This window comes from Drosophila eugracilis, unplaced genomic scaffold, assembly GCF_018153835.1.
Source record: "Drosophila eugracilis isolate 14026-0451.02 unplaced genomic scaffold, ASM1815383v1 contig_376, whole genome shotgun sequence".
Classification (NCBI taxonomy): Eukaryota; Metazoa; Arthropoda; class Insecta; order Diptera; family Drosophilidae; genus Drosophila; species Drosophila eugracilis.
In genome coordinates this window covers 1-106119 of record NW_024573234.1, presented here as the reverse complement: position 1 = coordinate 106119, position 106119 = coordinate 1, and the positions used below count along the sequence as shown (strand labels likewise).

The following is a 106119-nucleotide window of genomic DNA, read 5'->3' as shown; positions in this document are numbered from 1 at the left end:
AGGGTTTTAATCCAAACTGTGTATCAGCGTAGAGCAGTTAATATAGACAATTTTCATCAGAAAATGTAACCTACAAATAATGAGAGGCGCATAGAAAGGCTTTGATTTGTTAGCTTTTCCACAAGGTTTTGCTGAGAGGTTCTGGAAAATCTATGCAGCATAAATTCACTAGCAACGCACAGCTTTCCCTGCTGCCAACGAGTTGAATATTTCAGATTCCATAGAGAACTAGTTAGCTATCCTCATCGTTAGCCGCTGCCACATTCTCGCCTCCTGTTCCGGAATCAAACACGTCAGGTCGTAGTCTGCTTACAGCGCTGTATCCTTTTAAATGAAATTAAGCTAATTTGGGAAACAGGCAGCAGGCAGCGCTTCGTCCTCGTCCTGACCATGGATATGCTGAAAGCGGCAACGGAACTCATTTTCGCCGTGGAGTTTAATTCAATGCAGGGGAGGCCAAGACACACACAGGCAGAGTCACGGGCACGGGCACGGGCACAGCCACTGGCACAAGCTCATGCATATGCATCTCCTCCTGCGTGCTAAATCAAAGTTGTCTGTGTTAGCCTTTGCAACACATGCTACACGTCTGTGATTCCCCCGACTTTTGGGTAGTGTGCCACCTGCCCGCCGTCCGTCCGTCCGTCCGTTTGGCCCGGTATTGTAATTTATTATCCTGCATGGCAAAAAGGATTTTCATCAATTAATCATGCTGATGATGCTGCTGCTGCAGCCAGACAACACTAACGCACTGATTCCACTGTCCGTTGGCAGTTGTCCGTGGTCTGTTGTCCGTTGTCCGCAGTCCGTTATCCAGTTCTAAGCGGCAATTCCTTTCCTTTAAACAAAAGCTTGAGGCCTGAGTTATGGATCACAAACTTGATAAATTAGTGCGAAATAAGTGGGTTAGGGTCAGGTTGGAAGTCTGCCGATCCTCACCTTTTGCCAATGCAAAAGGAAACCTCCTTTCAAGGACTGCACTTGAGGCATACACAAGTAGATGGAATAATCAATGTAAATAACAGGGTCTGGCAAGGGAAAACTAATATAATATATTGAGTTTGAGGTTAATATATCCTTTTAGTTAGTAGTAATGGCCATTCCCCTACTATTTTTCACTCCATTTTAAGACCTTTAAGCAGCTGGCCCACTCCGCAGGTGGCCTTGGCCTTACTGACTCGCTAGCTAAGTCCTTTGGACTCGGACTCCCGTGTGTCCTGGCTTCTCGGTTCGAATGTGCCATCCTGTCTGGGGCTCCGTGATTTATGGAGTGCGAGGCTAGTCGGGCTGCCCTGCCAGTCAACGCACTCCGTTTGTGCGGGCATTTTAATTCGATGTCCGAGTAATTCAGCTTAAAGTGCATGAATGGTCTTTTCATGGACGATTTCATCAATTATTCAAAGCCGGACTGCCGGGCTGCCGGACTGCCTGCCCTGCTAAGTGAAAGTAAATTATTGCCGGGCGGACAATAAAAACAGCATCAGCAAAGCCGAGTCCTAGGCAATTTTTCGAATAGTTTATTATGCAAAATTTAATTTTAATAAACAAATACGGCAAATGAAGGTGCAGCTGGTACAGTCAGGTCGGACTGGCCAACTGTACGAGCCTTGCGATGAAATATTCGTTTGGCAAGGCCTTTCAGTCCAAATGATTGATTGATTGACTGATGTACGTACTGTGAGCTCTCGGATGTGGGTGATGGACGAAAGCCAGCAGAATTATTTCTGCCTTGGCCCTGTTAAATTTCCTTGTTATTTGCGTTTATGGTTTTCAATTAGTGCAGTTAGATCGAGCTGTGCCCTGGTTTTCTCAGAGCCTAATGCCTTTCCATTCCGTTTCACAAGGATTTAGGCAACTCAATGTAGCCATCCTTAGTAATGGAGATTTGTGTAAAGTAGTGCAAGTCACAAGGGAGTTCTTGCTCGGACTTCGAAATACTTCAAGCATTTGTTGCATGTGGGACAGATACTTATTAATTGTGGGAGAACAGAAACAGATTAGCTAAATTCATCTTTAGGTCTTTGTACAGAGCCTTCGACTTCTGGTAAGAATGCGGAAATTAAGGATGTTTAATATACAGGAATCACTACTGAAGCTTACCTCTCGGTAGCTTTCCCACCGTAAAATAATTCAGCTCATTAGTGGGGCGCCCTCATCACCCTTCCAGCCAACTCCTCCAACCCGCTGAGTGGCTTGTTGTCAGTCAGCCACAGTACTCCTGAAGCTAGGGGGGATACCAGTTCGGGCGGGGCTAATTCGGGCCATAAATTTGCTGCCGTTGCTGGTTGTTGGTTGTTGGTTGCTAGTTACTGGTTACTGGTTGCATGTTGCTGCGGCTGCTGCTCCCAGGCCAACTAAGATTCGCCTCCGCCTCGCTGATATAATGTGGCACCTGCTGCTTAATGTTTTGGTTAAAAGCATTCTAAGTGAAATGCAACAGGGCGGAGACACGAACGCGGAGTTGTAGCAGCAGACTGCCCGCAAGCCGTAGACAAAAGGAGCTTCAGAAGGTCTGAGCGTGCTGTGCGGCAAATCGGAGGCGTGCCCATGCCGTGCCCGTGCCCGTGCCCGTTCCCGTGCCGGTGCCCTGTTCACGCTGCCAATTTGCTTAAGCGAAAAGTTGCAACATATGAGCCTAGAAACACGACTTCTAGCAATGGCAGTGGGCCGCTTGGGCGAAATATTATGAATAAGAACTGGACGAAATGAGAATAACATGTTATATAAATATTGTAACGAAGATACAAAATATTTTTGAAAAGAGAACAAACAGAAGGAGGATTGGAAACCTAAAAACTTCCTTTAATTTCAGAATAGAATCACCTTAAAGTTGCAGAGTTTGTTAGACTATTTCAAGCCGTAGCGGTGGTGGAGCTAGTAAAACTGTAATCCGTGGCTTTGCCATTTTTTGACACTGTTCAGGAGTCTGGCAAAGAAGTTGCTGCTGCTGCTTTTACCTGCGGCTGTTGTGGCAACATCATCATCATTCATTTGCGCCCAGGTGCACTCAGTGCACTCAGTGCTTCCCCGCTTAGTTGTACTCGTTTTTGGGGTTGCGTTTGGGCTTGGGTTTTCATTCCCGGTGTCTGTTGCACACCTCGCGGCAACTTTCTGTGGATCCTTGGCTCGCAACGATTTCACACGTGAGTCTCGCCCCCTCCTTGTTTGTTATTCTTAGAACTTGCGCCTGATTCCGCTCGGATGGCTTTATGTGTCTGCTTGTGTTTCAGTTGCTGTCTGAGTTTCACTTTTCGTTTTCCGTTTCTGTCCCCTGTTGGCCATAAAAATCAAGGGATGTGAGAACAGTTGATACACATTTATAAATATTGAGACAAAACATCCGATTTCTCTATGAATTTAAGTTCTGAGATGGATACATTTACCTAAGTTAGCTTGGTTCAGTTATTTTCTTCCCAAAACCACCTTCAAAGTGTACGTATCCCAGTTCCATTTACAAGTTCCCACCGATAAGGTCACCGCTCCAAGAAAACGCATGAAGAAAGCAGCTTAATTAAATATTTTAACAAAAGTTCAGAACAGACGTCGAAGTCGCTGCGCAGTCTGCTGGCTTTTTGTTGAAGTACATTTAATTCCGGCCCTGCGCTGGGCCGAGAATTGATAACTAGAACCTGGGGGCGATTTCCGGATCAGTCGGAGTAGAAATGTCGTCGAGCTACACGCGCCTGTTCCGCGTCTTATTCGTTATCATCTTCCTGAAGTTGCTTTTCCTTGTGGGCCTGTATTTGCACAGCTTCGATGGTGTCTCACGATTTAGGCGTGTTTCCCAAGTAGATATATTTGACGAACTGCTGGTAGATCGAAGGGAAAGTAAGATATATCCTAGTCTAGAGTCAAACTCTCTGTGGGTCTAACGAATTTCTATATTAGTGCCCTCATTGGAGAAGCGCTTGGAATGGATTCGTGAGGAGATGCCCTTGTTTCCGCTAGCAGAGCTCGTGGCTAGGGAAAAACGGAATTTTCCAACGGCAGGCTGTGGAGCAGCGCCCGATCTGATGAACATTGATTTCCACAACACCTACTGGCAGAGGGCCATTAATTTGAACCTGACCTACTATCTGTTCGGAGCCTACTACGATGAAAGGGAGACGGTGCCAGAGGCGCCACTGGTTCGCCTTCTAGCCATGGTAAATCAGCACAAGGACGATTCTTACAAGTACCCCGATATCTTCTGCCAATTTTGGTTTGAGGGCAGGGCTAAGCCAGTGACAGTTCCCGTTTCGGAGCATAGGGTGATGTGGCCCTTTGGCCATGCGCCGCGGCGCTATTATCCAACGTTCTTAAGCTGCCCTCTGCCGGAGGGAAAGCATCAATGGGTGGTGCCCCAGATGGTTTCCCTAGTGGCTAATAAATGTGATAGGGCAAGGAATCTCTTGAGAGTGGTTTATGAAGTCGACGAGCAGCCAACGAAGGTATCGAAAAACCCAGGAAAGCCCACGGCAAACACCACATCAACAGATCCAAAGTTCGTGGTATGCGTAAAGGCCATGGATTTCCCATATGAAGATAAGTCCTGGCGCTTAATCGAGTGGCTGGAACTGTTGCGCTTGCTGGGAGCCAACAAAGTGGTACTCTATGACGCCCAAATGCATCCGAATATGACCCGGGTGGTCAAGGACTATCTGGTCACGAGCCCTGGCTTCGTAGAGCTGCGCCCAATGTCGTTGGGTAGAGGAGAACCGCATGTCCCACCTCATTTCCATCACTATGCCATGATGTCTGATGGCTTTAATCGGATCTTGAACGAGATGATACCGTACAACGATTGCTTCTACCGGAATATGTACAAGTTCGACTATGTGGGAGTGTTCGATATAGACGAAGTGATAATGCCCCTCGGAAACAAAACGACTTGGCCGGAGTTGGTGGAACTGGCCCGGGTTGTCCCAGACTACGAGAGCCGAACACCGGCGGACTGCACGGAGTGGGTGAGCTTCTGTTTCCGCAATGTCTACTATCCAAGGTATCCAGAGCGTCCGAAGGTCTACAAAAATCTGTCGAGCTCCTTTTATATGCTGCAACATGTGGAGCGGGTGAGGCAACACTGCAATCGTGGAGCGGCTGCCAAATGCCTGCACGACACGAGATACGCAGTTGGATTGCATAACCACTTTACCTTCTTCTACACCGAGAAAGCCGCCTGTGCTGCCAAGTCGGTGCCCATTGAGTTTGCCCAAATGCAGCATTACCGAGAACCCGACACCAAATCCCTGCTGATCGATCCCATTATAGATGCCAGTATCTGGAGGTTCCAGCCCCAGCTGCAGGCTAGGGTTGAGGAGCGCTACCGCAGATTGGGCTTCCTGCCCACTGATCAACAGTTGGCGGATACTTTGGAGAAGCGACGGGCCCAGGATGAGCAGCAACTGAAGGAGGCCATGGGTAGGGCCTAATCAATGATGATCCAGATGGGAGGAAGAGTATAATTTATTTGAAAGACTTCTGCAGAAAGAGTTTTAGTTAATATGTAGGCTTAGTGCGCTTTAGTCTGATCAATCCAATTGGCTGAGATCTCCTTTGCTTGAATATTGATTTCCTATCTTTTTTTTTTGTTTGGTTGTAAGTAGAAAATGCAGTGAGAAAACTGCTTAGGAACATAGAATAATACTTTAGAGAAATTCTCCATTGAAAAACATCGAAGTACCACAGCCATAGCTGTCCAAATTAAAAGGCAAATGCTAAATGTGAAACTTATTTGTATTCAATATTTGGTGCATTGATAAGCTGCTCTATCCACCTCATCGATCGCTCTGCAAGGTGACGCAGGTTTTCATAAACCAATTGCCCGCAGCTGGGCAAACAAGGTTCCAAAAATTAAGCTATCCCAACAAAAAGGAAATGAATTAAGCAAGCGCTGATACATATCCACATTTACGTATATTTACCTATGCCATTTAAATTATTTAAAATAATAAAGAATGGAAAAGTGGCTGTTTGCTTACTGGCCTTTATGGCAGTGTCTCTTAACGTCATAGTTCTCTGGGTGCTACCTCATTCCAGGCCTCTGTTGTGCTTACATTGCTTGTAGTTCTGGCCACTTTCTTCAGTTGGCCACCATCCGCTGTACTGACTGCTTTGGCTGGTTACCCTCTTTGGCCTGCAATGTATTGCTTGTTTTCTGTTTCTTTTTTGGATTTCCTGCGCATGCAGCTGTTGAGGACTTTTTAAATATTTGCCATAATTTAGCATTTTAAATTGATAATCCCGCCTGCGTTTATGGTTCAATTTCAGTTTATGCATTTTCATAATGCTCTATGAATGCGAAATGACGTGTTTGCATTGCAGCTTGAAGTGAGCTTCAGAGCGATGCTCTCGCTGGCAAAATGCAAAAGTGCAAAAATGCAAAAATGCAAAAATGCAAAAATGCACATAAAATTTAATTTAATTTGCGCTCCGAAATTGCACACACTCATGCACCATTTATCCACTTCTAATTAATTGCATTTCACAAGAACACAAATCGCAAAACATTGAAATGCGAATGTGCAGACATGAACGCGACTACACAAATGTACAAACATAGCTACAGACATAGGCAAAAACGCACAAAGCACAGATAAATGGGGAAAAAAGCGACATAAGATGAAAATATTCATTATTATTTGCCCAAATGGCGATTTAATAATATGAATAAACAGGACAAAGTGTTGTTGCTATGCAAATTATGCGTGCGGACAACAACTGCTCTGCGATTTTTTAATTAAATGTTTTAATACTAATCTCTAGGCACTGGAAATGGAAATGGAACTGTATTCGGGTTCAAAGGCGAACGGAAAATGCCCGAAAAGCGATGGAAGCGATGGAGGACACAGCAGAAGCCAAACGGAAACGGAAACGCCAGGCGATGGCGCCACGTCACACAGCTGTCACCGAAAATGCAGTCGAATAATGGAATCAAGCAGCTCGCTGGCGTTCTGGTCCCCAGTGAAAAATTAAACTATACTTAACAGAGGGTTTCATAATTAAAAACCTTCTAAGGCAAGTATATTCTAAACCGCCGAGTAGAGCTAATTATTTATTTCTTTTTTAGAAAATAATTATAAAATCGTCATGGCTTCTAGTGCCTGTGGGTTCAGTGCCGGACCAAAGTCTTCATGCGATCTACAGCTTAGATGCCTGACCCAATCAAAGGTATGTTGTAGAGTATTTACTTTTATTCCGGGAACCCAAAACAGACTATAGGTGCTTCTTGTCCGAAGGGATAAATTGCAATCCCTTTAATCTTTCACGTCAAATACGCTTTTGCGTGGCATAGTGAGCGTCGATATATATATCAGTTTCTCAAGATGTTCCGATCAGAGAAGTAGTGTTACATTCAAATTTTGTACAACTTTTAAGATTTCTGTGAGTCATAAATTTTATTCGGCCAAGGCGATCTACGGATCTACGATCTACGGCGATCTGCAGTGCATTGAGTAAGTGGAGCACAAAACCTACGCCTTGATATGGGATATTAGTAATCATTGTCAGTTGTTTTTCGAAACCTCCTACTCCACTGGCTGCCAGTCGTGTCTGTTGACCAGCCTAAACTTCATTGACTACTGCCTATTTCGCGGAATCCCCGAAAGTATGCAATTGAGCGTTTCGGAGGAGGAAGTTTACCCAGCAATGTTGGGGAGCTGGGGAAACGGGAAGCCCCACTTCCTCCGATCCGCTCAATTCAACTAAATATAAGAATACAAAGGAACAAAGTCCAAACTAGCCAAACAAAACAAAACAAAACAGAACGGAACTAAACAAAACAAAACAAAACAACACAACCCAACGCAACAGGGAACTGTTCATGTTTTTTGTTAATTAAAATTGGCATAGCAGCCGAGAGGAAAGGAAAGAGCTGGGAACAACATTTTTGCATTTTCATCAGTTTTTCGGGGTAGCCAAATTTTCAACATTTCACCCAGCGACGAAAGCTCACAGCTCACAGGTCATAGGTCGTAGGCCATAGGTAGCAGGAAGGAGGAGGAATGGAAAGCCTTCAGCTTTCAACTTTAAACTGAACGAATGCCATTTCGCTGTGCGCATATTTACCTTTAGAATATATAATTTTTCAATAGACGTCAACACTCTGAGGGCGAGACCTCGATTTATGTGCTGCCAATAAATCTAGCCAACACTTTGACCCCGTCTAATACAATATTTACTTTAAATTGCCTGATGGGACTCGGGAGCCAGGCGGAGTAAAAAATTGCATTGCGTTTTTCTTAGCCAAGAACTAAGAAGGGCGAGACTGCTTTTAGTGCACTAAAAGAAAATCAACAGTTCTTGATATATAACTGAAAAGATTTTTGGAAGCGTTGATGTTCAAGTTGCTCATAAGTACTCAAATATGTTTAATACAGAAGACCTTTCTATGAGGTTTTTCACTGTGTAGCTCTTTGTAATGGTTCAGTTTTCGATTTTCTTTCCCTTTTCCCTCCCCCTGGAATGTCGTTTAAGTTTAAAGAGCTTTGGAAAATGCAGAGGATGAGATCCGTAGTGGCCTTTTAGCAAGGCAAATCTGGTCCAATGTACTTGTTCTTTGTCCTTATCCCTATCATTTGCTAAGTGTTTAGTTTGTAACTAGAAACAGTGACTGAGGCGATACATTTGTTGGCCAAATACTTGGCCGTAACTTAACATCTTACAATAATTATTCACTAGCTGAAAATGTAAGTGCAATACTCACTTAAACTGCCAACTTTTGAGTTGCGGAATGTCCCTCGTCGCTTGTGATTTGCCCTTTGCCCTTTATTAGCACCCGGGTTGTGCTTCCGGCTATTCGAAGCTCAATAAGTTTCCAAGGAGAATCACAACGTGGATCCGCTTCGCTCTTTCCACGTGCTGGCTAATAAGAAATGCGTGGTGTGTTGCCACTCATCCTTTTCAGGGGTGTTGCAGCCACTCGAATCTTTCTGTCCGAGGGTGTGTAAATATTGGTTTCCAAAGTTGGCAACTTCTGCACACAGTCCTGCCTTTGGTCAGTCGATTTCGCTCGTTTTGCTTTTTATTTTTTGGCCCTTTAGCGAGAGTTTCCAGCGCGCATTCAAAGGAGCTATGTACGTATGTTTACCTTCTTGCGGAGGAAGATAAATTTGCGTGATTGTCTCATTAGTTGCAAGTACGAGAATGCTTCTTTATCAATGTTTTCATAAAGGAAACGTTTCTAAGTTAGCCATGATTACGGGGCTTCCTTAAATAAGTCGGTGCTGAGTCTGCTGTCAGTTTGAGTTGTGCGATCTGTTGTTCAAGGTTTCACGTTGCCAGGCACACAACACGGCCCCAGAGCAGGTTTTCGAAAATAAGCATTAGTGTAGAGTAGAAGTAAGTACCTTAAACGATAACCAAACGACTCGCCATCTAACTGTCTCCGTGTCCTGACCCTCAGACAAACCGCCATGTTTCCAAACAATTTTTACAAGATGAAGAACTTTGCCAATCCGAAAACAATGTTCAAGAGCAATGCCAACAACGATGATATGCCCCCACAGGCCACCCAGACCGTAGCAGCTCCCACTGAGGTTACCAATGCGGCTGCAGTTACTCAGCCGGCAGCTCAGCCCATGAAGCCTCAGAACTCGAAGAACGCCCCAAAGAAGACCCCACCTGTAGAGCCCCCGAAGCAAGGGAAGAATAAGAACAAGAAGGCTAAGAAGACTCAGAAGGATAAACCTCGTTCTTCTAGTCAGGCGAGCAGCAAGAATGTAAGTCAGAAGGGGTCCAAGGAGGAAGTAGCTGAGACTGAAAAGTCCAAGGGAAGTGAGGTGCTGCAAAAAGGAAAGGGTCAAGAAAATGAAAAGGTCCAGGAGAAAGTTAAGGAAAAGGTTCAGGAGAAAGAAAAAAATACAGACCAAAAGACAGTACAGGAGGTGCTCAAGAAGGTTTCAGATATAACTATTCAGGAGGAGATGTTGCCCGAGAAGATGACGGAGATTAATCCGGAGGAGGTGCCGGATAAGATGACTTTAGAACAAAAATTGCTAGAGAAGATTGAGAAAAAGCTTAAAGAGCAGCAGGCTCTCGATGAGATGTTAGAGCCGAATCTTTACCAAACCACATACGATGCAGTCGAACCCATTTATGTCGAAGACGAAGTTAAGCCGGAGGAGTCCAATTCAGTAGAGACTGCGCCAGCAAGTGAAGTCAGTGAGGAGGATGAGGGACCGCAACACCCCCTCAACAGCCGCTGGACTCTTTGGTATCTGGAGAACGATCGCACCAAGAGCTGGGAGGAAATGCTGCATGAGGTCACCACCTTTGATACTGTGGAGAACTTCTGGAGCCTGATGACTCACATCAAGCCACCTTCGGAACTGAAAATAGGCAGCGACTACTGCCTCTTTAAGAAGGGCATTCGACCGATGTGGGAGGATCAGGCCAATGTCCGCGGAGGACGATGGGTCATCAGCTTGACCAAGAACACCAAGACGGAACTGGACACCTTTTGGATGGACTCAATGCTCTGTCTGATCGGTGAGGACGGCGACTTCGCAGAGGAACTGTGCGGCGCGGTAGTTAATATCCGTGGGAAGTCCAACAAGATCTCCATTTGGACCGCGGACGGGGCAAAGGAGGGAGCTGTCTTGGAAATCGGACGCAAATTGCGCGAGGGTCTGCATATGGATAGTACTTATGTTCTGCAGTATCAGCTGCACAAGGACACCATGGTTAAGCAGGGATCCACCGCCAAGTCAATATATATCCTATAACAGCTCATCGACCATAAACACCAAACTGATCGGCGCAGGCCTCGGACACCTGCCCCTTTTAGTTATTTTCGGTATTTTTTCACAACTAGAAACCATTAGATGATGACCAACAATTCGACTATTCCCCATCCACTATGAATCGTTCTAACGTCGATCGGATGCCAAATCCCCAGTGAAGTCTTCCTTGAACATGTTCTACATGTAAATTTTAACGTTGCTCTTGCGAAGCGAACAAATATATATAATATAACCCGTGTTAAGACATAGAAATGGTGTTATATCATTTAGGCTTTTGATAAATATCGAGGTGAATCTGATTGCGATATTGATCTTAGAAAAGTTAATGCTAATTAACTAGATTAACTATATTAGCTAGGGCTAAGATAGTCGAGAGTACTCTAGAATGTACTGTTTCATCCTTAATCATGAGCTATTAATCTTTATAGCATGACTTCACCCATTTCCATTTAAAAATCGAAGGACATGTACCAAGGTCTTGATTTTCTTTGCTTTGTTGGCTTCTCCTCGTTGCACACGTCGTTGTTTTTGGTCAACATCTCGGAAACTTTCCTCCCATATAAAAAAAAGTAGATAATATCTTAAAAGATTGAACAGATTTTAATTTTGGAAACAATTCAAGGCAACAACATCATCATCCAGGATTTATCGTCCCTCTAAAACTAATTATGGTAATGTCCAGAGTGCATCGGAACGCTTAGGAATTTGGTGGCTGATTCTTTTTTGGCCAAGTCGGTCATGGGGCACTTGGACGTTGGAATTACTTGGCTCACGACGTCACAAAACTTGGCCGCGCTCGAATGTTTGATTTATTGACATTTATTGGCAGTTGGCATTTTATTGTTACCGCTTTGGGGTGGTCAAATAAGGTGAGCCGAATAATGGTGAAGGCCAGTGAATTCCCATGGCAGTGAAGTCCTTGCCTGCTGTTCTTGGCCATATTACTTACGTTCGATTGGATTTTATGTTCTTAATGTATTTCTGCGCCATGTTATTCCTATTTATACCCTTTGTTTGTAGAGAGTTTGTAACAGGACATATCGTATTCTCTGAAAAGTGAGTGCGGCTAAAAGATAGGTTTTCTGACTATATAACAAGAATATATTCTCGATTATAATCACTATTCGAGACCGTCTGCCAGAACTATCGTTTATATGATAGCCGCAGTACTGGATTTTGCGATTCTTTTTGTTTTTCTCTTCAAACATTTCCTTTAGCGTTTTCGAAAGCCTTTTTCCCTATGTGAAAATTCCATTAATACAAAGTTCTGGTGACTCCACATTAAAAGGTCAAGGCCCAGGTGGTTTTCCGTGTACTGGCCATAAATGCGGTGCTATTTTCGCAATTGATTTATGGCACTTAATTTCATTCCATTGTGCCAAGCGAGCAAATCCACTGATTAAACACTTTAACGATTTTTATGGCCGCAGCAGTTTCCTCATTAAGGGAAATTCCTGCAAAGCAGCTTCCCCCGGCAGTAAACCTGAAAATAAATGTCTGTCTGAAGGTATCATCATAAAGAAATCAGTTTTTTGGCTAGAACTGTGGGAAGAATGTCTGTCATATGAGAAATTCGGTAAATCCCGATTTTAGTCCCAAACTATCAGAATTATTCTCATAGCAAAGCCAATTATTGTCGGAATATGGAATGTTATACGTTGATCTCGTAATTAAAATTCCTATCAAACTGTGTTCGTTTAAAATGTCAAATTTTTATAATTTTTTTTAAATTTTGATGGTGTTACCTCTTATCGAAAATGCGAAATATTGCTAATCCCGATTTCCGCCCAAAAATGGTTGTATTATGGCCATAACTAAGCCAATATTCGTCCAAATTTGGATTGTAATACCTCCTTGAGCTCGTAATTTGATTTTCAACAAAACTGCATCCCCACCTTGAAAAGTAAAACTTTCGCCATTTTTCGTAAATTTGGATGATGTTACACCCCTATCGAAAATGCGAAATTTGTTAAAACTTGAAATTCACAAAATCGTCAAACCAAATATGCGAAATCCCGATTTTACTCCCAAAATATCAGTTTTTGCAGGGTCTTACTGTTAAAATAGGATTGCCAATAAAATTAATCGGAAAACCTTCAAAATGCAGAGTGCAAAAAGGGGTGGTAATCCCGGTCACAGGACTCTTTCTTGCTATAAATAAAGGAGATGGGTGCCTTGCCTATTCAGTTTGTAGTGTCGAAAAAGGAAAAATGGTGCCCAAAAAAGTCAGAAAAGCAAATTTACCTTCAAGCTGCCAACTACCCCGAAAAGGGCGGCCCCACAGGTGGCATTTGTGTTGTAAAGCTTCGATTTACATGCGTGCTGTATCCACAGGGGGATGTATGCTTAGAGGAGGTAAGGCGCTGACGAATTTCAATTTATTTATTCTTATTTAAGTATGCAAAATAGTCGGCTGTGGCTTGACTTTGGCTTGACACACCCTGGGAAAAGAAAGCCCAGAAGATTCGTAAGAGGTTTTCCAAGAGTCTCAACTTTCGCTCTTTAAGCTCTTAAAGTTGTTGGGTTATGAAGAACCAGTGAACGTGAAAAGTAAGCAAGAAGGCTTGCAAATTAGTGAAGTTTGATTTTTAAAGATATTGCCTTGAAAAACTTGTCAATAGACGGGAAAAGAAAGGCTCTCTTACATTGCAAAGAGCTGAAAGGGAAAAGCAACCATTTGATTGAGCAGCTCAAGACACAGAGGCCTCCTTGCTGGTAATCAGAGAACTATGTGTCCTCAGCACGTGTCCTGAGCAGAGCCTAACCAGCTGAAAAGAGGCACCTCGTTGCTACTGACATTAGCCAAGGGCAAAGAGGTGCCTTGCTTCTGACACTTGCCCCAATAAACAATCCATAAAGGCAACGGCCTCCCCTCGTCCTCCCAGCTTTTCCAGGACAAGACACAAAATTTATGTTCAGGATCCGAACGAGAGGCGAACATGTCATATGGAAATACTCGAACAAGTCCCCAGGCCAAGTACACAGACAGAAACGCAGGACTGGCAGATATATATTTTAAATAAGTTGTCGAAGGCCATTTGGCTGGCTTAGTTACGGCCAGGTCGAAAGCCGTCGTAATCATAATCATTTCATTTCCATACTTTGACTTCTTCCAAAATCACAACCTATTTTTTCTCCATGTACGGCGACTTCTCAGCCGCTTCGAATTTGTGCTAATTATACGGACATGGCTAATGCCGGAACACTGTGTGTGGGTCCTGTGTCGTGAATAAGACATGTTGCTGGTGTGATTACCTTTGGTCGGGCCGGGGTTCAATGGCCAAATGGCCAAATGGCCAATTGCACGATATGTCAATCAGTCGTTGGCCCCCGCTCATATGAACAGGAAATATGCCGAGCAAACAGAAGGAGGAAATGTGTGTGCCAAATTGTTGCAACAAATTTGAAGCTGCATTAATTAAATGCTGCCCGCACGAGGCACACGGGTGCCATTCGATATGTAAATGCGGTCCCCAATAATACGCTGCATGTTGGACTTGGCCGGAGATCAAGTAGCATCGTTAGTGTGGACCCGTCAATCCCAGCCAGCCGAAATACCAAATTTCTGACACTCTGTGTAATAAAACATACTGCAGGTTAATAACTTTTAGAAGCGAGGTTGATCTTCCTCACAAGTCCACGGCTCTGTAAAGGAATATCCACTGTTTTTGGTAATTTGGCCGCACATCTCTATTCCGACTGACCTGTGGAGCCCTCTGCTCGACCAGGACTCCATTAAGTTCAAATTGAATCGATTGTTTAGCTGTGATCAAGATAACTGGCAACTAAGCCGACAGACGAGTCCTAGAAGGCAGTCCTCAATTTCCTGCTTCTCCTGGGTTTTCCTGGTTTTTCTTCTTAATCTGACGCTGGGGCAAGTGCACTTGCACTTGGCTGGCAAATGTTGACATTTCTTCTTGGGGATTTGAGCTCGCTTTTGCGCTTGGATTTTGTTTTTATTATGATTATTTTAACTGCTAAGGCAAAGACAAACACACAGAGGGAAATGGGATGGGGGCAGCTCGCGAGGGGCGAAGGAGCATAAAATGCAATTTTGCAAAGGGCGAAAGAGGGAGGCCAAGGATGAAAATGGGTTTGGCGTCGAACTTTCGAGCCAAAGCCAGACAAAGTGAAATGCAATAAAACAAAGGCCAGCAAGGAAAGCTGGCAAGGCAAGAGAGTGGCAGGGCTGCAATTGTCTTGTCTTGTCTTTGCTGCTCGGATGCCTGCAGCTGTGACCCCTGAACCCACAGCCCCACCCACGGAGCGCGCCATACATTTACAGCGCAATGATTCAAATTGTCGCCTCGGATTATGGATTTATTACGCGTCTCGTTTTTCGTAAGCTGCCAGCGAGAAGCTGCAATTGTGCATGCTGTTTGCAATTACTATCAATGCTGCCTTCCCGTGCCAGCGCCACCGCCCCCGCCGCCGCTTCCCCTCAAGCAAAAATGTGCCAGTAATTCGCGTTGACAATTTTTCGGGTTAAGCTTTTGCAGCCAGCTATCTTGGAGATGTCTTTAAGCTACAACTTTGCCGAAACCCTGGATTCAGCATGGTGTATCTTTTGGTGCTTGGAATGTAATGTACTGGCTTATGTATCGTGGGTTTACCTTGGCATTTTCTATTAATTGCTTAAATTGTTTACCGAACTTTTAATGTTGTTTGAATAAGGAAAATCATTGTGCAATTTGTTGGTGTTTTTATGCCCTAAGATGCCAGAGATGTTCCATAAAAACATTATTGTCGCCCTTAACAAAAAAGCCAATCATCAAGGTATGCCAGTTTTATCACTTCCATGGCCACCAGAAACTCCTACTCCGCAGTGATATTTTCTAATTATCGCTTTTGCAGTCTCATCAAATCCATTTAGAAGTTACGGCAACTAAAAACAGAACCCTCATTAGTGGGTCAAGGTAAATGCCTGTGCTCAGTCACGATCTGCCCTGTGCGGCTATATCTGCTGATTGTTACACACAGATGAAAATATTAAAGATAAGTAAGGCCTACTCGGGCTGCAAAGTCTTCTTGACCCTTGACCCCTGACCCGCTGTGCAGACTCAGTTTCGGGTTCAGGTCCCTGGGTCTCGGGTCATGGCAATTCGGATTCAGATTTGGTGCGGTGCCACGGTGCCAGTCTAAGCTGGAAATCATTCAGCAACTCAGTAGGAAAATGCCCAAACGCGGCGAATGACAAAGTAGTTGAAAGCTTTTCGTGATTCTTATTATGTGTAATTTGTGTGTGCAACTCTAATTGTTGTCAGCAGCAGATGTGTTTGTTTGTCTTTCCCTGGCTGTTCGTTGTCCGCTGTCCGCTGTTCGCTGTTCGCAGTTGACAACGTTGACAACGCTGACAACGTTGACATTTCGAATTTAGACATTGCCCCTCAGTTTGACCGCCCATTAAAATGCGCTTTTGCTTGCCGCGGATAGCTGGGACTTTGGGCATCTAATGCCGCCGAATCTTATTTACCTGGGCGCCATCGAATTATGTAAAAATTCATTTCTTTTGAGAGGGAAAACCATATCTGCATGCCTGGCATCTGAGGGGATTGCGAGTGCGGGAGGGGGCTGATGCTTAAAGGAGGCTAAAGGTGGATGGCGAGGTCACGAAGATCCAGCTTCCACAACAATGCAATGGGCTGGCGTTGCTGATTAATTAGCGTCTGACTGCGATAAAGCACGTCGCAGTTGCAACCGCAACGTGAGCAACTTAAAAAGGAAAAATTTGCGGAGTTAAATTGGGAAAATGGCAGGAGGATTCAAGACGGCGAAAAGTTTAAACAAAGGGGGAAGTCAGACCGGAAATTGCCGGCCCTAAATCGATCGAGTAATATTTAGATTTAAGTTCTGTGAACAGACTTAAACGAGAAAGAAACCTTAAGGCAGCACTGGGCTGATTCCACAGGCTCCTACAGACCTCTAAATAAATCAGATATATGTTGATTAATTTTTTAGGGATGGCCATTGATTTGGGGTGGCCCCCCTCGGCTCTCCTTGAATACATTATCCGCAAATATCGGATGGTAAATAATGGCAAATGAGTGTCACACAAGCTTCGCCCGACAAATAGCTGTGGTCAGTCGCTGCCAATCAACCGCAGAGTGTCAGCTGCCAATTGTGTTTGGGGCAGGGTGCCAAGGATTCGCCTCGGGAATACTGATTAGTTTGAATGTCTGAATAGATTATTTGTTTTGGTGGTCCAGCAGACCGGGAACTTATCATAATTCAAACTCTGTTAACACAACACCTCTCGTCCGCCTCGTTACGCGCTTAACGAATTTGAATTTAATTTGTGGAAATCCGTGTATTTTCCTAGGTTTTACAGGGCATGCTGTAAGCTGTAAGCTGCCCCAAGATAAATGAAGGCCATTTTTTTGGCCCTTCTCCTCTCAGTTTCCCTTTGTTTCTTCATCCATCTCCCTGCATGAGCTATGGCAAATCGCTGCGAAAAATACGCGAGCAGATTTATCTAACATTTCCTGGGGGTGCGCGAGAAGGGAGGGGGAGGAACCGGTGGAAAACCCCACTGAGAAATGATGTCTAGACGTTTTTTGTTCTCCGCTTCTCCGTTGTTATTTTGACCAACTGCTCTTCCTGTCTTCTTTGCTTCCCTTTTTTGTGGCGCTTCGCTTAATTTCGCTGCCGCTTCGTGGCTAACTAAATACCTGTATAAATATTTTATTACGGAAATGATACAAGCATTGTTTGCATTTTATTTGCGCGGACAAGGAAACGCGCCAGCTGCAGCAGCCGGAAAATGAAGGAGGCTTGGGTCTGGAAAAAGGACATTTGTATGCAGGAAAGACAGCTGACCACAGACATTGCCAGAGGAAATGCAAAGCAGAATGCAAAAACCCTCCAGAGGCAGCTTTTCCACCTGGGATTCTAACGCAAAGCCTTCCTTTCCCTCAATCAAGGCGATTGCCTGATTTCAGGCAATCGTTCGTGATTGATTCAAAGCACTTGTAATTGGCAACAAGAACTTTAAAGGGCCCTTGTCAGTCACTTATATTTAATCTAAACTTTAACTTTGTTAGCTTTAGTCATGTAAAGCTAAATTAAAACCATAATTAAGTATGGGCATGACGAGGAATACAAAAGGTTAAGCGTTGTCCCCGAATGAGAAAAACCAATGGAGATTGTGTGTGGCCAAGTCCTTGCCGCTGGTTGCGACTTTTGGCTGCCAAACCATGAGTGCAATCAAGGAAATTCCATGATTTTCACATCGAATCATGCCTGCAGCTTACCTATCTATTTGTAGCTGAAATCCCATACGCCACCTAGTCATGGGAACAATAGGAATATAATATCCTTTCTTTAAATGATGTTCTAATTTCTGTTTTAAATACATATGTTTCAGGAATGCTGTAATGAACACCATAAGTTTGCCCGCCTCGAAGAGGAAAATCGAATGAAATCAGAGAATCCAGTTCGTTGAACCGCTGACCATGTAATCAAACTACGCGGAGCCATTGGAAGTGAGCTAATGAAACGCTTTTTAAGTGGAAGCGATAATGCAACGTCACCAAAGTGGCTCAAAAGAAACACAAATCAATAGCTGGCCATCGATTGGCAGGGCAAATGGCGTTTTCTACTGTCCATATAGCCATGCATATGTCCTCGACCGATTAATTAAACTGAGAGTGGAGTCTAAGTACTAATTTATAAACCAGTAGTGTTTCCGACTACTACTCTATAGCTGAAATCCGAATAAGACGATTTTAGCAGTTCAAAGAAAAGGATTTGGAGGAAAATCTTGGCCAGAATTCGGTTTTCAGAAAAATGAAAAATAAATATCAGGGAAGCTGAGTAAGTAGAACCACTCAAGCTGATCTCCCCGCCGTCGTCTTTCCCCTTAAATGCTGTCAACATATGTGCATAAATTTCACACGTGGCGCCCAGCAATTCATGCATTTTACATGCACCAAAGGATTTTCCATCTCCACTGCTCCCGCCACTCTAGGACTGCAACTCCATTTCCCAGCAGCCATTGTCCGTATGGCCGCCCACGTTTTTTTCACATTTTAATTTTTTTCCCCCATTTTTTTCGGCTTTTGGTTTCTGCCCCAAAAAACAAAAATCGAAAACGAAAAAAACGAACGACGAGCGTTGGCAATGGCAGACGGCTTGTTTGTTAATACGAAGGCATTTAATTTTTAATCGCTGCATGCGACTCGAAGTTGACGTTGTCCTCTCGGCCTTATCCTCATCCTCATCCACATCCTCGTCCACATCCTTCCCCATTGTTAACCCAGCGCGTTACATATGTTTAATGAAGAGAGAAACCTGCACGCACGAGCTGTGCCCGAGCTCTGGACCTGAATTCGACGCGGTTTTAAAGGGAAGGATATTCTGCAGAGGGAGAAAAAGGGGTTCACTTATCCAATCCTTGTCCAACTATGCAAACCTTTTTAAGTGATGAGAACTTTAGATCTTAGCTTCTATATTCCTATATTCGAGTATCATATTCGACTCCCATTTTATTTCTCAGTGTAATCGTGCTGTTCTGGCTGGCAATGCATACAGTGTGCCCTCGGAGCTGCGCATATGAATATATATGAATATATAGGTAGATATGTGTAGGATGCTCGCTTCTGACTCTGCGGCAAGTTATTATAACAGTTCATTGATTTTCAATTTTCAATGCATTTCATTGTTTGCATTTCCCCTTTTCCCCCCTTCCCCTTTTGCTCATTTCCCTGGCACTGGAAATGGCTCAACTTGCGGCGGTGGCAACTGCAACAAATTTCCGCTCCGCAAATCACTCGTATGCATAAATTCATTCGAAGTTTATTTTTGCAGAAAGCCAACGCCAACGATGAAAAGAAATTAACCAAAAAAAAGTAGACAATTTAAGTGATTTCGCAGGCTTAAAATGCAGTGAAACTCAGTGGGGGGTCTCAGACGGCGTTGTGCCATTGCAGATGCGGTTTATAATGCTTAAAGCTCGAGTTATTTATGACAGCGGCAGAGGAATTGGGTATTGGGCGGAAAATGGGAAATCTTCTTCGATTGATCACCGATTTTTCACTGCCGCCCAGAAGGCTCTGAACGTTGTCCTCCTCTGCCTTTTCTACCTTTATTTTCCATTTTACGGCGAGCCCCTTACGTTTCTCATTTCTGGCTTACTCTCGATAGCACTTCCAGCAGTAATTATTTTAATTTCGAGCTGCTCGTGAACCTCTTAAGAAGTTTAATTTAAGCTCCAGCTTTCTTGTTATTGCAGGTCCTCCCAATTAAAAGCGATCGGAATCGCATCTTCAGTGTGAGCTATGTGCTGGCTACCGAAGGATCCCAATATATTGATGAATTGGGTAAATGCCCTCATCGAGAGCCATCTTTATTCTTCACTGGACTGTCATTGAACTGCAAGTAGTAATTATTAAAGCTCAAAGTTTCCTTTTGGAAGTTAAATTGGTTTGGTATTAAAATCTTCTGGTTTTGCAGGCTCTCGCAATTAAAAACTCTGGACTCGAATCAAAGACGTCCACTTCAAAAGGCATCCAAAATATAACAAAAGCAGGAGTATCAAGTAACACAATGACAAATATGCATGTGTCCCTAAGAATTGCTGATTTTAAACCTTTCGTTTTTCAGTGATATCTTGTCGCCTAGCCGCGAATCCCAGCATCCTGATGAATTGGGTAAACGCCCGGATTGAGAGGATCGACGCAGGAGCATCGAGTGCAGGCGCCTAAATGGGACTTCCTATCCCGACTCTATTAACCTGTAAGTCCAGCAGGTCCAGAACCACTTCGCCTGTTTAGTATTTTATACTTAGCCACTTAGCCAATTTTCAAATCACTATTTGAAAAGTGCTTAAGAAAGCCCCTGTTTCTAGAGTAACAGGTATCTCATGCGCGACTACCGAGTCCCTTCTTGCTTAGTCCTCCGACCTTTCAGTTTCTCTCCTCCACCTTCCACTTCTGTGTTTTCCTTCTGCTTGTCAGCTGTCCAACACTTAATACATGTCTTAATAAGGTTTTCCCGTCAACATGAATTTGGTTTAGAGCTTTCCTTGGTCAAACTGTTTTTCTACCTGGTTGTTTTTTTCTCGTGGCATCCAAAGAGTCTTGGCGTGCCCCTAACTTTGTTTACTTTTAATTACTTTGACCTTGTGCGGCAAGCAGCGATGTCCTGGAAAATTGGGGGTGGCTAAAAACCCAGAGGATGGTTAAGATGACTTCGAACAGTGGGCTAAGCAGCAAGTTTTTAGCTGGTTTCCCAGTTTTTTTAATCACGGTTTCTAGGCTCTGCTGACAGAACATATAAACGTAGTTATAACTTTGCTATTTAGAGCTAGGAATGTAATTTGTTTAATGTAAGCCCGATCAGCGTTATCTGCCCACGGCTGTATCAAATTATTTCTTTCTTTCCTATTCACAGCAGGGCCCCGCGCCGTTATGCTAGCTACCCCCCAAGTGTTTTCATTTCCTTTCCTTTTATTTTGTTTTCTTTTTGCCAGCGAATTGCCATTACATTTTCATCTCATTTGAGTTCAGGACGGTTCAAGACTCCTGCCCAGTGACCTGCCCCGCCCCGTTCCCCGTTTTGAAGGCATTTAATTCGATTGTTCTGCATTCGCTCTCCTGTGGCTGCAAATCGAGGTTCGTGGGTCGTGTCTTTATTAAGGACCCGCTCATAAATTTTAATTATGTGCATTTTAAAATACGTGACCCTTTGCTTTGCTCGCCTTTTTTACTTCTCCATGTCTGTTTTTTCTGGGGCAGTGCATCATCATCACCAGCGCTAGCACCATCGCCATAGCCATAGCCATCACCACTGAGGCATTAAATAAGCCCTGAAAATAAAGGAGGACTCGTAGTGGGTTCGACGGGGATCCTTTTCCGTCGGAGGGTTGTTTTCTCTATTTCTGTTTCGGCGGCTCCTCCTTTGTGTTCCGCTCGGGCGAGAAGGCCTATCAATTAGGGGAGCGCAGAATGAATGACCTGACACCCGCTGACCCCGAGCAGTTGCCCTTCCTCACTGCTGCTCCATATGGAGTTCGATGCTATCTGTTTACAGGATTAAACTCGGCGGTCAGCTTGCCAATGACTATTTGGGTATTTAGGACTTAGGGTTATACTTTGACACTTATCTAAGTTAAAAGCGATTCTCAGTGATTGTAAATTGGGTTAAAATACCTTGCTACTACCAAACACTGCGAAAAACCGCTGCCAATTACATTTTCGGCTACGTGTTGCAACGCGAAACAAGCCCTTCGGCTTTGGCCTCCGGCTCCCGAAAAGTTCCTTGTCGCTTTGGGAAAACCGAACACCCTTGCTCCCCTCCCACCCGCCGAACAATGGACTATCCCAACATTGATTTAGTGCTGCCACCGACAGACGGTTTGATTGGGCTCCCGGATGGGTCGCCAAATGCACAACGATATAGTTATTATGTCGCTGGGCTGCAGCTTACCCTGTGGGGGCAGGGGAAGCAAAGGGAACAGTTTGGAAGTTGGGAAACTGGGCGGGGAAAACTAGACCCCGGATAAACCTGGCTGATTGAAGTCGCGCCATTAAAAGTGGGCCACAAGGCAGACGAGATGAGAGCTTAGCGAAGAGTTTTAGGCGAGGGACACCTTATAATTAAGCTCGAGTTTGGTGGATTCAGGGGATTACGTAATCGAAAGATCCATGTTGAAAGAAGATTGATTGATTAAAGCTATCTAAGAGCATTTTCCAAAGAGCATTACAAATCCTCGATTGGAAGTCTCTCTGATATGGAAATTTGTAATAGATAACTCTGCTAACAAGACCTCACATCACTTTAGTTAGTTCGTCACATCATTGACCTCCTGCTGACCCATACAGAGCATATATTATAGAGTTGGCTTATAAGTGGCTTTGGCTGCACTCCACTCGCAGGCCCTCATCGTAGATCATTCAGCATTAGCAACTGGATTTAGTTGCACTCAATCATGGATGTAGGTGACCGCCTTTTCGTGCTCTTTCCACAACCTCTTCCCCTGGGAGTTGTGACTGCGATTGCCTTTTTTCCCTGGCGAGGACCATAAGCCGTCTAAGTGCAAACTGCTTGTTGTCTGCTCATCGCAGCCATTTCGGGGATTCATAATGCATGTGCAACAGACCCCCTTCCGCATTCTGCCCCTCGCATTGAATCAACTTTTGTGCAACATCGCATTTCCGCTCCTCCAAAGTTGCAGTCAAAAATGTGCAAAAGGTGTACCCTTTTAGCAGGGCACGAGAATAATTCTAAACAGGGGAAACTAAATATATAATATATATATATTTGTAAAGCTCGAGATATTACTGGAGGAAAGTATAATTACTAAAATGTTGCTTAAATATTTTGAAATGTCAATTTGAGACCACTTAAGGGATCTATTTTGACGACCACCACTGTGCAAATGCTGAAATTGTAGAGCAGAGGCTCCTAACCAAGCTGTTGTTGTTGCTGCTAGCTGGTAGCTGGTAGCCGGTTGCTGGCACGCAAAAGTTGGACAGACATAATCCTCCTTCAGCGCACTCTTTGCCCACCTTTAAATATTGGTGGAGCCTCTTCTAACGGAATCTGTGTATCAGTGGCCAGGATTTATGTGTTTATATTGCGAGTTTGAAGTTGGTTTGGCAGTCCGCGTGTTCCTGGATGGGGCCCCTTTACTGCGGGGGTGGCGATTGGGTTTCGGGTTTCGGGTTTCGGGTTTGAGGTCACCTTTATGGCGGGTGACGGGGCGGTGCTCTGCGGTTGCACAACTGTCGGCCTGGCCGAATAAATTGCACCCATGCTTATGGATCGCAAAAAGTGTGGTATCCAAACTGAAAAAACAACACAAAGCCATTTCTGGGGTGAAATATGGGGAAAGGTTGGCCAGACAAGTTGGCAAGTTCCCCAAAGGGGTCAATCGAGAGACTTAGATGGAGGGATTTGGTCTCCGGCGATTGTCAACTAAAAGTATGGGACGCATCAAGAATACATAAAGATCAGTGTAGAGGTGGATTTGGGGTTAAATTTGATATGATTAATATTATGCACGGGGATAAGTATCGTATATTTCTCATTATGGATTCAATCAATTTACCTGGCCTGAAAATGATGTCGCCATCGCCGTTTATGTCAAACCATTTTCACCTTGACTCCAAGCACCGAGAAAATGCATAAAAAATATTTATATATATGGTAAATGAATGGCGGCCTGCTTGCCCTCGCAGTCTGTAAATGAAAAAGTTTTGATTGCTTTTAGCAGCGGAAAAAAGTGGCAAATGGGAAAAATATGATCATAAGCCATGCAGCGGGAAAGGGGGGAAAAGCTGGAAAAATAAAATTTGTATCTTTGCAATAAGACCCTCCTAAAACCCGCTCCCCTCTTCCTCTCCATACAGAACGATGGAAAAAACGCTCAACGTATGGCACATAAATCTTGAACCTGCAAGAGGGGCTGCTGATTGTGCGGGGGCGTGGCAGGGAATATAGGTGAGGAAGGTGCTAATGGCAATATGCAGTGTGTGTGTGCGGGATCAAAAGAAGCAGTTCGGTGCGGAAAGAGTTATTTTTTCCAATTTTCAATGTAATTTCTGTCAATCCTCTCCCCCAATAAACGCCCCTGCCACTGCCAGTGCCACTGCCACCGACTCTCCCCCTTTCCATTATCCATATTGGCAGATTTTTTATTGGCGCGATATTGAAAATTAGGCAAAAGCGCTAAAACGATTTATGCTTCATTTTGGCAAGTGAAAGGGAGGGAAGGATGGAAAAAAAAACTGATGGGGGAATGGGATGTGAAAATCCTTACAGTTTGTAGCTTCAGGGTGGCAAGAACTTTAGCCTTCATCGGGTTGCACCCGAAATGTTGCATGTTAATAGCTTCGCTACTTTAGGTTTCCCAGTGATTGTCAGCTAATTTGAATGATATAACATTGCCTAATTGGACTTACTATGCTAGAGTTTCCCCTTTGCAATCCTAATCTCGATAGACAACTTCCAAGATGGCCAAAGGAAAGATTAATCAAATTAATAAACTGCAACTAGCAGACCCCTCTGCCCCCTCTGGCGCAATTATTTCGGCTGCGGCCGTATCTGGCCTCAAATTAACACCCTTCCCTTGACCAGAAAATAGAGCTCGGATCGGAAACGACAATTAGTTCAAGCCGCTGATGGGAATGCGGCGATAAGCCTCTTTTCAACTTCATCCACCGATTGTGCGAAAGCCTAATGATGATGGCGCTGAAGATGATCTGTTGCAACTGTGTACCGATGTGCCGATGTGCCGGGGTCACCTATTTGAGATTGAGATTGAAACCCAGGCCCATGCACTTTTTGGCCTAAAGTCTGTCCAGTGTTGCCAAACTGGCTAGTTTTAGCTAGATAAAGTATCAAATATGTTGATTTGATAGTAACACTTATACCTCAACTAAGGCTGTGATATCGATTAGAGTTGCTTCAATGCCAAAATTCTTGTTGAAGCGATAGAGAAAAAACGTTTCTAAGCTATGCTTGAGATCTCTTGAGGAGGAAAACTGAAAATGCAGTATTATTTCGTAGACACTTTTTGATTTTTTCAACTCCATTTGACATCACTGCAAGATTTGTGCTCTTTTTTGACTGCCGCTTGTCACTCGTTAGGCATTCATTTCATTCATTTGTCGAGGGTCTGACAGGGCGACTTAATGACAGACAGCCGCCAGACCTTGGGGCGGCGGTGGTGGTGCAACAGGGCAAAGTGGTGCGGTGGTGTCGTGGCGCAACCGAATACTTGGGCGCTTCGGATCGCCACTTGAGGCTCTAAAGCTCTAACTGTGGCTTAATTACAACACCGATTTTCGGGGCCCAAAAGGTGCCACCAGAGCTGCAGCTGCCAACAGTTTAGGGGAGGGGTTAAGAAGAGGTTGAGGCAAAGCCATCGCAATTTCGGCTGAAGCTCAAATTGTCATCGATGGGCAACATGTTTTGGGTTTCTTAACTTCGGCGATGGTCTATCATTATTACGGATTATCACAAATGATATTAGGCCATCTGATCCGATTCTTCCAATGGCTAACACATGAACATTAATCAGTTGTCGATTGTCCCAAACTGCTTTGCCACTTAAGGTAATGATTTCTTAATAGGTTCATATTAATTAGTATAGTTTGACCTCGAGGAAGTAACTTTCAGATTGAATTTGTGTATCTTAATTGCAGGCTGCACTGTAGAAATCTACACTGTCCGGCCGTGTTCAACAGAAGCGATGCTAGGACGGACTATAGAACTTACCCGGATAACCTGAGATATTCATCCTCTCCACCACATCATTGCCAGGTCATAAATCACAATTCGTGGCCTATGAGCCACTTTTGGCAGTGCTCTACGCCATCTGTGAAACTTTCCTTGGCACTCTGCCTTTCTAGGGTCCTCCTCCCTTTTCACTTCTTGGCACTGTATCATTTTTTTCTAGATCTCTGCTTTCGGGGCAACTTTGGAGCGAAAAAAGTTTCTTTGGCAAAGTTTATGTGCCACTTGCAAAGATTTACTGGCTAAACTTTAGCATTTTGCATACAGGGGATGAGGGCAAGGAGACATCTCGCAGATATGCGAACGATTCACAGTGCAAGTTCACGAATTTGTTGCTCTATTTGTTTTTTTTTTTTTTTAATAGTTTTTGTTACTTCTTCACATTCCTCTGTTGGGCGAAAACAAATCTAAGTTTCCAGAGACGTCGCTGTCAGAGAAGGTAAACCCAAATCCGTGGGAATCATGCGTTTCTGGTGGATGCCTCCTGGATCCAGGACTTTGGACTCCCGACTCCAGACTCCAGACTCCAGATCCAGCTGCAGGTTCTACTGAATAATGCATTGGGAACGGTGTCGGGTGGACGGGGAAAGGCACTCTACCGATTTGGGCAGTTGATTGGGCAGACAAAAAGTTTAGTGTCACCAGCGGGAGAAGCAGAAGGTTTGCCAAGGGCTACCGAATGCTCTATATTATAGAAATACTATCATGAGTACTGAAAATCCTCTGGAAGAGTAAGGATCCTTCCAGGCTCATAGCAAAAGACAGGGGTGGTTCATCTCCTATATGTCCCTAATATCATCTGTGATTCTCCTTGACTTCCTCAGCCGCTTTAAGGACCCTAAGCTCTGGTAATAACATCCTGTCGAACAGAGGTGACAGAGTGAATGGAGGGCATAAATAAAACTAGAAACTAGCAAACGAACGCAAAAACATTTTACTAACTTTTTGCAAGGCAAAGCGACAAAAGCGAAGCGACAAACAGCAAACAAACAACGAACTCGGTCGAAAACGGAAAATGGAAAACTTTTGCAGCGGGCAACAACAACAAGAACAACAAGAACAGCAACAACAGGAGCAGCAGCAGCAGCAGCACCAGGAGCGTTCAAAAAGAAAAGTTAATTTACGTAAATGTTTTTCTTCTGCCACTGCTTCGTTTTGGTTTTTTGTGTTTTTGAGAAATTAATCAGCAAATGGGTTTTCAATTCCCCATTAACACCCAACGACAAAAGTGAACTCCAAAGTCGCACACCCAAGCCTCCTCTTTCGGAGTCGAGAGTCGAGAAGAAGCCAAAGGCGTATGTAATCATGGGAAAAGGGCATAAAAAGAAAAACACAAATCTTCTTGTCACTGTAAAGGCGTATATCTAACATATACTTAGGCAGAAACATTGTTTGAAGGAGGCAACTCCGGGGGCAATGGCGAAATCAGGAAATAGGTTGCATCATCATCGCAGTCACCTTTCGACTCGCGGATCCTCATTATCGCCTTCGGTTGGCTTGCTTAATCCGTACCTGCCACTCGCCACTTTGCTACTGATGGCTACTGTGGTGTTTCTTGTTTTTCGCTTAAGTGGCAGCTTCGACTGCCAGCAGAGTGCCCACAAAAAGATGCCAGGCCATAGCCTGTGGTTGTGCCAAAACAATGTGGAGATATTGGTTATTAGATTATGGTTTTCTTTACCTTTTTGATCACAGAAAAAGATTTAATAAGAATTATTAATCTCGTAAAATATCAAAACGAATGATAACTGACCACTGTGATGAGTGATCATGAGGCAGCTTGCAATGGCTTTTCCGCCTTACAATTGCAGTTGCAGGTAGAGGTGACGACGCTGACAGTGCCACTGTTGACCACTGTTTGGTTGGGTAACAAAATTCGTGGGGCAAAGAATCGGAGATCGAAAAGATACAAAGGTACACTGAACCGCACTTACAGTGGGGAACTTTCGCTCTGGCTCTGGATTCCGTCCATTTATAGAGTTTAGCAAGCATTACCATGGGACAGAGCCATCAATCATCGCATGTTAAGTGTGTCAAACCTTTTACTAGCAGCCTCGCGGTCGCTAAGCTCAATCAATTAAGATTGGGCGAAGGAGAAACGCGAGTTTGAGAACGAGAACAGAGACCAGAGAACAGAGACGGGAGAACAGAAGGTCAGACAATGAGGTGACAAACGATGGAAAGGGGCAGAGAAAAGCTGGCGACCCAGATTACCAAAACTCAGACTCAGATCAGCGAATGGAACTGGAACCGTAAACCGAGAATGGAACCTAGTCATGTGGCCATCTGTATCTGTATCTGTATCTTTGTCTCTGTCGCGTTTTCGAATACGTGACACGCCCGCACCATTTTTTCCTTTTCCCACTGGACACGTTCCACGGTTTTATCACTGATGTCGTTTCGGGGGCCTTCATAAAGTGTCGCGATATTCATAAAGATAAAGCTCTCGCTCCTCGTCTTTGTCTTTCACTTTGCCCCCCTGTTTCTGGCTCTCTCTTAACGTGTGACTTTGATTGCCTTCTCCCCCTACGACCACCCCCACATTTGGCCACCCATTTTGCGGCAGCGTCCATTAGGCTCCATTAAAATACCATTGACACTGACTCCGATTCGGGCTTGGCTTGAAGGGGCATTGGCATTGGCATTGGCAGGCATTTCGTGACAGCCACATCCGTCCACATGCAGCAGGCACCACTGTAAAGGGACCTGTGCCACTCCTCCCTTGCCTTTGGGGCAAATATAATGCGATTAAATACAGCAACTAGACAAACAACTTACTCAGCGGAGGAGTGGCTACAAAGGCAAGAGTTGCTGAAGCCGAAGGAGCAGCAGGAATATGGGAAAATTAGGGAGGAATTTCCCCAAGATTGTCCAGAAGTTCATGGGAAAACTTAGACACATTTTGCTGATTTTAAAATATTATTTCGTTTCACTTATTACTGCCTGCTTTTAGTATTTTCACATTGACTTAATTTTCAGCACGGCCTTAATTTCGCTTTCTTCGTACTTTTAGCCACTTTTTGAACTTTCTTTTGCGTTTTTCTGTTTTGTTTTGCTCCCAAAAAGTTTCCTCGCTGCTGTCGACTTTTTGACACTTGTCGTCATATGCAGTTGATGCAAGAAAAGCGGAATTCCATTACCCACTTCCGCCCACATTCCCCGGAACTTTGCGCCCATTCTTCGCCGCATCCTTGCAGCTTTGTCGTTTTTGTTGTATTTGTTGATTTCGTTGTTTTTGTTGTTTTTGTTGTTGCTGGCGCTGTCGTCATAAACGCAGCCTTATTAAAAGTGCACGAAACTTTTATATTAGTGCAGACAGCAACACGCTACTCTGCCTCAGGCCTTCAGGTGGCTGGTTGCTGGTGGCAAGCGGTGGCAAGTGGCGGCTAGTTCCATTCCAGGTTATTGCCAAAGCACATAACTTGGCGGGAGGACGGAGCCGGAGGATGGCAGTCGACGACGCAGAAGCTAACCAGAAGATTATTATCAATGTACGCATAATTCATTAAAACGAGCAACTTTTTGGGGTCTTCGGAATCGGTGGAGTGGGTGGGAGATGTGGAAAAGTGTGGGGAGCAGGCGGCGACATGCGTTCACTGATGATGATAATAATGTCAGAGTGCACTTTGTCATTATGGAAAGCCACACATCCACTCGCAAAAACTTGTCTAACAGTTAACATGGCAACAATTTCCAATAAATATTAAATGTGATTTCCGTTTAGAAATGTAAATGAAATCACAAAATGGAATGGAAATAGGATATGTTTGTAGGAGCTTTGAATGTGAAGAGCTCAGGTTTCATAAACTGATTTCCTTTAGTGTATCTGGAAATCAAGAAGAGCAGGAAAGAAGGAAGGAAGGAAGGAAGGAAGGAAGGAACTAACTAACTTCGTTAACATTTCGCTCTCACTTCCGGTTTAAGCCAAGTGCATCTTCATCTTCTCTCCTTCTGCCGCTTAGGCATGTGTGGCTTCCGTATCCCCTTGATTCTCCACCCGCGCTTTCCACTCCTCAATGAAGTTATCGTTGTCAAGTTTTAAGCGTGAACTTTTTGCCCCCAGCTCCTTGACTCCCCGCCCATTTTTGCAAGCCACATTGCATTGAAAATTGCCCACCCGCTTGCCCCTTTCGCCTGCCCCCACTTGCATTTGCCCTTGTCTCATCCTCTCCGCCGGCTGCATCATAATTCGCTATTAGAAGTCACTTAAAAAGTTTCCCAAGTTTTCCATGCAGCTGCCAACATTGTTGTCAACCACGCCCACTCCACACCCCAGCCCGCCCCATGTTGAAGAGCCTCTGAATTTCCTTGGCATAAAGTTGCGGGTGGCGCGCCAGTGAGTGGCAATTTTTAATTTAATAATTGTAGGCATAATGCCAAGGATTTCGGTGGAGCGAATTCTGAACTTCCAGCTGCTGCTGCCTCCATTTGCCAGGGCTGTGTGACTGAGGCAGGGATGCATAGGAAATGCAATAAAACTACATTCAATATCCGGGAGAGCTTTAATTTCCTCGACGCGAATGCATTCCCTTGGGATAATTGTCAGCCCCTCCACCTCTTTTCGGATTAATCCTCCTTTGCTGCATGAAATTGGCAGACATTAATGGGTTAATTTGCATTAATATATTCAATTGGACGGCCTTGTCGCCGGGGGAAAAGCTTGGTGTTTCTGAAATGTCTCTTTTGTTTTTTGCTCATTTTTTTTTTGGCTTTGTGTGCCAATTTTTGTTGTTTTTTACACTGTTTAATTCGATTTTGCATTGGCCGGGCGCATTGGCATTTAATTTATTTATCAACCAGCCAGCGAAATGCCTGCTGCCTCATCTCGTCCTGAAATGCATAATTGCATTTAAGCATCACAAACAAAGACAGTGCAACCCATTCCCAATCGCATTCCCGTTTCGCCCCTTTAATTTTCACTCGATTTTTCCTTATTTTCTGCTCATTTTCCACCGCAAGTCAGCTGAAGCTGAAATCATCATAAAAGTTATTATAACTGTCCATGAATGGCTGGGAAAGTGCAGATAGGGATTAAGAATGGCAAGAGGTGAAGGGCATCGTAAAGGTAATTGACAGCTTAAACATTCTGGCAAAAGAACTTTCTAAGTTTTAACCAATTCTCGCTTATTCCTTCTGCGCCGAAAGCAAAAGTCCAAACAATGACCAGACACTCTCTATTGCCTTCCCTTTAGGTCGAAATCTAATCAGTGTTCAGCGCTTTTCTTTCTCTCCCTACGCGTTTCCTTCGCCTCTGCTATGGTTTAATAATTTATTTTTATAATTTTATATTTATAGGTAACTTAGACAGCAACTTTTCTCAAAAAGCTAAATCCCCTGGGAAAAATCAGCATGTGGAGAACGCTGCAAGGACAAACGTAAGTATATATATTAACAAATTAGTAGATATTCTAAAAATACCTCAGAAATACACTTTGCCCGAAGTGGGGACCAGCTCAAGTAGAAACGAAGTAAAGAACGCAAACGCAAATCGAGCTAACCGTTTTTGACCAGTAACCTTCACCTTGGTGGCGAGGGTTGGGGCCTCCCTCGGAGGTCGGCAAACAGTGTTGTTGCTTCGTTGTAGCCACATTGAAATTGAAATGCCAATTGTGATGCACTGCGCGCCTAATTACGCAACGAAAATGAAAACGAGTACGCGTAGTGGCTCAAAGTCAAGTGCAAAAGGCCCAGAAAGTAAAAAAGTAAAAAACACAACTTGAAGTTTATATGCATATCGCAACATATATATAAAGGTAAATATTTGTGGTCGTTTTAATGACAGGTGCTGGAGGTGGTCATTCCATGCCCGTGTTATTTACACTTAACCTGCTGCGTTTAAAATTTTCTTACTGATTAGGACTATTTTTCAATTTACTTAGAATAGGGAAGATCTTTAGAAACCAAATTGTATTGGACTTGAATTAAAAATTGGTTAAAAAGCTTTTGTGGATAATATTTTAGTTCCTAAGCTTAGTGCGAAGTACCATAGAATTATATAAATACGTAATACGTCTCGAAAACCTGTTGTTCAAGTCATAATTCAGTAAGGTGTATGCATATCCACTATTGATATATTGATCTATTTGTTTAAGATTTGTAGTTTGCGTTGACCAATAATTAATAACCATTACGGCCACAAGTAGATGTTAACTTAACATAGATTCCCTTAACTGCAAACTTGCTCGACGCTCCAGCGGTTTGAGGCATCCAATAATAATCAAACTGTTGCGCTTGAAACCGGCTGTTACGCACGCGTACGAAGTTGCAACGAAACTCTCCCGAACGCCATTCGAGCCGCAACAAACAGTTGGAACGGCATTAGTGATGGCGCGTCGCGCAGCGTTTAGCTATTTGGCTACCTTTTATTCATATTTAAAAACAAAAATGGTTTTATTTTATAATTAAGGAGGAATTTGCTTCTTTCAAATAATTATTAAAAATTTATATAGAGTATAGTATAGAGTATATTTATGTTTCGTGTTTAATAATTTTTAAAACTTAGCATATAGCGCGGCTAAAGCAACACACCTCTATGTTTGCTCAAGTAAAAGCAGCTTGTTATTTCGTTTGCGAACATGTTGCATTCAACCTCTATAGCTGCCGTTTGCCTAGTATGTATCTGCCCAAGCGAGTTCGAACTGGTTGGTTGAAGTTGCATGTTTGGTTTCATGGCAAGAAAACCGGTGCCGCGATATGAAAAAGCACCCAAAATCATTCAACATGTTCGGCTTAATAAGGTTCAAATGCATCCTCATCTCTCTCGACATGTCGGCAATACAACATGCAGAGACAGAAAGAGCGAAAATCTAAACGATTCAGACTCGTTCGCCAGCGCCGACTCTCTTATTCTCTCTATTGGTTTCCATCAAAACAGCGGGCGAGCAAAGGCAGAGACCATTTTTTTTTTACATTTCGCTGGAAGCGGACGTGGGCGCGCGTGCTGTTGAAATTCTGAACGGAATACGAGACTTGTGTGAGACACTAGTGGATTACACAAAACGAAACGAAATAAAATAACCAGCCGAAATATTAATAACAAATCGCGAATAAATTAACGCGTCGTGCAAAGAAAATAATTCAAATAAAATATCACAAATTCTGTTCAGTGTTACAACCAAAAAGCAGAGCGAAATTCATTAAGCAATACCATTGGAATAATTGGCTTGAATCTGATAAAGTTAGATAGCTAAAGTTATAGAAAATTTCTTGACAAATATCCGTTGGAGTATAAACGCAGAAAAGCGGGTAAGTGGGCAGGGAAGTGGAGAATAGAAGATCAGATCTCGATATGCCGCAAAGAAATTGAAAACTTGTATTAAAAATAATCGCGTGTGCTGGTGCGTCACTCTTGGTTGCGAATTTGCGATAGCTGCCGATTCTCCAGTTTTACTCCTCGCTTCCTTGTTCTCTTTCGTTGTACATTTTGCTGACCGCGAAACTGCAATAGCTTTTACACAAGAAGTTAGTCAAAAAGGACAGCGAAGAAGGAGAACTCAACGTAAAAGGCTTCTTTTTCACGTGCTTACTATCGCTCTTTCTCTTCTTCTCCTTCTGCGAGCGCGCGTGTGTGAGTGTACTTGTTCTTGTTTTTTCTTTTATTGCATCGATCACATAATAATAAAATTCTATAAATGCAGAAATAAGGAATTCCTGTACGGTTCATTTTTTTTCGAGTGAGTGTGTGCTGTTTTTATTTTTTGGAAAATACTACAACAAAACGTAGAGGAGAGGCAAATAAGAAAGGGGAAATAAGAAATAACAAGTTGAAAGAAAATAACAAAAAACCGGATTCCCAACAGAAACAACAACTTAAGAAGCAGCAGCACCAGCGCAGGCTTCCAATATCGCATTTGTTGTAGTTGTTGCGCAAACGCACTGGAAGACCTAAAGAGAGGAGGATCACTTAAGGCTGCCGCTCTCTCTCTGTGAAAAACTGGCAAAAAGGAGAAGGTGAGTGAAATGTTCTCTTTCCCTTCTGTTTGCGTGGGTGCGAGTGAGATGGTGTAGGCGCAAGCGTTTCTCGATTGTTTACTAGTTGTTAGATCCGTTATTCCTGGACGAACAGAGTGTTTTGCCTTTTCTTATGCTCAGGATCTTCTGCCGTTTGAAAGCCTTTATGAATGGTCTTTCCAGCGGATGGCGCTATTTCTTGTTTATAAATTATTATTCTTATATTGGTTGACATGAGTGTCTTTTTGTAGTAAAAGTACGTATGTATGTATGCATGTAAATATGCTTGGGGCGGCATGAAAAAATGTGAATAACAAATACGAATGCGGTTGGCATTGCACTTTTGCCTGCTTAGGTTTTTCTTCTGCCTTTCGCTCTCGTTTCAGGCCAGTTTGTTACAGTTTTTGAATTAGTCGAGACTTAGGCCGCAGACCTACATACTTATTTCTATATTTTTTTTTAGCTGCCCAGGGAGCACTTAACACTTAGCAGCGGGGCACTAATTTTATGGGGAAATAAGTACAACTGGAGCTGAAGACGCGATTTTAACATCCAAGAGGTTATACAATACAAATTTGTTTATGCACGCTATGAGACCAAGATTTTAATTCATGTCGTATTGCTCAGGAAGTTAGAATGGAATGTTTTAAATAAATACAGTAAATAGTAAATTCAGTTAACATAGATAATATATTTTTAAAAATATTTTTAGCTAATCCAATAGTTTATATTAATTTTGAACCAATTTGTTAGCAATGCGTCTTGATAATTGAGAACCTCGCGATAGGCAATTGTACTGAAATATCGATAAAACTGAGGCGCCTCCGTTATGCCGCTAATTAAATTATCACCCCCGCATATCTCGATACACACGTACACTCACACACACACACAATGAATTAAAACAAGTCGCCAGCAGCAGCAGCAAATTGGATTAATGCAAACGAATCGAATCACCGAACAAGAAAGAGCAGGAAAAATGTGTAAAAATCACACAAAAACAAATGGCTAAAACTCAACTACCGAAAAGCACAAATACCAATGCAGATGCACAGCCACAGATACAGATGCCGATACAAAATGTATCTTTCATAATCGACCTGGTCAAAAGGCAGCTACAGTGAGAAAGAGGAAGATGGGGCGAACACGACATGATAATAACGGTTTCACAAATTTAGTTTTTGTATTTTTTCTTGGCTCTGTTTTGCTTCAATTTGTTTTTCGACTGCCTTTTCAATCGACATCTTCTTCTTGAAGCTGTCCTTTTTTTTCATTTTAGTACAGCGTTTAATATTTCGATCAGAACTTTGGTCGAACACCTCTGATGACGACGATGACGATTCCAAACCTCGATTGACCTTTCTCCGATTCCCCTTCTCCGTTTTTCGGGTGCCTCGTTTGTAGTGTTATTTGCTTAGCTTAGCCATTTCTCTAATGAATTTTTCATCTAATGATGTTCATGATTTCAATCTTCATTCGTGCTGTTACTCCGTAGACAATCTTTGGCATATCTTCTACCTTCCACATCTTAGCCTGTTAATTACCTTTAACTTAATTAATGAGAAAACAAAATGGCCATCTAGAATGCGGCTTATAGCAATGTCTTCATTATTCATAATTGATCAGATCTCCTGAATGATATATGATTCAGTATTATTTTGCTGATCATAACGAACACATGATATTCAATGCTTATAACTGCGTCCATCAAATTTGATGAGTTTGCAAGCCCAGTTTCTAGGCGCTCTCCAATCACTCATTGGCTTTTTCCTCAATGTTGCAAGTAAATCGCCTCAAATTACGCAGATCTGAGAAATTGTGGCCAAAATGCAAATTCATTATGCGGATATGACATGAATCCCTCCATTGGCCGACAGAAAAAAGTCACGAACTTATGCCGCCGAAATGCGAGATGTTCAAACGAAATGGGGGTACAGTAAAGCTCATTAACAGCAGCTGCCACCTCTACTCGACGCTAACTACGCATATCGAATATCAAAGAAAAAATCCAATAAATATACTCGCAAATTTGTGCCCTTAATCAAATCAAAATCAAATCGAGGCTTGTTTTGGATTCCCTGGTTAATTAGTCGATCAGCGAACGCGTGTTAATAATGTTTTTAATTTGCCAGGGAGAGAGTACGTAGATCCCGGGGCATCGTGAAATTTGCACTTTCCCCTCGTTAAGGCTTCCAGATTCGTCTAATGAAATAATGAAATCGCATTCACGTCTCAACTGAATGAAAGAGAATCGGATCCGCATCTGAATGTAAATCTTTTCGCAGCTTGATTTGATTAATTGTTCAATCCGCGAAACTCTCCTAATTTCTCAGTCTGCAATGGACCGCGGTTGATAACAATTGCGTTGTTTATTGGATTTAGATGTTATTTTCCCTTTTTTGGGCTAGCAATTACCGAGTTATCGAAACCATCGGTTCCTTTCAAACTCTTCGATGTCTGAAAAGACTTTGGCTTCTTTCGCTGGCCGTTCTTCTCTTCGGGATTCCGTGTCTGCATTGTTGCAATTCTATATATAAAGTGGAAGCGGATCCCCAGCACTTCTCACATCGTGCCACACGAAATGCTCGCCTCTGGTTAATTTTCGCCGTTTGCGATTTTTGTGGGCTTCTTGTTTTATATTGCCGCTCTTCTTGAAGAAGTTGAAGAGGCAGAAACGGCGGCTAAATATAAAATTATTAGGAGCCAAGAGGCCGTCGCGGGGCTAGGACTGGGGAAATAAGAAATAAAACTATGCAGTGCCAGCCAGACAATTGAGGCAAGACCAAAAACGAAAATTAAGTACAGAGAAACACATAATAAAATGCCAAGAAAAGGAAACATTCGCTAAAAAATAAAAGGAAAAGGCATTTAGCGCGGAGGGAAGAGAATAATAATAGGCGCAGATTACTATAAATCAGCGAGCGAAAGGAAAATGCTTTATTTCTCCCATTTTCCGAAATCTCGAAGCCACAACCATTATCTGCTTGGTCACATCTCTTCTTTTCCGCAGATGCCAAGCCGAATTTTTGGTTTTTCCGTTGCCTACTACTTAACTATGGATCTGTGACTATGAGAAACAGACTCGAAGCTCAACTCAGAGACCTTGAGTTGTTGTCTTCGGAGACCTGAAGTCGATTAAGAATAAAGGTTCCACACGAGTGTTTTCTTATAAATGTAGAGTTCTCACAGCAATATCATTAGGCCTAAGTAGTTACCTGAAAAAGTTCGATTGACTTGCTAAGTAACTATTAACCATTGCTGTTTACTTACTATTGTAAGTGAGAAACTTCTCCGCGAGACAGGGCAGCTCTTGCTTTTTATACTTTCTGAAAAACCAACGAAGTAATTGTCTGCCACTCGCCAACTTTTGATCTTGCCACATATGTGCAACACGTGCGCCGCTGTTGCATTTTGGTCTTTGCAAGGGTTATACTTGTACCCCTTTTGACCCTTGTAAAAAACTCCATTCCAACTCCATTTTTGGGGGCGCCGCTTGTGTCACCCTGTTTTTCCGTCGAGTGCACTTCGCCAACTTCGCGTCAGCGTCCGAGTCTCCAAAGTCGTTTTCATGCACAGAAGTGTTTGTATTTATATGTGCAACATACAGCAGCGGTTGAGACTATAGGTTCTCAGATGTGCTAGTTTATGTGCTTTCAAACATTCAACTTGATAAAAGGTCTTTCAAAGTCCTTTTTGTATTTGAAGAATAAATAAATTACATTATCAATCTATTAACTATGGCTTTAATGGCTCAGTTTGCTGTAGACTCTGTTGCCAGAAATAATATTCAGAGTTCGCATTGAGAAACCTTTAGTAACTCAGGCAGAGGGCTGCCTAATGCTTTGGGCCGATCTGTTGAGGCTTTATGTTCGTGCATATGTGCTTGTTGCCATGTTGTTTTTTATGTGCAATTAAAATAATAATGCGGTGTTCAGTACTCAGTACTCAGTGTTCAGTGTTCGGTGTTCAGAGTTGAAATTGGAGTTGGCGGTGGGGCAAATAAAAAAAAAAATGAGGTGGGTAGGGAAAATTATAGAGGGGCGTGCGTCTCGAGTGGGCGTGGTTGAGCTGGGGGAGAACTTCGTGGTGGAGAACGCGGAGGAGGTGTGAATAATTTGGAGGCACATGTGTGCCCAGATGCTCAGATGCTCTTCGCCCTGCAATTGTTGTTTAAGCAGCGAGTTTTCGGTGAAAAGGGGGGTTTCCCTTTGTTTATTCTTTGCATTTGACTCTTGTTTTCCCGCTTGCTTTATGCACTCTGCTCGTTTTCTGTTTTTTGCCTTGATTTGTTGTTTGGCATTTGGATTGCACCGCGTGCGACCCTCGGAATAGATTCTTCTGATGGCCTGGGATTCGGATTTGAGGTGCGGTTATGGTGATAATGCTAATGCTAATGCTAATGCTAAGGATGGTCGCCATGCGATTGGTGTGGGTGAGAAAACCGAGGGGAGATTCTATACTCTGTGCAAATAATACTGGAACTTACATTGCTTGCCTAACCAACTTTTAACTTTTTGGTTACTTCTTATCAGTTCAGAGTTGATTAGCATTACTTTTTATTCATTTAATAAAAACCAATTTACTATCTTATCATCTTTTTTTGTATAATTAAACGAGATACGATCGAGATAGTCACAGTTTGTCTCTCTCACACTTGCTTTTTATTCAGCTGAGCCCTAATGAAATTCCGTTGGCCATAATTCCATATAGAAGAGCAGAAGCAGAAGCAGAGGCAGAAGCAGAAAAAGGGAACAATGGTACTAAAATGGCATTTCCTCGTTAAATATTAATTGATACGAATAGAAAAGCATAGAATGGGGATACAATAATCCTCTGTTCAAACTCTAATTTATTGATTAAAACACTAAACCGGGGCTATAAAATAAACGCCAAAGAACACGCTGAAAAGAGTGAGAAAAGGGGAAAGCTATTCTGGAGCATAATTGCCGAGCATAAATATTGATTAAAAGCGATTCAATGATTGATTCCAGTTGAAACCACAATTGAAAATAGCCGGAAGAAGCAGGGAAGGAAAAATGAAGAGTTGATGCTGAGGAAAAAATTGGCAAGGCAACCGGTTTTTCAACTTGTTTGCCATTTGCTGCTGCCTTGCCTTAGTGAGTGTTATGTGTGTGCCTTAAACAAATTCCTGCTGTTGTAGGAATAACTTACAGCTCAACGCAGGGGCGTGGGGCGTGGGGCGTGGGGCGAGCGGAGGGAGTCGAGAAGGGGCGCCGACAACAGGCGACGCATGTTTCTTCTGCACAAAGACAAAAACCGCAATAACAACACTAGTTTACAGCCGAAATATTTTATGGCAGTGGCTAGCAGTAGCAGTTTCAGCTAGAGTTGGATTCCTGCAGCGTGACATTTTTTCATTTAACAGTCGGTTTTACCTCGTTTATCTGTTTAAAATTCAGAAAATTTTACATTTTTATAGTCTGCCGCTTGATAATTACTCTATTAATCTTGTTCATTTGTTTTTAAGCAGTTTAACGGCAGTGTATATGCTGTTCATCGTGTTTATTAAGCGGCCCCAACCGTAGATATGAAAAGCATTACTTTGTAGACAAGTGTAATTAACAGCCTCCACGAACGATCATTAAATAGGAAAGCTCGTCCGTCAGCAAAGATCACAGATTGTCTTTGGACAACAAGATCACGGCGAGGAATTCCAAGCTATATACAATGTATGTAGTTAGCTCCTATATAGTTGCTATACTGGCTGATGTTCTATATACTTTGATTAACATTAAAGCCAGCTAAAGAAGTGATAAAAGAAACTGCGAGAGATACGAAAGAGAGAGCTGAGAGCTGAGCGCTGAGCTGCAATTGTGATTGAATTTCAGGGTCATGCGATAGTCCCGAAATGGAGCCAAAAAGAAATCTTCTCATGCGTGCCACACGCGCAGACATTTCACCGTAGAAATGCCACAAGCTAACACACTCGGCGCACTGGTATACGTTGCCAATTGAGGAGCTGGCAACATGCAATGTGTGCCCACATACATACACATACGGCAGGCAGATAAACAAGGGGTCCCAGCCTAATGCCGCATCTCTTGCCACATTGCCACAATGCCTCAGTCAGGATCTACCCTGTAATACGATAAACGATAGTTTCCAATAATCGAACATTGTTGTATAAAACTGAATTTGTTTGTTCTTCCATCTCGAATCCCATTTCTATTGTTTACCATTTTATGTTGCATCGTGGAATCGATAAGTTCTGGCAACATACTTTGATTATAAACACCCCCAGTGTTAGTTAACATTAAAGATCGCCAGCGGGCAGATCTACCCGAGGTTGAAGAGTCTCTTTCCCGACATCTGCAGTCTTCTGCTGGCTCCCCTTGTTTCTCTGGTTTGGTTTACTTTGGCACTTGGGGCAGGTTTGTTTTGAGCATCATCTCCATCGTCTGTGTCTTGCGCGTTATACAACCGGTAACTGAAACTGAACTGAAAAACAGAAGAAAAGCGAGCTGCTCCTGCGGTTGGGAGAAGGCGCAAGCGACGGGGATGGATAGGAGTGACCCAAGTGTCGGCATCTTTTCGTATTCCCTTCCATTTAGTTCTGGAATAGCTGCAGTGGGTTTTGCGGTTGCGAAAATGGAAAAGGAAATGGGACGAGGAAAAGTTTAGAAGAAGTTGCAACGAAAATTGTTGCACATTAGCGCCGTTTGCCGGTAAGACTTTAAAATAAAAAACAAAATAATTTCATACTTTGTATTTCATTCTATAAGTCTTTGAACTCTTAAAATTGCATTCATTTCCACAGAGGTAGTTTCACTCCTTTTCTTTTTACTGCACCTTTAAAGCTGCCCACTTGACGAAGTGCAGGGAGCCCAAGGCTTGTCAACGCTTAAAAGTCCGCCCCTGGCTTTTTGCCCCACCCCCGTTTATGCAAATGCACGTGAAAATATTCAAAATATTTTAATTTTTTACTCCCTTTTCTGCCGTAGTTGCTTTCAATTTCCCAGGCTGCCCCCTTGCAGTTTCCCCCCACTAAGCTCTGCGACGGTTTTCGATTATTGCGCATACTTTCGCCCCTGTCGATGACAATGGCGATATGCCGATGATGCCGATGTTTCGCCACCGTATTTTGTCTTTACTTTTTGTTTTCGGAGCTTCTGCTTTGTTTTCGGCTCTTTCCATTTTTATTTTGGCGTTTTTGTTTTATTTTCGGCTCGAAATTTGTCATCGCCTGAAAAATGCCGCCTCTCTTCAGTCCCGTTTTCCCCCGGGGAGTGAGTGCAGCTTGAAAGGAAGTGGGCGCAAAAAATAGAGGGATTAAAGCTGAATCTAAGCCTCCAAACTTTAAATACTTTTGATGCAACGTGAAAATGAAAAAATTAATAATGATTTTCACGAAAGAAGAAAGAAATTCTGGAATTCGCAAGTCTTTTTTCATTGCTTTAATAGTTTTAAAGATCTTAACCTTAAATAAGGCCATGAATGGACAGACATCCTGGCCAAAAAATGTATGTTAATATAAGCTGAATTGGGTAAATCTCCAACTTATCACCAAACTACCAGTATTATGTCCATAAAATAGCCAAAAATGTTCGGAATATGGAGTGCAATACGTTGTTGAGCTCTTTTTTCGATCCCTAGCATAATTACATTAAAATCTGAAAAAGTACAATTTTTGAGTATTTTTCTTCAAAACTTATGATCTTACCCCTTATATAAAATGCGAAATTTGATTTCTCCATATTTTCGCCCCCAAGATGACAGTATTTTGCCCATAACTAGGCCAATAATGGCCCGAATTTGGAATTTTTTACATCGTTGAGCTCGTAATTTGATTTCCATCAAAACTGGATCCCCACGTTGAAATGTAAAAGTTTTGCCATTTTCCCTAAATTTTGATGATGTTACCCCTTATTAAAAATGCGAAATTTGTTAAAATTTTAAATTCACAAAATCGACAAACCAATGATGAGGAAAGTTTGTATTGGTCGAAAGCTGCTCAAAACGGCCTTTCCTTTAGCTCTGAGCCTTGTTTTGACCAATTTATAGGTATAAAACCGAAGAAAAATAGCACCATTGTCGCCAAAACTCGTAATCCTGAATGTTGCCCCAAAATCATCAGAATTATTCTCATAACAAAGCCAATAATTGTCGGAATGTAGAATGTCATACATCGATGAACTCGTGATTAAAATTCCAATCGAACTGTGTCCCCACCTTAAAATGTAAAAATTTGACGTTTTTCTCAAATTTTGATGATGTTACCCCTTATAGAAAATTCAAAAATTAGTTAAAAATCCAAATTCACAAAATCATCAAACGAATGATCAGGAAAGTTTGTTGTGGTCGTTAGCTTCACAAAACTGTCTTTCTTTCAGTTCTGGGACTTGTTTTGACTAAGTTATAGGCATAACACCGAAGAAAAATAAACCCATTATCTGCCGAAACTCGTAATCCTGAATGTTGCCCCAAAATCATCAGAATTATTCTCATAACAAAGCCAATAATCGTCGGAATGTAGAATGTCATACATCGTTGAAATCGTAATGAAAATTCCAATTAAACTGTGTCCCCACGTCAAAAAGTCAAAATTAAGCCGTTTTTCTCAAATTTTGATGATGTTATCCCTTATCGAAAATGCAAAAATTTGTCAAAAATTTAAACTCACAAAATCCCTAAACCAATGATAAGGAAAGTTTGTTTTGGTCGAAAGCTGCTCAAAACTGTCTTTATATTAGCTCTGAGCCTTCTTTTGACCAAGTTGTAGGTATAAAACCGATCAAATCGATGATCATTTTCTGTCAAAACGCATAATCCTGATTTTGGCCCCAAAACAACAAGAATTCTTCCTATAACAAAGTCAATAATTGTCGGAATGTAGAATGTCATACATCGATGAACTCGTGATTAAAATTCCAATCGAACTGTGTCCCCACCTTAAAATGTAAAAATTTGACTTTTTTCTCAAATTTTGATGATGTTACCCCTTATAGAAAATTCAAAAATTAGTTAAAAATCCAAATTCACAAAATCATCAAACGAATGATCAGGAAAGTTTGTTGTGGTCGTTAGCTTCACAAAACTGTCTTTTTTTCAGTTCTGCGACTTGTTTTGACTAAGTTATAGGCATAACACCGAAGAAAAATAAACCCATTATCTGCCGAAACTCGTAATCCTGAATGTTGCCCCAAAATCATCAGAATTATTCTCATAACACAGCCAATAGTTGTCGGAATATGGAATGTTATACATCGTTGATCTCGTAATTAAAATTCCTATCAAACTGTGTTCACAGTTTAAAATGTCAAATTTTTAACATTTTTCCCAAGTTTTTACCAAAAATGTGAGGTTTGGTTAATATCGATTTTCATCTTAAAACTGCAGTATTTTGTCCATAACTTAGCCAAAAATGGTTCGAATATGGAATGTCATGCCTCGTTGAATTTGTCTTTAGATACCTAACATAATTGGATTCAAATCTCAAAAAGTACATTTTTTTGAGTTTTTCATAAAGTATAATGTTTCCTACAATTCACCACAAAAAATAGTGGTTGCTTGTCCCAAAGCGGTTGGCTCCTTTTTAGAAAAAAAGAGAAGCCGCTCCTTTTTGTTTTTTGACCCCTCAAACGGCGCATCAACAGCCGCATGGGTCGACTTCTGCGACTAAGTATTGCATTGGCATCAGTGGACGGTTATACAATTTCACAACTCTCGTGCCTCCCGTCCTCTGCAAAATCGAACATGTGAAACTGCTGTTGGATCCCAGTGGACTGCAGCGAAGTTTCCAGCGGCAGCCGATCCCATCCAGCGATGGATAAAATTGTCGTGTCATAGACTCGAGAGTGAAGGATGGGTTCATCGGACTTATGCAATTGCCTGGCATTTAACCTTATCGAAAGCATCGACAGAGGAGGATTCAAAATATTGATAGGTTATGTTCCTTGTGATCAGATCCCTATCCCTAGGCCAAGAAATCAGTGTCCTGACTTAAACCAATAAATATCAAACAAATTCATAATACTTTCCCAACATTCGATAGCTACTAGCTTTCGGATCTTCTCGAGATCGATCTTATTGAGACGAGGCTGTGGAACTCGCTTGACGTTCGACTATACTCGTGCCACGCTTGCAGTTGGACGAAAACTCAGACAATTGCTCAATTAGCCAGCCCTGACCCGAGTCAACCATCCGATATGTGCAAATCCGGCCGAACATGATCCAAATGTTTGTTCGCCAAGTTAAGAGTGTGCGCCGTAAGCTATTTGCCCCGGCTTAATTACCACATATGCACATGGCACATGGCCCAGAGGCCAATGGTCAGCGATCCATAAACCAATTTCCCTAACAAAATTTTTCAAAATGTTGAAAATATGTTTGCTTTTCGTTCGTAAGATATACATAGCTAGACTTAGAGGATTTTATGTGTGCTTGCCCAAAGAATGATGCATTATAAATCCTTTTCCGCCATATAAATTGTTAAGGCATTATCTGATTCTTGGTAGCACTTTTTAGAGTGCCCCGTTATCTTATCATATATTTGTTTTTGGGGTAAACGCAGTCGTAAACTGTTTTGATTGCTAGATATCTTACGGTCGGCCAACTTACGTTCGGCCACTATTACTTTTTTCGCCATAATTTATACGATGCTCGGCATATGAAATCTATTTTTTATATTTTTCATACATGTGGAAATTTATCTGAGCCGCAGCTCTAATTTTTCAGACACGAAAGCGATGACTTCGTTTTTATTTCGCTCGTTTCGTTTATCTGCTTGCCATATCGTTCATTGTTTTTATTTTTTTTGGTTTTTTTCAGGGGCCAGAAGGGGGAAAGTTGCACAAGGCAACTTCATTTTCATTTCCATTTCCATTTTCATCTTCATCTGAACAGCTCTGCCATGATAGATAGGTATATAGGTTTGCAGTCATAAAAGAGCGAACACAATTGAGAAACTTTTACTTTTCAATGCAAATAACAGAGGCGTGGATGACTAGGGGTTTTCTGCCAATCCCCGAAACCATTTAATTTGCAGTTGCTATTGAAGCCAGCCAGATGTCAGTCGGAGTTTTGGTCAAAATGCTAAATGCAAGCTGAAAATTGCGACCGCAACAGGCGCAGATCTCTCCACTTTGAACCCCATTATATCCTTGCCTCCTTGCCTCCTTGCCTTCGGATAGCTGCTGCAAGACAAAGACAGTAGATTTATTGCCCAACCAAACCGCTGTGGCACTCCCGATTCCTCCACGCCTCTGCGCCACCCGCTCTTCAGTTTTGGGCTCTTTTTTGACGCCGATCCAAGTTTGAAGATTTGTTTTTGGTTTTCGGGTTGGCAGTACTCCCACCGGGGAGTTTTCAGCACAAAAAGTTCGCCGAGAAATGTCAAAAGTGACAAGTTATTTTTTGGACGGCAGCGAAGGGGAAAATTTGAGATAGGTTAAGGCAGAGGCTTTTAACAAATGCAATTTCCATCGGAGGTTGCACTTTCCACTTGGAGGCTGGCCAAAAGGAAAAGCAATTGGGAAAACGATCTTCGTATCGGTGGATAATTTGGCTAAATTCAGGAAAATATTTTGATATTTTAATTGGATTTCATTCAAAGCAATGGGATTCCCCTGTCTTGTCACCATCTTTTTTCCACTTATTTTTGAAATATTTCTTTCCCTTGCGCGTTATTCAGATCGTTCAGATAAATCGCGTTACCTTAAGCTATCTAAACTCCTTACAAAGCACAAAGCGGCCCCCTTACAATGTAGCGACTGCGATGCCACTCTTGACGTATTCACGTGCGATTTCACCCTCCGCCCATGCAGTCAGTCGCTGGGGCGTCGCCCTCTCAATCCGCCACCTCAACATATTTGTGCAGCACAAACAGGTAAGCGGCTTATCAGTGAGGAAAAGGGGTTAAACCGCAGGCGTCAAGTGGAGGGATTGGGGCTCAGATTCAGATTCAGATTGGTCTGTCTGCTGCGGTTGGGTCTCCGGTTTTCGGTTTTCGGTTTTTGGCCTTCGGTTAGCTATGGTCAGCCGGGGACATTGGAGCCCAATCCTGCACAGAAAGAAAAAGATGGATTAGGAAGGCACTTCCCACATCCATATCCACTCGATGGCACGTTGTATTAGGAACATGTAAGCCTTCACATTAATCTTGTTTTTGTTCTTTTCTTTAACGTTGAACACTAAATCGAAAATCCCATTGAAGTTAATATCGACTTAAGTTTCAGAAGCGTTTCACTAGATTCCTGGATAAGCAATATAGAGATATCATGAATATAAAATCCGATATCCGATTTCTGTCTGTGTACATAGACTCGCTGCTAACATTCATTTTCGGTTTTTGACGTCCAAAACCAAGCTGTTTATTTGCTCTGCTTATGAATAATTTGCATTTGGACACTTTTGTTAACGATTGCCGGACAGAAGTCAGCTGGGACACGGGATTTAATAGATTGAGACTTTTGGCAGATTCCTCTGATTTGGCATGCGAGATTTGGGGAGTTTTGATTGTGAATTTTGGCCATGATAAATCGCCTTTGAAATGTTGGTCGGCGCTAGTCATTTGTTTTCCACGCCCCCGGAGAAACTGGTTTCCAAACTGGGAGTATTGGCATCCATCAGGTTGGGTTTCCGTTTTCCGAACTGGTTTTCCCTAAACTTGCTGGGAAAACCTGAAGCTGATTATCTGGATCATGGAAATCCCACAAGAAACGTTCTAATTTGACTATAGACATTATAGTAAATAAACGAAAGAAAAGCCTTCGTAGTATTCATCCTCTTAATTCCCCTAATTAAACTGCCAACTCATATCGTTTATACAAAATTAAATTGAGTAGCTAAAATGAAATCCAAAAAGGTTTACAGTTCCATTTCAAGTTACTTAAACATCACATGTACTTTGCTTCTTCTCTGTGTATACTTAAACATATTTCATATCGGTCGATTTACAAACTACAAAATATAACAGAATATTCCCGATTTCCAGCAGGATCAGCCTTTCAGTTTAAACTGTTGAACAGTTGAAACAACATTTGATTTTTCTGTGTGGAACTGCGTTTGCTCCCCAAGCCAATGTCATTCGCCTCTTAAATGCCAATTGCCGTTTCGATTGCCGGGGCCGCACCCTTCCGCCCACCCCTTTCCAATTCGAGAGCCTCATCATTAATTAAACACTTAATTAAAACTGCAGCCGTCAAGCAAGCGCAGCGAACCGTTGAAAAACGGGGAAACAGGGAAAAGGGGAAACGGGACTGGCGGCGCAAATTGATTAGATGTCATCGCTTTCAGCCGCTTCCAAAATAATCGACAACACTGAAAATACATTCCGAAATGCAACCGCATAACCAACAATCACCAGTTACAACGAGCATTAAATGCTCAATAATTGCGTTAATAAACATTCCAAATTAACGCAAAAATGTAATTTTCCGTCCCTGAACTTTAAAGAAGCGCGTTTTTTGTAGATATGGGTGGATTGGGGACCAAGATCGACCGATGTTGAACGGTGCCGCCTGTTCAGTCCAGTCAGTCAAAAAGGGATTTTGATTTCTGGATAAGCCTAAAAGTTCAATTAATATTCGCTCTTTCCTTAGGGGAGAAACGATAAAGGGGGTAAAGGTAAAAGCGGAACATGACCATGGACGGACATCTCGAGTCCGCAATGTTTGGCGTGGAACCAAAACACATCCTATTAGCAGCCACGAGAGTTTAAATTCTGCGTTCCATATCCGATGCGGTCCGAATTCATATTCCCACAGAGCTGGACCAATGCCACCAGCTGTTAAAACACACATATTTAACCCTCCGTCGCCCAGTCCGCCATTAAATTTTGAATTTATATTCAGCTGCATTAGGTATACAAGAAGAAGAAGCACAGAAACAGCAAACAGAGACTGGCGAAATGCAATTTTCACTTTTTAAACATAATAAACAAAAAGACCGTGGATCACTTGGCTGACTGGCTGACTGACTGACGGCCCAACTTGTACCCATACCTATGCAAACATTGCGCATACGACGCATGTGGAAAAAGTAAAATGAAAAGTCTCTCCCTCGTGTATGTGTGTGTGTGTGTGTGCAAAAATTGTGAAAACCGTATTTGGAGCAGAAAATGTAATGTCTGCCCGCCCACTCGCCACTTGCCACTCGCCCACTCTTCGGGTTGTTTTTTGGGCCGCGCATTTGTAAGCCGCTTGAGATTTTTGATTTTGCTCCATTCCCATGTTTATTTATTTTCTTGCTGCCCGACGGACGGATTTTCCACCTTTCACGTGACGAGCCGGCAGACAGTAGAACCTTCTGATAAGCCCCGAAAGATAAGATTGCAGGCTAGTCTGTCTTAGCCCGAAAATAAACAGGCGATTACCTGCCCAAATCAAGGGTAGATTCGTGGAAAGCTTTCACCCAAAAATTCAAATTAACTAGCTGTATTTGAGCACATCGTTTTCGTTTATTATCGGCCAGATCTATCTGCGTAAGTGTTCCTAGTTTCCGCAGCCTTGTGGAAAATGCCGCTGGCAGAAGCAGATAAGGAAATGAGTTAAGATCGCTTATCTAATCCTTATCTACTTCCCGGCTTCCTGATAAGTCGTGCAAGTTGCTACACCGCTGAAGGTAGCTACATATGAAAGTGCGAGTCAATCGCAGTGGTGTTGCTCACTAACCTTTCTGGGCTAATTGATAAATAAACGTATAGTTTGTTGTGTTAAGTTGAGATATGGAAATATAACTAACTAATTGGTGATCAATGGTTAACTTATCATCCGAGGAATACAGTGCTGGTTTCTGCTAAGCAGAAGTCACAAGCCCTTCATTATAAATAACTCACCAATGGAATGGAAACTAATCCTAACATTAAGTAAAAAGTAAAGACCAATGTTAGTTTTTAATCAGTCAGTAAGTGGAAATCAGCTAATATATTTGATTGATAAATGGTGCAACATTGATGCCTCGACTCGATTCGATGCGGTTGATAGCGACCTTTTTACGATAAATGGATTAATTAACGATAATTGAGTTCAACCGCAATAATGTTCGTTTCTCCATTCGTTTGTTTGCAGATCGCAAGAGGGAGAATCGACAATATAATCGGAGCCACATCAGGCAGTAACATCAGCAGCCACGACCACAGACGTCGCTAATTGCAAGTAAGTCATCAACTATAATTTTTAAGTCTATATATATACACATTGTTGTCCGTCGTCGGGTGGAAGGCGGGGAAAGGGGTGGGAGGGGCAGTCGAGTGGAAAGCTCTCCCCAGAAAACTCCATTCGATGTAAATCCCATAACACGACATCCGAAGGCGATGATGACAGCTTGCTTGACTAGTTTGGGAGAAACAAAAACATCTAATGCTGTACAGCTGCCGCTCGCTCTCTAGTGTTTTTCTTAGTGTACTGAAACACTAAGACTAGCACCAACGTTAGTCCGTCTAACATGGCAGATCGCGTGCCAAGAAATAATAATGGAGAAAAATCGTGTTACCTAGGCCTGGGCCAAGTCAACAAAAACAGCCAGCAACCTCAACACTTTATGCCTAATAATCGTAGCCGCAATTGCAGCTCCCTTGTACATACACACTTGCTGCTTCTTCCCGCTTTTCCAGCCTTTTCCCGCCGTTTCCCGCCATCAGCGGCATTTTGTGTCATGCGCGTGATGAAACCTCGAACTTTGCCCAAGCAAAGGGGGGAACTAGAAAAACGGTAGAGATATATATTATGCCATTAGGGCCCCGAGCTCTCTGATATGCTAGACGAGATCAGTGATAATAGAATGGAAGAATTTGAGGAGATGGAAGTGGGAATAGGATAGGATAAGATAGATCCTTAAAGACTTTAGGGTCGCTGTTAATGTCCCATTCCTACTGCCCCCCATTTAACGCCTTCGAACCGAACCTAATTAAATATAATTAGGAAATTTGTTGTGAAAGCCGCAGAGCTTATGTGGCCGAATCCCCCCTCCCGTAACTGAATCGCTTAATCTTTTTGAGGATGGCAAGGTATCTCTGGGGGTTCTGTCATATTCCTCTGTGTGTCGCAGCTTATTTGCAGTCACTGTGCGTGAGCCTAAGCCACTTTGATCGACCACCGTTCTCCAATCCCTCGCAACTTTCGTCCCCCAAAGCAGCCAGGTAAGCCCTTGACTTGCGAACCTCCCTGCCGTCTGGAAAAGCCATTGAAAAACCCCAATACCAAGGGGGCCAAAACGAATCCAGGGGCGAAGTGGCAAAAAGGGGCGTAATTGCGACCACAGACAACATGCTAATTAAAAGCTACTTTGCCAGCCGCATTAATATACACAAAAACACCGCAAAAATCTTGCATCCTTGTTGGTTTGAAGCGGAGGGATTTCCCCGCCCGATTCGGCAGGATATCCCTGAATGACAACAATTTGCATTTGTTGCGGGCTGAAAATGCTGACAAGTACACAGACAAAACGGGACAGGGAGTGTCTGCAGTCCCCTCAGCTCGTCTAACCAATTTCAACATAATCTTTCGCTCTTATAGTGGCTGTTAGTTGGATCTGAAAAATATATGGTTTGGTCGATGGATATGGATGGGATACGAATGGTCTGTACCATTTCCCTACAGAGTTTTGTGAGTGTAAACTGGAAAAGCCAGGATAGGTTTTCAGGAAAGGAGGCTTAATAGAGACTACTGCTTCTCCTTCATATCCCAGAGTCTGATTCGGCTCAAAGGGCCTTTCAGAGGGACTGTTTTAAAGAGTGCTTTATTCTATAAACTTTTACTTTCCTTTGACTGCACAACGGCAGAAAACAATGAGGTGGCAGGGGTGCCCAAAGATCGGGCTTTGCCGAAAAGTTGCAACTGCAAGTGCAAGTCCTCGGGAAGTTTTCATTCCGCCAAAACGGATTCCAGCCGTTTTCAGTTGGCACCGCATTCCCTTTACTCGCTTTTAACTGGGTTTCGGTAGTACAGTATCTTCATCGTAACCGTCTTTGTTCAAATTTCTGCCCTCCTCCTTTGGCTCGCTGTCGAATTCATGCCGGACGAAAATTTATGACTGTCAAAAAGTAAAGTGAACTATGGGGCAACCAAACTTAAGAGGCAAAAGTGTTAAGTCACCAGGGGTGGCGACAACTCTTGGCTCGAATCTCTTCCCTAACTGCGCAAAACTGCCGCAAAAAATTGAAGATTTACATAATTTATGACCCACAAAGAGGAGTTAAAGAGGCGGGCGGTAATGTCTTTTCGGCAAGCAAACTTGGACCAAATGCCCATTGAAGTTCGGCCAAAGGCTTTTAGAAGTAGTTGAAATCGACACAAAACGCTTCTCTTCTATTCGGCCCTTAATAATTAATATGCCTTTCTTTTTTAAACTCAAATCACCTGGAATACCTGGAATTCAAAGCAAACCACACAGTTGAAAAGAGGAAAACCCATTCAGCAATCAACTGAATGCCGATATCGATACGGCCAGCTCTTTTCTCTTTTTCGAGCTGCACGTACATCATTTACACAACACAATTGGACTTGCATCAACTGCATCTGCAGCCATTTCTTCTTCCTTGTTGCTAGTCGATGTTTTTGTTGCCGGCGACTCCTTAGCACGCTGCTTCCTTAATACATTGAAATAGAAGTACACAAGTCGTTGCCTCTCCTATTGATGTTGTGATGTTGCTGCTGCTGTTGCTGCAATGTTGCTGTTGCTGCGTGGCTCTGATTGCTTAAGTAATTAAAGCCCATTTGGATGCTGAGAAGTGTGCCCCCACTGAGAAAAATGATCGTTTCTAAGCATAAAAAAATAACCCTTCGCCCACCCTCTGGTTCTATCAGAGAAATTGTAAGAGCACTTCATTTGGCAATAACTTCTTGGGAAAACGCTTTATGGCCGTAACTCTGCTTCCATGAAATCTAAGTTAACTCTTTGATGCCGAACAAGGCAGAGCCATGAGGGTAGAGTAGATCTCTCTGAGAAACGCCCGAGGAAATGGAAATCGTCGTTACCGTTGTGATATCAAATCAAATTACCCAGAAAAGAGATATGCAAAGTGATTAAAAGATTTTGCTTACTTCTTGGGGATTCTATCCTGTTCTGTGCAACGCGATTGCGATTTTAATTAAGCAAAGAAGAGAGCTCTTTTCACCTTTCGCCTTTTGGATGGGAAAGCAGAGACGTGAGTTCAAGGACACCGGAGAAAAGAACAAACAAAGAAAAGGGAGAAGTGTTGAGCTGCCACTGCTGACTTAATTATAATGATAAAATCTAATTAACCAAGTTCAACTTAAGATGCCAACTTAATTTTAAAATGCCGTGATCCCAAAGTCCGCCGGAACATGGAGATCCTGTGGTAGTTGCGACCCGAATCTCATCCCTTTCAACTTGGCTGTCTGTCATCAGCACAAACATCCTAATTACCAACTTTTTGCCAAGACTTTCGTCAATGGCCAAGAAGGCGGCAAAAGGGGGCAAAAAGTGGCCGATGGATCGTTCGGTGGGTCAGTGGAGCGCTCCACTTTACATATTTCTGTTTCGCTGTCATCGTCGTCGTCGACTAATTACGTTTTGTGCTCATGGACAGACGTCACCTAATGACCCAAATCTGCCTACATAATAGGGAAAGGTAAACGGAAAGGAGAAGGAAAAGCAGTAGGCGAGTCGGAAAACGCTCTCGAATGAGCGAATTTCCCCTCTCGTTTTGTTCTTGCCCTTAGTTACGCACTTTTTGTGCGGCTCAAAGTACATTTGTAATGACCTTCATTACATTGAGTGGCTTCTCCTGCCGGCCCTCGGGTCTTCAGCACAAAATGCAAAGAAAGGGAAAAACACTAAGAAGAGGGTTTTCACGAGTCTCGCCAAGAAGCAATCAATCCATAATGATAATCATGTCGTTTCGATAGTTTAAGTTAAAAATAGGGACTTACAGTTTGAGCACTGGGAGGAGGGGAAAGTTCTATAAAATGCGGTTAGGCTGGCATCTCAGTCAGGTTCCACTTCCAATTTTGGTTCTCTTGTTCCGTTTATTTCGATATGGCCTTCTTTACATTTAAAAAGTATTCCTCGGCCGCTTTACCAACTTTGACTAATAGCTTGGACATAAGTTTGGCTTTTTCCGTTGGCAGTTTGTTCGGAGAATTCCGCTTATAATGCAGACAGTGGCAAAAGTTCATTAAGATTATGTTGCGACTATTTAAATACCTCTTTTCCCCTTACAATGAATGAGGTTGTTATAGCATGTGAGTCAAAAACTATGCAATCAGTCTTTGATCTGATTTTGATTTCTAGATATATATTCAGTATTTTATAACATTAACTAAAAACTAAGCTAAACCTTTTCTGCAGAAGGGTATCGAAAACTTATTCTTGCTTCAACTTGGCCGCAGAAACCATTAGCGGTTGTCCATGCCTCAAATGAGAAAACCACCCACTTACCGCCCCGTTGCCATCGCCACCGAGCCTTAACCACTATTTTTCAGCATATGGTGAAAAGTTTTGCGCATTGGCAATCAAAGTGGTGCGGCGTCTGACTCTTTGATTTCTATTTCATTCGGTTGGCAATGCAAATGCCGAATCCCATTGCTCATACGCCCAGTGGTCCGCATTTCAGCCCACCTCCCATCCCGGTTTCCAGCAGGTCCATTTTCAAGCAGCGACCACTTTTCGTGGTCGTTTGAAGTTTTTATCCTTATTTATCTTCATAAAATATTCATGTACTCTGGGCCTTCCATATGTGCATGTGTGCATGTGTGTATGTGTGTGTGTGCGTGTGTGTATGTGTGTGATGTCATTTTTCTCTTTGCGAGTGGAAGTGGAAGCCACTTGAACTTCGGGATTGAGCACTCAGCACTCAACACTCAGGTGCCGCCAGGTCCAGTCCGGAATTCAGGACTCAGAATGCAGGATGCAGGATCCAGGATAACGGATTCCAGGGCACTCCACCCCGCACCACTCTCACCTCCTGCTTTTCAATTAAAAATTGTTTTTCACTACATTTAAGTTGATTGATTTTTAATTGATTTCAATTGAGCAAGACTCCTTCTCTGGCTAAAGGTGTTTTCGTTTTCCGTCCGCCCAGTGGTGAGGGGGTAAAGGAAAGTGCCCGGAGTGGAGGCGGAACGGAACAGAACAGAAGCTTTTAAGACGCCTCCCCCCAGAGGAAATATGAAGAGCCAGACACGGACTCTGGGGAATTTTTTGCATTTCTTTACATACTCTTTCGGCATCGGCAGGGTGAGTAAAATGTGTAAAACAGTTTTCACATTGGACGGAAAATCTTGGGACTTCTCTATAAGTTTTCTGCGTGCGAAGCCTGATTGAAGGAATTCGGGGGGAAGTACACAAATCAATCTATTTTGAAAGAATTGAGAGTATTTGATAGTTGTGCTTCGCAATTTAAGCATTTTGCCTGCCGCATTGCTTATTTATTATTGACAACCCGCTCTGTAATCCCTCCTGAAGCCCCGTAAACTCCTTCGTAAACCCATATCTGAGTGGAGCACCCACAGTATGCAAATTGCATGAGGGGTGTCTGCGGCTTTTGTGGCTCGGCTCATAAATTCTTAACGAGGATTTCGGCATTTGAATAAAAAACGAGGGCCAGCCAAATAACCATATAACCAACTAACCAAATGGGAAGTGCAGTCTCGGAATGAAATTTCAAATTAGAAACTAAAGTGGAATATTGTTAAGTGAATTTTAATTTGCTATTAACACGTGCGGGGCGAGTGGGGAAGTGGGAGAGTGGGAAAGTGCTTCAGCATTTCAGCACCGGATGCGTTCTGGGAAAAGGGTTAAAAAATGCGAAACAAAAGGCGACAAAGGCGGAGGCAAACTTGCGACAAAGTTTGTGCAGAGAACAAAATGAGGGGGAAATGTAACAGCCTGGATTTTCCTGCCACAACAAAAACAACAACGGAACAAGAACAACAAAAAGTGAAATAAAATATAAAAAAGGAAGCAGAGAGAGAACGAAAACAGGGTGGCGAACAACCCTTCGTTTGTCATGATATATTAGCAACAAGCTGGCAAAAATTGATGTAAGCCACGGCAAAAGGATAAGCGGATGGGATGGGACTTTAAGCAGATACAGAATATGCTTAGCCATTAGAAGGGGTATATGTATATAGCTTATAGGGCAAGGTGGAGCCACATCACGATATCCTTTCTGTGTTTTCAAGGTGAAGGAAAAGGAGGATCGTTCAGCGGTCAAGATAAATCCTACCTGATCGATTACAATACTCACCGTATTGATCTCTTAAATGCTTAAATAAACAATCGATCTTCCGGGCTCTTCTCCCTGCCAAGACCACATGGCGAACGAATGTGACTTGGCCAGCATTCTTTTTTGGAAAAAAGTTATTATTTGGAACAAGTCAGCAGAAGTTTTTGCTTTGATTCATTTTGGGGATTTGGGCTTGGCTTGTTACCTGTAAAATTTATGGCAGGAGCTGTCAATATGTGCCTGTGTGTGTTCCACCTTTCCGCTTTTCCCAAAACGCAGCCGTCCCTCGCTTATTTCCATCCACTCTTTTCCTTGCTCCCTGGCGCTTTTTCTGTTATTATGCTTCTTGTGCTTTTTGTTTTCCTTCTGTGCCTTAAAATATGACTGAGCAGGAAAAGGACATTCAACGGGGCGGCAATGGGCGGGGCAGTGGGAAGTTATGGGCTACACATGTTGCTGTCTAATGCTGTTGTTTATATGCCATTGTGCCGTTTCTGGAATGTGTAAGTAAGAAAATTGTTTTTGAAATGGCTAACAAGCTATTAGCAAGCAAACAAAGGCGAAATGATGATGGTGGGAAGGGCGAGTTGTCGTTTAGGGAGTGAGTCTTTCCCCTCCTTTTTGTGGGCGGCACTTAAGCGCTTCATGCTCCGGTTTAAGCTCCCCGTTCAATTATCCATCAATCAGGCATGCTTTTTGTTCCACATAAGTGATTTGTGTGGGAGAACTATCGGACGTTGTGTTGAATAAAAAATGGTGCGGTGATGACCTCAGGAATTAGAACAATTTCATCGTCCTCTTCCATCGACTTCCATATATTATAGCCCTTAACTCCGCGAGAAAAGGGCAAAGGACATATCTTATATCCATTCCTGATATGAAATCAACGGATTAGTATTGTTTTATGAAACTGACCCTTTAACCTTTTGATCCCCTTCCTCACAAAGCCTCCTAATACTTCCAGAGTCCATCCAATGACCGATGCCAAGTCGCACAATTTTTTCGGGGGCAGCAATAGGGCTATTAGAATGGGCGAAACAAATGGCAACCCAAATTATTCGGACACCATTACCAGAAGCGGAGTGGGTGTGGGTGTGGGTGGAGGTGGAGGTGGAGGTGAAACAATGAACAAAAGCCAGCAAAACTCAAGGACTGTGTTCGTGTAGGCAGGACCCAGACATCCCAACATCCCAACATACATAGCAACATATTGTGCTATGTTTGTTGCAGGGGGTGCCGGGGTAGGGACAGGAAGAGATAGAGACAGACACAGAGACAGGCTCAGGGAGAGTGGAGGAGGCTGTGGAAGGGGGGAGTAAGTCTAACCGTCTGTCTGCCCCCTTCCATTTCCTATTCCACCCCCGGGACTTCCCTACGTGCGAGAATGGGCCTGGAAAATGCGAAAAAAAAGAAAAAATAGAAAGCAAGGGGCGAGGATCCTAGGAGGGGACAGAGAAACAGGAGCTCGCGAGCTCTGCTGCAAATTGGCAGTTAAAATTTTGCTGACATGTCAGCAGCAGACGTCAAACGCACCATGGGAATGGCTGAGAAGGTGAGTGAGAAGAAGGGGGGAGAAAGAGACGGCTGGATGTGGGCGACAGAGACAGGGCGATGTTGGAGACTGGAGGCAAGTGACGTTTTACGAGATTTGTTTCGTTTTTGTTTAGCGCCGTTCGACGGGTGTCGCCATCGATGTGCTGTTGAAATTATAAGGCGAAACAATTGTTTTATCGATCGATTGTCTATCGATAGGTTCCCAGGGTATGGAGATGTGCCATTGGTCTCTGCATATCAGTTTAGCTAAAAGGTTAAATAAGCAACCCTTACTGCTACTAGAAGTCTTTCAGAGATTACTTCTTAAAATGGTTTTAAGAAACCTTAGACACCTCGACGAATGCCAGAAAATTCAGCCAATGGTTATAGTCCCCCCTATATATAGTTAATAAAGTGTTTCTGTAGAAAAAAATACGACAAATTCGGAGGTTTAAATGCGAGGCAGGCAGGTCCAATTGAACCAGGGCCAAGAAACGACCTTCAGTTGCCAAACGCTGGATAAATATTTACTCGCAGCACTGCTTGATCGAAGCCAAATTGAAAACCAAACATTGAAATCCCCTCGTCTACTCATTCAGGCAGTCATTCAGGCGGTCATTCAGTCAATGAGCCAAGGGCACCGTTTAATAAACTTTGAGCGTGTCACAAAACGAATCGAAACTGCATTTCAATGTGGGTAAAGATGGTAATAATGATGGCTGTGCGAAGATAATAACGATGGTTATGAGGTTGTATATATATAGCGAGGGGTTAAGAGTATGCAGAGCACCACGTTAAAGTTTAAAACAGAAAACTGTTAACTAAAGTGTGATAAAATGTCATTGAAATGTCAGTTTAATGTGGTGGGTGAGGTGGCCTTTCAGCGCGTAGAACTGACCGAGTGATCACTTGACTTTGCCCGATCCGGTTATGACAGATTTACGAGGCCCTAACAATGAATTGTGGGCCATTAGCTGCACTTGTTATATGCCCACGTGCAAGCCAAACAAGGGCCAATAAATCCAAATGCAAATATTTTTAGTGTTTTACTATCTATCTATTGTTCTTTAAGGACTACCCCAAACTCTTTAAACTCATTATACGGCTTTAAAAGAAAACTTAGATCCTAACAATACGTTTTCTAAATCTTATTATTTTCGAATTTTCTTTCAAACCAACCCTTCGTCACATCGCAAGCTAATTATCCCTAATCACGCTCTGCGGAAAATCTGGAAATTCCTTGTCAACATGGCACATGTCTCCGCTTTCGATTCCAATTGCAATTGTCAACCCTTGTCTTGGCAGACTTTTCCTATCAGCTATTTCCTTTCCTTTCCAATCCACCCCTTCCGCTGCTTAGCCACTGGAGTGGCTTTGTTTTTATTGTCGCCTGTCTCCGTACAATTGATACATTGATAAATGATGTTGCCAACACTCGGCACTCGGCCCTCGACACTCGACGCCCGACGCTAATTTTGTGTGACAAACAGTTGCATGTCAATCCTCCTGTTTCCTTCTTCCGACGCCGGGTTCTTGGGCTCTCCGACAGCCCCTGACAGCTCCCTGGCGAGTCCTTGGCTCTTGAACGGCATGGGGACTTTCCCGGCTTCCCAAAGTGTGGCCCCATTACCTTTTATTGTTTGGAGAGTTTCGGTTTTCAGGCAGTAGGAAGCGCAGTATCCTGCCTTTGTCCTGATGATAAGCTTTGCCAAATTATTATTTTATCTAAAACACTACACTTGGGCTGTAGGGTAGATAACTTTGATCTCTAGCTGCCATCCTGTCTTAGCAATTAGCAAACTGCTAATGGCCAAGCAACGTCTTATAATTTTCCCAAGGTATTTGCAGTTCCGTCAGGCAAATGAAGGTGCTCCGCCTAATGCCGGCTTGTCATGCGAAGTCCTTGTAATAGCAGCAGGAAACTTGTCCAAGGTGCTGCCCAAGCAAGGGATGGGGCTCCCCCAGGAAACTGATGATCCTAATTCGTGGGGAAATAAAAGCAATCCAAAGCAATTAAAAGTATATTAGGGAAACCGAAACCGAAACCAAAACCGAAGGCCCAGAAGTCCGACAATGACGGTGTTTAAGCATAGTATTTATTTATGGATGTGGAATCGAAAGGGACTCTGAATGGCAGCTGGCCACTTTCCTCCTCTGAATGCCAGCTCTTATTTCCCAGGATTACTAACCTTATCGACGACGATTCTGGTCGGGATCGATATCGGGAACATCGGGAACGGAAGCCGAGACAGTGCGCCTTTGCAAATGGCCTGCCCGGAACAGATCCTGCAGCATGGCCAAAACCTGCATGTGGCGATGAAGTTCCGCGGGCATCCCGACCTCATCCAAATCGGGTGGCACATGGACGTAGCGAGCCAAGTAACGAATGTGCTCGCGAATTGATTTGTGCCACGACGATTGCTCCAAAGGATCGTAGGGGTCTCTTTGGACAGCCCTTGAGGCAGCGGGAACCAAGGCCATTTGAACGGGAACTCTCCTGGGGGTGAAGAATGAGTGGGAAATCTCCTCCTGATTTATTTCAACCTACCTGGGCATGATAAGCCGTTTAAGAGGCGCAAAAGCGAAGCCCACGAGCAACACCAGAACGGACAAGCACAGGCAGATTCCGTATAGTAGGATGGCAGACATCTCGATTCTGCGATTACTGGATTTTGGAGTTGGGAGTTGGGTTACCAAATGGAGGGACGATGAGGGGACGAGCACTTGATGGCGCCGAGAACAAAATTTTGTTTACTTCTATGTGAAAATCAGAATTTGATAAGTGTTTAAATTTCATATGAGCGTAGCCTTGTCAGTGTCACTTGAAAACAAAATTATACAGAAATTTCTTAGTTTTTGATGTCACGATCTCAGCAGGTGCTCATGTTCACCGGCTTTGCCTAATTAGTAAGCGCTGTGGAGTACTCCTCGCTCGCATACGATTAATCAAAGAGGTATACTGTTTTTGATGGCATATTAACATAAAGTTGCTGTTTAATTGTAGCTGATAAAAGTATCCATAAGGCAGAAGGTTTTAATCGCCAAAAATTATGAAATAATATTCATTTCTTCTGAGGACTCATTTGATATAATATCATATTCAGTGTAGGAGAACTTTGATAGAACTGCCAGTAGTACCAAACTTCGACTGATACCTTAAAATGCCAATGGTAATGGGTACCTTCCGGCCTAAACTCTAAAACTCAAAACTATCCAATAGCCGCGCATGATTTCTGGAGGTTGCTCATCCGCGAAATGTACCCGGTGATTACGCCAACCTACAGCCATTTCCACTCGCTGACCGATCATCTATTCTCGGCGATAACCATGATGAGCCGCACATCTTACCCAAAATAACGAACAGAGCCACCCGGAAGTGGGCGAGCCGGCCGATTATTTGATAATTTTCATGGTTAGTTTAAGCGCTTTCCGCCAGACTGAACCTGAACCGAACGTTCAGAGGATTAACATAGCATCGAACGAAGAACACAAATTACTCATATTTATTTGTGCCGCGCATTCATATTTATATTTATGGCCGTGTCTGTCGGTTATTAAATTCACGATACAACTCCCCACATAACCCGAGTTTCTGCCGCAGATTATTCATTATTTTCGTATACACTTTATGTTAGCTTTTTTGTTAACGTTCATTTTTTTCCTGTCATTGTTAATTGCGGCCAGTGGGGGCCACGAGGGGAGATGCTGCCGTTCGCAATTCAAATTTTAATTCCCTCGGTTCGATTGTTGTAAATAAGCTGTCGCCTCGGCGAATAAATGAATGATCGATGAATCAGCGAGGGAGTTGTACAGCAGCAGCCGAAGCTGTCTGAAAGAGTTGACATCATGCCAGCATTTATGCGATGTCCATATAGGGTCAGGAACGAAACGTAAGGCCGTAAGGAAAGTACAGAATCAAAAACAAATAGAAAGATCGAAGAAAAAGATTAAAGAGTAGGAAAGCTAACAAGAAAACTTTAATTATTTTCGAGAATGAATGACAGTGGCACCTTTAACAATGACAAAAACCTTCTAGATAGAGTTTTGATGTGAAGACGCAAAGTGGAAGCCGAAAGCAGTCCAAGTCCAAAAGCGAAAAGTACAAATCGTAGATCTTAAAGCGCTCACGCCCCAAGCATTAACCTCAAATTAACTCACAAATCCCAGGCGGTTTTTTCCTGAGTTTCTTGAACTCCACAGGCGGAAGTGGCCGCACTCATGACTCACTCTCGTATGATACACAGATTCTCAGCTTCCAGGTGAGCTTGTCGTCAAAAGGTATTATATCAACCAAGGAACGCTGTAGTCGAGTGTCAAGGCAGTAAGGTAAATCTGATAATAGCAGGCGGTAATGACGTACCATTGCGAAAAACTCGGATTGATAGGCAATCGATAAGGAGTCAAATAACGAACTCCAAAAGGTATGACATTTCATATTTGGGTCATATCTGGCTGAGATATAGCCAAAATTCGCATTTTAGATAAGTCGCAACATCATTTTAAACCTTAAATGCAGATCTGCCAAGAAGCCAAATACAAGCTCAACGAGATATGTATTACTCCGTACCATTATTGGTTTGTTGTAGACTGTTCCATTTTGGGGGAAAATAATGATTAACTTAAGCCCCATCATGACAACGAAGACAGCAGAAAAATCCTTTTCCCGTTGGTGAAACTCCTGGACAACCAGTGCCATGAAAAGAGACTCTTTTCATGTAAATAACTCATCCAGAAAAACTACAATCTTAAATATCGCCCAACCTGAGAATATTAAAAATATATTGAAGACCCTTCTAGCCAGCCCGAAGCACGCATAGGAATGTGAATTGGAAAAGAAGTCCTAATCGAAAATAATGGCATTTGAGATGGCGCCCACGCCTACGAAGCGTCGGGGAGTTTAAGGGCAAGATGACTGACAGCCACATTTCGATGTCAAAAGAAACTATTTATACTTCCACACTCGGCTGTGATTTACGAGGGCGGGGCTTGAGAGTGGGAGCACTGCGAGTCTGGGAAATGATTCATGGCCCTGCCATGCAGAAAGTGGCTGGAGAAATATAGAATTATTAGGAATTCTTGTTTTTTACTGTAGACTTTCCAAGATAATGAGAATGTTTGATATAAATATCTGACATAATGCTGATTCATGAAGGCTTTTTAAGAAACAAAATAGTGAATTTCGAAATACGGCTTTCACAGTTCGAAATAAGCACATTCGTTCTCTGAAAAAAGGTGATTCGAAGCAAATTTAGCGATCACAGCTTATACCCGTTTCACGCCCATTCGCCGCAGCATCCTATTTTCTAGCCAATTAAATTTCTTTGACCCATTTCCCGGGGCCAGTCGGTGGGAAAGCGGAAAAGTGCTAATGGCGGGGGATCGGCGGGGATGCTAGTATGTGTGCCACTGGAGCCGCCGCCTGCCTTTGAAAACTCAAACAAAACATCCTGGCTGCGGCTTCTTCCTGTTGTCAGCAAATGAAAATGAAAATGAAAATGGAATTAAGCACACAAGCCTCACAGAGAGGCATAAGTGCTCACAGGGCTGTGTGTGTATTTTTTGTGCACTTAAAGATACAAGATAATCGCTGGGGGTTGGGGAAAATGCAGGAAAATCAGAGCACCAGCTCACAAAAACTTCAAGCATCCCAAAAGTGCTCGACTCTGGGATGATGATGATGATTGCAGGGGGCATGTTGAAGATGGAGTGGCACCGAGTGCAAGTGAGCGGGATTCACTTACATTCCGATTTCAGATCTCCCTGTCCGAAGTCAAGTCAGTTGGAATGTGGCGTTTATATTGTTAAGCTGCCAACAGCCTTGTCCCTTCCTTGCCCTTCATCCCCTCGGAATTACTCAGCTATGTTTGGTAGCATAAATAACTTTTCTAATTTATTAGCCATTGCTGTCAGGATTTCGTCTGTATGCTGTTTGTCCCTTTTATGATCAGAAGTAGAGCTTTTAGTATTCACGATCCGAATACTATAGTAGACTTTATAATCCTACTGATTACTCCGATTAATCCGACTCATATGGCCCTCGAATGGGTTGATGATGACGACGAATAGTGAGCATCTGACATATTGTTTTGGTGTACTGCTGATTTTGCGTGCCGACAGGACCCTAATCATCCCCCCCAACCCTCTCATTCCGCCCCTTCGAGTCCGAGGCCGTCTCTGTCTCTGTCTCTGTCTTTGTATCCGTCTCCGTCTCTTCAGCCTGTCAGCCAGCGAATGGGTTTTGAATTATTGCACTGTAAATTCAAAAAGGATGATGACGCTTCGCCGCCCCAGCCCAAGTGAAAAAAGATGGCAAGACAAAGGGATATTGTGACAAGGATTTATTAGTGTGGATGAAGAGGGGTGCAGCGCAGGAACAGCATTGTCCATTGTCTTTTCACCCTCTGGGGCGGGTTTTCCAGCTGGAAGAGGAAGCCTGAAGAGGGGCTGAGGGTCGTGTCAAATGCAATTATTGCTCATTGCAGCAATCTGCTTTTCTTAAAAGCAATCCGATTTTGGCACCCAATTAGACGGGTATTAGATTACCTACTACCTACGCTTGCCTTTACCTGTGCTTTTCCACCTTTTCCGCCCGAACCCCGCCCTGCGCAGTAGCCGAAAAACACCAGAGGGGCTAGAAAGGAGCAAACTTTGGGCCAATTTACTTAATGGCTTTGGTCATAAGCAGGACACGGCCACTAGTGCTAAGAACGATCTTTTTAGGCGAGAATAATGGGCCAAATCTGCTGCTGGGAAAGTTTTATTGCAATTGCCAAATTAATTTGCCTGCCAGAACTTTGCAAGCCAAGAAAGGCGGAGAGCCAGGAATAGCAGCAGCAGCAGCAGCAGCAGCCACACAAATGTGCGTTCATTAATTTAATTTTTATTAAAGAAAAGCAAACGCCGCAAGGGCCGAATGAAAAGTGTCATAAAACCGCCCCTGAAAAACAAAAAGGGAGCAGCGAAAAATTTATATTTGACCATAAACAAAGGCAGCACGGACAGTATTCAAATTATTCGATGCGGAAAAAGGGCGAAGGCCAAAGGTGGGCTAATAGCGGCGAGGTATCACATTTTATTTTAATATTTCTGTCTTTAAAACCGTTTTACAACGGCAGCCGGCGACTCGAGTGTTTCGTTTCGAAGTCCAGATTCGATTTTCCCTTTTTTATGATACCCCCAACTCAACTTCAAAAACTTGGTGGAAAACCAATCGCTGCACCCAACAATTTCAGTGGAAGTAATAACCTTGATGCTGTCATTAAAGAAAGAAACTTAAAGAAAGGCTTAAAATGCTGTTAGTCGGGAAAGAAGATTCGTCGCAGATTCTTCGTTTCATTGAAAATGAAAAATGTTATTGATGCACTGCGAGCAGTACAATCAAGTGGCCCAACGACACCAAGCACGTGCTTGTTACAACGTTATCTCCATATTAACTATTTATTTCTCCTAAATAAAGCAGCTACAAACCGCTTTTGTTAGAGATTATATTCAAATTTTAAAAGTGCCTACCTAAGAGGACTTCAGGTGAGAGATGGGCGATGGGGGATGGGTCTTCTCCCCATCCGGCCATTCCTACCGAAACAAAAAGTAACTTCAAACAATTAGGTTAAATGCTTTTATGGCAGCCAGAAGGAGCTCGGCGGTCGGCGCTCGGCAGCTCGAAACTGGAAACTCAAAAATGGAGACCCCGAAATCTCGGGCGAAGTTTGGGCGGGGCCTTCAGATTAATGACAACACAATTTCTACGATTGTTGGCCAAGTTTTGTTTAAATAAAGTTCCGCCGGCGAGTTTTCTTCACGTGTTTTCCACGCTTGTCCAGAGCTCCTCCAGAGGCAGCGAGGGTTTCCTTTTCACGGAATTTATGAAATTTCACCTTTCGGCCGAGCAATTTGCTCCATTTACATTCTTTATTAGCCACCGCAGTTTACCAAGAGCTTCCCTGAGGCAGGGCATAAAAATTGTTGCAAAGAATTTGCGCCACGACAGTGGAAACATGGGCGGAAACGGGCAAAGTTTTTCATTCTTGTGAGCGTGAGCACGACGATCAATAAACACGTTTGTCAAACTCGATATGCATATATTAGATATATTGTTTAATCTGTAAACAAAGAAGGGGATTTTCTTTCTATCAAATATGTTATATTGACTGAAAAAGTGCAGCTAAAAAAGACCGATATAATAATTAGGTCATGTTTAATTTAAGGAAAGTGGAAAATGAATAATTTGCCGAGGAAAACACAGGTTGAATAATATTTAGTACGATTTTATGAAATTCAATTTAATAAAGTTCAAGTAAACAAGTTGAGAGTTTTCCTTTTTTAATTGCAATTAAATAATGACGGCATGTGAGGGTAAAATATGAAACAAAAGTAGTTAAAGAAACAAAAAACGTAAACGCGACAAATTTCAGGGAAATTAATAATTTGACAGAAGGCGAAATCAAGCAAAAAATGCCTTGAAACCACATTTGCTTCTATTAAAGCTTTCCCATTTCATTGACATTTCCTTGGCAATGTAATTTTCCGTCCGTTTTGCCCCAAACCTGCATTAAGTAGGAGAATTTAATAAATACATCATCTTTCATTTAGTCTGCTACGCGGGCCAAAAAATGAACAAGAGATGAAGAATGGAAATGATAAAGAAAAAACTGGACAACGTGGCCTGGCCAGGAGGAGTTACCAAAAATAAAGTTGAGGGAAAAAGAAGACACACACAAAAAGGCGAAGGAAAAAAGTACAAAATCGTGACTGTCATTTCAACGAAGCGAAGTTATTTTTCATGACAAAGCAACCGAGGAGGAAAACTCCTCCGACTCATTTTCCGACATTTAACGAGGTAGGAAATGCAGGCATTCCAGCGTTAAAATACCTTTTACTAGCCCACCGCCCCCTCTATTTTGGCCAGCCTCCCGAGTGGAAAACAAAATGCAGTCGACTTCGCTGCGTTTTTCATGAAATTATTACGACTTTCAAAATGGAGTGCTGCAAAATGTCGTTACGTCGGCGGAACAAAGTTAACAGCCCTGCCGCTGACGCTGTTGCTGCCGTCCAGAGAGCTCGTTTTAGTTTATTGTGGAAAATGTCTTTATTGTATCTGCGGGAAATGAAAATTGATTAGGGTTCAAAACAGAAAATTACACCTTGTGGCTCATTGGAAAACTGATCCTCGAAAATAGCGAAAATTATGTGTAAATTATCTTCATTTTTTGTGTTGATCTTCATGTGATTTGAGAAGTCATTAAGTGTCCTTCATCCATTTAAAGTATTCCTGCATTGGCCCCTTGAGGTAGTCGATGACTGAGATCCATCCTCATCTCTCATAATGTTTCGGCTCATCAGAAGGCAAAGCTAAAGGGGGACAAAGACTAAGATTTCATCTCTAAATAGTTTATTTATATAAATATTTTAGGACAGTTTTAACTTTTTATGTAATCGATTTAAAGATCAGTGAAATACGTACCACTGAAAATTACTGAGATTCTTGTCAACTTGTTTTATGTTTGAATTTATGGCAGCTGTCAGCTTGCTAAGAAATAAAAGATTTGTTCAAAGAATTAATTAAGTGAGTTGGGAAATATAATAAATTTTGAATACTTATGAGCTAAGAACCCAAATAACCCAGATTAGGAGTACGACCGAGTTTCAGATACCAGCGCAGAAGTACAGAGTAGACAGACTTATGCCCGATATGTCCCCATGGGTGGTCCATAAATCTCCAGCAGTCAGAAAAACATCAACAAGGGGACACACGTCCGTCGTTAGAGAAAAACTAAAGTAGAGGAGTACCTGGCCATCCGGGCTGACGGCCAACTAGGAGTGATGACAGCCACTACTGCACTCTGTCGATGGTAGATAGGTGGGCAAATGTTTGTTTCGGTTTTACTCCCAGTTGCATTGGCGGGGTGCAGCAACCGAATTCGCAAATACTGTGGAAACACCTTGAATTCCCTCGACTAATAACCAATCACACCCTCTGATATAAAATATATATTACATATAATTTATAATATGTAATACATATAATATATTAAAAAAGAAAACGACCTACTTCTTACTGATAGCCAAATCACATTGCAGACCGTGGTGAACCATGGTACCCCTCGACCTAACTATACACCCCTAAATAAATAGCTTAAAGAAACCTCGGATTGAAATAGGAAATATAAATATAATATATGATATATAATATATGATATATATGATATATAATATATGATATATAATATATGATATATAATATATGATATATAATATATATGATATATAATATATGATATATAATATATGATATGTAATATATGATATATAATATATGATATATAATATATGATATATAATATATGATATATAATATATGATATATAATATATGATATATAATATATAATATATAATATATAATATATAATATATGATATATGATATATGATATATGATATATGATATATGATATATGATATATGATATATGATATATGATATATGATATATGATATATGATATATGATATATGATATATATGATATATAATATATATGATATATAATATATGATATATAATATATGATATATAATATATATATAATGATATATAATATATATATATAATATATGATATATAATATATGATATATAATATATGATATATAATATATGATATATAATATATGATATATAATATATGATATATAATATATGATATGTAATATATGATATATAATATATGATATATAATATATGATATATAATATATGATATATAATATATGATATGTAATATATGATATATAATATATGATATATAATATATATGATATATAATATATGATATATAATATATGATATATAATATATGATATATAATATATGATATATAATATATGATATGTAATATATGATATATAATATATGATATATAATATATGATATATAATATATGATATGTAATATATGATATATAATATATGATATATAATATATGATATATAATATATGATATATAATATATGATATATAATATATGATATATAATATATGATATATAATATATAATATATAATATATAATATATAATATATGATATATGATATATGATATATGATATATGATATATGATATATGATATATGATATATGATATATGATATATGATATATGATATATGATATATGATATATGATATATATGATATATAATATATATGATATATAATATATGATATATAATATATGATATATAATATATATATAATGATATATAATATATATATATAATATATAATATATGATATATAATATATGATATATAATATATGATATGTAATATATGATATATAATATATGATATATAATATATGATATATAATATATGATATATAATATATGATATATAATATATGATATATAATATATAATATATGATATATAATATATGATATATAATATATGATATATAATATATATGATATATAATATATGATATATAATATATGATATGTAATATATGATATATAATATATGATATATAATATATGATATATAATATATGATATATAATATATGATATATAATATATGATATATAATATATAATATATGATATATAATATATGATATATGATATATGATATATGATATATGATATATGATATATGATATATGATATATGATATATGATATATGATATATGATATATGATATATGATATATGATATATGATATATGATATATGATATATGATATATGATATATGATATATGATATAATATATGATATACGATATAATATATGATATACGATATAATATATGATATACGATATAATATATGATATACGATATAATATATGATATACGATATATATAATATATAATATATAATATATGATATATAATATATGATATATAATATATGATATATGATATATGATATATGATATATAATATATGATCTGTGATACATAATATATATATGTGAAATCATATAAAAATAATATAATATATGAATGTAAAAAACAAAATATAAAATATAAAAAATAAAATATAAAATATAAAAAATAAAATATAAAATATAAAATATAAAATATAAAAAATATAAAATATAAAATATAAAATATAAAATATAAAATATAAAAAATAAAATATAAAATATAATGTATAAAATATAAAATATAAAATATAAAATTTAGAATATAAAATATAAAATATAAAAAATAAAAAATGTTGCCACCTACCTTGATTTGCTGCTCGCTGTAGTCGATTTTCGATAAAATCGTTTATATCCATAAATCCACGTCATCAATAATCGAAAAAATAGATTTCCAAAAAAAAATTTAAGGTGCACTGCATCCACATGGAGTCCACGTACCACCAATAGGCTGGGGTACTATCGGTCACACCACTAAAAAAGACTACTGACTTTACTTTACGTTACACACACACACACACTTGAAAATGAGTTGACTGATTTTTGAGGGTCCGACGGGCCTAGTCACAACATTTCTGCTAGAAACAGTTGGGAATTTTTGCTACCCTAGAATGACAAATTTTCAGTTAACATTATGTTAATTAACATGGCCGTTAACATTCAAATTCGTATTAACATCGATTTAACAGAGAAATTCGTATTAACATAGCCGTTAACATTCGAACTGACTGCCGTTGCTGTTAACTTTGAAATTTTCTGTTAACGTTCAAAATTTGACGTTGTCATTTGAATTTTTAAAAAAATCGTTAAAATTCGAATTAATTTTATATTTTTGTTCAAAAAAATCTTAAAAAATGTCACAAATTCTAAATTTTTTGGGCGATGTAAAGGGTCATATCCTTCCAATATTTTGGCCAGTAACCGAGCCTTTGCTGATCCTTTATTAATGTGAGAATTCGCCCTAATATTCTGATTTTTATCTGATATTTCATGAGCATGACCTTGTGAAAAGTGCACCTGCGTTCTGTTTCAATATAAACCTTTGATGTTGACGATATTAAAGTGGATAAATAGACTATTTTAGCTTATAAACATATTATTAAGCAGCCGAGCTGTGACCATTTCACAATCATTCACTGTTTCTGTTGATCTTGACGGCAGATCGGTGGTTTTCCCTTTTAATCTGATGGCCTGGCAGAGAGATTCTCAGGCACCTGGTGATCAACTGACCCAGTTGGTCAGATTTGAAATGCCAGGCCAGTAGTAGACGCCTAAAAAGTCTAGACGGGCGAAGAAAACTGACGCTGTCTCTCGAATCGAGAACTGTCTCTGTCCATCTATCTAGCTGTATCGACCTATCTCTTTCTCTTCGATGTCGGATCTTTGTCATACACGCGCTTTAAGATCGCATTAAAAGCACATTAAAAACAGCGACGCATTACTTTTATTTTTACTTTGACAGTTGTATGTGGAGTAGCCACACTATATATAGAGCTGTGGCTTTATCTCTGCTCTCTCCCTCCCCAGCCCTTCTGCCCTCCTACCTTCTGTTCTCCTATTCTCCTACTCTCCCCTTTTTCGGCTGCTTTCTCGCATCATCATCATCATCATAATCATCGCCATCGCCATCTCACCGTCTCGTGATGAAGGCCATCAAAAATCTAATAAGCGTGAAGTAATTGACATTTAAGCATAGCGCACGCACATAGACAATGGACTTGGCTTTGGTTTTCGAGTTGAGTGGAGTTGGTCTGTAGACCACAGAACCAACCGCAGTGTGTCTGTGCCCGTGGTTGGCCCCTTCGCCCGCAAAAAGATATTCTTCGGGCTTTGTAGGCCGAGTGACTGACTGAAAATCATGACAGATGACCGCACGTACATTTCACGTTTCCACGTTTCACGAGTCGGTCACCGCGGCCAAGATATATACTGACTTATACATTGTCCAGGGAAAAGATCGCTCTCCGTTTCTGGGTCATGAACCAAAAAGCGGGGAACAACAACAAATGTGAAATAATGAGTTGGAGTTTTCTTCTCTGGTAGGAGATGCTCATTTGCATTCTCGCCACCGCAGACGCCTTTCGACACCTGTTTTTAGTTGATAGTAGAAGGGGAACGACGTGATAGGCATGCCAACCGGGAAATGGAAGGTCAACTATTTGGTGATGAAAGCGCAGTGGAAGGAGATCTGGTTTAAAGTTATAGTTTATCAATTTTAGTTACCACCAAATCTATAAGCTTACCTTTAAGCTCGTCAAACTCTTTTTAGCTTGAAGCAAGTGCAGCTGAAGCATAGCTGCCCATGCCCATGCCCATTCATCTGCCATATATCCAATGGCCACAATTTAAGTGGTGAATGCAGAAAAAAGTGTGAAATGCATTTATAAAAGTAAAATGGTATCCCCTAAACTAAATTGCTTTCCAGCTCAGTTGGGTGTGCACATTGGAGGGGCCTGGGGCAGGGCCTGGGCCAGGGCCTGGGGCTGGGCTTGTGCTGGGGCGTTAGGCAGGCTTTACCTATAAACCAAAATGAATGTCTGCAACTCGACCACCGCCCGCTGAGTTGGAAAATAGAGCAGGAGTGGCGGGACAGGGGCTCTGCTGCAAAAGGGAAATAAATGCAAATAGATGTCTCGCTTTTATAGATAGACAGATGGACTTGTTAGTCCAGTCCCATGCTGGCTGAAACGTCATCAGGAGCTGGAAAAGGGGCTTGCAATGTGCCGACCTCATCATCATCACCATTCTAATCGTCACCATCAGTTCCCTCCAAGGCCCTGAAACACAACATTTTGTTTTCTCTTGTTAACAGGCGTCACCCCTTTTTTGTTAGAACTCTTATGGCAATGACGATGACAAGTGCAAAGAACGGACTTGTGTTGAATGCAACATTGGGAAAAACGGTGGTCATTGAGTAGAACTATAAGTGTTTAATGTTCTTTAAAGTCTTTGCATATTATTACTACCCAATTACCGCTCTTTTTGGTGGTCATTAGACTGTCATAATTCGTTGGAACCTATATAAATCCCGGTCCGCCCCCACAACTATTTCCGCCGGTCCCTGGCATTACGCTGACCAAATATTGCCACAAGCTGCCGGCTGAATCCCCAACGAGGGAGAGACACTCTGCAAAGCCAACTGTGCAATTATTTGCTCAAATAATAATTTTAGTGTCTCATTCAGGGCAAATATTGGAGGAGTGGCGACAGGAATGGCGGGGGCGCGGGAAAATTGGGACCCGAAGGCCATTTGCGATTGACATTAGCGCAAAGAATGCCAGTGCCATCACCGAAAATGGGAAAAGCCACCCACAAGTTTGGCATATCAAATGCCAGTCAGGCTTGGCCTTTGGGAACTAGAACCCTTCAAGGTCTCCGCGAAAATGTCAATTAAATGTTGTTAACTCTAAGCAGCTTACTTACTAGCTTTGTTTTTCTCCCGTATTTCTCCTCAGCCCTGTTGGTGTGTGTCGTCTTAGCGATTTCAGTTTGGTCAGCCACTATTCGAACGGCCTTAAAACTAAACAAACGATTGATTCCCACAATGAGCTGAGCAAATTTTACTTTGTTTGCCTGGACAGTCGGACTAACGAGGAGGAGGAGGGCTTATATTCAGAATAAACCTTCGATTAGATTATGTACGGTAATGGGTGTTCTCTTCAGTGGAACTTTATGAAATTCGGAAAGTATTTGGCATTGAAACTCCCATGCCCATGCCTGAAAAGTGCTCTCCTTTCGCGCTGACAGCGTCGCGTTTAGTAAAGCGGGAAAACCGGTAATTAAGTGTCTCGCCAGCTTTTCCCTGCGGCCCCTAAAACGAATTTCTGCCGCCCGCCCCAGTTTGGCCAAATCGTAATTGAAACTTTCATTTTCATTTCCATTTTCTCCCACTGTTCGGCACCATTCGGACATGAAAAACTGGCGACGTCGATTCCACTCGGTTGGTTGAACAACTTGCGATGTTGCAAGCCGCTTATCATTTCGATTTGATACGTTTAATTGAGCCGACAATCTCGCAATAACATGCACTCCGCACTAGTTTTAATAATGCGGCCATAATTGGGCAACATCTAAAAAGAGCTTTGAACTTGAATTCAGGTTGCAATCTATAACGAATTTGAATAAAATGCCTTAATTGATATGTGGAAAATGCTTGAGAAAGCGGCAAAGAATTTAGAGGCTTTACTATTCGTTTTCATTTTCCCACTGCACTCGCAGCCGTTTAGTACCTCGTCTTGAGTGAGGCAAAAACAAATTGGTCTGAAACCCGATGACATCCACACCGCGATGCTTCCGCCGTATCTTGTTGTTATTGCCGCCGTAGTCTACGTTCCCCCGCCCCCATTTCACCCCTTTCCGTGTAACCGGTAACTGGGTGCAGTGACTGAATCCGAAGGGGTTGCCTGTGAGCTAATGAATGACATGCTATCCTAATGAATGACAAGCCTTGCTCTTGCTCTTGCTTTCGCTTTACCTGCTGCTACACTGGAAAGCGGAATCTAGTTAGAAGTACCAAAGGAAGGACTGTAAAGGGACATTTTCTTCTGGAGATTCGACTTGAGCTTTGAACTTCAAATAGGTTGTACAACTTTCGCAATCTGGCATTCATTGCTATTATTATTCGAGTTTTAGGAGCCACATTAGTACTGAAAAAGTTTGAAATCGACCCTCCTTTGCTCTCTGTGTAAGCTTGCTTTTGCTATACCTGTGAAAATCAATGGCGTGGCTTAAACAAATGATGAAATACGATATTTGTCCTCGACGTTGCATGCTTTTCCCATTGCTGCTGCTTCTGCTGCTAAGGTAACTCGAGCTGAAACTAACGGTTTCCACCTGCATCCCATGAACTCGAAGAAAAAATGAAGAGGGGGTGGGGAAGTTGCAGAGATCGCATTAACAGTTGGTTATTACGCTTTGCAAATGCCAACTTAAACTTGTCAACGTCGAAACGAGAATAAAGCACAATAAATTACGCATACGACGCATAGGCCAACGAACGGCGGCCAGCTCGTCGGCGGCCAGTGAAAAGTTTCCCGCAAATGAACAAAAAATAATTAAAAATGAGTTTTTCATTAAGGCATGAAAATGCACGACCATGGAGAAGAAGAGAAGGCGAGGGGGGGACGGCCATTCATTTATTTCATTTAACTTGGGGTTGCCCCAACTCAGGCTGTGAATCGCGGACTGCGAGCTGCAAACTGGACTGCGGCCCGCCAGTTCATTGATTACAATGCCGCCCCTCGGGCCTGAGAGATGGCCTGGGGATGGCTGTCTTGCGTGCATTCTATCTTTGATTAGCTTGGAAACATTTTAAAGTATTTTCCTAGCTGTTTTTCGCTGCATAATATATCGAGCTGCTTAGGATTGTGCCTTTATTTTTGGTCCTTGGTCCAATGACAGTTCTTGGGAACCTATCCATATCAGATACTAACGATATTAATAACGCTGCCAGACCATCTCTAGTCCGTTGGCGAGAAGCTCTGGGAGTTACGTTTATGTCATTTTGAAATTATCATTAATGCTTCGGATGGCTGGGTGGGGGACACACAGCGATTGGTTTGGGGGGCAGCCGGGAGCAGATATAACCACTTCATTTTGCAAACAAGAGGCGGGAAAAACGACTCGAGGGGGGAAAGTCTTGTGGCGCGTGACGGTCATTGAAACAATGCGCGGAAAAACGCGTGTAATTAAAACAATAAAAGCGGCAACGACACAAAAGCAGCACCAGCACCAGCAACAACAACAACAACAACAACAACAACAACAAAAACAACTACAGCATCAGAATGTTCAGTTAAGTTTTAATTTCCACAAGTGTGAAAAATACTATTGAAAAGGCCGCGCACATTTGCGAAATACAAAGCGCGCCTCTGCCAACGAGCCACTTCCGCCCAACAATAACAGCCACAACGTAAATAAGACCAACAACAACAACAACAACAAGAACTACAACAAAAAGAACAACATTAACCACGAAACCTGTATTGGCAAACAAAAAACAAGCAGCGGGAAAAATGGGAATGAAAAGAATTTTCTGGCTTTTTACTCTTGCAAACTGCGAATTAAAAGCGTTAAATTGTATGGCCAGCGAACAGATACTACTTAGGCGTGATCAAGGGGGAGGGGAAAGCTCAGTTTTCCGCTTCATGTTTCCATCACCACATCAATCATATTTGGAATAATCAAGAGTCTCCGTGGCAAACCATAAAGTTCGAGAGATTAAACAAAGTTCCTAAAACTGAACAATTTCCCATTCGGCATCCTTATCTGGGCAGCGCAATTTAAAGGATTACAGGTAAATTCTGTGGAAAGCCAAAACCCGATGAAAAACAATGGTGATGTGTGTTTGGCAATCTGCGACCCACGCTCCTTGCCACTTTTATTGTTTTTATTTCTTTCTTTATTTTGTTCGCCGACACCAACACCGACGGTGGCATATGCCAAAATATTGCTTCAATTTACCACGAAATGTGGCAAGAAAAGTGAATGTCTCCAAGCTATTTTCCCAGCAATAAATATATCCACGTATGTAGCCGGCGAAAGGGGACGGTTTCTAAGCCAAACGAAAGCAAAAAGATGTTGGCCAAAGTTGTGGCAAGTCACTTTTTAGTGGTAATTGCGTAATGCCCCCGGAATGACATGACATATACCCACTGAAAATCGGAAGTAGCCGATGGATGAAACGAACGAAATCAATTTTCTTCGGGAACAACTGCAGTGGCTGTGGCAGTGGCTGTGGCTGCTTTTATTTTCATTTCTGCTCCTCCATGTGAAGTAATCAAAGTAAATAAATAAACTGATGAGCGCGCCAATTGGAAGAAATCAAACGGAAGAAGCAGAAACGCCAATCATGCGCGTTAATAACACGAAATACGAAACAAATCCTATGTCGTCGCTGATGCTGATGCTGATGATGATGACGAAGTAGCCGGAGAAGATGAGGACGCCGTAAAAAAGCAACAGAAATCAATTTAATGCAGCGCAATCAAAAGATGGAATTTAAGTGCAAACAGCAAAGTTGAAAGTGCTCGATTTCAAGCAGTTTTTGCCCCTGGATTAGTGGCTTAAATCCGCAGTCTTTGATTTTAGTGACATAACGCTAACGCCACCGAACAAAAAGCAAGCACAGTAGACACTTGGTGATGAGAAACACCTGAAGATGACTCGGAGGAACTTCCAATGAATGACATCCAACTTTATGACCATTGTGAGGGCGATAATTCCCTGCCATCATCAGCCCCCGACTTCTGTGGTTTTATTCCAGCCATTATGTGAGTCAGCTTTCTTTGAGTCGTCTCATTTGAATTTTATTTCTATCACTTTTTCGGTATATTTATAGTTTGTGGCTGCGGCTACGAGACTAGTTAAACAGCATCTGATTCTGTAGATTTTGTTAGGCTAGAGTCCAGGCTTTATCTTCTTAATGTCGTTCAATGTAATAACTTTCAATTTGATGTCTTACTTCAGTGCAGTTTCTGCAGAAGAGATGGATGGCTCGTGAAATGCCGTCGGCGATTTGCATAAATGCCTTAGTATATGCCACTATCATATACATACATACAAAGTTTGTGTGTTTGTGTGGCTTGGTCGGGTGAGCAACACCTTCATTTTCGGCGATTTATCGTTTGTTTTAATTTCGTGTTGTTTGCTGTTTGCTGTTTGTTTTTAGGGTTTATTTTTTGCCCTCCCTCTCCACTCATCGTTTCTGTTGTCTCAGCAATTTGCTGCTGGACACGATGAAGCACGCAAATTTGATGTCTGTGGGATATTTCCGGCTGGCCATAATCGTTTTGCTGTGGGAATTCGAGACTGGGAGCGGGATTATCGGAGTCCCTCGAAACCCGTGTGTTATTTTATTTCGGCACCTGCTGTGAGGCGGCACGCCTTGCCTTTCGGCCAGATTGCCAATGTGCAATGTGTCCCAAATAGACAGGCCAAGTGGAGGGCGTGTCCCAAGGCAATTCAGTTTCAATTCAGCCCCAGCACTGTGCGTGTACCCGGAGTAATTAATCGGCAATTGAAAAGATCCAATCAACCGGACGAAATTAAAGCCACACAACGACATTCCGAACGATTTTGTTTTAGAAATCTCACCGTGAAAGTTGCTCGACCTTTGCGTTTTGCGGAAGCCGCTCTGGGACATATTTTATTGTCGAAATCAACAGTTAATCGAATGAATTAGCGCCGATTACTGGTAATGAGGTGGCATTAAAAAGGGGTACCAGTTTGTCATTCTGCGGCTGAGGCTAATGGTGACGTTTGCTGTGTATGTTAGATATGATAAGGAGTGGAACTTCCCTATCAAAACTGCCAATGAGTCATGTTATCAATGGGAGAATGGGCATACTTTTAAAAGTTATGAAAAAAATTCCCTATAAACCAGCTCTGGAGAGGATGTCCTAGCTCCGAGTATGTACATATCCCGTAGAGCACCCGTAGAGTGTAATCCAGATTAATCTGAGATCCCGTTCGATTCCCCTCCCATCTTGGCCAACCAATTGATTGATTATGAAAATGCTACACATACGGAAAGCATAATCAATGATGATTATGATGATACATAAACTGTTACGATGTTTATTTATTTTTTCAATAAAACGCAGCCGAAGAAGATGAATGCCTCGATGGAGAAAACAGAGGAAGAAACCGTAACCATTATTATTTTTATGATTATTGTTTGCTCTCGCCATTTCGGTCGAAGTTGGAGTTTCGATGGGAGACGGAAATGGGCAGTTGAACTAGATAATTGAAGAGTCCGGGTTGGGGATTTACCAGCCCATATAAATGTTTGGTCAAGGTAGGGAATTAATGGTTATAACAGATTTCAAGTCAATAAAATTAGTACATAAACCCAATCCGATCTAATTTCGATGTGCATTCAATAGAAAGATGCCAGTTAGGGCAGTTAACTAGCGCTTGTCTCCAATAATTATACCAATTCATTTCAGTGGATCTCAGAGACAGATTGCACCTTGGGTTTACCAAGAAACCCATGTCTTTAAGATATCGTTCATTGAACTGCAGCTTTCTTTAGTTAAGGCGAAAAAGAGATATATTTTTATCGTTTTAGTAACCCAAATGGTTCTCAGCCAACCATCACTCAAATCTAATCTGGCGTTTGCTTAGATTTCAGTGTAAGTTCTGGGCTTTAGTTTATGAGGTGTTTGATTTCAGGCAGCGATATAAAGTAAATAGGTTACCCGTCCTAAAGTCCCGGTAATTAATTCGAACACTACTTTATGGTAATTTCTCGGACTTGCTTTGATCAATCTGTGATCTGTCGGTGAGGTCACTGTCTTAGGAGCGGTTCAGTGAACCAATTTAAGGTCTGCTTATTCATTATATCGGAGCCACAAATCAATCTCTAAGTGTCTTCTCAGAGTCCCAGAGAATTCGAGCTAGGGCTCTTTGGGTTTCTTCGCTGTGGGTTTGACCATTCAAATAGACGCCGCTGCAACAAGGTGAAATTGCAATTTGTTGCTCTTGTTTATGTTGCTGCTGTTGTTGAACTTGTTACAGTTCAAATTAACATTTTTATTGAGCGTGGCCGGACCGGATTTTCTTTCCTTTTTCTCTCACTATTTGAGAGTGTGAGAGTTGTTTGGGTGTGCGGCTGTATAGGTGTGTATCTGAGCTGTGTTTTTTCAAATAATCTGCGCCCATGTCTGTGTGCGTGTGCTTTGGAGTGGGGCGCGTGCTGCAAAAATGCTGACCGGTGGCCATGTGAAACCGAAAACCGGCTTGACACGTTGCCAAAGTCAGTGGTTTTCTAACAAATGCCGTTGGCGCGGCGCGGCGCGGCGTGGAGTGGTGCGGCGCGTTTTGCTGGCGACTTTTACAGCGCGTGAATCGCTGCGTTGCTTCTATTAAACTTGAACTTGTCAACCGATGCGTGGCGATTTCAGGTTACTGATCGCCGTCAAAAAGCCAGAGTGGCCATTGGCCATTGGCCATTTGCTGTTGGCCATCCAGTCACCCTTCTCAGGTTGAGTCTGAAAACTTTCAAGTGCATTCGGGGATTGCGCAACCAGACAACGAGAAACTTTGAATGATTCGTTAGACAGGCTTAGGACTGCAAGTGGTTGGCAACATTCGAGACATTGGCCACTTGATTGGCAAGTATCCGTGCTGCAAATGACGCCCATTGTACCCCAGAAAAGTCAAAGTTTCCCGGGCCAACTTTTCGGATAGAGCCCATCCGAGGCCAGCAGCGTGTAGAGCTTTGCTCTCTCTCACTAAATTACTCTTCTGCAACAGGATCAATTTCCCAGCCTGTCGAGAACCTCAGCAAATATTCATGAGGCCGAAAAAGAACTGTGGGAAAAGCATCATGAAGTTGCTGAAACTTTACTTTACAAATGCAAACGAACAAATCACATCTGTTGGAGATGTCAGGCATAGTAAGCCTCTGCAGTTGACGAAAAAATTAATACATCGTATAGAAAGTTGCCCAGCGAAATGGTCCTCACCATGTAAGGTGTACTTCATAATGGCTTACTTGGCTCTGTTGTATCTGTTTCTAATTATCATAAATATCTAACTGTCTCGTTGGAGGAAATATGAGACTGTTATCTAAATACTGGCAGCAGCTACAAACTGTGATTGAAGTAAACCTCAAATTTCTCAGTGTGTCTCATTCCTACTGCGACCCTAGCTGACTACAATCACAAGCTCCTGGTGCGGATTCTTGAGAGGAGAGGCAGCTGGGACTCGGTTTCATATTCATACCTCAATATCCCTGGGGGCTAAATCAAAGTTTCGTCAAAGTAAAATGGCAATTTATGGTTTATGAAATGCACTTATCCATCACAGAGATTTGGAATGGAAAAAAGCGAGCCTAGTTTTTGCCTTGCGTTGCTGCATCTGCAACGATTGCGTCGACCCAAAGGCGATTGAACTTTGCGGGTTCGAATTCGGGTTCGACTCCGAGGCGAAAGTCAATTCGTCGTCGTCAATTTTGGTCAACGCTTTCGCAGGCCGCCAAATGAAGAGTTTACAATGTAAAAGTCTGTGAAAAACCCGTTGCCGTTGGGGCTGATCGATGATGGCGAGGGCGAGAGACTTTCTCAGACCGATGACCGATGCTACACGATCGATTGATTGCCGATTAGTTGCTGTCAAAAAAGCCAACGCAAACCAAACTGTCGCAAACTAAAACTAAAAGACTAAAAGTGAACAGCACACACCACACACAACACACAACCCACACACGACATCAGTGTAAACTTCCCAGCAATCCAATCCCCTGGCTTATGGGGATTTCGAATTTTTAACAAATGTGTTTGACTACAATCCCCAAATGTCCGGTGGCTGCTGCTGCTTTGGCATTCTGACGTTGGCTAGCCCCGAACTAAGTTCCTAGTGGAAGCTAGTTACTTCGTTTAATGCGAGTTTAAAGTGTAAGCATGTACACATGTGCTGAGGAGTTAGTAGAATGACTAAAATAGATTGATTGCCCCTTCCGTGCTCTCAAGCTTACGGATGCATTTGGATGCACTCGAAATGTAATTACAGTCTTATCATCATCATGGCCAGTCTGCCCAATAATAAGAAGCGGAAAAGGCCAAGAAGAAGCACCCTTGACTGTGCACTCAAGCATAAGACTTTGTTTTCTCATTTGGCTTTAACCTTTTGACAAAAGACCATAATAACAGGGGCAGAAAATAAATAAAAAAGTGTGGAATGGTAAAACGGAGGGGTAATTGAACCTAGGCATAACCTTGACTCCGACGGCCCTCATACCCACTCGTATATTATTTTTGATCTCAATGCTGATGCTGATGCTGATGGCTGATGCTTCCATCCGTCTTTCTGTCTCAGCTACCACGTCTTTATAATTTGTATTTCTCGGTTAGTTCCTCAAAGGCGAGTGAATGGTGAAAATTCGCGCATCATTTGTCATGAATTCGATTTAAGTTTGTTTGCCATTGCAGCTGAGCAGTTTTCCCTCGTCTATCGCCGAAAGTTTTCGCCGCATTGTGTTGCAAGTTTTCATCGCGTTTGATTGCATTTTGGGCATGGGGCGTGGGGCGTGGCCGCCTTCGAAATGGGAGTCTGTCATTCAATTGCAATTTACGATTAACTGCGAGCATTATCCAAGAGCAAAAGCTGTTGAGTGAGCATTGAAAATGTTTATTTAAATTGGAAAACTCTTTCGAGTTCACCATAACTTAAAACTCTTAAAAGCTTGCCCTAATTGTATCGACAATCATCAATTTTACTTTAATTTACAGTTCTGCTTCGAATTGAATAGAAATTTTTAAGGGCATAAAGTAAACATTTATAGGCTTACTAAATGCCAACTTTTCAGTTAACTGTAACTTTTGTTTGACTAGTAAATACCTTGAATAGTTTGCGTTTTATAAATGACTGAAACAAATTAGACGAAGCCAAAGTTTCTTCCTGCTAACTTTGGTGTTTTTTGCCGGACAGCTAATGAAGGAAGGAGGTGTCTCTGTTCTGTTTCTGTCTCGGTCACTCTTTTTTGGACATCTTGCAATTGACCGCATAATAAATTTAAAGAAGCCATTGTAGTTCCAGTTGCTCATTTTCCCTTCTTCCCTTTCTTGTTCTTGTCGTCAAGTTTTAATTTGTTTTAAAAACTTTTTGATTGTTTCTGCTGCTGCTGCTGCTGCTGCTGCTGCTGCTGGTTCTGCTACTGGTGCTGCTGCTTCTGCTTCTGCTTTTGCTGCGTTTCCTGTTGCTGTTGGGATGTTGCTTGTTGCTCGTTGCTCGTTGCTCGTTGCTGCTGCAGTTGGTATTGCTGCTGCGGTTGCTGCTGCTGCTACTACTGCTGTTGTGTCGGCACGCAAATGCTGCCATTCTGTGCATTCATTTGCAGTTGGTTTGATTAAATTGTCCTTGGGCTCTCGGCCATTTAAAGTTCTTAATTTCATTTTATTGACACTGGCCAAAAGGAGCTTAAAGCTTTGTTTTGTCATTTGGCAACAGGCGGTGGGCGGTGCTGTCCCTGCCACAAGGCTAGTGTTGTTCCAGGAGCTGCAATATCAGAGGCCCTGGCAGGAGCAGCTGTCATTACAATTTCCGCATGAAACTCAAAACAAAATTCGAACAGGTGAGCTAACAGCTAGTGGTAGGGAGTGCAATCGATATTAAACATAGATGGATTCCCTTCTGCACCCTTCCTCACTTAGTGCTTATCTAAATAAGGGGTACTCAACGCCTATGCTCTGAGTGCTCATTTGTTTTTGTAAATGCTCCACCAACAATTTTTCGCTTCCCGCTTTCCGCCTCATTCCGTCTCCAACTGGAGTACAATTTGTTCTTGTTTCTTCCTCGATCATCCTCGTACTCCTAGCTGTTCCACCAACAATTTTTCGTTTCCCTCTTTCCACCTCTTTCCTCGATCATCCTCAAACTCCGAGCTATTCCGCTACAAATTTGTTGTTTCTTCTTTCCGCCTCATTCCGTGTAATTTGTTTTGGTTTCTTCTTCGGCCATCCTCGGACACTTGCACTGGAATTCCGTTCCTTTAACTTCTGTTTGCACTTTAGCGTTTATTTCGCAGTGGACCATCGACGCGAGTGCTAAAATGAGTAATAAGAGTGTTTTTCTTTCTCTCAGTGTACAGCTGCAGACCAACACAAAAGTGTCACTAAATATGTACGCGCTTTCTTGTATTTGTATTAGTAAATAGTCTGGGGTTTGAGCACCTCTGATTTAGATTCTAAATTATGATAATCTACGAGAGAAACACAAATTTCTGCGAGTGTATATATCTGCGGCTGGAAACACGCGTTGTAAGTCTGCAGCAACGTGCCAAAGACCATTCCATTTCCCGGCATTCTAATTTATTTATGTTAATGCAATAAAAACACTCAATTTGCTGCACACTTGAAATGTTTTCCATGTTGCCCGGCTGCACTTAGTTGGCAAAGGCAAAAGCAGAGCCAAAGCAAAAGCAAAAGCGTTATCGCAGCAACGCCAGCAACACTCGCAGAATAACCTTGTTATTGTTATTTAATTTCGCTTTTTTATGTTTATACTTTTTTGTTACATTTCTGTTGCTGGTTGTCAGTCGCTGTTGCTGTTGCTGCTGGCCGCCGCATGATTTATGGCGTTGGCGGCATTTTTCTGGTTGCCAACTGCCCGCCCTGCCTCTTACATTTTTCCCTTTGCAGCGGGCAAACGGGCAACGGGCAACTGGCAACTCGTGCACCGTGGGGAATGTGCCAAGAATTGTGGGAGGAAAGTCCTCTAGGCGAGGGAGATAGAATGGGTAAAAGCAGCCCGAGGAAATCCCTCAAGTCGGTTTTCTTTTGCACAGTCCGCAGGGAAGGCTGTAGAAATTCACTCTTGTGGGTTTTTCCTCAACTCTTTTTGCCCTCCTTTGTTTCCTTTTTCATAAGTTGGTCTCGATTCTGTACCACTGTGCTGCCTCCTGGCTGTTGTTGTATTATTGTCATTGCCATTTTAATTCTTGTTTATAGACTGCGCCCACACCCAGCAGTTCATATTCCCCACTGTGCAGGCACCTTTTTGGAGTGTGTCATTTGCATTTGTCATAATAGGAAAAAAAAACAAGAGGGAAAGTCAGACAGAAAAGGTCGCGTGGCCTGTTAGACGGGGCGTTCTTTATTTCCTTATCAAGTCCCAGTACATTTGGCTCCTCAGCTTCGTACTCCCTCGTCCCTCTCTTGTATGTGCCTTGCCTTGGGTATTTATTATTTGCCAACTGTGAAGTTTATAAACAATTCTGAGCCTTTTAATAAAGTCATCCTATTTGCATTTGAGCCTTTGCCATTGTCTTATTTATTTGCATTTCCAGGCTCTGGCAACTGGCAACTGCAGATTGCTGCTGCCAAAGCAAGATGGTGGAAAAAGGTGGCTAGGAAAGGGCAAGGGTAGGGCAAAATGGCGAGCAAATGCCATTTTAATTATATTTGGCTAGCCGGACTGGGTTGGTGTTTCGGTTGTTTGTCGTCATGTCGCCTTGTGTGCCAGTTTTTCAATGAAAATTAAATAAAAAGACATAAATCATGATTCTGCCTTGCCCTGCCCTCGCTGTCTGTTCCAAACCGCAAGCAACTTCATTTTGGCTCAAGGGGACCACGCAGCGTATGAACAATCTGCAATCTGCAATCCAGCTAAGCTGCTTCTGCTGTTTTTATCCATTTGGCCAGGACTGAAAGTCTGCTCCGACGCCCTTCTTCTCGACACGCTGACATCCAGCTGACGGACCTTTTTGTTTTGGCTCTCCTCGCAGGACAGGGGGCCGAATAAAGGGCGTGGCCGCTGTTGCACTTGTCGACTATCATTAATTAAAGCGGACTGCCAGCAGAGAGCTGAGCTGAGAACTGAAAACTGTGGGCCGAGAGAGCCAAACCAGCAGGAATATTTTAATTAAGTTCCATTAGGCAGGATACATCTGCCCATCTAAAAATATATACAATTTATCAATTTAGCTCTTATTCAATTAGTTGCTGTGCAAATATTTGTGAACTGTCCTTAATTAAGCTTCTGGTGAGCTGGTGAGCACCAATTTTAAAATAAATATGCCATGCTATGCGGTATAATGTATAAATTCAACTTTCGACCTTGGAGCGTGTCTGAAATATAGGGCATTGGGGACGATGACGGCAACGGCAACGGCGGCAACAACGCCAACCACCTTCTGTTGCAGTTGCAACACAAAAGAAACCCTAATGAGCAACAGTGGGAGCCGCGTGTGCACTTGTTATCAACGCCAATTGCAATTGTTTTTAATAATTCACTTTCACTCTTGCCGCCACCCTCAAAAGTGGGCCAACAGACGGTAGTGGAAACCTTGAACCGAGTTTTCCCGCATTTATGTTACCCGTATTTGTGTACACTTTAGATATGGGCCTTTGCACGGCAATACCTGTCCTTAAGGCCCCTTTAGGTCCCTTGCCTTATTGCATTTTTCACAATTTTATATAAATTATAAAGACTTGATAAGGTTGGAGGAAATCCTCAAGTCTTTTGGATTCCCTGTTTTTCCATTGGATTTCCGACGTGACACTAATCGAGCCTTGTCCTCTTTTGTTTCTTGCAGCACAACGGCATCAACCTCAACCACAACAGCAGCAACATCCAGCTCCGGAATTCCTCGGCCTTCGTGGCACCTGGCGTCCATCAGGTAAGCTTTTCCGAGCCTTATTGGGTGCACACTGAAATTGGGCTGTGTTCCATTTATCGAGGGAAATCGAGAAGATATGGCTGACAGAAGTCGTTTATGCTCTAAATTTCACTTGGCCAGGCAACTGAATTGTTGGATTTAGTTAGAAAGAACTGCAGGTACTATATATCGAGAAAGCTCGAAACTTCTAAGGTTAACTTCTTGACAAACACTGCTGAACTTTATTTTAAAGCTGGAAGAGTAAATAAAATCCCATTCCGCACTCAGTTTACAGTCGTTCTGCAGATTTAAATGGGAATCAGCTTCCTTTTGCTGAGTTGTTTGCCAAACTCGTACAGAAAAGTAAAGCAAACTCAGACATATGCCAGTGTGTTTAAGTCCATTTATTATATTTTAATTTGCTCAATGTTCCGTTCACCGTGCACTCGTACTCACTCCCTGCCTGCCTGCCTGCCATTTTCATCTCCTAGAATCAAACAAAATTCCGCTTTCAGCCACCCAGCCACCCCGGCTTCTCTCCGGCACACTTTTCCTGACTTTCTGTTGGGAGATCTGTTGTTGTATCAAGTGGCCGGGTCCATGAATGGCTAACGGGCATGCCAACAACAAGCATAACAACAAACAAAATACAGCAAACAACGGCCAACAACAAAAACGGCTAACAACAAGCTCGCATTAAACGTTTTCGCTTTATCCTGCTGACTGGGCTTTTGGTTTCTGGATCCCAGGTTGATTTTTCCAGGTCGTTTTTTGGGTCAGTCAGGCGGCGGCTCGTTTTGATTTCGATTTCGCTACGGCTAAGACCTTTTATCCAAAATATGTTTTCCACACTCCTTGTCCCCGGGGCGATTCGCATTATCGGCTTGCTATTATCACTGCCCTGAAAGCCCTGACTTGATTCTTCGAGTGCTCATGTTTCATCTAATTTATGGCCCAGAAAAATGACAGAAATAGACTGCTAGCTGTTTTAATTTCATTAATTATGCAGCAGCCAAGCTACACAAACCTTTTACTCTTTAAGGCCGAAATGTTTTCGCAGGAACCAACTCCTTTTCGTTCTTTTTTTTCCTCTCTATTTGTTGACTGGTCTCGATTTTTGCTGTTTCTTGTTGTGGGCTTAGTGGGCTGTCAGTTTTTTTCCTCGGTGTGTTCTACCACCACAAAATCTGTTTATGCGCCTCCAGCCAACTCCAGTTGCCGGCCACCCGCCCCCTTTTGGCCGGTTTTCCAACTCTGGCTTGCATTTGACTTTTATATGTGAACTAATTCATGAAAAATGCATGCTGCCTTGTTGCTCGTTTGCTCGCTTGCTTGGCTGCTTGGCTGCTCGTGATCTTGCTTTTTGATTTATTTGCCTTTTGCTTTTTGTCTTTGCTTAGAGTCGGAGTTCGGTGTTCGGTGGTCGGTGTTCAGAGGTCGGAGCTAGGAGCTAGGAGCTAAGAGCCAGCAGCTAGCAGCTCGGGCTCAGAGCAGAGCCCAAATGAAGAAAAACCGGCCACCATAAATCGTTGTCGTCATCTCGCCGCTGCACTCGTTTTCCAAACTGCAAATGCGAATGCGAATGCGAATGCGAATGCGAACGGGGATGTGAATGGCAAATGCTGTGGCTTTGCCTCCTTTTCGAAGCGAGGCCCCATCTATTCCCCTCGTCTTCTGAATCCAACTTCATCGCCAACCACCATCGCCATCTCCAAACCCCAAACTCCAAGCTCCAAACTCCGTACAATTTCCATCATCCAGCGTTCGTTCTGCGGCTTTGTTCGTGTAGCAAATAATTAAATTAAGATTTTTATAGCTTAATTGGATGTTTGTCGTGCAGCCAGCCGAACGCCAATGACGAATGGCTTCCCCACCAGAGCCCGTTACATTTCAAAGCTGACACTGGCAAAAAAATATGAAAATGTTACCATCAGTGCAGTTGTCAGTCGCAAGTGAAAGGTAACATGTTGGGGGAGGTCTTGGATCTCAATCGGACACAGACTGGCCGACTCAAGTCGACGTTGAAATAAAGTCTTGGCTTGATTATAAGGATTGGTACTATATAAAAGCCATCACAAATCCCAAGAAATGTCACCATGGTCATCCAAAGAAGTGATCAACATTTCAAACAGATCTCAAGCACCCACAAGTTCAACTTTAGCATTTTGAGAAAATCAACGACAGTTCCTTGGCATTTCTCAAGCAGAGCCTTGGAAAATGTTCAATAAAGGTCTTCGCAATGCTTCTTCTAACACAATGCTCAGCGAACGCCTTCCTTTTATGGGTATCACTTGCAATAGAGGAGTGTTTTCAGTCATAGTATTCTGTTTCAGGATCGAACAACATGTGTGGTGCGTAGTTATAAATTACTGAAGGATACATATATACAGTTTGTGAGTCCAGTTTCGAACTGTTAATTTAAAATGTTCCCAACATGGTTAAAAATTGCAGAAAAAAGCAATGCAAATTATATTCAAATAAGTTCTTCCTGCTGGATTAATTTTCATTTGCATTATTTTAAAGTCAAGTTCTCGAAAGCACAATGCTTTGGCCAGCTTTATGTTTTATGTAGTTCAGCTTTTGGCGTTCGGTTGCTGTTGCCGTTGCTGTTGCTGATGTGGCCACGTTGCCGCTGCTTATGCTGATGCTGCTGCTGCTGTGCTGATTGTTGCTATTTGGGGTTACCTCGCTGCCACTGCGGGGCACCGAAAACTCCACAGAATCTAAGCGCACGACGACGTCTCTGCAGCAATCCTTGAACTTTTCGCTTTTCAAAAATGCACGGCGGGCTGAAAAAAGTCATGTTAGCAGAGGGCGGCGGGGCAGCTACTTGCACGGGGCTGGTTGGAAAATGGAAAATGGAAAAGGGAAAAGGGCATTCGGCTTTCATTAACATGCAGTTGACTTTGGCCGGCTTCGCCAGCGCCATCAAAAGCATAAATTCCATATGCAAATTGAGGTAGTTGGCTCGGTCACAAGGTGGTTTTGCCAGGCGGTCGTTATTGGTACTGGTTACTAGCGGTTCCCTCGCCTTTGTGCCTTAGCCTTTCAAAGCGACAACAAAAGGGCAAAAAACATCGTATGGAAAGAACCAAACCAAACGAAACCAAAGAGACGCCATTAAATAAGATCCACAACTAAGCGGACCACACTGAACAGGACCGAGGGCCTACAAATGCCACACACTTCGGAAAAATACTGTTCTTTGACTAAACTATCCTTATTTTTGGCTCAAAGCAATCTTTCCTTTAGGTCTGAGCCTCGTTTTGACTAAGGTTTATGTACGGCAAGCACCGTTATCGCCGAAGCTCGTAATCCTGATTGTTGCCAAATTGTTCTCATACAAAGTCAATAGTTGTCGGAATATGGAATGTTAAACATCGTTGGTCTCATAATTAAAATTCTTATCGAACTGTGTTCACACATTAAAATGTCAAATTTTTGTTAGATTTCTCCAATTTCGATGATGGTTACCCCTTATCGAAAACACGAAATACGAGGTGTGTTCAAAAAGTAAGGTGACTTTTCAAATTTCTCGGGCAACATACGAGGTGTGTTCAAAAAGTAAGGTGACTTTTCAAATTTCTCGGGCAACATATTTTCGATTATCGTTTTTTTTGTTTTGTTATATTGGTACACTCTTCCCTAACATCTGTACCAAGTTTCAATGGAACATCCTCTTTTGTTTGGTTGTGAGAGGCGTAAAGTTACAAGTTGTTTTGCGAGCTCGGCGATTTTTTGCTATCGAAAAATATGGATCAAAGGATTTGCATCAAATTTTGTGTAAAAAATAAAATTAAGTGCTCTGAAACACTTGAAATGTTGACAGTGGCATACGGTGAAACTGTTCTGAGTAAAAAAAATGTGTACAAGTGGTACAAACTCTTCCAAGATGGCCGGGAAGATGCCAATGACCAGCCTCGCTCTGGACGCCCAAGCACGTCAACAACTGATGAAAACGTTCAAGCAGTGACGAAAATTGTTTTGGAAAATCGTCGAATCACTATCAGAGAAGTTGCTGAAGATGTCGGTATATCGCTTGGCTCGTGCCATGAAATTTTTTCAAACGTTTTGGGTATGAGTCGTGTGTCAGCGAAGTTTGTTCCGAAATTGCTGAATTTTGAGCAAAAGAACCGTCGCATGAGCATCGCTCAAGAGCTGTTGAATGACGTCAACGACGACCCAGATTTACTCAAAAGGGTCATAACTGGTGACGAATCATGGGTATATGGTTATGATATCGAAACCAAAGCCCAATCGTCCCAATGGAAGAGCCCAGACGAGCCAAGACCGAAAAAAGCAAAAAATCGCCGAGCTCGCAAAACAACTTGTAACTTTACGCCTCTCACAACCAAACAAAAGAGGATGTTCCATTGAAACTTGGTACAGATGTTAGGGAAGAGTGTACCAATATAACAAAACAAAAAAAACGATAATCGAAAATATGTTGCCCGAGAAATTTGAAAAGTCACCTTACTTTTTGAACACACCTCGTATTGTTAGTCCCGAGTTCCTCATAGAAATGGTTGTATTATGCCCATAACAAAGCCAATATTCTTCCGAATTTGGAATGTAATACCTCGTTGAGCGCGTAATTTGATGTCAATCAAAACTGCATCCCCACCTTGAAAACTAAAACTTTCGCCATTTTTCGTAAATTTTAACAATGTTTCCCCTTCAAAAGATTCAAAATTTTGCAAAAAAATAAAATTTCTAAAATCATAAAACGAACGATAGGGAAAGTTTCTTTCGTACATTAGTTTCACAAAACAGTCGTTCTTTTAGCTGTGAGTCTTGTTTTGACCAAGCTAGAGCTAAAAACCTGATCAAAGTATAGCAAAAACATGTTTAAAATGGATTTTCTGATTTTTTAGCCATTAAATCGGAGCTCGCACCAAAAAATCAGAACAATATTGATGAAAGCAAGTATAGGGGTGTTAAGTTTCGGGAGTGAGCTGCATAAAACTTTCATTGTTTTAGCGATGCGGCTTGTTTTGACAAAGTTAGAGCTAAGAAACGGCAACAAGCCGGGCTCTATGCTGTCAAAAGACGTATACTCGATTTTGGGCGGAAAAAAATCAGTTTTTTTCGTCATAGCACAGCCAAAAATGGTCCAAATGAGAAATGTAATACCTCGTAGGGCTCGTAACTTGATTGCCATGATTCCCAATTGGTTTGCATTCAAATCTGGGAAACTTCAATTTTGGCCCATTTTTGAAAATTTTGATGATGGTACCCCTTATCAAAAATGCGAAATTTGGGCCAAAATTGATTTTCCCAAAATCGAAAACCGAGTGATAGGGGTGGTTAATATTGGTCGTTAACAGCACAAAACAGTCATTCTTTTGGCTGTGCATCTTGTTTTGACTAAGTTATAGGTATAGGTGATAAACAAAATATTGCAGTTTCGATCAGAAGTCATAACTCTGATTTTAACCTTAATAATCCGAAATGTTCCCATTCGAACTGAAGTTGAAAAATATATATTATTTATAAGTATTTTACAGTTAAAATGGGAATTCAATAGATAAGAATGGATTTTTAAATTCATGAATTATTTTGGCCGTGTAGCTTTGACCCATCTAGTTTGTTACGTTTATTCAGCCCACCCTGTCGTGGGGACTTCTGGCGTTGCCTTTGTTTGTCGCCCACTGTTGGTGCCAGTTCCATTGCTATTGCTATTGCAACTGCGAGTGGCAGCCATTTGCTGCCGTTTTTGTGGCACTTCTCACTTCTCCGTTGTTTGCTTTTTGCCGGCACTGTTTGCTAACGTTGCCGCCCATCCCGTAGTGCCGTAAAAAGGTACGTATAGCTGTCCGGCCGTAGATAGCACGGCCATTGTAATGTCTTCCGGGAAAGTTTTCTGCTCTTTCTGTTTTTCTGTTTTCTGTTTTCTGTGCGAGGTTTGGTTTCGGATGGAATATATTCCGGCTACGTCGCGTAACCCACTCACGTAATTGTGTCACGTCGTCGTATTATATTGAAACGAGAAGTAATTGCGTTCAGTTCCTAGGTTATGTACTTAACGTAATTTCGGTATATTTTATGGCTTATTTGCTTTGATGGTTTCGTAGAGATTAATTGCTTTGATAGTGACTACGTTTTCTTCAAACTACGTAACTGTTCCCGTAAACGTTACCGTAACTAGCCTTCTTTTAAAGGTTTAATTTGAATAATTTTAATCTTATTGCGTAGTTCGGCCAAGACACTCATCTGTGCAGCATGCGCCCATCGATCGCATGTCCCACATGTCGCATTTACTCAGGCAAATATTTTGCAATTTAGTCACGCAATTGTCTCACATCAATAGGCATCGTTATACCTGCAACGTAACCTGGCTTCCGTCTCCTGGCCATATATTTCCCCATTCCCCGTTCTATCAGCTTTGCACCTTGCAACGGAATCTATTGACTTATTGCCGCCACATTAAGCGGGTTGGCACGGGGACGGGAGGCGCCTCGGCTGCGACCCCACCTTCAAGCCATCGTTGACAATTTAAGCAATGTTAGTTCAAGTGACAACGACAGGATTGAGCATACTTCAAAGTCAGCATTTGCCTTCGCAGTCGCATTCGGATTTGGAAGCATCCTTGCTGCATTGCAATCAAAGTCAGCGGCCTGAGTGACAGCGAGACGAACTTCTAGATACTCCGTCCCGAGACCTATCCATCCGTCCTTGTATCAGTCATCCCATCTTCCCCTTGGCCCCATTCAAATTCCCGTTGACAACTCCCAGTCATGTTACGGCAGCAGCGGCGACGGTGGCATGACTATGATGCCCCGACTCGGCTCCAGTCTAAGGTCTGAATCTAAATCTGAGTCTCGAGACGAGTATGGGTCCAACACTGTATGTGTACATTGACTGACTGACTGACTGACTATCGCTCAGGGAACTGCCGCAGACATACACCGAGGTACTGGGGGGAAGATGGGCACCGAGACTGCCTAGCATTTGACTGCTTCCTTATGTTGTTAGCTGGAACGTGACAAGAAAATCAAACACGCAAAAATCCACAACGGCTGACATACATTTAAAGAAAAAGGTACGAGAAGTTAGTTCTAGATTGGGGATCCTCCGCTATGTTACATGATTATCTAGAGACTAGAAATTGTTATATAAAGGATTATATTTCCGATCCGCTTAAGGATATTTTTATGTTCTGGAACAGTCGATCTAAGAGTTGGTAATAACCTTATATTTAATATCGCTTTAAACTTGCACAACTTTCTCCCAGTGCACTCTGGTGACTGTCTTCAGATAAACGGGGTCCACACGCCAACACAAACTGAAACTAAAATTTAAACACTGAGGAGACCCTCGGAGCATCGCTCGGACACGGTTTGCACTGTGTTTCTTGTGCATGCAGCATGCAGCACTGATTTCACTGCCATGCAGCAGCAACTGCAACAATCATTGCAACTGCGGCAGCAACATCGGCCCGAGCTAAGCATTTCGTGTCGCATTTATATAGGCAACGTGCAGTCAAAGTTAGGGTCTGTCTTTTTGTGCGCCTGTCGAATCTGGTTAAACGCTGATTTGCTCCTCTGCGAAATTGTTTCTCAATTGCGTTGGCCCTGTCATACATGGCCATGTTTGGGGGGTGCCGTGACACCCGAAGCCCCGACTATTGCCATAATAGGTTCCCTCACAAAAGAAGAATATACTCGTTCGTACAGATACAACCGATGCGAGTTAGAGTTGGAGTTAGAGTTAGAGTGCGAGTGCGAGATGCAGATAGCACGAGGTTGCTGTGGGTCAAGGAATTGTCGTGTACTCGACTCCGTCTTTATCTTGGGATGACGTAAGCCGATTGCGCAACTTATCAACAAGCCAGTCGCGTACGTCATTAATTATTGCATCTGTAGAATAAAATTGGTGGGACGTCAGTTCGACTCGTGACAAGTATTGTTTAAACTGATGGCTCACAAATGGGGAAGCGTTAGTGGGGAGCACGGGTATCCTGCGATTCATGTCATGTGTTCATTCTACACTTTTAAGCTGAAATTATTTCCATTTTAATTCATATCATATAAATCCCTTGCTGCTTGGCCAACCTCAAGTCAAAACTGTGTCCCTTTAACCCACTAAAGTGCAAGGCAGTCGGGCGAAAGTATTGCAACTTGCATTATTAACGTTGTTCAGGATGGACAGGGACAGCGAGGGCGTGGCAGCGGCCCCTTTCGAATTGCGCCATGTTGCGGCACTCTTGGCCGTTTTCCATTTTCCATTTCCCGTTTTGGCCATTTTCCATTTGCATATTGGTCATCGCCCGTTTCATGTCTTTTGACAATTTGCCGCATTGTTTGTTGTTAATTGTTATAAATTTTAAATCACTGACAACAATTGCAGGCAGTTTTGCTGTTGACGATGATTGTTATTGTGGTGTTTGTTATTGTTGTTCTGCGGTTTGTTGTTACTGAATTTATGAGATATATTTGCAGAGTTGCCAAGCACTTATGGCCATAAATAGTTCGGCAACAAAAATAATCCGAATAATCAGGCAGGCTTCGCATGGGTTAATGAAACCAGCCCCTGCTCCCCTGCTCCCCCTAGCCCCATCTCCCCAGTTAGATGAAAACATTTTGTGAGCATTTACTAGCTTTGCATTTGCTGCTGTTTAGCTGTTTGGCTGTTTTTTGCCACGCCGCTGTTAATTGAAATTAAACGTTCATTTACCAAAATTTTAATGGCAATTGGGCCTTTGGAAGTGGAAGTGGTCGTGGAAGTGGAAGTGGAAGGGCAGCTGGACAAACGATAATTGCCTGAAACGTAGCTGGCAAATCCAAAGCACTTTTAGCGGTAGTAGACTGGCGGAGTAGAATGGCTGTTTTGTGCGATATATTATTCGTAATTTAATTCGAGTTGAATTTGTTTGCAAAGAGCGAAATGTATCCAGAAGATACACCACGCGCCGCACGCCAGGGAACGGTGCTAAAACAAATTTCATTTGGTATCAAAAATTGGAAAATCAACTTAGGCGACATATTGAGAAATCATTTTGCTATCAATCGCGGTAAGGAAAAGCCAGAAAATCCAAGGAAAGCGAGCAGGCAGACCCAGCACAAGTTGCCACTCACGTACGCAAATAAAAGGATGTGTGGCGAATTAAAATCGCTGGCATACAGAACCTAGAGCTGAGCTACAGGTACGCAGAGAGGAAAACTGATAGGTTCGAGTTCTGTTTTAAAGTATTTATTCAAATGAAATCAATATATTTACAAATTATATATAATTCAAAAGAGAAATAAGGATAAAGATTATTTTTAGAACATTTATCGAAAATTTTTTCCCTATTTTGCACCCTTAGCAGCTGAGTTTTGGCGCTGTGTACGGCTGGGTGTAGGGATAGAGCTTAAAATGCGAATACGGGAGCGAGCACTCGTTGCGAGATGCGAAGATACATATGCTGCGGCGTATCTGGGAGATGCTTGACTCTCCATGCCCGACTCAACACTTCACGCAAGATACTTAAGTTCATTTGCGCCACTTTGCGTCTGCCCGTGCATTTTAAATGCGTTCGTGCCTCGACTTTTGGTATTCTGTTTCGGCTTTGTTTTCCTAACAGCGGCGATACAAATGAGGCCCCATCGAACGGATCTCTGTGCCACTTGACAAGGCCTTTCATTTCGATTCTTTCTACTATACTTTATCTGCCTGAGAACCGTCGACTCCCATTCCATTCCATTGCACTTAATTTCATGTTGTTTAATTTTCGTTTTTCATTGTTTTCTATCTATTTCAAATTCCAAAGGCCAACTCTGGCGGGGGATAAATGAGTGCTGTTAATGAGGTTCATTGAATCCTCTAATTTGCATTTAATGCCCATAATGATCTTGCCGATGATTTTGCACCTGGCATTGGCTTCCCACCTATAAATAGCCGCCCAATCAGCCAGTTTTATGTTCGTCTTCCTCGCATGCATAAATCAATCAGTTGGCCGGCGAAAACCCAAACGAGTTATGATCGTAACTGGAATGTGACAGTATTTATAGATATTACGTGTGCCAGCCAAGGTTACCCCAGCTCCAGGTCCAGGAGTACTTTGTCCAGGTTGTCGCTAAGAAGCCGCATAAATAGAAGTGAAGTTGTTTATTCTTAATTACCTTTTTTATTGCTGCTAATTGCAGTCAAATGGGTCGTCTGTGGGGAGTACTTTTAAAAGCTTTTTGGTTAGTGCCTCGGTGTCCTTGAAGTGCACTAACTGCCAAGCTAGCTAGTGCTTAAAATTAGCTGATTATGCAATACTCTTACAGAGTTTCTATAGATACGGAAATATATTTCACTTAAGATGGGACAAGCTGATGAATATCGTTCTCGCACAATCTGGCGTTTTAGATTTCTGAAAATATATCGCTGATGAAAGGAGTTTTGAATTTTCTGCGCAACTGCCAATCTGATTTGTGTCGAACTCTGGCAGATAAACGGGACGGATACTTGCCAGAGACACACAGGTAATCAACGGCACATCGCCGTTCGCCTCACACCGGGTTACAGATCAATGAACTGCAGATCAGTGCTCTAAGGCCAATTCACGAGAGGTAACCATGGATTTAATTTGTGGGGTTCTGGTTCCCGTTCTGAGGCTCCGGCCAGGCGATCGCAAGAGCCATCGAGGCTCATTGACCCATTTTGCTAGCCGAATTGTTGAAGGCATCATTAAAATTTCTATCGCTCGAAGCGAGCTCAGGTTACTTTTTTATTTCTCCATGGCAGTTTTGTATTCCCGCTCGGGGTGCGACACACATTCCGTCCGGAGATCAAACCTGTTTTGCCTAGCAAATTACATGCCAGCTACGAGAACAACTTGTCGGGCTATATGTTTTGTACTTGAGCTGCGGCTCTGGTGTGCCTTCGGAATAATCGCATAAGCATGGCGCGTATTTAATGGCAAATTGACCCCAATCGTTTTTCGGACTCTGCAGATTTATGGGTACGTGAAAGCCCAGGGCGAGCGACTTGGCTAAATGATAAATGATAGATCCCTCGTCGTGCCACACTCCACACTCTACTAAATACCCATGAGAGTATGTCCAAGAAAAGAGGGCCTTGAACCCAGCAAATGAAAAGGGATCAGATTGAAACTATTCAATCGAATTACAAATTCCAGAGGGAATTTCAAATCTTTGCTGTTTGAAGTGGAATGATGGGAGGTGCCCAGGTGATTTTGCATATATTTATCGAGCCCTTTCCCGAGCATTCCCCTTTCCCTAATTTTTGTCTATTTGGCTGAAGGCTTGTTGCTACTTATTTGGGTTTCTTCCGTCTTTGCATCTCTGAACGAGTATCTCGGCCTGACGTTTTCAAAAAGTTTGCGGCGCATGTAAATGAAATGGAAAACATTCAAGCAAAAACTTTGCGAATGCATTCCCCTTTGGGTGCCACTCGCATTTTTTTTAGAATGTTGCTCCAAGTTTTTGAGACTGAACTTAGGCAAATACCGAAAACGATGTGAAGGTGCAAAGGAACTACAGTTGGCAAGTGCATAGCCAACCTGCTGAAGGTGGCAAACGGTGAGGAACTTGCTTATCCCATGCCACTTTTGATTTCATTAAACAACTCTAAGCAAAATGTACTAAAGGCGAGCGCCATTCATCAGCTACACTGGACATTCGCCTTCGAATAAGGCCGACAGAAACAAAGAGGAGGACCAGAATGGTGCGTGGGATAGGGTAGGGAGCAGAATGGGCTGTCATCCCAGCTCCTGGGGCCAGCTCACACAGTTTATGGATGCGTGTGGTTCTGACCCAAAGGGATTTCCAGTGGCAAGATGCTGAATGCAATGTCATAAATATTAGAAGGCCTTGCCGCCAGACACAATGTTCCCATTGCTGAATGGCGTAGGGAGCGTTGTCCGTTGCCCGATGTCCGTCGTTTGTCTTTTGTCGTTTGTCGTTTGTCGTTTGTCGCACGCACAGCTCGCAATTGCAAAGATACAAAGCGCAGATAGACAAACAGATTGTCGCCTGCAGTGTCGCCTCTTGGTGGGCAGCGACTAAACTACGGGGCCAACTTGACCGCCGAGTGAATTGAGAGTTAACCAAGGCGAACAGTGGAAATCAGCTGCAATCGATTTCTCAGATGCATAACTTAGGTTTCTTAAATAAACTTAAATAGTAGATACATTGCTATCTCGCGTAGCCTGTAAATATAAATAAGGGCTTCCATGTTGTGGCACTCTGAAACCACTGTCCGAGTTTCTGCTGTTGTGTTGCGGCGCGTTTAGATTGTTTTCCATTAGACTAAGGACCTTCGCCCGCCGCAACACCCTTGTTCTGGTGGGGATTCCTAGCCCCGGGCAAGAAAATATTAAACATGGTATTCAGCTTGACATTTTGCGCCTGAGCAAAGTGGAAAACGGGGGCTTCGGGTTGGATTTGGGGAACAGAAAAGGACCAACCGGCTAGCTGCCGCATTTAAAATTGTTGGTTATATGATATTTTATTTATTGTGGAACTCGGATAAGAAGCTGTATGTTTAACATGAGTAACTTATAAGTTTATATGTTTAATAAGGCTGCGCGACAATATGTGGTGACGTCTTCAAAAGCAGATACAAGAAGAAGAATACATAAGAAAATATCGCACAAAGCAATAAAAGGGTAGCTTAAGAGTGACCAAAGTTTGTATATCGATTGTTGCCCGACAAATCATATTTCAACACTCCTTCTCAACAATCATATACTTTATACATATTAATAACAATTCATTTCATTAATACATTTTACATGTTTGTTCTTTTGCAAGTTTTTAGTTAACACATCTGAGACCATATCATTAGTACTTATATACTTAACATCTATTTCATTTTTAGTATATAACTCTCGTACATGATGAAACTTAATATCAATATGTTTACTACGTTTATGCAAAATCGGATTCTTAGCTAAACATTGTGCGCTTTGATTATCGCAATACAACAAAACGGACTTGGTTTCTAAGAAACCCATTTCATACAATAGTTTCTTCAGATATATCGCCTCTCTAGCTGCCGTGGATAAGGCAATGTACTCGGCTTCGGTGCTGCTAAGTGCCACCGAACTTTGCTTTTTGATTCCCACGAAATTGCCCCGCCAGCAGCAATGAAGACGTACCCGCTATACGATTTGCGATCTGTAGTATCGTTAGCCCAGTCAGCGTCCACGTATCCATGTATCTCCTTTCCAGTAGCCTGATAGTGAAGCTTCATGTTAGCCGTGCCTTTAAGATATCTCAGCACGCGCTTTGCCGAAACTTCATGCTCCTTGTGAGGATTGGCGTTGCGCTGCGCCAGTTTCACTACCGAGTGTAGTATGTCTGGCCTAGTTGTTATAGCCAAATACATCAGGGTGCCTATTAACGATTGATAGCCTTTCTCGTCAATGGCCTTGCATTTGGCGTCATCACATTTGACTTGATGACCCGCCTCCAGTGGTGTAGCTACAGGTTTGCATGTTGACATGCCCCAGGCATGAAGCATCTGCTCGACATACTGCTTATGGCCGATAGCTATGCTGCCAGTTTCGCCATCGCGCTCAACTTCGATGCCCAAAAAGTGATTGAGCTGGCCGCCATCCACAACATCAAACTTATTAGCGATTGATGCTTTGATGCCCAAAAGTTCATCTTTATTTGAGCTGGCAAGTAAAAGATCGTCAACATAAACTGCTATTATATTTATACTACCTTGTCCATTGCGTACATATACGCACGGCTCGCTGACACACGGTGTAAAACCAAGTTTTTTCAATACTGCGTCGAGCTTAGTATTCCATTCTCTGCCGCTTTGTTTAAGCCCGTACAGAGACTTCTTTAGCTTTAGGACCTTCTCGGGAAACTCTTCGCTTACGAACCCATCTGGTTGCCGCATGTACACGTCCTCCGATAGCTCGCTGTTCAAGTAAGCAGTAGATACGTCCATCTGATGCAAATGCAGCTTCTTCTCAACCGCCAATGCCATGATCATTCTAACGGACGGGTATCTGACCACAGGTGAGAATGTTTCCCAGAAGTCAACACCATAGCGCTGAGCACATCCTTTGGCAACTAGTCTTGACTTAAAGCGCTCTACATAGCCTTCCTTGTCAACCTTTACGCCAAATACCCACTTGCAGCCTATAGCCCTTTTATCTTGTGGCAGATCCACTAGATCCCACGTGTTATTGGCCTCTAGCGCATCCATCTCCTTCTGAATCGATGCTGACCATTCCTGCTTCATTCCTGACTGATTAACCTCACCCAAATTTGCTGGAATGTGTATATCCTCTGCCTTCAGCATATTCAGACAGTTGTATTGCTTACGTGGTCGCCCCGGCTTGCCAGTTTTAACGAGTCTTGGACGCCCTGGTCCACGGGTTTCAGATACAGCAGGCTGCTCTGCCTCATCGCTGATAGCACTCTCGTATTCATCACTGTTCTGATCATCTCCTGTGTCCAAGTCATCCTCTCCGACGTCCAAATCATCCTCTGCCTGAAGCTGCTCATCATTGTTGTCTTGTGCCTGCTGATTATCTGCTACAAAATCATCAAACAATGCCATTTCCATTTTATCGCTTGGAGATCCACCTACATTATTTTCCATGAAAATAACATCTCTGCTTTCAATAACTTTCCTTGATTTAGGACAAAACAAACGATATGCTTTTTGCCGTTGCTGAATAGCCAATCATAACGTATTCATTACCTTTTTGGCTAAACTTCTTTTTATGGGCTTTATTCAATACGATTGCCTTTGAGCCAAAAACCTTGAGGTGCGACACATACGGTTTCTTGCCAACCCACGCCTCATATGGTGTCATGTTGCACAACGCTTTTGTTTCTGACCTATTGCGCAGATATGCTGCAGTCTGTACTGCCTCAGCCCACAGGCTCTCATCTGCGCTTGAATGAATCAACATACTCCTGGCCATTTCTACCAGAGTGCGATTTGCTCTTTCGGCAACTCCATTTTGCTGTGGAGTATAGGGTACTGTCAGCTGTCTTACTATACCGTTTTCAGTAAGAAATTGTCCAAATGCGTGGCTCACGTACTCGCGCCCGTTATCGCTTCGAATTGCTTTTACTTTCTTTCCGCGTTGTTTTTCTGCAAACACAACATAGTCTTTGAATGCGCTTAGTATTTCATCACGAGATTTTAAAAAATAAACAGCTGTATAACGCGAGTGATCGTCAATGAACGTTGCAAAATAACGCGCACCCCGACAGACGGTTTGTTCATTGGTCCACATATGTCCGAATGAATCAAATTCAACACTTCTTCTGAACGACTTTCAGATTTCTTTGGAAATGGTTTCACACTAATTTTACTTTTGGCGCAAGTCTCACACGCATTGCTGTTTGAGTCAATTTTTGTATTAACTGTTTTTAAACCATTCACCATTCCACCACTCGCCATTTTAGTTAAGCTTGACAAATTTATATGGCCAAAACGATAATGCCATTTCCACATTGCACTGCTGTTTGTATTAGAATACATACACTGCTTCATTTTTATGTCAATCATAAACAAGTCACCATATCTGCACGCTTTCAATATGTCCACATTTTGTTTATCCCTAATCACTGCTTTGTGGTTATCAAAAATGACTTTATATCCATTTTCAACTGCTTTAGCCACCGATATAAAGTTTGTCTGTAACTCTTTTGCATACAACACATTTTTCAGTTCTATTGTGAAACTTTTTACACTAACACACACAGTGCCAATGCCATCGGCCAACACAAAATTGGCGCCAGCAAGAAATATTTTTTCTTTGTGCTCTCTCATTTCTACGAACCACGACTTATCACAACACATGTGTACAGTCGCGCCACTGTCCAGACACCACATTGATTTGCTCAAATTGTCAGTTTTCTTCACATTCGCCAGAATAGCAAGGGCTCTCTTCTTCTCAGTGCTTGTGTCTTTGTCATTTTTTAATTCTTCTTTGCACTGAGCTATAAAATGACCTTCGCGTCCGCACCTATAGCACTTCTTTTTCTTTTTTGTATTACCCTTTTGGTATACATTCTTCGCGCGCGACATAAATGCTTGCTGCACACTGCTGTCCGCAACTTCACTTTTCACTTGTTGTCTCTGTCCTTCTTCAATAATTTTTATTTTCAAGTCAGATAAGGACGGCAACATTTCTCGCGTCTCGATTGCCACAACGAAATTTTCAAATGATTTGCCTAAGCCGGTTAGCAACAAAATTGTAAGCATGTCTTCACTTATGTTCATTCCTATTTCGTTTAACTTTTCCACTATGTCCGAGAATTCACTTATATAGCTTTGCACACTTGTACTTTCTAGCAAGTTCATTCGCAGCAATCTTTTAAACAATGCTATTTTTCTAGCTGGTCCGCGCGGCTGGTACACACTCATTAATTTCTCCCATGCCTCTTTTGACGACGTGCAATTCTTTATGAAGTTAATTTGCGACGACTTTACACCCAGCAATATGCTTGCTAATGCCTTTTCGTCCCGTGTATCAAACAATGCGTTTTGTTCTTGGCTATCCCCTTCATTTTTCACAGTTCTCCCGCACACAATTGGCCACAGATCACTTTGCACCAGAATGCTTTTCATCTGTACCGACCATACCGCGTAATTTTCTTCATCCAACTTTTCGATGGAACATAACCCGTGTCCACTCATGTTCATTAATTTTTTCGCAATCACACACAGTAATTTAAATTAATGTCACAGTTTTTTATCCACACGAGCCCTGGGCCCATAACCTGTTGGTTATATGATATTTTATTTATTGTGGAACTCGGATAAGAAGCTGTATGTTTAACATGAGTAACTTATAAGTTTATATGTTTAATAAGGCTGCGCGACAATATGTGGTGACGTCTTCAAAAGCAGATACAAGAAGAAGAATACATAAGAAAATATCGCACAAAGCAATAAAAGGGTAGCTTAAGAGTGACCAAAGTTTGTATATCGATTGTTGCCCGACAAATCATATTTCAACAAAAATGAATGATTAGGGGGAGGGGAAGGGGTGCCGACGATCAACGCCTTCTAACGAGCTTCCATTTCTCATTTGTGATTGCAGCCACCGGGTTGAAGAGAGGCAACTCCAAGCCATATAAAGTAAATCAGATTAGCACACAGTCCGAGTCATTATGGCCCACTCGAAGGTGATCCTGAAGATCCTGTTTTCGCTATGCGTCTGGTCATTCGTCATCATCGGGCTGTTCAAGATGCACGGGACGAATCTGGTGCCGCAGGAGTACCAGCAAGTGCCACTTAACGGACGCATCCTGCTGCAGAAGGACATGCGGTTCGCCGAAACCACCTCCACCACCACGGATCACTTCGATCCCAGCGAGATACTGGTGGACAATCGAACAGGTAAGGTCGAGTGCTTGCAATACAGTTTCCTGATTAAATCAATATATTCTCAAACACCTTCAAGCTATGGACGATGACCAGCTGGTCCGCGACGTGGAGTCCCGCATCCCCTCGCTGCCAATCGCCTACTGGAGCAAGAACAAGAACTTCCTGCAGCAGAAGTCCTCCACCTGCGCCAAGTACCCCTCCATTTTCGAACTGGAGTTCAACAACATCTACTGGCAGACGCTGCGCACCTCGAACGGAACTTTCCAGCTATTCGGGGCTTACTACGACATCAGGCGCACCTCGCTGCTGGGTCCCACAGTAAGGATCCTAGGGATGATCGACCGCATTGAGCCCAAGGTGAAGACCTACTGCCAGTTTTGGTTCGACGGCCAGAAAGAGCCGTTTATCGTGAAGACGTTCGAGTACAAGTACATCTGGTATAACAAGTGGGGCAACTATAAGCAGGGCATCTACCAGCCATACCTAATCGCCTGCCAGATCCCCAAGCCCTTCCACGGTGTAGTTCCTAGCTCCGTGTCAATGGTGGAGAAGGAGTGCGACACGGCTACCAATAACCTGCGGGTGATCTACAACCGACCGCCCGACGATCAGAAAAAGGGATTCGCCGTCTGTGTCAAGGGATTGGACTTCCTCTACGACGACCTGAGTGTGCGCCTGATCGAGTGGATCGAAATGCTGAATATTCTGGGGGCCGACAAGATATACTTCTACAATCTGCAGGTAAGATAGTAATAACAAAAAGTCTGTAGCTTATCGATACTACAGAATCGAGCAGAAAGAGCACATCAGCCATCGTTTAATCTAAATTAATCTACACTACGCCACTCGAAAATGTATTCTTCTTTTGCAATTTTTCTTTAGGTCCACCCCAACATCACAAAGGTGCTCAACCACTACGAGCAGGAGGGCAAGGTCCAGGTGATTCCGTTGACACTTCCCGGCGGACAGCCGAATGTGCCCGGATTCCAGCACCTTTATCTGACCAAGAAGACAAACCACAAGCGCCAGAACGAGGTGATCCCATACAACGACTGTCTGTACAAAAACCTCTATCTCTACGACTATATCGCACTTCTGGACATCGACGAGGTGATCATGCCCAAGGGTGGGGCTGTTTTATGGTCGGAGTTGATGGACAAGGTGCGTCCGGAGTCACGGAAAATAAAACCGGATGGATTCCACAGCTACAACTTCCGCAACGTGTACTTCTTGGACGATCAGCAGCACGAGCACGGCTGGCACAAGGACATACCCAAGTACATGCATATGCTCCAGCACGTCCACCGGGCCAAGAACTACACCAAGCCCAATCAGTATGTTAAGTGCTTCCACGATCCGGAGCGTGTGCTCACCTTGCACAATCACTTCCCACTGAGCTGTTTGGGCGGAGTCTGCAAGTCTTACCCGGTGGATACGCAAGACGCCCAGCTGCAGCACTATCGGGCGGACTGCGTCAAGACGCTGAAGAAGAGCTGCGAGGAGTACAGGGAGCATTCGGTGGAGGACAAGACCATTTGGAAGTACAAGGACGAGTTAATCCGACGCACTATTAAGGCGCTGGATACCCTGGGCTTCTTCCGCCGCCAGGGATTGAACTCGGTTTCCGGTTCGGGGAGCAGCAGCGGAATTGGCGGGGGAGCCACCACCCATTCCACGGAACGGTGATTCACACTCCTCGGGGGCGGAGGAGGCGGATGGTCCTGGCCCTGGCAATTGGTTGAAGCATCCGGCAGCAGCCTCGGCAACGAGGAGTTCTTTGTATGAGGAAATCCAAGGATGCTGCAAGTTTTCAATCCAAATCCGAACCCAAAACCCGTCCTCCGAGCCCTGAGTTTCTGTTGCGCAGAGATCACTCGCCTCTGAGTTAAGTTAGTAAGTCCAGAGTTCCGATCCAGAACCCCAAGAAAGTTCAACTGTTTTTTATTGAATTTCGATGGAATTTGTGTACACTTTTAGATCGTTGACAAAGCTACACATTTAAGTATTAACATATACCTTAATAATGCGTTTATAAAATCTGTAATATTCTACTCTTTCGCCCCCTTATGGGACACGAAATAATTAACTTCTTAAGTTCTAAAGATCGCCCAGCAGATTCCATCGAGTTCAAAGACCGAAACAGGGTTTATAAAAGTATGGCTAGTGTATAGAAAAGGCGTTAGTTAGTCGCGATGTTGGGAGAGAACACTTTTGAAATTGTGCCTTCGAACCTGGATTGTAGTGAGACCCGTCCTGTCCTTCCTCAAATTCCTACCTAACATCCCAATTATCTATTTCCATTTACAAAAAACAAAAAGACAAGGTCACAAATGAAGACCAACAATATTTGCTTGAGTTGACAACAGAGAAAGAGGGAGTCGGGGAGAAGGGGATATCTTAGCAAATGGACGGAAACCTAAACTAAGTTCAAGACTGATGATGTTTTTTAAGAATTATAAAATCGAGAGGGAATTTCAAGCGAATTTTTGTTTTCACTTTTGGATAGAATTGATATTATTGTTGTTGTATGGGCATGTAAAAGCCCCCTAAAAATCGCAAGCGAAAAATATCACTACGGCTAAGCAAAGCAAAAAAACAAAAAACAAAAACTTAACTAAAAACACAAAGCAAATTGAACAAGTTTGAGTTGTAAACTGTAAATAGGAAAATTGTTATCGAAGAACACGAGGCCCTAAGAATAAACTTAAACCTATATGCAGATTAAGCCGATTAAAGTCGGATAAACTAGCAGAATATTGAAGCGGAGAAGCCGATTATTAAGAGAACATGCTCAACCCAATCTTCTATGGTGTTTGGTGTTTCTGCAATCACCGACCATTACTCGATATTCATATTTTTTTAACTGTACATACATAGACACATACATATAAACATAATACAAACACCTAACTACACCACGCACATTTCCTTATGTTTTCAATGAAATTCTATTTTATTTTATTTTATTTTACCTTAACTTTTATAGCGGCTTAGTCAAATTGTTGTTGGAGTTAAAAAAAGAGTCGTGTACATTTTGGGCACCCACTAAAACTATTCGATAGTTGTATGACTATGCATAAAGTACACATATACATATAAATATACAGATACATATACATATACATAAACATAAACATATACAGATACAGATATAGACATAGATATATACTTCAGTGTATTAACGTTAGTTGCTAGCTGGTAAGAACAACCCGTGTGAAGGAAAGCCAATTTTCTTTCCTTATTTTTTTGCGTAGGTAATAAACCACAATTGATATGAAAACAAAGTGATTCAAGAATAAAATTTGCAAAAAAAAGTGCTTTGCCGTATAGGCATTTGGTCAAGTGATTTTGGTTACCATAAATTACCGATGAAAACTTTCCTTTTTAAAAACATAATCAAACTCAATTGACGAAATGCCTCTGAAATTTGAAGGGATAATCTAGATTCTTCTTTAAGGACTCTTCCAGGTGAATGGTTGGTAAAGGGGAAATGACAAAGGTATCCTGCGATTCCGGGAGCGTGCCAAAGACGTGAGACACAAAACTTCAAGGAATGTAAACAACAAAGCATTTAAACCCAAGCACAAATGAATCCACTTCACTCAGGGGCATCAGCAGAGGGAAGAGTCCTCTAAGGATACCTTAAGCCACTCTACACAAAACTTTCTGCTTGGGAACCGAAGGATAACCAAAGCAGCTCGCAGGCACCGGACAGGACAAAGAACAAAAGGAAACGGCGGTAAGACTTGGTTGGGGAGGGGAGTGTAGTGGCGAAGAAATTTGTATAAACGCAACTTAAGTGAGCATTAAACACGCTCCACTGAAGGGCCAGAAAAGGAGACGGTCTAAGTTGGTTAATAAACATTACCAACGCCCCAAAAACCACTTACGTGAACTATTAAAATTCCGCAGCATTTAAGCTGCCTGCCAGCTCCCTTTCTTGGGCTTGTTTCACCACACACTAGGCGAAAAGTGGGCTAGAAAAACTTAAACACAATGAAAACATCAGGATATGGTAATGGACTGCATGATGATGATTATAAATGCTGAGGATGGTTATCAGGCGAGCTCTGTTTTAAGGACTAAAAAATCGGGAAACCGATTCTTAACAGATATTTGCAATATTATTTTCGGTTTTTTAGCTCTAGCTCGGTCAAATAAAGTCGCACGGATAAAGCAATGACTGTTTTATGCAGCTATCTTTCAAAA

General features: G+C 42.3%; 4 protein-coding genes and 1 long non-coding RNA gene across 10 annotated transcripts; 3 read left to right on the top strand and 2 right to left on the bottom strand.

Annotated features, from left to right (window-relative positions):
• Positions 1-3662: 3662 nt before the first annotated feature.
• Positions 3663-5411, top strand: LOC108118503. The gene is made up of 2 exons (XM_017231241.1): positions 3663-3828; positions 3889-5411. Exons 1-2 carry the CDS (start codon positions 3663-3665, stop codon positions 5409-5411), a joined length of 1689 nt encoding a protein of 562 aa, XP_017086730.1.
• Positions 5412-7325: 1914 nt separating this feature from the next.
• On the top strand, positions 7326-10961 carry LOC108118505 (eukaryotic translation initiation factor NCBP). 2 transcript variants are annotated; one of them, XM_017231244.1, is made up of 2 exons: positions 7326-7433; positions 9383-10961. In XM_017231244.1, exon 2 carries the CDS (start codon positions 9393-9395, stop codon positions 10701-10703), a length of 1311 nt encoding a protein of 436 aa, XP_017086733.1. In that variant the 5' UTR covers positions 7326-7433; positions 9383-9392; the 3' UTR covers positions 10704-10961. The 2 variants fall into 2 exon arrangements, with proteins under 2 accessions (XP_017086733.1, XP_017086734.1); XM_017231245.1 differs by lacking the exon at positions 7326-7433 and adding an exon at positions 9211-9318.
• A 9438-nt stretch (positions 10962-20399) lies between these two features.
• On the top strand, positions 20400-105227 carry LOC108118533. Of its 4 annotated transcripts, none has more exons than XM_017231285.2 (7): positions 20400-20453; positions 31254-31333; positions 48935-49021; positions 84544-84627; positions 101624-101922; positions 101987-102651; positions 102793-105227. In XM_017231285.2, exons 5-7 carry the CDS (start codon positions 101694-101696, stop codon positions 103594-103596), a joined length of 1698 nt encoding a protein of 565 aa, XP_017086774.1. In that variant the 5' UTR covers positions 20400-20453; positions 31254-31333; positions 48935-49021; positions 84544-84627; positions 101624-101693; the 3' UTR covers positions 103597-105227. The 4 variants fall into 4 exon arrangements, with proteins under 4 accessions (XP_017086774.1, XP_017086772.1, XP_017086771.1 ...); XM_017231283.2 differs by lacking the exons at positions 20400-20453; positions 31254-31333 and adding exons at positions 32856-33203; positions 33758-33908; XM_017231282.2 differs by lacking the exons at positions 20400-20453; positions 31254-31333 and adding exons at positions 32856-33203; positions 33596-33908.
• LOC108118534 lies at positions 58664-59506 on the bottom strand. Its single transcript, XM_017231286.2, has 2 exons — positions 59138-59506; positions 58664-59086 (listed from the first exon to the last, which is right to left on the bottom strand). Exons 1-2 carry the CDS (start codon positions 59236-59238, stop codon positions 58780-58782), a joined length of 408 nt encoding a protein of 135 aa, XP_017086775.1. The 5' UTR covers positions 59239-59506; the 3' UTR covers positions 58664-58779.
• Positions 65656-70051, bottom strand: LOC108118536. 2 transcript variants are annotated; one of them, XR_001772945.2, is made up of 3 exons: positions 68815-70051; positions 66050-66115; positions 65656-65954 (listed from the first exon to the last, which is right to left on the bottom strand). It is a non-coding gene; the product is annotated as an uncharacterized LOC108118536 (long non-coding RNA). The 2 variants fall into 2 exon arrangements; XR_001772946.2 differs by having other exon boundaries at positions 65656-65937.
• Positions 105228-106119: the final 892 nt, after the last annotated feature.

Bases quoted from the DNA above. Each gene is read 5' to 3' on its own strand.
- LOC108118503 (XM_017231241.1), top strand. From the start codon at position 3,663: ATGTCGTCGAGCTACACGCGCCTGTTCCGCGTCTTATTCGTTATCATC. The intron at 3,829-3,888 runs GTAAGATATATC...TTTCTATATTAG, and splicing joins GCTGGTAGATCGAAGGGAAA to TGCCCTCATTGGAGAAGCGC.
- LOC108118505 (XM_017231244.1), top strand. From the start codon at position 9,393: ATGTTTCCAAACAATTTTTACAAGATGAAGAACTTTGCCAATCCGAAA.
- LOC108118534 (XM_017231286.2), bottom strand. From the start codon at position 59,238: ATGTCTGCCATCCTACTATACGGAATCTGCCTGTGCTTGTCCGTTCTG. The intron at 59,087-59,137 runs GTAGGTTGAAAT...CTTCACCCCCAG, and splicing joins AAACGGCTTATCATGCCCAG to GAGAGTTCCCGTTCAAATGG.
- LOC108118533 (XM_017231285.2), top strand. From the start codon at position 101,694: ATGGCCCACTCGAAGGTGATCCTGAAGATCCTGTTTTCGCTATGCGTC. The intron at 101,923-101,986 runs GTAAGGTCGAGT...AACACCTTCAAG, and splicing joins ACTGGTGGACAATCGAACAG to CTATGGACGATGACCAGCTG. The intron at 102,652-102,792 runs GTAAGATAGTAA...ATTTTTCTTTAG, and splicing joins TATACTTCTACAATCTGCAG to GTCCACCCCAACATCACAAA.